This window comes from Diospyros lotus, chromosome 4 (assembly GCF_014633365.1).
Source record: "Diospyros lotus cultivar Yz01 chromosome 4, ASM1463336v1, whole genome shotgun sequence".
NCBI classification, from domain to species: Eukaryota; Viridiplantae; Streptophyta; class Magnoliopsida; order Ericales; family Ebenaceae; genus Diospyros; species Diospyros lotus.
In genome coordinates this window covers 3,807,871-3,926,007 of record NC_068341.1, presented here as the reverse complement: position 1 = coordinate 3,926,007, position 118,137 = coordinate 3,807,871, and the positions used below count along the sequence as shown (strand labels likewise).

General features: G+C 36.4%; 10 protein-coding genes, 1 long non-coding RNA gene and 1 pseudogene across 20 annotated transcripts; 5 read left to right on the top strand and 7 right to left on the bottom strand.

The window, feature by feature from the left end:
• Nucleotides 1–13,012: 13,012 nt before the first annotated feature.
• LOC127800263 (amine oxidase [copper-containing] alpha 3, peroxisomal-like) lies at nucleotides 13,013–17,485 on the bottom strand. The gene is made up of 5 exons (XM_052334775.1): nucleotides 15,467–17,485; nucleotides 14,420–14,801; nucleotides 14,195–14,308; nucleotides 13,534–14,072; nucleotides 13,013–13,413 (listed from the first exon to the last, which is right to left on the bottom strand). Exons 1-5 carry the CDS (start codon nucleotides 16,255–16,257, stop codon nucleotides 13,230–13,232), a joined length of 2,010 nt encoding a protein of 669 aa, XP_052190735.1. The 5' UTR covers nucleotides 16,258–17,485; the 3' UTR covers nucleotides 13,013–13,229.
• Nucleotides 17,486–20,876: 3,391 nt separating this feature from the next.
• Nucleotides 20,877–21,777, top strand: LOC127799161 (uncharacterized). Its single transcript, XM_052332916.1, has 2 exons — nucleotides 20,877–21,588; nucleotides 21,686–21,777. The coding sequence occupies exons 1-2, from the start codon at nucleotides 20,877–20,879 to the stop codon at nucleotides 21,775–21,777; spliced, it is 804 nt and encodes a 267-aa protein (XP_052188876.1).
• A 3,925-nt stretch (nucleotides 21,778–25,702) lies between these two features.
• LOC127798862 (amine oxidase [copper-containing] alpha 2, peroxisomal-like) lies at nucleotides 25,703–28,618 on the bottom strand. Its single transcript, XM_052332498.1, has 5 exons — nucleotides 27,784–28,618; nucleotides 27,099–27,483; nucleotides 26,840–26,953; nucleotides 26,151–26,689; nucleotides 25,703–26,049 (listed from the first exon to the last, which is right to left on the bottom strand). Exons 1-5 carry the CDS (start codon nucleotides 28,551–28,553, stop codon nucleotides 25,842–25,844), a joined length of 2,016 nt encoding a protein of 671 aa, XP_052188458.1. The 5' UTR covers nucleotides 28,554–28,618; the 3' UTR covers nucleotides 25,703–25,841.
• Nucleotides 28,619–31,298: 2,680 nt separating this feature from the next.
• Nucleotides 31,299–35,911, bottom strand: LOC127798894 (uncharacterized). The gene is made up of 2 exons (XM_052332535.1): nucleotides 34,177–35,911; nucleotides 31,299–34,082 (listed from the first exon to the last, which is right to left on the bottom strand). Exon 1 carries the CDS (start codon nucleotides 35,418–35,420, stop codon nucleotides 34,530–34,532), a length of 891 nt encoding a protein of 296 aa, XP_052188495.1. The 5' UTR covers nucleotides 35,421–35,911; the 3' UTR covers nucleotides 31,299–34,082; nucleotides 34,177–34,529.
• A 6,537-nt stretch (nucleotides 35,912–42,448) lies between these two features.
• LOC127800058 (uncharacterized) lies at nucleotides 42,449–46,243 on the bottom strand. Its single transcript, XM_052334461.1, has 7 exons — nucleotides 45,978–46,243; nucleotides 45,725–45,842; nucleotides 45,384–45,472; nucleotides 45,242–45,288; nucleotides 45,056–45,144; nucleotides 44,367–44,500; nucleotides 42,449–43,547 (listed from the first exon to the last, which is right to left on the bottom strand). Exons 1-7 carry the CDS (start codon nucleotides 46,068–46,070, stop codon nucleotides 42,870–42,872), a joined length of 1,248 nt encoding a protein of 415 aa, XP_052190421.1. The 5' UTR covers nucleotides 46,071–46,243; the 3' UTR covers nucleotides 42,449–42,869.
• A 6,868-nt stretch (nucleotides 46,244–53,111) lies between these two features.
• Nucleotides 53,112–73,944, bottom strand: LOC127799451 (uncharacterized). 3 transcript variants are annotated; one of them, XM_052333493.1, is made up of 10 exons: nucleotides 73,618–73,944; nucleotides 72,663–72,757; nucleotides 71,765–71,829; nucleotides 71,382–71,425; nucleotides 70,802–70,879; nucleotides 70,230–70,383; nucleotides 69,537–69,713; nucleotides 68,118–68,174; nucleotides 67,925–68,039; nucleotides 53,112–53,483 (listed from the first exon to the last, which is right to left on the bottom strand). In XM_052333493.1, the coding sequence occupies exons 1-9, from the start codon at nucleotides 73,758–73,760 to the stop codon at nucleotides 67,929–67,931; spliced, it is 924 nt and encodes a 307-aa protein (XP_052189453.1). In that variant the 5' UTR covers nucleotides 73,761–73,944; the 3' UTR covers nucleotides 53,112–53,483; nucleotides 67,925–67,928. The 3 variants fall into 3 exon arrangements, with proteins under 3 accessions (XP_052189453.1, XP_052189454.1, XP_052189452.1); XM_052333494.1 differs by lacking the exon at nucleotides 53,112–53,483 and adding an exon at nucleotides 64,152–64,301; XM_052333492.1 differs by lacking the exon at nucleotides 53,112–53,483 and adding an exon at nucleotides 65,832–66,121.
• LOC127799453 (uncharacterized) lies at nucleotides 54,364–55,089 on the top strand. Its single transcript, XR_008022629.1, has 2 exons — nucleotides 54,364–54,546; nucleotides 54,818–55,089. It is a non-coding gene; the product is annotated as an uncharacterized LOC127799453 (long non-coding RNA).
• Nucleotides 56,411–63,794, bottom strand: LOC127799452 (uncharacterized; annotated as a pseudogene).
• Nucleotides 73,945–77,424: 3,480 nt separating the features above from the next.
• Nucleotides 77,425–80,840, top strand: LOC127800637 (probable serine/threonine-protein kinase WNK9). 2 transcript variants are annotated; one of them, XM_052335360.1, is made up of 7 exons: nucleotides 77,425–77,808; nucleotides 77,906–77,943; nucleotides 78,066–78,293; nucleotides 78,400–78,620; nucleotides 78,802–78,950; nucleotides 79,038–79,452; nucleotides 79,525–80,840. In XM_052335360.1, the coding sequence occupies exons 1-7, from the start codon at nucleotides 77,734–77,736 to the stop codon at nucleotides 80,505–80,507; spliced, it is 2,109 nt and encodes a 702-aa protein (XP_052191320.1). In that variant the 5' UTR covers nucleotides 77,425–77,733; the 3' UTR covers nucleotides 80,508–80,840. The 2 variants fall into 2 exon arrangements, with proteins under 2 accessions (XP_052191320.1, XP_052191319.1); XM_052335359.1 differs by having other exon boundaries at nucleotides 77,427–77,808; nucleotides 78,802–78,959; nucleotides 79,525–80,839.
• Nucleotides 80,841–83,489: 2,649 nt separating this feature from the next.
• LOC127800182 (uncharacterized) lies at nucleotides 83,490–101,769 on the top strand. 5 transcript variants are annotated; one of them, XR_008022744.1, is made up of 9 exons: nucleotides 83,490–85,921; nucleotides 92,337–92,466; nucleotides 92,581–92,669; nucleotides 93,059–93,297; nucleotides 95,024–95,110; nucleotides 96,104–96,203; nucleotides 98,671–98,884; nucleotides 98,967–101,156; nucleotides 101,297–101,769. XR_008022744.1 is itself a non-coding variant. In XM_052334643.1 (9 exons), the coding sequence occupies exons 1-9, from the start codon at nucleotides 83,843–83,845 to the stop codon at nucleotides 100,715–100,717; spliced, it is 4,602 nt and encodes a 1,533-aa protein (XP_052190603.1). In that variant the 5' UTR covers nucleotides 83,490–83,842; the 3' UTR covers nucleotides 100,718–101,769. The 5 variants fall into 5 exon arrangements, 4 of the variants coding, with proteins under 4 accessions (XP_052190603.1, XP_052190605.1, XP_052190604.1 ...); XM_052334643.1 differs by having other exon boundaries at nucleotides 98,967–99,347; nucleotides 99,435–101,769; XM_052334645.1 differs by having other exon boundaries at nucleotides 98,967–99,629; nucleotides 99,735–101,769.
• A 639-nt stretch (nucleotides 101,770–102,408) lies between these two features.
• LOC127800183 (uncharacterized) lies at nucleotides 102,409–111,071 on the top strand. The gene is made up of 5 exons (XM_052334646.1): nucleotides 102,409–102,798; nucleotides 102,883–103,007; nucleotides 103,533–103,637; nucleotides 110,078–110,566; nucleotides 110,790–111,071. Exons 1-5 carry the CDS (start codon nucleotides 102,549–102,551, stop codon nucleotides 110,925–110,927), a joined length of 1,107 nt encoding a protein of 368 aa, XP_052190606.1. The 5' UTR covers nucleotides 102,409–102,548; the 3' UTR covers nucleotides 110,928–111,071.
• Nucleotides 111,072–111,187: 116 nt separating this feature from the next.
• Nucleotides 111,188–116,413, bottom strand: LOC127800184 (imidazoleglycerol-phosphate dehydratase 1, chloroplastic-like). Of its 3 annotated transcripts, none has more exons than XM_052334648.1 (9): nucleotides 116,093–116,413; nucleotides 115,879–116,003; nucleotides 115,292–115,396; nucleotides 114,660–114,752; nucleotides 113,267–113,341; nucleotides 112,547–112,609; nucleotides 112,126–112,235; nucleotides 111,669–111,731; nucleotides 111,188–111,580 (listed from the first exon to the last, which is right to left on the bottom strand). In XM_052334648.1, the coding sequence occupies exons 1-8, from the start codon at nucleotides 116,340–116,342 to the stop codon at nucleotides 111,704–111,706; spliced, it is 849 nt and encodes a 282-aa protein (XP_052190608.1). In that variant the 5' UTR covers nucleotides 116,343–116,413; the 3' UTR covers nucleotides 111,188–111,580; nucleotides 111,669–111,703. The 3 variants fall into 3 exon arrangements, with proteins under 3 accessions (XP_052190608.1, XP_052190609.1, XP_052190607.1); XM_052334649.1 differs by having other exon boundaries at nucleotides 111,188–111,414; XM_052334647.1 differs by having other exon boundaries at nucleotides 111,188–111,586; nucleotides 116,093–116,412.
• Between the last annotated feature and the right edge of the window lie 1,724 nt (nucleotides 116,414–118,137).

Sequence of the window (118,137 nt, the reverse complement as noted above, 5' to 3'; positions counted from 1 at the left end):
TTTATTAATTTAAAAAAATATGTTCATATTGACTTGATATGTCATTTAAAAATATTTATAATATATATTTATATGTAAATAAAAATATATATAATCTGAAAAAATAAATAAATAAACAGATTTATGTGCACAATTATCCCATTACAATTATTCACCATGAGTTTTCATATTTTAAAAAAATTATATACTAGCTTCAAAATTAATATTTTTAATTAAGTAAAATTCGATTAAAATTTTTTCATTACTCTAGTGGGTCAATTAAAGTTTATTTATTTATTTTTTTCAAAGGGATCAATTAAATTCTTTTATTGGGTCAAAATACAGTTAATCTCTAATTATATATAAATATCAATAAATCTATTTGAATAGAATTTATCCGGATAGAAAGGCATTTAATACTTGTTTTATATTATTTTATAATATTTTAATTATATTAAATAAAACAAAAAAATAATTTTAATCTTATAAAAATTCCAAGCCTTCACTCATATACTTCTTTTCTAAAATTCCCACCTAAAACTATTGCCCAACATATTAAAGCAGCACATTTCCAAAGTAAAAAAAAATTAGTTATGAAAATGAATAATGACAATCATGACACTTAGGTGGCAGCACATTATTGGTTGTAATCAATGTATTCTTTTTGCATTCTTCTTATATTTTATTTCATTCATGGATTATTTTACTTTGCCTGAATTAGTTGAGGCACAGAATGACTAAAGATATCAAATGACAAAAATATCTTTAACTTAAAATTACCGCTTTACCTCGAACTGAACAGACGGACTTTATCTGTGTTGAAGTCCGCCCACACTAGACGGACTACATCTGGCGGACTGCATATAAGATGCAATATGCACTCCGCACTAAGATGCAATTCGCTATTTGGCAGACTGCATACTGCATCTAACATGCAGCCCGCTGGGATGCAGCCGCACTAGCGAGCTACATCCTAGATACGGGTTGCATCTAAGATGCAGTCCGCCATAAATTGAGGCCTGCCTGAACTTTTGGGCGGGATTTATTATTGATATTTTTATTATCTGATATCTTTAGTAATCTCATGCATCAATCAATTCAGACAAAATAGAACAATCCGTATTTAAAGTCATTGTAACTCTTGAAATTCTAAAAATTCATTAAATTAGGTGGGAAACTAAAATTTAAATTTAACAAGGAAGAGGGAGAATGAAATTTTGAATTGTGACCGGAGAGGGTATTGTTGGTAAATAAAATATTAAATGATATAATTATTCTAACGTCAATAATTGAAATGACAAAAAAAAATAATTATGTCTGAATAGATTCTATCCAAATAACAAAGTTCTATAAATATATATAAGAAAACAAAATTCAGTGATACCCTTTGCCTTTAATGCGTCCGTTTTCTGATGCAAAGGTAATGAGGCTCAGTCCTGTGTGGTTGACGTCTCAGAAAAAAAGCTGTCATCCTAAATTTCTCTCTCTCTCTCACACACACACACACACACACACACAATAGATGTACTCGAAATTATTGATGTCGTTCATGACTAAGTATGAATCGATCAAACTCCATTGTCAGAACGAACATGCCTCAATGTCGTGCGAATTTTGTGAAGGATGTAATTTTACAGAGCAGATAGTGATTTCATATCGGGTGTGACCGAAAGTTTCTCAACTGCTAACCATATATGTCGTACTTTGTGTGTTCGCCCACCGGGGGTGGTTAAATTTACTATATCACTAAATTTTTAAAATATAATTATTTACTCGTTAAATTTTAGATTATTATCATTTACTTGCGAAATTTTATTTAATGTCAACCATCCATCATCCGTTATATCTTGTAAACGAAAGATGCCCACATGACTAATAAAATTAAAAAAAAATAACAAATACTTATAAAATTTTAAAAATGTAACTATTAACTCACTGAACTTTAAATTATTACTATATGTTCACTAAACTTTTTTCAATACTAACCATTCATCACTCGTTATATCACATTCTGATCTTGTAAACGAAAAATGTCCACATGACTAATGGAATCCAAAGTGGCCCAATCAAATCTTTATTTTCATCAGCAGCGGTTCTTACTAACCCTTTCGCTGCCACCACCTCACCTCGTCTTGCTGCCTTGTTGCATGGTGCCTCATCGCCTCGCATGCCAATTGTCGTTGTTGTAGCAAGGAAAATGGGATAGAGAAGAAAGAGAGAGAGAAATAAGACCTTCTCACCACCACTGTCGTCTTGCTGCCTGGTACCTCGTTACTCGCGCGTGAACTGTCGTTGCTGGAGCATGGGAAAGGGAGAGAAAGAGTGTGTGTTATTGAATTGGCTGAAAAAAAATGATTTGATTGGGCCACTTCGAATTCGTTAACCACGTAGACATTTTTTATTTTTATGATCAAACGGTGATATAACGAGTGATAGATGGTTGACGTTAAGCACAATTTAATGAGCAAATAGTTATATATTTAAAGTTTAGTAAATGTTTGTTAATTATAACAGGTGATAGATGGTTGACAATTTAGGCAAATTTCAGTGAATAAATAATAACAATTTAAAATTTAGTGTGTAAATAATTATATTTTTAAAATTCAATCAGCTTATATTAAATTTACCCATTTTGTGGAGGATGTTAAATTTTAGAGAGCAAAACTTTTGTGTATTCAAGTGTATGAGTCTAAGTGTGAGTGTGTATGTCCCATGCTAATTGTGTAAAGAGGTAAGAGTATCTATTTATACTCTTCTCTTTCACTTGGGTTTGAAACTTGAACCTTAAGAGGCACTTAGATTTCGTGAGTAAACAAACTCCTAAGCCCTCGCACGCCGCTATCGTTGTCCGATCGAGTTGGGTCTCGACATATATATTTTTATATAACAAAAATTTAAATAATAATTATTTTTTATTTATTAATTTGTTTCTTCGTTATTAATTCTCTCCAATGTCAGTCGGAATTTTGAGCTCAAACGGAACCAAACAGTCTCCATCTTAATGTTCCTTGTCATTTTGGTTGCTTCAAATGATAGACATTTATGCTGATGTTAAATGCTAGCGTCGGTTCAAGTGTCTTCGAAGCACTATATGAGTAGAGTTGTCAAAAGGGTCGGCCTGGCCCGGCCCGGATCGGCCCGTGGGCTTTTTAAACGGGCCGGGCCCAGCCCGGCCCACTTTGCTATGAATAGGGCCCGTGCCAGCCCGGCCCCACGGCCCCCTTATAGGGGGGCCGGGCCGGGCCCTTAGCCCACAGGGCCCAGTGGGCCGGGCCCGGTGGGCCGGGCCCCTTTTTTTTTTCTTTTTTAAATAATACATATATACATATATAAATATTAAAATAATGCATATATAAAAACTATTTTTTTTTCTTTTTAAACAATTTTCTATCTTAAGTGTTAAATATTATTTTATTATTTTATTATTTTATTATTTTATATTTCAAAATTCTATATGGCTTATAAATTTTCTTGTGAATTGATATGAAAAATAATACACATAAAAAGAAGAATATTTTTTATAATTTAAATATATAAAAAATTTAACTTGAAAATTTTAAATATATTGATGGTTATTATTTATATATATTGCGAAATGTAAATTTTTTAGCATCCAATATTAATAATAAATAAAAAATGACATAATTAAAAAAATAAATAAGCAAGGGACACTGCAATTTATAGAGGTTCGAACCATTTGGTAAACAAATGGCCTACTCCTCTCTCTTCAAGCCATCACTTGAAGAAGTTCAATTAAATAATTTTTTTACCTTTTTTACAGGAGCTAGCAACCATCCCTAATGATCCTAGTCTCTTTTTAGAGGTAGGAAATTTTTAAATTCATTGCTGCAGTAAGATCATTATCTTGCGGCTAGCAAAAAACTCTCATCACTCAAATGGCAATTGCCAATATTGATTGGTGAGGGAGTACAATAATTAAATTAAATTTTTACATCTTTTCGATTAAATAAAAGAAAATAATACAAAATTGCAAAGGTAAAGTGGTTTCAGCTAGTTATCAACATCATCTTCACTTGATTCATCTACTAACTCGATCCCTTGTTGTTCGAACTCCACATCGAGCCAATCTTTAAAGCAAACACACATTTCCAATATTTTTGATGATAATCTTGATCTTTTTTTATCTAACACCCTGTTACCTGTAGAGAAAGCAGACTCCGACGGTATTGTGGACACCGGAGGAGTTAGTACATAACGAGCCATGGCAGCCAAAATAGAATATGTGTGTTGGTTTAGGCGCCACCAGGCCAAAACATCAAAATTATTTATTTCATCATCAAAAAATTGCATATCTCTATTTAAATAAAAATCTAATTCATTAAATGCACTACTTGACGTTGTAGTTGTTTTTTTTATTGTTTACTTCTCAAAAATTTTGAAAATTCAAATTTTAAATTTCCTTTGGATTTTGTTTGTTTTGATGAGTCTTCAACTTGTTGTCTAGGTTTAAAATGAAATTCGTACAAATTATACATTTCATATACTAATTGTTTAACTTCATATTTCGTATCATCTATATCAATATTCATAGCATTGCCATAAAAATCTAAAAAACCATCTACAGCATTCCACTTTTGTGTGAGATCTAACGTATTAGCTATTAGGTAAAGTGGTGGAATTTGTGTCCAATATTTCCTAAATTTTGCTTCCATTGGGTCAAGAAATGGCATGTAACTTTGATGTTCTCTATATTCATTGAAACAATTTACTATACTATATATTTCTCTTAAAAAAAGGTGAGTTGTTGGGTATTTACAACCAGAAAATGTAATTGTAGCATGATAAAATTGTTCTAATATAAAAATAAGTATATCTAACAAATTCCAATCAAGTTCAGTTATGTGATGAGATGGGGGCATTTCTTTATTCCAAAACATTGTTAAAAGTTCTCTATACGGTGTTATCATTTGTAATAACAAAAATGTTGAGTTCCATCTAGTTTCAATGTCTTTTGAAAATTTTTTATAGGGAAGTTGATAAGCATGAACTAATTGTTTCCATTCTCTAAGTCTAGACGTATTAGTGCGTATGAATTTTAAACAACTTTTTACTTTTTCTAATGATTCTAAACCTACACAAAGACCATCTTGAACACATAGATTTAAAATGTGACATGTACATCTATTGTGAAATAATTTTCCCCCTAAAATTAAGGGCACAGAAAGTTTTAATCGTTCCACTGCGACATTATTATTACTAGCATTATCAAAAGAAATAGCAAATAATTTTTCCAAAATATTGTAATCTAAAACGGACTGTGAAATTGCTTGAGCTATGTAGTTTCCACTGTGTGCTTCTACAAGTTCTTTAAAAGTAATTATTCTTTTTTGAATAGCCCACATGTCATCTATCCAATGGGCCGTCACACATAAATAATGATTATTTGTTAGTCCATCATACCATATATCAGATGTAAGTGAGATTTTACTAGTAAGTTGATTAAATACATTTTTTAAATTATCTTTATATATTAAAAATAATCTCATTGCTTCATTTCTAATAGTGTTCCTAGAAAAACCTCTAGACTGTGAATTATGTACAGTTTTACAATACCACTTAAAAACGGGATCTTGTGCAAATAAAAAAATGCATTCTGATTTAATTATCATTTTAGCTAAACACTCCTTGTCTAATTCTGGATTATAGCGATGAATATTACCTGAAAGATTTAATTGAGTTTGTGTACTATCTTTTTCACTACAGGCCATTGCCTCCTCATGCTTTGCCGCGTGCCTTTTTAGATGACCTGTTCCATCTCCACACACAAGACGTTTTTTACATACCTTACATTGGGCTTTTTCACCCTCACCTTCAACCTGAACTATTTCATAATAGTTCCAAACAGCACTTGTTCGCTGTCTTTTCCTAACAGCTCCCACATTTGACGGACCTGCATCATCTTCTTCATTCTCTCTGGGTGTTGGTGGGGGTGGAAAATCAGCAGGCCCAGCAAAATTGATGTTGTCATCTTCTTCGAGTGAGTCAGGTGGAAGTGTTTCATTTTGATCTTCATAATTTGTGTTATACAATTCTTGAATGAAATCCACTGGGGGTTGGGGCTGAGGATGACGAGGTGGACGAATTATAGGGTTAGATATGCTACACCGTGGTGGATCTATAGAACCAGAAGGAGTCCCACGAGAAAAACGGGTGGATTTTGAGCGACGAAGGAAAGACATTATTATTGATAAGAATACTATCTAATTTGAGAATGGATAAAACTTATAAAATAGAGAGGCAAAAATAAGTAAGAATTAAGAAGTGAAAACTCAAGAACAATTGAACAACAGAATTGCATGGAATTCGAGAGCAAATGAAAATAACTCATATTTGTTCTCCTATTTATAGACAATCAAGAGACTTACAAATTTGAATTTCAAATTCAAATGTTATGAAAAATTTGAACTTCCGTAAATTTCAAATTTTCAAATGTTGTGATAGAAAAATTACAGAATATTTGTCAGGCAGCCTGACAAATGTGGGTGACAACTGACAACCTGACTCAGCAGCCAAATGCACCATTGGTGGTCATCATGAAGGATACTTTTTTTGAAATTTTTGATGGCGTTTGATGCCTTCAGCCTTCCCACCATTTACTTTCCTATCAATGATACTGTAGGGAATCTCATTGTCACTTTTTGTATTTTATGCACTTTTCTGGGAAAATACTTGAAAATTCCAAAAATAACTCCCATGACTTAAAATTGATATATAATATGTTATTATATTATATTATACATAACAGATATAATATTATATTATAAATCACATATATTTATAATATATATTATATAACGAAAGAAAATAGCATATTTAAATTTTAAAGCTTTTATAATGTTAATAGTCTCAGCCTTGCCAGCCTTGTCATTGTCAAATTATATATGCTAGCCTTCAAATTTTCAAACGTTGTCAGGCAGCCCTTATGGGTGAATATTTGTCACAAGTCATACTTTATCTTTATGTCAAGTTGTGAACTCACAAGCACAATAGTGAAACACATGCAAATTGCTTTTCCTTTATGTCAAGTTGTCAACTCACAAGAAAAGTAACATGCAAATTGTAAAATCATTAATTAATTCATTTAGTGTGGGTGATGCGCCCATGATTAAATTGGTAACTACAAAGGATGGGTGATGTGCCCATGATTAAAGCTAATCATCAAGCCATCTGCTTGTTTTATTCTATTACTCTTTCTCACAATCATTAATTAATTCGCTTAGTATTTGTTAGGGCCTAATGATGATACTAATTAACTTGCACTGGGTTGGACTTTGATGAAAACTTAGTTAGTTAGATAAAATTATTTTGAAAAAATTAACTCAATATGATGATTGAAGGCCATCAATTTTATAAGCCCATAAGGGCCTCACGGGCCAGGCCCATAAGGGCATCACGGGCCGGCCCATAGGGTCCCAATGGGGCCGGGTCCAGTGGGCCACGGGCCGGGCCGGGCCGGGCCGTGGGCCCAAATTCTGTGGCCCGGCCCAAATGAACAGTAACGGGCCAAGCCAAAGCCTGGCCTTTTTGACAATTCTATATATGAGGCAGGGTTCCTCCATTAGTAGGCATCGCAATTTCCAATTGAGTTTCTCATTACAAAAAATCCACATTTTAACGATGAAAATTTTCGTTGTTAAATTTTTTAACGACAGATTTAGTGACGAATACCTTTTCGTCGCTGATTAGTGACGGGTATAATCTTGTCACTAATTCAGTCGTTAAAAGGGTCCCATCTATTAGTCCCTTAGAATATGGCCACTCAAGAGGGGGTGAATTAAGTGATTAAATTTTTTTTCAATTTTAATAAATATTTTTTATTAATAATTTTATTAAAAAATATATATTTGATAAATATAATAAGTTATATTTGAGATTAATAATAAATGTAAATCACAAGATATAACAAAAATAAATACAATGAGACACAAGACAATTTATAGTGGGTTGGTATCTTCACATACACTTAGTCCACTCTCCCAAAATCTAACCACCTTTGGTGTAATACCCCATGTTCATATAAAGTTGTCACGTAATTTCGATGAGTTTAGGATACCGAAAAAAATGATTTTATAGCACTTTTAGGTACCGAATTGATTGTAGGGAATCCCTCGAAGTGAAATTGTCTAAAGAAAAATGATATGGTCTCGATATGCGTTCCGAGTTAGGATTTATGGTATCGAAAGAAATCGAATTCGGAACGATTTTCGGTACAGCTAAAATACAGCTGCCATTTAGGCTGTAAAATCGAATCATTGTAGGAAACTCCCGAAAAATCAACGGAACCCTAGGGGGGCTCCGATTTTGTGTAATGAGCAACCTTTCAGTGGTTTCAGAATGAAACGACAGCCCAGTAAGGACACTGTAGCGAAATCATCATTTTCAACTAAAAATTGGATTATTAATTGTGGATTTTCATCATTGTAATGCAAATTAATTTGAGGTTTAAAGGCCGTAGTTGCAATTAGGGAATTGCACTAGTATAATAGGGATACAATTTGGAGTTTAATGTATAAATTTTTAAAGTAATGATGCAATTTTTATATAATTTAAAGCAAAATATAATTATATATATATATATAAGTATGCGCATCCTCTGTAAATCTCACGCGACCTTCCCCCATTCCCTGTAAATCAGCCATCTGCGTTTTGCGCAAATTGGAAGAGATTAGCAGCGAGATTTGCGGAAGCAACAGCTAGATTTGTGGAGATTTTTCTAGCAAGCGTGGTGGGCAAGCATACAACAGTAATATATATATATATATGTATATATAAATGGGTTTTGCGTGGAGCCACCGCCTATAAATTGGCAGCAATCTTGGCTAATTGGGAAGCATCAAGAAGAAATGAAATGTGTGTTGCAGAAAGTGGTGGTCGAGAGCATCAGAGAGAGAGAGAAAGATTGCGAGAGAGAGAGATGGCCTGAAGCAATGGCCATTTTCCAGCAGCTGAAGTCAGCCATGGCAGACAAAACAGGTAGCAACGGCTGCAAGCGATGCAATCAGGGGGGCCCGAGGTAGCAAGGTGCGGTGTGGAGGCGACCGGTGACGGCGATGAGGCCGAGAGGCGGCTGGAAGAGGCAAACCTGCGGCCATGGCAGCCATGGCCGCTAGCTCACAAAGCTGGGCCGCGAGCAGGGGCTGGACGCGGGGCCGCAGGTGGCCGCGAGGATGACCGCCGGTGGTGGCAGCCGCGGTGTGCGACGAGGGCAGCCGCGTCGGGCGATGGTGAGGGCGACAGCAGGCCGGGAGCACGCGGGCAGCGGTGGGCATGGCGGTTCGAGAGTGCAAGACTGAAACAGAGGAAGGAGAAGAAGAAAAAGAAGAAGAAGGAGAAGAAGAAGAAAAAGAGAAGGAAGAAGAAGAAGAGATGAAGAAAAAAGAAATAAAGAAAAGAAATGAAAAGATGAAGGAAGCCGGTTGCAGGTGGTGCGCGCGCAGGAACCAAAGGAAGGAGACGATGAACAGTAGAAAAGAAAAGAAAAGAAAGAAAAAGAAAAGAAAAGAAATGGAGAAAAAAATAGAAAAAAAATCCTAGAAAATTCTAGAAAAATAGGATTTAGATATTTGCTAATATTTCGAAGATTTTGGGCGAGAAAATAGTTCGGGCACGTGTTTCGAGAATATGGCACGCATATCGAGAAAGCCGAAGATGCTTAGTGAAGGATATTTTGAGGCTTAAGTTGAAGTGATTGGTGCAAATTTTGAGGTTGGCACGCAAATCAAGGAGATGCACGCACTTCGAGACATGCACAAATATCGAGATAGCTTGATAAGTTTGAAAAGGTAAGTGGTACTCTCCAATTAAAGTTAATTTTATGGAAAATGGTTTGGTTGTAAGTGATTTATGTTTCTCGAAAATGTTTTCATCATATTGACATGCCATAATATGTATCCATCACGTAGATTGCATACATGACATGACTATGAAATACATAAATACACGTTGATATCATTGATCACTCGCATTTGAAGCCGTAGGGAGTACGAACTGGCACTGCTACTTTACCAAGGGTGCACCCATACACCTCGGCTTCGAAAAAAGGGGGCCGCAAAAATGGTAGGTAGCATGAAGGGTGCAATTGACACATACGAGGTAAAACATTGTATACATACATGATATAACATTATGTACCCTTACTTAGATGATTCATCATCTAACTTGGGTTTTGCCTCTGGAATATTCAAACGTTCCAGGTGGAGATTGTAGCAGATTTCGAGGATAAATGAGACATGAAATGACACTTAGCAAGGTGCATGAAGATTGAAATGTATGTTATGTAACCCATGTATTTAAGTTCTGCCACTTTGAATTCTGAACGTTTTAAGGAATGGTGAGTTTATTTATGATTAATGTTAAGATATCAAATTTCGATCTTTGCTTTTGCATTTGATGTGTATAGTGATTCTCTTTTGAGAAAAATGATTGGAAATTCTGGGACGGATTCGAGGAATAATGTGATTTAGGTTTAGTGCTTGAAAGAAAAAAATTTATTGTTCCGGAATTATCCCAAGATATAACGCATCTAGAAAAGCGGGGCGTTACCCTTGGGATTCCATTAAATCAAAATCACCAAGGTTTTTACTAGCTCACATTGGAAACTAGATACACACCTAGATTACAATAAGTTCTAGGCAACAACTACACCAAAGTTTTCTCCCTACCTTACCTTAGAAACTAGATTCACCTAGATTTTAACAATTCTAGAAAACCTATACAATTCTTAATAATAATTTAAATATTTGCAAATAATTTGTCCACACTTAGACACAAATAAGCAATTAAGAACAAATTATACAAAACAATAATATTTAAATAAATTTGTAATCTCAAATGGAGAAGTTCGGATTTGTCGTAAAAGACTTGAAGAACTTTTCTGCTCTTGCCTTGTGGCTCTTCGATGGATGAACAATAAATCTTTGAGAGTTTTGGAATGTTTGAAAATTAGCTTGAAAGATTTGGATGTGCAATATGTGCAATTAATACTCAAAAAATAAGTTTGGGGAATATTTATAAGCATTTTAGGCACTAAAAAAATGGTTAATATAAAATTTAAAATTCAAAAAATGTTTAAGCTTTTTGAAACAATAAGAAAACATGTCTTACCTTTAATTCAAAATAAATTTACTTTTTGCATGAGAAATTAAGATTTGAAAATTCAAATATAAGATTTTGAGACATAAATGATTAAAATAAGAAAATATGTCTAAAAACAATCTCGTTTAAATCAAAATAAATTTACTTTTGTCCCTTGTCGCTGATTTGTGACGGGTACAACCTTGTCGTTAAATTTAGCGCATGCCCAAAATTCAATGCTCGCTAGCCCCCATCGCCCCCTATACACGCCATGTGGCCGCGCTTGGGATATTACCCTTAGTTATTATCTCAAGCTCTCTGCAAGATTTGAACCCTCAACCTCTCATTACCAAGTTCCAAGCACGAGCCAACTGATTTGGAAGCTTTCTTGTTTATTGATGTGTATAAAATATATTTATAGTATTCTCTTCTAAATTTTTCAGAATTATATTCACACTTCAAAATTTCTCAAACTTATTTAATGATATTAATATTAATATTAATATTAATGTTAGTAAAGGGAAATGAATATTATTTTTATTTTATTTCGTTAATAATTCAAATAAAAATTTATAAATTATTTTATTAGCAATGAAAAATTATGCTCTTATTTCGATTATGTTAGTAAAAATTATTATAATATGTTTAAATGTAATTTTTAGTTATTTTAGAGTATCATAAAAGTTATATTTATATTTGTTTAAATAATTTAAATTTTAAATTTCTTAAATAATTTATTTTTTAATTATTTAGCTATGAAATATTCCGTCGTTAAATAATTTTAATTTTTAATTATTTTTTAAATTTGAAAATTTTTTATTTAATTTTTTTATTTTTTAGCGATAAATAACTCGGTCGCTAAATTTTAATTTATTTTTAAATTTTTAGCGACAGGATCATTCTAGCCGCTAAATTTTACATTTTTTATTTTTTAGTGTTAGGTGTGATCTCGTTGCTAAATTTTAATTTTTTTTAAATTTTTAGTCACGGGGTTAGACCCGTCACTAAATTTTAATTTTTATTTAATTTATTTTTATTTTTTAGAGACCGGTGTGACCCTATCGCTAAATTTTATATTTTTTATTTATTTTTTTTACTTTTTAGTGATAGGGTGACTCGTCCCTAAATTTTAATTTTTAATTTTTTTAAAAATTTTAACTATGGATGTGTTTTCGTCGTTAAATTTTAATTTTTTATTTAATTTTTTTATTTTTTAGAGATGGGGTAATCTCATCACTAAATTTTATATTTTATATATTTTTTATTTTTTAGTGACGAGTACGTGTCGTTAAATTTTAATTTTTTATTTAATTATTTTTTTATTTTTTAGAGACTGGATTTCTGTTTCTAATTTCGTCGTTAAATTAAAAAAAATAAAAATATTAGCGATGGAATAATTCGGTCACTAAATTCTATCGCTAGATACTATTTTTCTCATAGTGGGAGCTTTTGTTATCTGGTGTTTTCTGTTATGTAGAGTCACTCCCTAGAGTTCTGCGAGAGCCCGCTGTCATGATTGTCAGCATCAAGCTAGTCGTCGTATCTTGAGAAGCCAATCATTATAGGTTGTCGTAATTGATGCCGTCATAATTGGTGCCGTCACCCACTATCGTGGTTGCCATCGTCGGGCTGGCACATCTACCTTTAGGACAACGTCTCTGACGTGCTTCAACCGCTGCCGTCATTCGAGATATGGTGCTCCAACGTCTTCTTGGTTTGAAACCCCCAAGCTTCAGTTTGCTGTCCAAGTATAGGTCCAGGAATTTCGTTTCAGTTTCCTTCCTGTTGAGCCTGCTCAGAGTCATTGCTGTGATATATAATGCTGCTGTTGCTGTTGCTGGGTCTGCAATTTATATATTTGTTGCTATATTCCTGTTTCAACAGTACCTTCATATCAGGTGATGTAAAGTTTCTGAACTATTGACCATTTATGTAGTGCTTTGTGTGTTCATCATATAAAATTAATTATTGGTTCTCACCAAAATAACAGTGCTTAATGAAAACCTTCAAAATTGCAATTAAGTTACATTTAATGACTCATTAGTAATGAGACGGTTGGGGGCATTTTTGTGCTTTAATCAATTGGTATTCGTTATTCCGGACGTGGCAAATTAACAACTTCGAACCAGCAACAAAAGGAAGTACAATTGGGGCGACTAACAACTAGCATCATCAAGAGATATGGCCTTGAGCACAGGATTTCGGTCGAAGAAATTGGCCGGCCGAAGCTCAAAACTGCCGGTGATGGTTGGCATAATCGGAAAATCTTCCTGATATGGCACATGATGAAATCCCATGGTGTACCATACCACGATGTCCTCGTTTTTTATTCCCCTATTCCTGCACAAGCCCCCACTAACTAATCACGCACTCTAAAACAAAAACAGTGTGCTAATTAATAAGGAGATTGACGCTTTAATTAATTAATTATTTCTTGAATATTGATTATGAGATGGGTACCTGAGAGTCCAAGCCGCCAAGTTGTCGACCCCCCGGCTCTGATCAGCGTACAAGCCACCAGCCCATTTCTCGGACTTGTTCCACGGCGTGACCCATACATGGTACTTACTGAAGGCTCCGCGAATCTGAGCGTAATCATCGTCGGACAAAATGGACGTCGCCGATGATCCCGGGATCAGACGGTAGCCAACGGGGTTGCCCATCTTGGTCTTCTTGTTGGGGTTGACCACCACCAGCTCCGCCGGCGTCGAGCCGAGCCGAATCTTTGCATCGGACTCGGTCTCGGCCGTCTCACTCTGGAGCGTCCAATAACTCTTCCTGGGTGATCTGGTGCCGCGCAGTCTCATGGTCTGCAAGGTGGACTTGATGAAGGAGTTGGCACCGCCGTCCACGTCGAGATCAAGGTGGTAGATGAGGAAGTGATCGTGGTATGGAGCAATTGTATTCGGCGCCAGCAACGTACCGTAGGCTTCCTCTTGGATTTGGTCAGTGTGGGTGTAGGTCGATCCCTTAACTTGGACCAATCCAGTTAAACCAACCTGTGGAGAGGAAATGGGCCCTTTATAAGCAAGGGAGAAATGACAAAACCCATTCTAAGATCGATTTTCTTTTTTAAATGGAAAACATTAGTATAAAATTGTGATCAAGTTCAAGTCAATACCGTGGCTTTAATGGTGCCACTCTGCTTGAGTTCCCAATCGACAATGTAGTCATAATTGGCAAGGGTTGAAACCATCCTCACCACTAAGCTCACTTCGGTTCTCACCTCTCGTATCTGCAGATAAATACATTCGTTAGACGCTTTATAAATGGTTATAGAATATTAAAAGGAAATACTTTTGGATAATCCAAAACTTTCAGTCCAAGTACAGCAACGACTGATTACTTGACCGGGAAGAAAGCGCTCTGTGTGGCGCCAGAGGATATCTCCGGCACTTCGTTCAAAAATACAGAAAACATTCGGAATCTTCCGGGGTTCTCCGTCAGGTGCAGCGAAGTAGCCATCCATGAACACTGCGTTCTCCGGGCAATCCTTCGACCGTTCAAGGGGCACGGCGGACAGCCCAAATCCGTTCTCTCCGGCGTCGAAGAAGGTTCTGAAGTACCATTCTTCGGTGATATCCATGTACGGAACAAACAGCTCTGAAACATAGCCTCTGTACAGCACTCGCCGGTATTCATCTTTGTCGGCATCGTAGATTGATGCTAAGGATATTATAGGACCTGCTCTCACGTCGAATCCCAGGTGGAACTCCCAGTTTGCCCACCTGGGTTAGTTTATAAGAATTGTTGGATTTCCAGAAAAAAAAAAAAAAATCAAAACAAGAGGGCCATCCAAAAGAATTATAGGGCTGATTGCCTGAAATTTTTCCTTTTTATTAAAATAAAAGAATTGTTGCACACCTACACATAACCAAAAATAATGTGTATATTATGCTATATAATATAACATAATATATAATGGCCATGCATATTAGCATATATTATTAAATAAATAGGACCCTTCTACACAGCTTGATAGCCTCATGGAGAGGCTTATTGAAGGGTGCCAAAATTATAGAAATGCCCTCACCCTGCAAATTTGCTTCCCTGCCCCCGCCTCCCCTCTCTGTCTCCAGCAAGTGTTGACTGCTACTGCATTGCCTGGCCAACTCTCGCTGCATCACCTAGCAGCCTCGCCATCTTTGCCTTCACCTCTTCGCCTCATTGACCGCCCCTGCGAGGTGAAGGCGGCGAGGCGATGCAGCGAGAGTCAGCTGGAGGCGACCATGAAAAGGGAAAGAGAGGAGGCAGGGGCAGGGAAAACAAATTTGCAATTTGAGTGAAGATATTTTTGTTATTTTGCGTCCTTCGGTCAGCCTTTCGGCCAGAATAGATTAATCCAAATAAAGTAACTATCCTTATATATATGTATATGTATGTATATATATACCTGATTTTATTTCCATCCCAGGAGAAACTGGGACAATCTGGTTGCAGCACTCTGATATTTCTCAAAATCGGACCGAACGGCGGCTTCTGCTCCGTTGCTCTGTACTCCGTCGCCTCTGCTTCTGGAACTGGAATCTTCAACCTGTCACGGTAACTGATGATCTCCATGGAATCAAGATCAACCGTGACTGTAATTCCCTCTATTGGCCTCATGAACAGATTCACAGTTCCATCCAAGTAGTAAGACATCACTCTCACCACCCTTTTACTCTTCTTCTCCCCGTACCAGCCAACAGTAAGAGCCCCGCATACAACTTCTTCAACTTTAAGTCCCCTCTTGCTAATGGAGTCCAGAAATGGAGGATAACTCAGCGGCAGGTTGGTTGCAGCTGCTTCTTCATCGGAGGTGAGCAGAGGGTAGCCATATCCATGGTAGATTTGGTCGGAAACAATCGAATTTGTCGACAAGTCAACGGTGATTTCGTGGGTTTCTTGATTCAAACGGGCTATGACAAAGGCTTGACGCGGTGGGGTTTGGGTCGTGTGGCCGGAGAGCCATGAGAGCACGGCTGTTTTGTCTGGTTCTTGCAGGCCCACGTAATGGAAGATTGGGTTCTGGCCATGGCTGTGGCGACTGGACTCTTTTACTATGGTTCGGACTCGCTGGAGCTCCGACGGAGAAAGCGGGTCCAGTGGGTGGGCCGAGGCAAGCGATGAGAAGTGGGAGAGAATGATGAAGAAGAAGATGACGAGAATGGCAGCTGGGAAGCTTAAAGTTGAAGGCTTCGCCATGGCTGTGGCTCTATGAGTTGAGAGACGATGGATATTTCATTGTATCTAAATAAAATTTTAACAGTATATTACTAAGAAGAAAATAATAGATCATGCTAATATGTTTTCTTATTTTTAACCTGGTTTACATATTTTATATTCCCCCTCACACAGTCTACTTAACATTAGTGTTAACATCGAGAAAGATTGTGAATGAGGCCCTCTGTAAGCATTAAAGGAGGAGTAAAATGTGGACAGTTACAATCATTCATTCCATCCATCCTGAGTTGCAACCATCTATTCATTTGTTTTTTTTTTTCTTTTTTTATATAATTTACTTTAGAAGAAGAAGAAGGCGCAATTTGCATGCTTCAATCTACACTTCATTGCATGAAAACCATATTAATTGCTGCTTCTCATCCAAATGTCAATTATTAAATGCTTGATCCCAAAGAAAATATGTCTTAGCAAGCTTAAAATTGTTGTTAGGCTTTCATACAAATGTGATGGGAGACAGAGAGTAAACAAAGATTCACCTACTCTCTCTATTTGATTGACCCTGCCAGAAGTGAACAAAACAGCACAACAAACACCACAATATATGGAGTACAAAAATAAGTTAAGTAAGAATAAAACTTCAACGCGTGAGACAAGTAATTTTTAATTTGGAAAACCTCTTCCAATATGAAAGGATAAAAATCACGGGATCCAATGGTCCACTACAAAAAACTCCACTATGAATAACAAGCTTCTACAAGTGATTGTTCAACAGTAACAACAGATACACAACCTCAAATCAGTTAGATAACATGAACAGCTTCAAATCATAACACTAAAAGAGAGACTAGAAAAATATCACCGAAATTAGGTTGTTGTTATAGAATACAAAACTGGAGTTATGGAGCTCAAATAAATGATCCAAACGTCCAGATTGAAGTTCTAGATTTCTTTTATTTGTTGACCAAAAATCAGCCCAATCAAACCGCGGATAACCCTCTAATCTGCAAATGATAAAAAATTATTCACTACTCTTCAACCCAGAAAATTCTAAACAACAAACCCTTTGTTTGGAGACCAATAATCGGAACTACAAATCTCAAAACATTAATCTAATCATTCAAAAAGAAGAACCAAATGTCTTCTACAAATTGACAAAAAATTGGTAAAATCAAACTACAGATGATGCCTCAATAGATCACTTGATCAAACCTGCACACTCCACGTGCCTTTTCCCTGACTCCCATCTCTTCTCTCATTCAAAAACACACTGTTGCTCACACACACACATCTCTTCTCCTTTTATACTAAAATTTTAGAAACCCCTAAGGGCCTTGGCTTCTTATTCATAAGCCAAATAAGTTTTGGGCTTCTCCACATTGGAAAGGACCCAAAAACCCAACAATTGAATCGTCAAAAGGAAGAGTAATTAAGGTTGTGAACAACTCCAAGAGACATTACTTTGAGCATAGGATTTCGATCAAAGAAATTGGCCGGCCAAAGCTCAAAACTACCAATGATGGTTGGCCTAATCGGGAAATCTTCTTGGTATGGCACATGATTAAAGCCCATGGTATACCATATCACAATATCCTCTCCCTTTATTCACTTGTTGTTGGGAGAAAAATACGTTAAATCAAATAATCATAGCGGAATAAAATAATTCTTCTTCTTATGTGAACTTAATAGGAGTTAAATTAAGCAGATATGGAGTAATCTAAAATAAGTGCATCAATCACTTAATCACAGAGACACCAAATTTTTATGTAGAAAACCCCCTCAATGTAAGGAGTAAAAACTGCGGCACCGGAGTCCACCTAAAAATTTCACTATCAACAAATAATGGATACAATCTTTCTTTTCTAGATAATACTAGAGGCACGACAAATTCTTAAAAATTCAATAATTCTTAGCACACTAAAATAATCCCAAGAGCAATAAAACAATTAATCCAATCACAACTCTCTCAAGAATAAAGATTTTTGGAATAATTTTCAAAAACAACAAGGTAAGATCTTACCAAAAATTGTCACTGTTCGGACATAATTACTCCCAGATAGATAATCGGATCTCGATTTGAAGAACTCAAGTTGTAAAGTTTTTGTCCAAAAATCATGACGATTAGACTAACGGATGCCGAGATATCAAGCAGTAACTGACATCTGCGCAAGCTGCCCAAAATTTTCCTGCTCACTGCTCGCTGCAACTTTGAAGTTTGCATAGTCACCATGTTGAATTTTTGCATAGCTACCATGTTGAATTTTGCAACCACCTTGTTGAATTTTTTATCAACTTTTGAATAGTCTCCATTGAATTTTTGAAATCCTCTTTTGAATTTTTGAAAACAGATGTGTGAAGGAGGCGACTGCAACTTCTCTGCTTTTTCATATTGTGTTGGGTGCTTCTCCCACACGTGTGGTGGATACCCAACACCTATTTCTGCACAAGTTTAAAAAACCCAACTTTCACTCAATTCTCCCACAGCAACAATTTATTCTGTCTTTGTAATTCTGAAAATTTTGTGGTAATTATAATTGTTAATGAGAGAATTGTTATCATATTATTTTAATTATATTTTTATATGAAAATTTCATCATCAAAAGATTGAATTTTTTGTAATTATATAAATTATGACAAGGGTACGTACGCAGGACCCAGCCCATGGGCAGGGTAGGCTAAAGCCCCCAATTTTTTTTAAAAAAAATAGATTTTTTAGATTTAAAAAATATATATTTTTTTAAACTCACCCCAACCAATCAACCCAAATATATTATCATCTCAAACCTAAAATAAATCTCTAATGTTTAATTATTAAATCTCAAAATTAAACTTAAACTTAATTCTTGGAATTGGCCCTACGACGATCTTCTTCTTTTTGTCTCAGCACCTAGCTCTCTTCAATTTTTATCGCTTCCAGACTTTCTTAGCAAATATACATCGTAAGCCATCTCTTCTCTTTATCTTTTCTATTTATTTATTTCAAAATTTGTTGAAAGTGCGTGTTTGGATCTTCGCTATTGCTTCCAACGCTGGTGACTTGCATCGTTGGAGGGGCTTTAGTCGGGGATGGCCATGTTGGGCGGTTGTTGCTTCGCAATAAAATAGAAAATGACTTTCTAGGGATAAAACTTGTCAATAAGTACCTCTATATTAATACTAGGAATGAAACTCATCAAAACATCACTTCGAAATAAAATAGAGAATTACTTTCAAACAAACGCCATAATTATTTATATTGAGATGGAGATTGCTCTTGATATTAATATAGAGGTACTCATTGACAAGTTTGATCTATCGGAGAATAATAAGTTGTGGCTTTAAGTAATTTTATAAGGTCTTTGATTTCACATTTTTGTATTTTTATTATTTTTTTAATTTCTCTTTTTTAGATTATATTAAATATGCAAATAAAATTTGTTAAACTTCTATTTTGACCTTTTTATTTTTTCCTATTGGTAAAACTCACGTTGGAAAAAACATTTGAAGCCCCTAGGTAAAAAATCCTAAGTCCGCCCTACGTACCCGAGAGTCCAAGCTACCAAGCCGTCATCCCCTCGGCTCTAATCAACATACAAACCACCCAGTGGCGGAGCCACGTTATGGCCAGCTAGGGCCATATTTCTATTTTTTTGATTTTTTATATATGTTATTATAAATAATTATAATTTTTATAATTTAATTAAGATTAAAATTATAATTTAGTTTGGACTAAAAATCTTTCTCGACTCAAACCACCGGCCCATATCTCGGACCATTGTATGACGCATACTTGGTACTTACAGAAGGCTCCCCGGATCTAAGTATAATCATCGACGGATGAAATGGACGTTGCTGGTGTTCTGGGGATCAGACGGTAGCCAACGGGGTTGCCCATCTTCGTTCTCTTGTTGGGGTTGACCACCAACAGCTCCGCCGGCTTCGAGCTGAACCCAATATTTGCATCCGATTCAGTCTTAGCCGCCTGGCTCTCAACAGTCTAGTAACTAACCCTCGGGGCGGATCCAGGGATGGATTTGGGGGGAGGGGTGTCCCCAGAACTATTAATGATTTTAGCCCCCATTCTCTCCCAAATAATCCAAATTTTAAGAAAGATTTGAGGAAGGGCTGAGCCTGCCCCCTAGATCCGCCCCCTCGGGAATCCAGTGCTACGGGCCCTTATGGTCTGCAAGGTGGACTTGATGAAGGAGTTGACATCACCATCCACGTTGAGATTAAGGTGGTAGATGAGGAAGTGATCGTGGTATGGAGCAATTGAATTCTGTTCCAGCAACGTGTTAGATTATTAAGGCTAGTTGTTAAGAAAGTTTGTTTTTTATCTCTTGTTGAATAAGTCTAGCTATGGTTGTTACATAGTTAGAGATATATTAGGGATCAGATTGGTTGCTTTTTATCTTCCTATTTTTCTGCTGATTAGGAGGAAATAGTTGGTATGTTTTACTATTTAAATCATTGTAGAACTTGAACTTCCGATCTAAGAAAGATTCTACATTCAAGTTGTTTTTCTTTATTTCATTTCATGGTATCAGAGCCCTTTTTTGATCTTAAGGGTTTGTGAAAACTTCAACAAAAAAAAAATCTCCATTCTTCTTGCCATCTGCCTACCTTTTCAACCTCAGAAAAATAACCCTCAAAAGCCAACCTAAATGTCATCATTCAACAGTAGCTTCATCGTCCCATCACCACAGCTCTTCAATGGTGAAAACTACCAAATTTGGGCTGTCAAAATGAAAGTCTTTTTGCAGTCACAGGATTTATGGTCTTGTGTAGAGGAAGGCTATGTGCAGAGAGCATTACCGGCTAATCCCACCATCAACCAGCTGAGGCAACAAAGTGAAGAATCTGTCAAGCCGTATAAGGCCTTGTCAGCTATTCATGCATCAGTCTCAGAAGGAATTTTGGCTAGAATCTTAACTTGTCAAACTGGAAAAGAGGCATGGGATAGGCTCAAAGAAATGTTCCAGGGCAGTGAAGCAAACAAGAGGATGAGGCTTCTCAATCTATGGAGAGACTTCGATTTGTTAAGGATGAAGGACTCTGAAAGCATCAAGGACTATGTTGATCGACTTATGAAGGTGGTCAATCAGATTAGGTTGCTTCAAGAGGATCTCCCTGATAGAAGAATAGTGGAAAAAGTCCTTGTGAGTGTTCCAGAGAGATTTGAATCTAAAATCTCTTCTTTGGAGGACTCAAAGGACTTAACCACGCTCAAACTTGATGAGTTGGTGAGTTCACTCCAAGCACTGGAACAAAGGAGGGCTATTAGACATGAAGAACAGGTGGAAGGTGTATTTTTCTCTAGCTTTAAAAGCAAGGGGAAGCAGAAGGAGTATACGAAAGGAGATGGAGAGAAGAAGGGCAAGTTAAAAAAGAAAAGTTACAAGCAAAAGAAGGAATATCCTCCCTGCTCTCATTGCAGTAAAAACACTCATGCAGAAGCATTTTGCTGGTTTAGGCCAGGATACAAATGTTCTCTTTGTAACCTGCCTGGACATAGTGAGAAATTCTGTAAGAGAAAGGGAGAAGCCAACCAGCAGGCTCAGGTGACTGGGGCAAATCATTGTCAAGAGGAGAGATTGTTCTCTGCCACAAAAAGTGGTACTGACTTTGAGTTAAATATTTGGCTCATTGACAGTGCTTGTTCTCAACATATGACTCCAAATGAGAAGCTTTTTACTCAGTTGGATGAGTTACATTCAACCCAAGTGAAGATCGGAGATGGAAGCTTTCTGAAAACCAAAGGAAAAGGGTTGGTTGCAATAGACACCTCTTCAGGTACCAAGTTTATTGCTGATGTTCTTTTAGTACCAGACATTTGTCAAAATCTGCTTAGTTTGGGACAATTACTTGAACAAAATTATGTTGTGCATTTTGAGAATAAGAAATGCCTAGTAAGTGATGCTGGTGGATTTTTGATTCTAGAAGTACCTATGAGAGAAAAGTGTTTTCCAATAGAGTTGAAGTCTAAACTGAGGTCTTTTGCTGCTAGTATCAATCAGTCTAACCTTTGGCATAAAAGGTTTGGACACTTCAGTTATGGCACACTCAAAATGATGCATGAAAACTGTCTAGTTGAGGATTTCCCTATTACTGTAACAAACCCAGGTATCTGTGCTGTTTGTGAATTTGGGAAGCAAACAAGGTTACCTTTTGGGATCCAGTCCCTTCAAGAGCTTCTGTGAGCAAGCTGGAATTTTGCAACAGTTCACTGTTCCTAGGTCTCCTCAACAAAATGGGGTCAGTGAGAGGAAAAATAGGACAGTAATGGAAATGGCAAGGTGTTTAATGTTTGAGAAGCATCTACCAAAAAGGTTTTGGGCTGAAGCTGCCAATACAACAGTCTACTTGCTTAATTTATTGCCAACAAGGGTTCTGGCAGAAAAGACACCATCCGAAGTCTGGTTTGGCTTCAAACCTTCAGTTCATCATTTGAGGGTGTTTGGTTGTATTTGTTACACCCATGTGCATGAGCAGCTGAAGGATAAGTTGGACTATAGGGCTGAGAAATGTATATTTCTTGGTTATGCCTCCAATGTTAAGGGGTATAGGATTTATAACCCTACTGCAAATAGGTTTTTTGTCTGTAGGGATTTGACATTTGATGAAGGAGCAGAATGGGAATGGAGGAATGATCCTGTTGTTCAGGAGGAGAACTTTCCTAATCTATCTGAGTTGCCTGCATCAGAAGTTGCTGAATTTGATGTTGCTCCTGTTAGAGGCACTAGATCCTTGCAAGATGTGTATCAAAGGTGCAGCCTCTCTATCAAAGATCCAACAACCTATGAAGAAGCAGCTGCTGAGTTAGCATGGATTGAAGCAATGAAGGAAGAGCTAAGGATGATCTATAAAAACAGTACCTGGGAACTCGTGGAAAGGCCAACAGATAAACAAGTAATTGGAGTTAAGTGGGTTTATAGAACCAAAATAAATCCTGATGGTTCTGTGAACAAACTTAAAGCTAGATTGGTGGTTAAAGGCTACTCTCAGCAGCCAGGAGTAGACTTTAATGAGACTTTTGCTCCTGTGGCAAGATATGACACTATCAGGATGTTAATAGCACTAGCAGCAGCACTTGGTTGGCAAATATGGCATTTAGATGTAAAGTCAGCGTTCCTCAATGGTGTTCTGGAAGAATGCATTTATGTAGATCAACCAGAAGGTTTTAGTATTCCAGGAGAAGAGGATAAAGTTTATAGATTGCATAAAGCACTCTATGGATTGAAGCAAGCACCACGTGCTTGGTACATCAAAATAGATACTTTTCTAATGCAATAAGGATTCAAAAGGAGTGAAAATGAAGCCACACTATATGTCAAAATAGTTGATGGCAAGGTTCAACTAATTCTGTCTTTGTATGTAGATGACTTGTTGATTACAGGAGGAGATGTATGGGCTGCAAAAGAGTTCAAGCTGATGATGGCCAAGGAATTTGAAATGTCAGATTTGGGACTGATGAAATATTTCCTAGGCCTGGAAGTATATCAAGAATCAAAAGGCATCTTCTTAACACAAAAGAAGTATGCCATGGACCTATTGAAGAAGTTCAAGGTGAGTGAAGCAAAGCAAGTACCTACACCCTTAGTAGTTAATGCTAAACTATCCAAGGAGGATGAAAGTGAGGTTGTTGATGCCAAAGTTTTTAGGAGCATTGTTGGTTCTTTATTGTACTTAACAGCCTCAAGGCCAGAGATAATGTTTGCAGCTAGTTTGCTCTCGAGATTTATGCATGCTCCAAGGAAAACTCATCTTGCAGCAGCAAAAAGGGTCCTAAGGTATATTAAAGGCACTGCTAGCCTTGGTATTACATACACAAGGCTTGAAAACCCAGAGTTGGAAGGCTTCTGTGACAGTGACTGGGCTGGTAGTGTGGATGATTTCAAAAGCACCTCAGGATATGTTTTTTCTTTTGGAAATGGAGTGTTTTCTTGGAACTCAAAAAAACAAGATGTTGTAGCTCAATCTACAGCTGAAGCAGAATATATCTCAGCTACATCAGCTAGCAATCATGCTTTATGGCTAAGGAAGATGCTTGCAGACCTTGGAATGGTTCAAAATTCTCCTACTAGGATGCATGTGGATAACAAGTCAGCTATTGCTATCACAATGAATCCAGTTCAGCATGGAAGAACCAAACACATTTCTGTCAAGTTTCATGCCATTCGAGAGGCAGTCAAGGCAGAGGAGATTGAAATGATATATTGTCCAGCAGAAGAGCAACTAGCTGATATTCTCACAAAGGCACTCTCACGTGATCAATTTGAAGATATGAGGAAGAAGCTGGGAGTGACCAACAACTACCTTAAGGAGGAGTGTTAGATTATTAAGGCTAGTTGTTAAGAAAGTTTGTTTTTTATCTCTTGTTGAATAAGTCTAGCTATGATTGTTACATAGTTAGAGATATATTAGGGATCAGATTGGTTGCTTTTTATCTTCCTATTTTTCTGCTGATTAGGAGGAAGTAGTTGGTATGTTTTACTATTTAAATCATTGTAGAACTTGAACTTCCGATCTAAGAAAGATTCTACATTCAAGTTGTTTTTCTTTATTTCCTTTCACAACGTACCGTAGACTTCCTCGCGTATTTGGTCAGTGTGAGTGTACGTCGAGGCTGGACTCTTTTCCTATGGCTCGGACTCGCCGGAGCTCCGATGGAGAAAGGGGATCCAGTGGGTGGGCTGAGAATAGGGACGATAAGTGGGGGACATAGATAAAGAAGGCGATGAGAATGGTTCGGATAATGCTTGAAATTGTGGAGTTGGCCATGGCTGTGGTGGTAATAGATAAAGAAGGCGATGAGAATGGTTCGGATAAATTGTGGAGTTCGGATAATGGTTATTATAAAAGGGCCGGTAGCATAATCTTTAATAGAATTAAATATTGATAATATTATAAGTTTTTCAAAGCTTTAAATTTGTATAAACACGTGATCATAAAGAGACATAAGAAGAGATCAAAGACAAAGCCTCTCATGCTCTTTTAAGTCTTTTAACACAGTAAATCCGTACTCAATTATATTTATTATTTATCACCTTACTATCAAGTATTATAATATATAATTCATGTAAAATTGTCAGTCACGCCCTTCCATGTATTTTTTATACTAACAATTTATAATAAGTCACTTTTTGTTACTATATTTTTATCGTGGCATTATTTTAATAACATTTTCATAAAGAGATTCCCTTAAAAAAAATTAACTCTCCTTTTCTTAATGTAGTTGATTGGCCTGCTCAATTTCAGCCAAATAGAGTCTCCAATCGCGGTCGGTCGAGAATGCGGCGGCAAAGAATAATTTGTTTAAATCAATAAAAAAAAAGGTTTATTGTTAAAACTAGTAAACACTAAAATTGCAATTTAATAATAAGTGATAACATTAAAAATTTAATATCTCAAGTTTATATCTCGTCAATCTCAGTTGTTCTCGCATTGAGTTGAGTTCCAAGTATGATTAAAAATAAAATAAATCAAAAGATTACCCCATTAATTGCTAGCAATTTTTATTCTTATATTCTTATTCTTATATTACATTAAATGAAACACTCATAAAAGTAGCAGGTTGGGGCCCTTTTCGGCCTTTACCATGCTTCTTGCTTAATTTTGAGATTTTAATTTCAATGCGGGACCACCCTGCAATTAGAGCTATTAACAGCTACAGAAGGCATTGCTTTGAGCACGGGATTTCGCTCGAAGAAATTGGTCGGCCGGAGCTCAAAACTGCCTGTAATCGTCGGCATGATCGGAAAATCTTCTTGGTATGGCACATGATGAAATCCTAATGTGTACCATAGCACAATGTCCCGATTCTCTATTCCCTTGTCCCTATAAAATATATATATATATATATATTCATCGTAAAAATGATGAGATTGAAACCTTAATTTTCGTAAAAACGATGAGATGGGGTAAAAACTAACTAATACCTGCGAGTCCAAGCCGCCAAGGTGTCGTCCCCTCGGCTTTGATCAACGTACAGACCACTAGCCCATTTCTCGGACTTGTTCCACGGTGTGACCCACACATGGTACTTACTGAACGCTCCTCGTATCTGCGCATAATCATCGTCGGATAAAATGGACGTCGCCGATAATCCCGGGATCAGACGGTAGCCAACAGGGTTGCCCATCTTAGTCTTCTTGTTGGGGTTGACCACCAACAGCTCTGCCGGCTTAGAACCGAGCCGAACCTTTGCATCTGACTCGGTCTTAGCCGTCTCGCTTTGGACAGTCCAATAACTCTTCCTGGGTGATCCGGCGCCACGCACCCTCGTGGTCTGCAAGGTGGACTTGATGAAGGAGTTGGCATCACCGTCCACGTCGAGATCAAGGTGATAGATGAGGAAGTGGTCGTGGTAGGAGCCAATTGTATTCGGTGCTAGCAACGTACCGTAGACTTCCTCCTGTATTTGGCTACTGTGGGTATAGGATGATCCCCTAATTTCGAGCAATCCAGTTAGACCAACCTGTGGAGGGAATTATGTGGATAAGCAAAGGTACAACCTTAATTATTTACCAAGAAGAAAGTAAACACAACCCATAATTTATAAAGTGAGAAACTTTAGTAACCGACGAACACTTTGTTTAATCATAGATTGTTATCTTGTGCTCTGTACCGTGGCTTTAATGGTGCCACTTTGCCTGAATTCCCAGTCGACAATGTAGTCATAGTTGCCGACGGTTGAAACCATCCTCACAACCAAGCTCACTTCAGGTCTCACTTCTCTGATCTACACATTGTCAAGAAGCAGCTTTTGTTAAAACACTACAAGTTTAATATAAATAAATATATATCAAAAATTATTTTTCCAAGTTCTAAAATGGTAAGAAAATATTTTTGAATTTTGAGTTCAAGAACAACGAGAACTAACTAACCACTTGGCCGGGAACCATTTCCTCGGTGTGGCGCCAGAGGACATCGCCGGCGTATCGCTCAAATATGCAAAAAACATTCGGAATCTTGCCTGGACTGCCGTTCTGTGCAGCGAAGTAGCCATCCATGAACACTGCGTTCTCCGGGCAATCCTTCGTCGGCTCAAGCGGCACGGCGCATAGCCCGAATCCAAACTCTCCAGCATCAAAGAAGGTTCTATAGTACCACTCTTCGGTGAGATCCATGTACGGCACAAACAGCTCCGAAACATAGCCTCTGTATAGCACTCGCCGGTCTTCATCTTTGTCGACGTCGTAGATTGACGCCAAGGATATTATTGGACCCGCTCTCATGTCGAATCCCAGATGAAATTTCCAATTTGCCCACCTGTTGGATAGAAGAACTCACAAAAAGAAAAAAGAAAGGTTGCTCTGTTTATATAAAAATATACATATATGCACTATTAAAATGATATATTAATTTTTTGTAATCACAATTCACATGCACTCTCTCTCGTGTGTGTTTTCTTTCCTTTGTTAGTGTGTTTAATCATTGAAATTATATTTGTTTCGATTTGTTGAATTCGAGCTTTTGTCGTTCGCACTTATAATAAGAGTGTAAAGAGCAACTGTTTTAAGTTCGTTATTCAATTCGAAAAATCAGCCTAAAATTATTCCATACGAATACCTGATTGAATTTCCATCCAAGGAGAAACTGGGACCATCTGGCTGGATCACTCTGATATTTTTCAAGCTTGGAGCCAGCGGCGGCTTCTGCTCCGATGCTCTGTAGTCCGTCCCCTCGGCATCGGGTACCGGAATCTTCATCCTGTCACGAAAACCAACGATCTTCATGGCATCAAGATCAACGGTGACGGTGATTCCCTCTATTGGTCTCATGTACAAATTCACCGTCCCATCCAAGTAGTAACACATCACTCTCACCACCCTTTTACTCTTCTTCTCTCCGTACCACCCAATAGTAAAGCTCTCACACACAACTTCCTTGACTTTAAGCCCCCTCTCGTTAATGGAGTCCAAAAATGGAGGATATGCCAGTGCCAGGTCGCTGGCAGCGTCTTGTTCTTCGAAGGTGAGAATGGGGAAGCCATGTCCACGGTAGATTTGGTCGGAAACGATCGAATTTGTCGATAAGTCGACGATGATTTCGTGGGTTTTACGATTCAAACGGGCTACAACAAAGGCTTGGCGAGGTGGGCTTTTGGTTGTGTGGCCGGAGAGCCATGAGAGAATAACTGGTTTGTCTGGTTCTTGCAGACCTACGTATTGGAAGGTTAGATTTTTGCCGTGGCTGGGAACTGATTCTTTTACTATGGCCCGGACTCGCCAGAGCTCCGCCGGAGAAAGAGGGTCCAGTGGGTGGGCTGAAGCAAGCAATGATAATTGCGGGGGACAGATGAAGAAGGAGAAGAAGATGATGATTACAAGCATGGCCATGCATGCGTTGCTGCAACCAACACGATGGAATAAGGATCGACCCTTGAGGGATGAGACAGGGAGACTCAAATATTTATATGGTTCTTTTTCGTATAAAATCTTCAATTTTATAACGTGATTTTTCGCATTAGATGATGTGTTTGGTCGGCTTGCTCACTTGCTGCCAAATAAAAGGCTGAAATTTCCATCCATGTGTGCTACATAGTGCGACTAAGGGCGGCGTAGAAACAAGAAAAATGAATAATTAATTGAATAATTTGCCCATAACGTTACAAACTAGCAGAAGAAAGATGGGCTTGTGTGGCATTTCACGGTACAGCCATCTCTTGACAGTCATTTCAATAGAATAGATTGATAATGTCTTCAAATCACAGTGGCTTGCATCCGCCAATTACAATAAGGATAATGTTAGACAAACAAACTTGTGGAGGACAACTCTGAGAAAATTACATATCAACCCTGTAAAAGACAACTTTATCCTTGACCTCACCTCTCAGTCTCTCTTTCACTCTCACTTTTCTATTTTACTCTTTACTCTCATCTCTCATAAGCTCTTTTACCGCCATTCACACTCATTCATTCATTCTCTCTCTCTCTCTCTCTCTCCAACTTCCACTGCAGTCGTCGTTCACCTCTATTCCAACCTCCATCACCACCCGTCTCCACTATTCTAGTATCCACCGATATCTTCATCTCCTATTTCTCTCTAGATCTTCTTTCGTTTCTCTCCGTCATCTGCCTCCACTGTTCCAACTTCTCTCTCTCTTTGGTCTTCTATTAAACATATATAAATATATAATATATGATATTATATATTATTTGCATATTATTTATTTTTTTATCTATTTATATTACTTGCATAAATCTGAAATATGATATTATGATTTTGTTTAACTTTAAATATGATTTTTGGTTTTTGTAAAATATAACATTAAGATTTTGTACAAATTTACATATAGTTTTTGATCTTTCAATTCAAGCAATATAAATAAATAATAACATACAAATATGTATAATTGTTTATACATAAAATAATTATAAAATACATAAAATTTTATGTTTTGTATAAATGATAAAGAGAAAAAATATATTTGGGATGATAAATTATTTAAACCTGTTTGAGAAAATGAGAGAGTTTTAAAAAAGGTCAATTATTCCAAACAAGTGTAGAATAGTGAATAAAGAAAAAAAAATTGTTTGATGCAATTTTGATAGACACATTTAGCTTTTCCCTTAAGAGTGGTCTTTTCTTATCTTCCACCTATTTTGTTACTTTTAAAAATTTTGTCTTGCTATTTTTAAAAATTATTTTGTAATTTTGTATTAATTTTTAAGGTATAAAATACAAATCAAACTATAAAACATAATATTATAATATTTATTTTTAATAGAAATATATATTCTTATATCCATCACAATACAATTATATTTCTTCTTTTTATCATTCATACAAAACATAAAATTTTATGTATTTTGTAATTATCTTATATATAAATAATTATATATATTTTTATGTCATTATTTATTTATATTATTTGAATTAAAAGGTCAAAAATTATATATAAAATTAAACAAAATCATAATATACAAACAATATTAATAAATAAAGAAATAAATAATAACATAAAAATATATTTTAACTCAAAATATATTATTTATTTTTATTCTTGTTTAATCTATATTTTTGTTTAGAAAATATGTATATTTAACCCAAGTTATATTAAAATATATTTTCAGTAAATATATTATATATTTATATATGTGTTAATAATTCAAGGGGAGATGGAGGTGTCGGCAACGAACAACAGACAATGGAGGTGTCGATGGAGATGGAAGCCCAGAAAGAGAAGCAAGTAGGGCTGACAATTTTCAACACGACCCGATTACACAACACTACTCGACACGAAATTAGGCGGGTTTAGATCGAGGCTAAATGAGTTTGGGTCATAAACGGGTGAACCCGTTTACAACACGAAAAAAATATGCCTTAAACTAGTCAACCTATCTAACCCGTTTAGATATGAAATAAATTTGTTTAATATATTATATTATATATATTAATATTATTATATATATAATATTAATGTTATATTATATATACTAAGTAACTAAGCTTCATAATGTTCGTCGCCTAGGGTTTTTACGCGCGCCTGGTGCCCTTTTCAATTTCTCTCTATCTCCCCACTATCCCTCTTTCTTCGGCCGTCGTTCTCCTTCTCCCTTGTCTCGCGGCTCTCGTTGTTGCTCGGTGGTCGGTCTTTCAGTGCCGATGGTGCTCGATCGTTGATTGGTTACTCCTCCTCCCTCATTGATCGCTGCTCGGTGCTCACTCTTTCGATGCCGTTCTTTTTCTCCCTCATTGATCGGTGCCGGTGGTGCTCGCCGCTAGGCTCGGTGCTATTCTCGGTGGCTGGTGCTTCTCGGTGCTCGCTGTTGCTGGTGCTCATAGCTCGATTTCGATGGTGCTCGGTCACGACAGTTGCCGGTTGTATGTGTATGAATAAGATTTTGTATGTGTATTGAATATGTTTTTTTATGCATTCAATAAGTTTTTACATGTTATAGGTACACGGGTTAGACAGGTTAACAGGTGACATAGCATGACCCGTTTAAATTAAACAGGTTAACAGATGACACGACATGACGCATTTAGTTAAACGGGTCGTGTTGTATTACACGTTTAATAAACGTGTCGTGTTCGGTTTTAAGGAATTTGACACAATTATTAAACGGGTCGTGTTCGGGTTAGCCTGATATATGTTATATGTGTATCTCAACACGACACAATTACGACCCACCAATCCATATTGCCAACCCTAGGCGTCGGATGTGTCAACGAGAATGAACAGAGATAGAGAATGAGGCGAGAGAGGAGGAAAGAAAGAAAGAGAGTGGGGAGGGGGGGAGATGGAGGCATTGACGGTAGAATGACGAGACAGAGGTGTCGACAACAGTTGGAACGGCAAAGGCAAAGGCGGACAGTGGAGGCAAAGGCGGACAACGGCTGGAACGGAAAAGGGCAGATGCGTCAGCAAGAATGAGCAAAGAGAAAGAGTGAGACAAAAGGGAAGGAGAAGGAGAAAGAGAGAGGGAGGGAAGGGGGAGGAAGGATAAAGAAAGTATGAGGAATAATTGGGCGGACATTTAAAAATTTGAGTTTAATTTATCATGATATTTTACCCTCAAAATATCACGGTTAATAGAGGTTGTCAATAAAATTGTCAACCCATTTCTTCGTGTAGCATTATCCTTACAATAATGATGGTTTGAATATGTTTTGCTTCTTAGTTTTCACAGAGAACAGAGAATGTCAAAAAGAAAGCAGAAACAATGCGATGGAGCCCTTATCGATGGACTAATTCAATCAACGTGCCAGAGTTAGATGCAGCAGTATCTCTAATTGCATTGACAAATGTGTTTTCAAACAAGCAGACTTACTTTTTTTATATATATTAGTTAAAGAAACACTTCGTCAAGCTTATAAATCCGACGAAGCAATAGACAATGCCCAAGGGGGACTAGCAGCCTTACTTGTGCTTCTCAAAGAAAGCTATTTTCATCGATAAAATCCAGCATGCCATGCCACTTGCAAACAATGAGTCCTTACCTTTTTGGTTTTCAAAGATGCCATTCTTGTCGGTGGCTGCAAGTCGAAAGAAACTTTGTACTCTGCTCAGCCATTTACTCGAGTTATCAGATGTTTCGCCAAACAAAGAAGAGCCAAGAATTTGATCACTGGGGGCAAGCCATCCCGGCAAACTGCAGCTGCTAAGGTAAAGAGATAGAAGCAGAGGAAAGAGAGTAATGCGTTGAAACATATATGAAGGCAAAGAAAAGAAATCACATCGAAACATGAACAGGAATGGCAGGACATAACACTTCCATTCATGGATCCATAGAAATTTGCTTGAACTTTGGGCTTGCAACACCAGCAGCCTGTGTGCACGAACTGTGTTCAGCTGGTTAATCGCACGAGGTTGGGTCGTACATTCTCTTGTCAGGTTTTACTTATGAAGCTTTTCTGTGAGCCACAAGGAAAGACCTATCTACTCTCGCAGAAAATGTGAACTTTCAGTGGGGTAATGGCTTGACTTAAAAGTTGCAAAAGAAAACTGCATGTCTGTTAGTGTGTGCATGTACGTATGTTTGTGTGTATGTTTGCTCCTCCATGCTGAAAGGTCTCGGATTTTAGTTGCAGAGACGGCCCCTTTGCACTTTTGCGAAAATGACCCTTTCTTAACTCTCACAGAGTGAGAAGCCTCATGCATCGAGGCCACCCCTTCTTCTCATTTCAGAATTAAAACTATTAGCTGTGTATCTTACTATTTACACAACATGGATATGGTACTGCGAATAAAAGTCCGACTAGATAATACGAGAATGGCCAAAAGAAAAGACTAGATAATTTAAGAGTTACTCCTCACCACAGAAAGCATAAAGGTGAAAAGAAAAGCAGAAGTGCACTTGACTTCCACATCAGCTCATGTTTCATAGCATGATTACTTTTGACATAATATATACCGCTCTTTCCACATTTTGACATTTATAGGCATCAAATGACAATTTTCTGCGAGTATGCTGCAGGGAATCCCTTACACTTGAGGGATTTTACTTCCAAGATTGAAAACACATCCATTAATCAGCAGAGACTCATAATCACTTCTGCATTTTAATTTAAAGATTTGCACAAAATTTACCTTCGCTTTGACACTCAGCAACCACTAATATGTGCCCCATATTGCTTTGAAGACTAAGAAAGATAGCATGCTTCTTAATCCATCAAAATTTACTTTCAGTGAACATTAAACAATCAAGGGGCCAATGCAACAACAGTATATGGAACATCTACCTTTAAAAAGATTAAGAGAAAAGAAATCGAAGTGGCTGGATCGGTCAACCATAAAGAAGAGAAAATTTAATATTTAGAAAAGGGAAAAGGAGAATAGAGAAAAAGTTCAAAGTCAATTCGTCTCATTTTTGAAGTGGGATGGATCGCACAATAGAAAGAGAACATAGAGTGCAAAGTGAAGGTAATTCTAACAGGTTACAGTAATTGTGAACGTGAAGAGGTTAATTCAAGTAAGAAGGTTTCCTGCTTAAAACAAAAGACAGACCGAAAAAACAATAACAAACAAATGGGTGGGGGGCAAATTGAAAGCACCACAAGAACAAGTATCCAAGGCCAAAAGAATCCCAATAAATAAGACATCATTATGCATGAATTAGCAAAAGCTAGTATCAAACGAAGTAAATAGCACAAAAGCATCGGTGCTACCATTGGTTGAAAGGTTTTGGTTTTGCAAGTCAAATGGGGGTTATCATCCTTCACCAGAACAAGAATAGAGGAAATGGCAAAATATGAACATGAGCTACCCATAAACTAATAATGCAAGAAATAATTTAAACGAAATGTCACAATATTCACTCACAATGATAGGATACCGCAAGAGTACCCCAATGTTGAATTCCATCCTTTTTCACTCACAAAGAAGGGTATTCAGTTTCAGCAATCTAATTTCCTGCAGCAAACTGCAAAAGCAAGCTTATATCCTGTTGGTGTCTATCCAGCAACTGCTAGAAAAATTAAAACTTGAATAATTCAAATGCAAATATGCGATCTTACTTTATACAAAGTATATCCACTCCAGCTAAGTAGTGCCAGGAGCCTAGATGATTCGTGGAAGACTTCGGCATGAGCAATGACTTGTTCATGGTGTTCATGTGCAAGAGCCAAGTTCAAAATCATTTTGGCCAAAAGACATTAGAACAAAAACATTCCATTTGGATCATGTAGAACAACAATTAAACCATTTTCCATCTTATACTTTGAGTAAATGAATTGAAGAAAAAAAAGAGCAAAAACGCACCCAATACCCATTTATGCACCATACTAAATATAATTCATTCATGATCATCTCTTTAGTAGAACCATCCCACCAAAGATATTGTTAGCATTACTTGGAGACAATACACCATCTATTCATTCTTCCAAGCATACAAAATCAACGAGAAACCAAGACCTGGTAATTTCGACTCGTGTGAGCAAGGCCAAGGTGGTATACATGGATCAGAGAAAATTTGGCTTGTCCACAACTTCTCAGATGACAAACAAGTCTGAAACATGAATACTGCATTCCCAAAAGCGGTACCGAACAACCAGTTATGCACATCCCAGAAAACTTCCACCGGGAGGCCATCGATAAAAATGGTCTGATTTCCTCTGAACTTCCACCGGAGCCGCTTCACCTGCATCACCATTTTGCTATTGACCCTTATGACTAGACAGGGATCACTGACACCGACTGTATCACATTCAATTGTGAGGCCATGAACAGGGCCATTATCACAGAATTGAGCCTTGGTTCCATATACCCTCTTCCCAAAAATGTGCTCCCTCTTTGAAATGAACACTGCATTGGAGAGGGCAGGGATTGCATTAGTCTTCTTGAATGCTTCTTTCCTTAGATCCCCAACAAGAAGAACCATCTCTGTCTTGCAAACCACTGCCAAGTAATAGCCCTCCAGTGGCTCAGGCCCGGACCCAAAATTGGCAGAAGAAAGGTCCCAAAACATGTCAATTTTACGAGAATTTACTTCCAAGCACTTCGACCCTTTTCTCTTGGTGAACAAAGAAGGCTTCACATCAACTTTACAGAGGCATTGACTGGACAAGTCGTCAATTTCAACGCTCAGGCATTGACCCATCAAATTCTTGCTCCACGTAATTGTGATCAGGCAAGACTGGCCAAACAATTTGCACTTGTACACGCAAGTGACCAAATTTTGAGAGACTTTGCTCACATTTGAACATGAAGCATCGGCTACTTGAACCCCATTTTCACCAAAACAAGAAGGGAAATCCCTCATTTTGCTAGAAGAAAGGGGGAAATTTTAAAAAAATTAGGAAAAAAAAGAAAACCAACTTTTGCTCAATCTTTCCGCAGGCTGCTAAACAAAATTTGGGTTTCTGGGTCTCTTTCTTCGAGCATTGTATGTAATGAGAAACAAGGAGAGGGGGTAGGAGAACGAGCAAGAAACGAGAAATTACAAGTTCATCGTACCAGAAGGTGGAGGACTGCATCAATGAGGGACGAAATCACAAACCCATTTGCAGAAGAAGTTGCCCTGAGATCTGCTTGGTTCTTCTTCTCTAGGCTTGGAAGAAGAGTGGAGATAGTGGATCTTGATATAGTTTCCTTTTGCTTGGTTCGACCATGGTTTTAATGTCCCGGGAATCTACTGTTTTTAAGGTAAGGACAAGTGACAGTGCTAATTATAGGCAAATTTTGCGGTAAATCACCCCCGGTTTGGACTTTGGAGAAAAGTAGCCAGAGAGAGAGAGAGAGAGAGAGAGAGAGGCGCTCTCTCACAGTCTCACTGTCCGTAATTTCTTGTCCTTCCTTTCTTTATTTGTTCTATTGCTTTGTTGCAGAATTTCCATGTTTAGAATTTGAACTCAAAATTTGAAAAAGAAGTAGTCTTTTTGGTTTCAAATAAAATATATATATATATATATATTCACAATTTCACACTCACTGTTACAAGCCAACATCATTACTCACGCAAGAATAGATCACATACATAACCATAAAAAACCGAAATAAAAAGATTGAAACAATAAAAAACGACTCTCTGTCAGTCCTTTTCAGCCCTTTTTCGATTTTCTGTTTGGGCAGTGTTAATTGCACAAAATCTTGATTAGTTCACGAGTGAGAGAAGAGTTCCCTGAAAAGATTTGGTTGAGAGAGACAAAGTTTAAAGCATATTTGAAAGTAGGAAATTGAGCTAACTGCCATATAAACTTTTGTGAGGAGTGGAGTGGACGCTGCAGAATTAAGATGAAATCTCTTGTCTTTTCACTTTTGCAAAAGCAGGGGATCCCATGTTGATTTCGTTTACAAAAGCTTTGAGTAAGATGGCAGTAATTGCAATTCGCTCCCCCATCCCATCATTCTCTCAATATTATTTTTTGTATCCTTCAGCAAATCATGTATTTAATTTTCACCTCCAAAATTCTGCATTTAATTAGTCCTAATCTTTTTTGATAAATTTCACTCACACCCCCTATAATTTAGGTCATTTTCACATAATTAATTTTTAAAATTTAAACTTTTTTTAATTTACAATTTTCAAGTCAAGAGCTGCTATTATTTAAGACTAAGTTTCTCAGGTTCCATTAATATGTGAAAGGTGTACTTATTTAGTGATTTATCCAACTTCTTGTGGATTCTGTAACATTGTAACTTAGTCCTAACTTATTGTTAGCTAACTCAAGTTTGAAAATTTATACTTTATTGTGCTAATTATATTTCTAATAACTTTATTCAGTAGAGTGACAAATACTGTGTATTGCAATGTACTTGTATCATTAACAAAAGAAAATTTAAATTTTTGTTTTCCTTTTCTTTTGTTTGCTTATTGGAGTAACTCAGCAACAGAACACACCCATTTTAGAAAATATTCCATTTTAACTTTGTGGTCCCAAAGATTCCTAATTGCCTTTCTAAACCTAAACAAGCTACCCCTAAATATTGACCCCAAAAAATAACAATAATTAATATCTTACAAGCTTTGCTCAAACTAAATTATTTTTGGTAAAAAGAATAAATATCTACTTAAATCCAAAAATACTTTCTTTAGCTAAAATTATGACTTAGACATGATATCATATATAGAAAATTCATTCAAAAAAGGAAAAAAAAAAAAAGCCCAAATGATCAGAGGCCATACAAAAGAATTATTTTTTAGTATTTCTCTTGAATTAAATGGTAACTAATAAGAAAGTTTATTGTTGAGGTATCATATCATATCATATATATATATATATACACTTTGTTAAACAATAAAAATAAATATCTAATACAAAAGGAAACATCTTCTGAGTTAGTCAAATGGGTACTCAAATAAATAAAAAAGAGAAACCAAATAATGGGGGTGTCATAATATCTTTTTGACATTTTGAATTTGTCAAGGAAAAAGAATTACCTTCATTTGACAATTTTGTTCATAATAAAATAAAAAAGTGAAAATTTTTAATTCCTAATATCCAAAATTAAAATCAAATTCATGATATTTCCAGGTCATGAAGAGTGTTTATGATATATATATATGTATATGCTTGTGAGTGAGACCTATTAGTATTACAATATTGTTTAGAACCAAAGGCAGTAAGATTGTATTAATACTAGTGAGAATGTCATGTCATATCCCAATTCTGCCCTCAATGATTTAGTAATTTTATAGTGGGTGGCATCTGGAAAAGCTTGGGATGAAAGCTGTTGGGCAATGAGAGGATGTAGCTTTTGGGCAGGTGCCATTGTCCTCATTCTGCCCCAGAATATTATTATTATTATTAGTAGTAGTAGCAGCAGCAGCAGTAGTAGTAGTATAAAAACGTATTCTTATTCTTATTATTATTATTATGTTTCTTTTCTTATTCCTCCACCCAGCAATTGCAAATCATAATTCATAAATGTGGAAGCACTCTGCTGCATACTCATAATTTCGTTTTTCTTTTCCTTTCCTTTCCTTCATAAAGAATGCAAAGGGTAAATGATCATCTCCAAGCTTGAATTGTCCCCCACTTCCACATTGACCCACATGCCATAACTCTTACTAGCTATCTATTTCGGCATATTTTTAATTTAATGGAATTTATATTAATTAAATTTGTTATTTGTGAGAAAAAAAGAAAGAAAGAAATTAGACCCCCCATATTTGGCAAAACCACTTTTCACATAAACAATTCTCTCTCTCTCTCCATACCAAAAGTTTTAGCTAAGCCAAATAAGTTACAAGATTTAAGTTAAAAGAATTATTTGAAAGAAGACTAACGTTGGGTTTTAATTAATTAGACATATATCATTTCTTATCTTCTTGGTTACATTTTATGAATAATAATAATGTACAACAATGCACGTTTATGGGATAATCATAAATCATCATTACTAGAATGATGAGAATTTACAATAAGAATTGGGCTATATAGGATTTATCTGATCCATCAAAGCGCTTTCAAGTGAAACTTATTGCTTGTCCCCAAAGTTGAACCCTTTCTTCCATGTCTTCACCTATCACCACCCAACCCCAACTCACTACTCACTACACCCTTCTCATCCCCTCTCTCTCTGTTCACATGCAGATGCAGTTCACAGGTTTATTTGATCGTGGCTTGCGTTCTTCTGCACTAAATTCTCGATCGGATGGATGGACTCTCTCTCTTAGACGCATAATTAATTTACGGGTTTAAATGGGGGATAAATGACACCCTTAATAAAGTTTTAATATGATATATATATATGAGTCTTATCGAATAAACTCGTCCAATATGCACAAATATTTACAAGTGACTAGCAATACATACGTGATATATATTAAATATAGTCGTGCTATAGTATCTGAAAGAAATTGATGTACAAATTTATCGAAAAATTACGCGTGCCCACACTATATGGATGGATTTCATCTGTGATGAAATTCATTGGGCGGACTTCAACATAGTTGAAGTCGTGTTGAAGTCTGCCCCGTTCATAGATGAAATCCGCTCAAATTTTATTTAAATGTGTCTGTAGTGTTTTTGAGGCGATGCGGTAATTTCAAGACGAGAATATTTTTGACATTTAATGTCTTTAATCATCTGTACGTCAGTCAATTCGGATAAAATAGAATAATTCTATTAAATATACCCAATAAAATCTCGGCAGGCCATCTCACTATCTTCTGTCACAAGGCATATTGGCCTTTAATCAACTACTCCGAAACTGTGAGTTGTTTTATGCGTCGGTGAAGACAGACTTAATTTATGCCACAACAAAGCGCAATGAGGTCCCTTGAGAGATCTACTGCCACTTTTTCTTTTCCAACACATGCATTTGCTTAATTAATCACTGGGCCCATTTTGTGGGCTTCAAAAGTAATGTGAAAAAAAGAAAACAAAGAATTGTATACTGTGGGAAATATGGTAATGATACTTTTAACAAATAAATGTTTTTAGGCCTTGGAGGTTGGGGTGGGCCTGTTGCCCAGTAGTAGTAAGGACCCATTTTGGCAAAATGTACTAATTGGGTCGGGTCTTCTGTCACCTGCAAATAGGCTTCCGTATTTGAGCCTTGCAGATTCTATTTTAAGGCCCATACTTGTTACTTTGGGCTTAGTTGGGTCTGTGTCCACTCCATTTTCAACATTTTCCCTTCTCACAAACCCAAACTCAAAAACCAACCTTGGCCTTAGCAATGTTACCACTGCCACTAGCTAACAGTGCATGTCTGCAACTCACAGTAGAGGAGGGCCCATTTATTCACAATTATGAGAATTCCTCGCGCCAGTTGGTTTCCCGTGTGAGGAGCTCCAAACAGAAACTCTGAGAAGCGAACCAGGAAAAAAGAAATGTAAAAAATGGAAGGAAAGAGAAAGAGAGTCGGCTTTCTGCATATTGCTGCAGGAAAGGGACAGGCAATCGCAGTGATGGTACAAACAAGGCATTTGTCCTCATCGATGTGCCATGGAAGCTACTATACAAACAGTATCATGGCTGATAGATATTAAAAGTAACTTGTAAACTAATAGATTCCACCTAGAATGATGAATTCTCAGACCTTAATTAGATCGAATATATTGTTCCATCTTTTTCTAATGATCGTTGAAGATAAGATCAATATTTTGAACATTATATAATATGTATTCATGATATGTTGATAGTTCCATTCTGCATATAAGAGCCTAAAGATGTACGTACTTATGCAAATGATGAATGCATGCATGCATTCCCTTCTTTTTTTTCCTGGTAAAAGGAGGAAACGCCACGTTCAATGGACACCAACGGGGCAATAAGGACTTAAAAACACCTACTGTTTGTCTCTAGGTTTGCCTTGGATGCGTTACCCACATGCACACTCCTTGTAGCCAAACCATTTGGGCACATTGGGTAAAATCTCTACTAGAACTTCTTGATAGTATTATAGGTCTCCTCCACTTGGATGCATTGGGCAAAATCTCTAAGGACTGTTTGATTAACCATCTTTTTCATGAAAAATGATCATTTTCTACCCAAATTCTAGTTTTTGGAGTTTTTGTTTGGTCAAATTTTTAATGAAAAATATTTTCTCACTTATGATCATGTGACTAGCTTTTCCCACTTTTGCTGGAATTGATTTTCGCATGGAGGGGGTTAGATTTGATTTTCCATGAAAATGGAAAATCCACCCACCACCCAGCTGCTTCCTCTTCCACCACCATTCACTAACGAAGAGCAGTGAAATCGGCCATCAATGGTTGCAGCAGTCATTGAGGATGGCAGCGAAGATGGGCAGTGGCAACAGGCAGCAAAGATGGCAGCACACAGCAGCCAGCGAAGATGGCAGCAGCGATGGAGGGAGGCAGGGAGAAGAAGTGGGTTTCGGAGGGAGGGGGAGAAAGAGAGAGAGGAGACGGGGTTGGGTTTGGGAAGAGAATTCCATAGAAAATAAAATTGTAATCAAACATCAAAAATTAAAAAGTATGATAATCTTTAAATTAAAAATTAAATCAATCAAACATACTCAATTGATAATTTCAATATAAATAATTTCTATACAATTGAATTGTCTAGAAGTTATTTCCTTTCCATGCAAGTTTAGTGCTTGCAATCAAAGGCCCATAATAAAATTTCTTGATAGCACTATAGTCTCCTAAACTTCTTAATTAGTAGCAATATATATATAGGTCTCCTCCAATTTAAAGCGTAGTTCGTATAACTAAAAAACTTATCATACCTTCATATATAAAAGATTCGAACTTGGGACAATAATTACCACTTGGTCAGATAGTTGTCATGCATGATGCATGTGCTAACCTCCATTACCATGGCTGATGGGGGAGTCATATGTATATATATAGATAATAGATAAAAGATAGTACTGTAAGAATTATTAACTGATCTGATCTATCTCATATTGAAGTACTACTGCCCTACTGAATTATTTTTGTGGTTATGGGGGGCGGTCCTATATTATTTCTCTCCTGTTTACATATGCAGCATGCATGCATGCATGGTGCAGGAAAATCTCACTTGTGTGTGTGTGATGACTATGACAATTCCTTGTATATCTATCACCATCTCCAGGTCATAATCCTCCTCAAGAACTGGGAATATATAGTTTCAGTACTGAATGGACTCTTCCCATCCATAACCCAACAAAGAATAAACTCCAATTCTCATGCCTTGGTACTCCAATCGCTGCCATCACCTCCCTTTGTCCTCATTGATCCCATCCACAGGCCACCCAACAAATTAATTAAAAAAAAAAAAACATCACAGACACACACACTCTCTCTCTCTCTATAATCTATATATATATATATATATACATCCACACACATATGTATCTATACGTACAAAGTGATAGAGATTACGTCAGCCCTAATTAAGGAACAGAACCTTGATCACTTGAAGACAAATGGCCACCCAACAAAGCACAGAGCACGGTTCTTCATCATCTGTGTGTATAGAAATATATTTGTATATATATGCATGATTGTTCACAATTACATGTAAGTATATGCAAAATTTCAATTTCCAAGGCCACAACCACACGGCCACAACTCAATTTCCTCTACATTCTTAAAATAATGCCATCTGCTCTGCTCTCCTCCTATAAGAGACGATATATATATAAATATATATATGTCAGTATTATCTTTAAAAATTAATTATAATTCAGCGATATAATTAGATTAGTTATAATCTGAAGAAGAAACTGAGAATCAACTCTGCAAAGTCTCAGACCAAGTTTGACTTTGTGAAGAAAGAATCCACGACACATATTCCTAACAGCTCTGCATATATATATGTATATATATATATAGAAATGGAGTCACCAACTAATGCAAGAACAAACACATAAGGTCAAGAACTTTTTCAAACTCTGCAATTAGCTAATATTTTATTGTCAACATAATGAACAAAGTCCAACCATGCATGGAGGCCACACAGGCCCAAAATTAAACTCTTAAACTGACTAAGATCTTCACATTAACAGCAACCAAAGATTATAATAATAATAATAATAATAACAATACTAGCTAAGAGCTTGAATATTGAAACAAAGATTTCTCCAAAGCCTTGTCCTTCGAGGATTTCAGTTCTCCATTAATAGTAATTTCCAAGGCAATGTTCGCCGTCTCGACCACGCTATCTTCTTTTCACAACCCGTTTGGCACGGAGTCAACCTTTCTAGGTTGATGGCATCGGTAATCCAAATCAACGGCCCAGTTTGTAATAAAATTTTTCAATGAATTTGTCGGATGATTCATATTGATGTATGTACTGTTTCAATCACATCAAAACCGCTGGGACACCGACGCGTGGCGCCGCCGGAGCTGCGGCGACACAATGGAGATGAGCCCACCCAGCGGCGGCCTCATCTTCGACCGGTAAGTCATCTCGTCGTACGGCCGGCGGTAGAACTTGAGGTAGGGGAGGAACGAGTCACGTGACTTCTCAGACCGCGGACAGTCCCTCCTGAAGAACGTCGCCGGCGAGTGGAGGAACGACGGCTTCGGGGTCCTCGGATGGGTTACCATCGCGGGGTCCAGTTTCTGGGTCTTCTGGGGGAGTGGCGTCGACGGGAAGAAGCCCTTTTTACCGGCGCCGAGATTGCAGGGCGGCGTCCGGGCGACTGGCGAGGCGAAGGAGAGGGAGCGTGCGTTGAGTGGGGAGATCAGCGCCGGGCCGAGAAGAGAATTTGCGGCGGCTGTGGGGCCGACTTTGGATGTCGGCGTGTCGGTGAAGGAGAGGTACCAGGGCTTGAGAGAGTCGAAGTGGTGGGAGACAGTGAAGGAGAAGCGGGAGGAGGAGCAAGAGCCTATCTTGGCCGTTGATGGGACCGACGAGGGGTCGAATCGGAGGGACGAGGCTCGCGGGTACGACGAGAAGTCGTTGAATTCTAAGGACTCTTCGAAGTCCAGCGACGAAACCACCATGGTCGCTGGCGAGAGGTCCACAAATGGCCGTACACCCTGTAAATTCAAAAACCTTCTATTAATTAAAATTATAATAATTCAATAAACATTTTTGCATAAAAAATATAACTAAGAAAGATGGTGCAGTAATTGCATTTTTATATATAATTTGAGCAACACAGTACTGAACTTCATAGCTAATAATCATAATGTAATTAAGAAATAACCTTATTATCATCATGTTAATTATGAGATATATATAATTGAGTAAATCAAAGTTAAATACACACACACACACATATATATATATGGTCTTTAACTTTATTTTATAAAGACAGCATTTTGAAGTTTCACTCGAGAGGACTAATTAATAAAGTTTAAAATGTTAATCTACCAAGAAAATTAATATTACCGTTAGTCTGCAAGTATATATATATATATATAAGCGCAGTTCAAACCCAAATCTAAAGACTATATCTAATTAATTAGAGATTTTGCATGTATTGATGAATAAATCATCGTCACATAATTATATTACCGTTACCTTAATTATAAGTAAAGTAATAAAGGAATAATGTATGCTATGGGTAAAAGTCTTTTCAGGGATAAGTGCTACAAAAATTGAAAGATTTGGAGGACAAGAATTTATTGAGCAACCTTTAGAAACATGGGGGAGGGTACAGTGGAAATGAGCAAGTCAACATAAGACAGTTTGAAAAACAGACACCGCCAATTGCGGGCTCCAGCAGTGCAACCAAACAGAACTTAACATCGAAATTTACAAGGCTGTTCAATTTGATTTGAAAAAACAACTAATTAATCATAATTAAGGCGCCCTAGCTAGACCTGATGATAATTAACAAATTAATTACTTACCTTCCAAAGATAAGAGAAGAGGGAAGGAGGATCAATGACAAAGGCCTTGTGAAGGCGGCCAGGGTAGTAGTCGCCCATTATCTTGAGCGTCGCCAGCAGCATGTTCATGAAAGCTGATGCCGATCTGTAAAAGCCTGCAAGTTTCCCAAACACGCCCTAATTAATTGGATTCACGGCCAAACAGGACCTTGGTTTTTCCGACATGAAAAAGTAGAAATCTGGGAACTTTAGGATAACATAAAATTGAATTGGAACACAGCCTCTCAGAGCGGCCTCACGACCTCGACGACGACACCACGGGGGCATTGCGGACAATGTCTGACATGGCTGGCTAGCAGCTTACCATTTTTTCTGTTCTTTTCTTTTTCTTTTTCTTTTTCTTTTTCTATTCTTTATTTGGTTTAAGCAAAGCACTCATTGATTGTAGTGATTAGGCGTGGCTTAGGGAATCAGAGAGATCAGAGAGAGAGAAAGATGGGTATGAATTTCACACTGAAAAGTGCTGCGATGGAATGTACACTAATTGCTTCTGCCCTACTGATGAGAATAAAAGGCTGTGTTGAGATTTGGAGAGAGAGAGAGAGAGAGATGTGGGATTACTGTTTTGCCCCGATTATTTTCAAATTTCTTAAGGGGTGCAGATGAAATGAGGAGGGAGAATAGTAATTCTAGCAGAGAAGCAGACTTACTCGCATCGAACAGAAGAACGAACTGTTCAACGTTTCTGGGCATGGTTTGAATGGCAACCTCTAGAGTAAAAACCAGGAGCCGAGTAAACCTGTGATTTGGTTTCCAAATTAACACATCAGAAATCATTCATATGTACGTAAGTAAATCCATGGAAATATATAAGATTTTATTTTGAGGAAACTCACAGTTTCTGGGAGTGAAACTTCTGGTAGTCTTGCTTAATCCGGAAAATCTGAGTGAAAAAAGAGATCGAACAATAATTTTCCGAGAAAAAAATGGGAAAGAGAAAATGAAGGGAGATTAAGATAGAGGGAGAAAGAAGATTACCATGACGGGTCGGGATTCTTCGTCCTGGCCAGCGACGTAGGCTAGGCCGTCGGCGAGTTCGGCGGAGAACTCATCGGCTATCAAATGGTCTGCACTCGAGAAAGTTCAAAGTGTGGAACAAACTTTTTTCGTTAAGGAATCAGTTACTTTAAATCATTGCCTGTTTATGAACACTTAAACAGTAGATTCAAAAACAAAAGAAAAGAACAAAAACGTTGGAAAGCAAGATTCCACAGAAACGAAACAAAAAGAGAAGCTAAGGACGAAAAAGTTGCCGAAGCAACATTCAAAATGCTGGCTTTTTCCAAACAAGAAGAGTAGAAGAGTCTTTCAAAACGTACCGGTGCCAATGCTTTCTCTCCATGAAAGGCAAGCTCGTAGATGCTTCGCCGCTTTCTTCACGTTATCACCTCTCGATTTCAAAAACCTCTCCACGCAAGCTTTGTTGCAGAACTTCTCCTGCCATAAATGAATAAACGATATTCATTAAATACAAACTTTTATGAAACTAAATATCAAATATATGTCTAGACATATACTTATATATATAGAAGATGAAAATTCTGTAAAACTATATATGATCATATATTATACCTGTTTGAGGGAGAGAGGGGCTTGTTTGGAGAGGAGAGAAAGAACGGCTTGAATTCTCTCTTTGTCCTTCTGGGTTTGATCTTTCTTCCCCATTCTCGAGAGGGATTCCAGCGGACAGAGAAAACGGTGTAAATTATCAAGAAAACACAGAGATATCAAACTTCAGCTACAAGCTAACCTCTCAAGAAAGAGAGAGAAGATGTAGAGAGAGAGATTTTGCAGAAGAGAGAGAGAGAGAGAGGGGGGGGGGGGGGAAGAGTAGTGCTTTTTTTTTTTTGAAGTGCGAGAGAGAGAGAGAGAGGGGGCTGATGCTATTTATAGACGTGACGGAAGCCGTTAAGTTTGATGCTTACAGATCATGAGTCAATGTCAACATCCGTAACGGGAAACGTCGGCTACTCAGCGAACGCACTCAATTATTATTAACTTTCCCTCTTTGCCCTTTTCTTTATTCGTTTTCTTCCTCCTGGCCCTGCCCTGCATATTGCATGTAAACCGAAATTAGAAATGAATACGAAAAATAGAAATAGTAATGTTTTTTTAAAAAAGTAAAATATTAAAATATATAAACATCTTTTTGTAAATATAATTTTTAATATAAAATATTATAAAAATAATTATTTAATCCAATAAAAATATAAATTACATTATCTATTTAAGAAAATATATAAATATAAGTTATTTTTATCTTTAACGTGATCACGGAATAAAATATTAAAAAATGACTCTAAAATATTTTTAAAATTATAGAAACAACCTTAACTTTTTAGTTTTAGTGTTTCTTGATATTTTGAGATAAGATACATTTTAAAAATATCGAAACGATACTCTTTCGATGTTTTTGTACATTAGTGGTCATTGATTGAGAAGAAATAAGGTGAGAAAGGAAAAATAATTAGTTGAATTTATTTATTTTTAATAGATGAATAATTGATGAAAGTATGAATGAAATGTTGATGTTATGGGTATTTTTTATATTTATTTATTCTTATCCAATTCTTGGAACATTATTATTACAATAATACTAAACACATTCATAAGATGCTTGTAGATAGTAAATTGCATCTTAAAACTCAAAAGATATACATATATATATATACATTACACACGAAAAGTGATAATCTCATATTAATACAAGTCAAAAGTAAATTTTAATTTATAATGGTCATATTTATACATGAATGGTTGTTTTATTTTGTATCTTAAAATTGAAAAGAAATACATATATATATATACACAATACACACACGTGAAAAGTGATAATCTCATATTGATGTAAATTAAAAGTAAATTTTAGTTTATAATGATCGTATTTATGCATGATTTCAAAATAAAACATAATGTGTCATGAGTTACGAGTTACTATATAAGGAGGATTAGGCTCAAAGAGATGAATTAAAAGCCTGAAAAAAATAGTCCACAGAGATTTCGAAAGACTATTAGAGACTTCTCCTAAACTGACTCCCATACAAAGAAAAATGAAGAAGCCTCAAGAGACTCGTGAGTCTCTTGGAGACCTCTCTCATGGGGTATTTTCAGTAAAAATACACAAACAAATAACTTTGATAATCAAAAATTCCTTCAAGAATCTCGCAGAAAATAGAATTTATTTCTTAAAAGTCCTCACATTTCAAAAAATATACGTTTTAAATACTAATTAAAGTTCTATATTCAACTCTTCAACAATCTCTAGTATTTGATTTAAATATCAAAATATTTATACAGAAAACACTTTGCTTCCTCTAATCGTTTTCCTTTTGTAAATATCGAGCACCTTGAGAACGAATTTTTCAATAAATAAATTTATTATTATTATTATTGTGTTGAAGGTAGACAATTTAGATATGATATATATCTTCCTGTGTATCTACGTGGAAGTTAAAATAGATAAATATTGGGTGTAGGGTACAGATAGATGATATATAGTTGCAGTGCAACCTAGTTTTCATATTTAGTACATTGTTATTTATTCTTATCCAATTGTTAGAACATTGTTATTACAATAATACTAAACACATTCATATATAAGATGCTTGTAGATAGTCGCGACAAATTGCATCTTAAAACTCTAAAGAAATATATATATATATATATATACATACATGAAAAGTGATAATCTCGTATTAATGCAAGTTAAAAGTAAATTTTAGTTTATAATGATCATATGTATACATGAAATGTTGTTTTATTTTGTATCTTAAAACTCAAAAGAAATACACATATATATACACTATATATATACACACACATGAAAAGTGATAATCTCATATTAATATAAGTCAAAAGTAAATTTTAGTTTATAACTATCATATTTATGCATAATTTCAAAATAAAACATGATGTGTAATGAGTCACGATTTGTTGTACAAAGAGGACCGAGCTCAAAAAAAAGAATTAAAAGCCTAAAAAAAGTAGTCGATAGAGGTTTGGAAATACCCATACAAGAAAAAGAGAGAAAGCCCCCAGAGACCTCTGTCATGAAGTATTTTCAGTAAAAACACACAAATAGATTATTTTGATAGTCAAAAATTCCTTCAAGAATTTCATAGAAGATAAGAGTTTATTTCTTAAAATTCCTCACATTTTCTTATAAATAAGTGAGTGTTTATTTCAAAAAATGTACGTCTTATATATCAATTAAATTTTTGTATTTAACTTTTCAATAATCTCTAGTGTTTGATTTAAATATTAAAATATTTATACGTAAAACACTTTACTTCCTCTGATCGTTCTTTTTTTGTAGATATTGAGCACGTAGACAATGAATTTCTCGATAAATAAATTTGTTGGGTTGAGACAACTCTCGACCACTAAAAAACATAAACCAAAATAGAGTCAAAACCTACACAAATCATTCGATAAACTCAAACATGCATATGAACATAATAGAAAAGATAAAGCATAAACTGAACACAAATAATTTTATCGTGGTTTATCCGTTAATGAGAGTTACATCCACGTTGAATTTCGAAAAAGATAGCTCACTGCATTATCGGAAAGTAACAATTACAGCCTCAATATACAAACTTCACTCTCAAATACTCATTATACAAACTAACAAATCTCTAATCAAAGAAGTTCCCGTAACCACAAATCTACAAATTAGAGGCAAAACTCTAGAGAGAAAACTTTCGTATCAAATCTATGCAGAGAGAATGTAAAATGCAGAGAATGGAAGCAAACCCTAACTTAGGTAATAAAATCGGAGACTGTGCATTGCTGATCTCGAGACTACTATAGAAGATAAATAGAGGAAAGCAGCAGTGAGGATGAAGTCGTATAAAGGCATCATCAACGATCAAGAAAAAAGTAGGTAAAATGACAAGAGAAGACACACCTCGATAAAACTGCAGGGCAGTTGCCATTGAAGCTTCATTTAAATCCAACAAAATTTAATAAATTTATTATTATTATAAATTTATTCAGCTTGGCCTCATCCCTGTGTATCTACGTGGAAGTTAAAATAGATAAATATTGGGTGTAGGATACAGATAGATGATATAGTTGCAGTGCAACCAGTTTTCATAGTACAACAGCAAAATCGCAGTTGAGGAGAGAGGAGGCTGGTGGTGAAATGTTGGGTTGGGAAGTAGGGTCGTTGGTTGGGGGCGCATTTGCAGAAAACAGAAATGATGGTGGGATTGGATGGGCCCAGAAGCTGGGGATGAGGCCAAGCAGAATTGGACCCATTTACGGATATTGTGGGATGTGAAATTGGGATTTCATGTCCTCTGTTTCCATTGCATTATTATGACTATTGGCTTGGCCTCGCTTTCTCTCTATAACGTTTGCACAGTGCATTAATATTTATTTTCAGACAAACTGCCCCCTTTTCGTTTGGGAATCCTTGTCTCCTGCGATAGAGTCTCGCAGCAAGCTGTTCATTTGAGTGTTCATTTCATTTTCATTTTCATCATGCCTTGTTTACTCATGCTCTCTCTCTCTCTCTCTTCAATATCATTGTAGAATTTCGATCTGTTCTTCGTGAGAATAGCATTTTAAAAAGACAGTTTTGATTTATACCACCTCTTGTTTTCATAAGTTATGTGCATATATATATATGTGCTTAGTAAATAGGTACGACAAAAGACAGTTATCTTATACATTTTGAATGAAAAAATCTCTCTAATGAGATGGGTATATAACAGAAGAAACTCATATTCTGCTTGTAGATAAGTTATCATTTCACCTAACATGCATAGAGAACGGTTTGAATGAAAAAAAATTTCTAACGAGATGGGTATGTAATAAAAGAAACCTATATATACTCGGCTCGCAGATAAATTATATATCATTTTTAATTAATTGTGAAGATTGTTTAAGTTATCAAAAGTAGTCGATAATATCAAAATTGTTTGACCTTACAAACCAAACGTTAATACATAAATAACACACAGTGACAGTACGTGTATGTGCATAAATAACATATCACATAATCCCATGAGTCTCAGGTCAAAACTTTGGTATTTGCCTCCCGTCCTCGTTACGGCGTAGACCATCTTTAGTTTTTACACTTACAATATAATATTATAGACTGGGTTACCATTAAATCATTATTATATACAATTAAAAGCAAATTAAGAAAACTTCATTAAGTTGCAGCAAACATTCCCCCCACGTGTCAAGCTACTAGAATACCCCCACCCCTTCTACACATATATATATATATAATCATTTCCTTCCCCAATTCTTAAGTTTAGTATTGAAAATGTAACTAGAAAGAAGGAAGAAATTAAAAAATTACTTACGTCGAAGTAAGTAGCTGTGTTTGGTTTATTTATAATGCCAAAGTCAAAGTAATGTAAAAATCATATTCCGTACTTAAAAGATAAGTTAAAAGACTCATTAATAAACCAAAGTTTATAAGAACTATATAACACCTAATTATGATAATATTATATTTCATGCGCTTGATGTATGAACAGAGCTAAAGGCGAGTGAAAAGCAAATAATCGTCGCCTAATCTTGAAAAAGCAAAGGGTGTGGATGTGGGGGCTTGGGTAAATGAGATTAAGCTGATAAAAATTGGAGTTCCCAAAGCCAAATCGTGTAAGCTTTATTGTTATGATTAAAATAATATTGTGAAAGCACTGCTTAGTGAAAGATTTGTTTTGTTTGTCCTCTTTCAAATGTGTGCTAGATTCTCTCTTTAACCCTCTCCTCCCTCTCTCTCTCTCTCTCCCCTAACTAAGTTTAAGATGGCTAGTTGGCAATGGGATGATGACTTTGGCATATGATTTTGTTGATTTAAGCATGCATGCATGCATGTCCCACATATATATATTTATATATATATATATATAGATAAAGTAGGTTCATTCTTTCACCTACCAACAATGGCACATACTTTGATTTCAAATTTAAACGGCCACCATTCCCTCCTCCCCACATGGTGGTGGTGGTGGTGGTGGTGGTGGCTGCTCAATTACCTCTCAATATGTTCCACTATCTAGCATGGTTTAATCATCGCCCTTCAATTTGGAAAAAAAAAAAAAAAGAAAGAAAGAAAGAAAAAAAAGATAATCCTTTCAATTTTTTAAATAAAATGAAATGTAAAGTATACCGTTAGAATTCATTTTCTTTATTCTTAGTTTCACTATTATCAAAATATTATACAAAATTCGTCAATAATCATACATGCACACACAAACAAAAAAAACCCTTTTAAGTGGCTTATTATTACATTATTTGCATGATATGGCTTTATGCAAGAATTGTGTAACGTCTTCAAATTGCATCAGTTGCCTGCCTCTCTGGCAAGCGGCATGTGTTGTTCCTCTGCGTCTCCCAAAAAGGGCAATGATGTGTGATTAGAATAAGGAATAATATCTCTAGGCATCTCATGATTAACAATGGGGCCAATGCAAGGTGAAAGAGGAAGGGGGGTGGGGGGAGTAAATTTTTCCAAGTTAGGACTCGGTTGGTTGGTTGGTTTGTTTTGTTTTTGCATTTGTAGTCCCCATCCCATCTCTGTCCATTTCAAAGTGGCCAAACCAAAAATTCAACATGTAAGCCCAACTCTCCATTTTTCTTTGAGGGGGGCAGTTGTTCTAACATTCAGATCTTTTGAATTCTAAAATTAAATAAAGCTAGATAATATGGGTATTTTTGTAAATTTATGTTGTGAGGCCACACTTACACTTTGACTTTTTCACCCTATTAACAAGTGAATAGGGGAATAATAAGAGTGTGTCAGGTCTGCTTAAATTTGAAATTTGTTGTGCTTCTAAGTATGATTTTATCAACACTGATGAGCATAGCAATTTCTTTAGTTATATTGCCCCATATTTGAACAAGAATCAACCACTAAATTATTCAAAATTTCTGTGATCTTTTTCATGGCCAAACAACAAAACAACTTTTTTTTTGAATTTTTTTTTTTCTTTTTGTCCAAACCTACTTTTCATCTTCAAGGGACCGTTGCAAAAGACAGACATATATAGACACACACACACAGGGAGAGCATGCAATTGTTAATTGTGGATGAAACTTGAGGGTGTGGATATGAGTTGACCAACAACTCAATTGTGCTCAATGTATATGGACCCCATGGTGTAGAAAAGTGTGGCAAGTTCCCTTTTGGATCTGTCAATGATTCAATAGAGATATGATCAAAGGACAACACCTTGCAACACATGCATATAGATGGGACCTTCTATCCCTTAAAAGGAACAACCTTAGGCACTGCAATAACTATGTATATATGCATCAATCAATTCATATATATATATATATATATATATTGGAATTGAGGCATCATTATGTGTGGAGTGATATGAGTGGGTGTAACTAAGAAACTAAAGAAAGAAAGGAAAAGAAGGAGCAGTGTCACATGAAGAACAGAAGACAACAACAGAGTACTAGCAACTAGCAACTAGCAGGGCTCAGCTTCAGCCAGTGGCTTTGAAGCTGATGCAAAGATGAAAAGGCAAATGAGAAAATTACAGTTACCTGATTTTGACAATCAATCACAAAGTTTTGAATTCATCCTAACTCACAGCTCAATTTAGTCAAACTGATTAGACCCCAACAATCAACCTGTTCATGTCTCTTTCTTCAGATTGCAATTCAAACAGAACAAAACAAAAATCATAAATGAAAGCCCCGTTATAATATCCAGCCAATAAAAAGCATTTTTTTATTTTTTATTTTTTATTTTTTATTTTTTATTTTTATTTTATTTTTATAGTTGTTTTTTGTTTTCAAATTTAAAAAGGACAATTAATAATGAAAACTGAAATTAAAAAAAAAAATAAAGACTACCAAATATACTCTAAATTGGGTCAGGTTTTATATATTTTTAGAGGATAAAAGTTCTGGAACGACAGGAAGGAATAGAAATTGAACCAAACAATAGTAACACCAATGGTAAGAACCCAAGAGGGAATCTCTGCCTTCTGTTTTGTGGTCTTCTCCAGCAATCATGCCCTTTGTCCAATGGGCTGTGAGCCTGGATGGAAGGCCTTAATTCACCAAAGCCCAAACACGCTTAAATTTTCTCAGCTCCTGAAATCAAAAGACAAATTTTCAAATGTTAGAAGGAAGCAGAAGCATGCCTTGGCCTTTCCATGAGATTTGGTAGGCATGTCACCAAAATCATTTTGATATTAATATGTGTTCTTAAGTTATTAAACATTTTAATTTATTCTTTTATTGAATATAATAATGATTTTATAGTTTTCGCGAGTCATCTTCTCTATCCTATCAAAAAATCAGGGACCATTTCGTTATAATTTTTTGAAAATTATTTTTTAATTTTAAGACCAAATAAGCCCAAAAGAATGCATTTTCCAAAAATAATTTCCATTTTTTCGACAAATTCTCTCAAAACAGACCTAAATTAAGAGGTTCCAGATACTGTGAAGGTATGAAAATAAGAATTATATGAACACAAAGGAAATTCTATTTTTTTTATAATTTCCAGTTTCAAAATAATAAAACAGCAAAAGTAATAACACAGAAACTATAACCAAACTGAACTCTTTTAAGAATCTTGAAATTCATCTTGGCTTATAAGCAGAGGTAGGAGATGGATGCTTGTGGCAGACGCAAACAGAGCTCTGATTTCTTAAAACACAAGAGGTGGACCAAAAAGAAAGAAATATATATAATAAGGCAAAAGATAGAAAACAAAGAAGGGAGGTCTATCTCAATACTTAGATAATGCACAGTGGAAACCCAATATATGCAGCAGATTCTGTCACAACTCACTCACAAGGATTATATATTTGAGAGGAAAGAATAGAAGAAATGGTGATTGGTGGGGTTGGCTCCTTCTTCTACAAGAGAAAAGGGGTGTGAAAGAGACATTGCACCAGAAGAGCAAATGTGATGATAATATGCATGATTGGCCACCAAGGGAATGTAAAATGTTTCAAGAAGAACAATGACCTGAACTTCACCCTGCTCCTAAGCAAGCCACCTCTCTCTTTCTCTCACCTTCTCCTATTTCCTCCATACTTTCACCTACTATGAGCCAGAATTACATCTCTCCAAATGGGGTGGCTCCAATCCCTCATCTCTCCATTGAGGAAGCTATGGTTTCGCCTGCACTCATCTCACAAGAAGAGTATGTGTTCGGTCAACTCCCACATATAACTCTTCTCTTTGCTGGAAAATACTAGAAAGATCAATATTTTCCTCACATTTTGTTGTATCTATTCCTTCTTCTCCCCCCCTCCCCCCCCCCCCCCTCTCTCTCTCTCTCTCTCTCTATATATATATATATATGTATATATAAATGTGTGTGTGTGTGCGCGCGCGCGCCCAAGTATATACTTTTAAAGAGCACTGCTTCATCTTTTCTTGCATATAACTGCATTTTGCTAATAATTTTTCAGGGAGAGGGATATACCTTCTATATGAGGATGTGAAGTCTTGCCCCTGTGAAGATGTGCATGTGTTGTGGTCAATACTAGTGGAATCCAATACACCTCCTTTTACATCAATAAAATGAATGCATACACACAGAGATCACGAGCACAAAATGCTAGGTTTTCAGTCATGTACATAAGTTACATAGCAGGTTTTATATTAATTTTTGTGTTTCTCGTTTTCTTCTTGTTTCATTGTGAACTTTAGAATTTAGATAATGTATTTCTAAGTTATTTGACTTTTTTTTTTCTTGCTTCTACTGATTCCAGACACTTCCGTCAACAGCTCATGGAATGTTTACAATCTAACGGCAGTTTCTAAATGGATACACTGATACACACACCTATATCCTCTAGCTAACAATGATTGTTCAAGGAATGAAGCAAATAATCAAAAATGGATTCCTACAGTAACAATTTCTATGGAATAGAACGATAATTTTCTTTACACTGTTTACCCCAAATGATGGGACTATTTGTGGTACTTCCTTTCAGGCCAAAATACCACTTCTAATATCTTAATTGGAATAAAAATTTCTTTTTTCTAAGTTCTGTACAAATGAAGAGTTATACTTTTCTACATGTGCCAAATATTTCAAGTAAAAGGGGAACAGTATAAAGAGTTTTGGATTCTGGTTGCTGGTTTGTCTGTTTCCAGCAGTTGATGTGGCAGACGAATTGAGGAGGTTGACCTGTGAAAACCAAAGAATGGATGGGACAACCTCCTTCATTTTCATGTCATGTCCAGGACCTTTTAGAAGTATCCAAAACTTTAAAGAAATAATAATGATAATGATGCTCCTTGACTGATTCTACAACAGAGAGAAATCTGAAGTGCCTGAAATATATACTAACCTGAAATAATAAGGGACTAGTGCCATGTGAAGGGACTAGAAAGAACAAAAACCATCAACGCTGATGAAAATGCAAAATCCCAATTCAAGAAAGTAAATTTAAACCACAACCGCCCCACCTATTTTTAGCTACAAAAATTAAGTCCTCTGTTTTGTAAATTTGTACATGATCTACTGTTCAGTGTTCCAATTCTGCCACACCCAATAGAGATGAAGAAGATAATCTGGATAAGAAGGTAATGCTCTTTTCACTTTTCTTCAGAGTATTTAAGCTCAAATTTCACATCTATTAGCTACCAAGTATAGAATATATTGATATTATTCTTCCACCTCCATTTGTTTTGTCAATTCTTTTCTACAAAATTAACTTGAAACCACATGTTATTTGTTGTATCAACAAAATCACGTCATCACTTTATCATCCAAGACATTCTATAAATTGACACTCTTAAACTTGTGACAAGCAACCAATTGTCATTTCTCACAGGAGTAGTTCCATGATAGAACTTTGATGATGACTACGATAGACATTTTCTCCACACCTGGGGAGATTCCATATCTTTTATCTTGTTAATGTAGTTCATTTACCATCAATCTACAAGCTTATTAATAAAACAAGCTGGCATTGATCTACCTGATATGCAGGTGAACCAAGAATTTGCTTACTCTGCCAAATTTCTGAAAAATGACATTTGACTAGCAGAGATGGGAAATGTTCATTCATAATTGGTTGCTGTGAGTGAGACAGCATCCATACACTGTTAATTGGGTAAATAAATCCATAAATGCTACAGGAATTGGTGTTTCACCACCATTGGAATAAAACGTTCACAGGTGCCTTAGTAAGTATGCCTGTGGGAAAATAAATGCAACGTCTTGAGAACTCAAAATTCACTGCAAAGGGGGAATGATGCTGCAATCCATCCACCTAATGACTTTAAAACAAATAGGATAGAAAACCCTTTTCGGCTGCAAAACACAGTATTTTGAGCATCAACAGTACGATAACCAGAAATTTTAAGTATCACAGGGAGGAGCAAAATAATGTATTCTCTTGTTTTTGACCATTGAACCTAAAATTAACAATAATGCATTGCAGTATTACCCATTTTCAATTGTAAAACTAACAGAGTGAAAAGCATGGAAACAAACATTTCTATTGTACAAGAAATATTACTGAAATTTCTCTTTTACATAACATAATAGGAAAGAAGTACCAATAGAAAATCTTGACCATCTATTAGACAGAGCTCCATTCAAAATCAAGTTGAGAGTTTTGGTCATGCAAGTAGTTGAAAATAGAATGTCTAAAAGAAGCAGGAATTTTATTTTTGTCCTATAATTGATTATTGTCTAAACTTATAATATAAACACAGTTTGTTCAAGAGATGGAAACCCATGTTCCCATTATGGACGCATTTGTCCCCCAAATTGCCCACAGATATCCACTTGGAACATCACCTTTCAATGAGTGTCAAACTTGCCATCCTCTTATACAGCAGGTACAAGTCTGACCTGTAAATCCTCTTTGATGTATTTGAATGATACCCCCAGCACCTCACTAACAAATATATAGTTTTGCTTATAAAAAGAATGGTGGGCAGCATTTTCTACTCGAGAGAAAACAAAAGACAGACAAGTAAACATTTTAAATCTTGTAAAAGAAGTATCTTACTCTCCAATTGCAGTATCCGCACAACCTAATGGAGGCAATCATATATTTAAACAACACAAATGATAGAAATATGCAAACTTTCACCAATCTGAAGAAGGTAGAAACTCGGAAAACAAAAATCCAATATTTGAAAAGCAAATAGAAAATATATACTGTCAAAATGAATAAATAAAAAAATACTGGTTATTGATATAAAAATGACAACATTTATTGGTTAAAAGAACATGAATCCAATCTATCATGAAATTTTCAATAAGTAAATATAAGCAAATGCCGTTAATAATATTCTTTCTCCAACTTTAATAAGATGCGTCTCAAGGAGAAACTACAATATGCAGATTATTATTTTTTTTTTACACGAGGAAACTCACCCCATCATAATGCTGAAGAAGAAAAGTGTTCGGCTACACCTGGAAGCCATTCTTTGAAGTATGCCTGGGATTCTATCTCTGCAGGAGATAGGGCACCAAGAGGAGTAACAGTTATCTGGAAAAAAAAAGTAACCATCATGTTAATCATCGGTATCCAATCCAGAATAACTTCACCAATAGAAATATTACATACATATCCTTCCTGGAGAGCATAATAATCTGTATCATCTTCAAGGTATGCTCCAATTACCTAAAAGATAATAAAAAAGAGTTTTCCTTTAAAATAATAAAGATCAGGGATATAAAATAATATATATATATATATATAAAGCAGATGGAGGGATATAAAACAAGTAGAGAAAACAAAATAATTAGTGCTTGGAGATCAGAGTAAAAGTCAAAGCTAGTTCTACTTTCAACTCAATCAATTCATTGATTGAACTTTGGGACTAAACTCAACTAAGGTCATCTACCTTCAATTCAGTCAATTATGTGCCTTTGGGATAAAAGTCAATCAAGTCATCCCACTTTCAATTTAATTAATTCAGTTTTTTAACTTCTTGAAAACCATCAATTTAGTGCAACCATTAACGTTATTTGTCTCAATTTAACAAAGTTATGATGTCATGCTTCAGAATCATCAACAATTGACATGTGCTTGTATAAAGCGACAATATTACATTAGTCAGAAGTCAAAAAAGAAATAAATAACACCTGACACCTTTTTTTTCTTTTTGCTACTATTCTTGCTTATCTGACCTTTTTTTTTCTATTTTTCTAAAGACAGGTATTTGTTAGATTTAGGTGAGAATGGTAAGTTCTGTAGGCTTTCCCCCTCTTTTCTTAGATTTGAGACACCTGGTGTGGTTAAAATGCCAGTGCCTACCACACACACAAAACACTTTTTGTCTTTTAACTATGTCATTACTCTATGTAGGATACACCTTAGCTATTAACAGTGTGAGAGTGCCACGCCATAAGATCTATTAAATTGCAACATACAGTATTAACGTTGCTCTAAATTAATGATTTTTAAAAAGTTCAACAACTAAATGTGACGTTCCTAGGGTTTTCCAAGGATGTAGAATGAAATTATGGAAGAACTCAAGTGAGAGAATAGTAAGGGAGGGAGAAAACAGGAGGAGGAGGGAGAATTCAGAAAGAATGGAGGGAGAAATTAGGAGTTCTCTACTTCTTTAGCCTATTTATAGGCTGTTACATCCTTTCAGTTAGTAACTAACTGAAGGTACAATATTACAACAGCCTAAGGCACAACAAACAAAAATACATGTAATAGAACAATTACTCCTATGCCCTTGGGGTCATGACAATAAATTGGTTAAATTGACAATAAAAGAACTTAACTGACTTTTACCTCCTCACAGTTCAAGCACCGAATTGAAAAGCAAGAGAACTTAAATGATGTTTACCCCAAGTTGAAGTACTAAATTGATGAAATTGAAAGTAAAGGAACTTGATTGATTTTCACCCGAAATTTTAAGCACATATTGTTTTATTCTCCCAGACAAGTAACTAGTATTTCTGATAATAGAAAATATTTAAAAAAAAAAAAAACTAGGCACCTGGAGAAGGGTTAGAGACTCACTTCTCTTTTGAAAAAAAGATCTTCCTGTGACTTAGTCGAGGAATCAATCTCAGTGCTTGATGATGAATTTGTCTCCATTGTCATTGTTGACAGCATTTTTCCTCCTTGCTTATCAGAATTAACTTGCCTCCATCTCATTTTCACTATACTTTTGCCCTGCTTGGTCAACTTAAACCCCTGTAGGACAACCATAGATAACAATAAAACCACAACTTGAAACCCAGGAAGCTCATCAAAATAAATTGCAGTAATTACTTTCATTGAGAGTAAATAGTTTCATTAAAACCACATAGCGTAATGCCATGGAGTAAGGTTTGAAACTATGGCAATACCCAGTTTGATGAAGAATTGCAAAAACCATATTTTATTCCTTTCCTGGTATGCATGCATTCAACGGCAAAACTTATGTAAAGATAACAAATATGCCACTGGCATTCTCCATAGCACAGATACAGCCACATAACAAGACATGGATATGCAGACTGCCATTGCTTCAGAAGTAATGCAAGGTAAGGTGCCTGGATATTTATATATATATATATATATATATATATAAGAGCCACCTTCCTTCCACCACAACAGGAAGATATAATGCATTGCTTAGATTCGAACATGGCAAATTTTCAAAATTTCTTAAACAAACGATTCAACAATAATATCTACAAGCTAGTATGTGATTCACCTTATGATTTGCAACGTTTGTAGGAAGATCTACATTCAAGAAACATTTTTGGGGAAATGTTTTGTTCTTGATCTCAGCCAACATGGCATTTATAATGGGTAAACAAGCCTGAGCAGCCAGTATGTAATCATCCGTATTACTTGTACCCCCGACCCTGAATGTCAATCACCAAAATAACCATCAGGAAATAATCATCATCCATCCAAGACAATAAAAAGAAAATAAAAGAAACAAAGAAGAAGAAAAAGTCTTCGAAGAAATAACTTGGTCGCACACAATCAACAGTCAATGCCCAGGAAAATAGATTCAATTAAAGGCCAGAGAGTTATAAATGAGAAAGTGCACTTTCACATAACTTTGACCCATGTTTGGCATGTTTGAAAGGGAAGACCATGAAAAGTTTCTTACCTAAAAACCTGATCAAGCTAATAAGAGTAAAGTATACATTCAATTTATTTCAAGTTAGTTTAATAAAACATTCATTTTTTCCATTCTTCAAGTCACATTTGATTTAAGAAACTTTTTTTTTCCCTAAAATGAAGCGTATGAGTGTAGGAGCACGTCAATGTACCAATTATATGATAAAGAGAGAGCAGGTACACCATTGAAGAAGGCCTCCCGAGCACCAGCAACTGTCCCTGAGTAAACACTGCAATTCAAGTGAGATCCAGTGAGTACAGCTACAAGAAAGCCCCTTGGTTTATACAACAGGAAGAATAATGAAGTTAAGAGCAGTTTATACGCACAGAAATTTCAGTCACCGCAATGGCTGTCTCATAAGCCTAGATTATTTTCCTTCAAATACAGAAAGTTTGGACTATAAACTCAACCAAATACGAACTCATTTCATACTGTTTTAAGGCACAAATGAGAGAACCAGACTGTTCATCAACACTGTCTAAGAAAATCCCTAGAATATGATAAATGTATCTAGACTAACATGCTCCATTCTGTATAGTTCAATATAAATAAACTTGAAGGAGGTATTCCACTAATATATATATATATATATACTGGACTGCAAAAGTCAAAACAAAACATATTGAATTTAGAAACACAAGATATGTAATCATAGAGGAGCAAAGGAGACATCAAGAAGAAGCTACTGACATGTGATAACCACAGTTGCTACCCATGTTAATGCCGCTGATTACCTGTAAAAAGAATTGAAATAACAAGTCATACAAAGAAAGATGGATTGCACCACAATTTAGAGAAGAAGCCTTTCATTAAACAAGGATAAGGAAGCAAGTTATCCAATAGAAGTAATTCAATGTATTGGTCTCTGGAAGCAATAAACATAAAGTCAATAGCAGAGCATTAGTTCCAATGTGGACATCGTGGATCTATGTTCAGATGCCAAACAAAGCAGAAATTTAACCAGTCACATGTGCACCAACAAATGGAAGCATGACAGGAGAATATATGATTGAGGATTCAATTGAATAGCCTCTGTAAAGAAGTTAAACATTTCAAACAACAGAGAAGCAAAAGGCCAACCAGATCAGGGCTTCAAAGGGAAGAGTGATGAGCAGATTCCCAAAGAAGTACAGTCAGCTGGGGTTCCTGCAAATAATATTTAATTTAATATGTACTGAAATTAAGGGATCAGAGAAATTGGGTAATAAAAATTAGGCAACTGAAATTACAGAATTAGTGATATTTTTTGCACTATGAGCAGATCAGCAATAAAATTTTAACCACTTCATTAAATAAACCTAGTGGCAGATAGCAATGCAAACTGTGCAAAAAGTTTGATGCAGTATTCAATGTCATGAGACTAGTTTTGTGCAATTCAATTGGATCAATTGCTCAATATCCAGATATTTGCCTATGTTAGCAGCAATAATCTAGAGTAATATAATTCACAAGCTCACCATTAGGTCTGCTTTTAGTAAAACAAGCAACAGCCAGAGTAGAGAGATAGTGCAATCCTACTAACCAACAGGGCTGTCATTTTTTTTTTAAAGATAAGCAGGGCTGCCAATTACAACCCTTATCTTGTTAACGTGTGAATAAAGCTTTCTATTAGGTCCAGGCCTATTAAAACAAGCTATAAGCTAGAATGGTCATTATTGTCTCCTTCCTAACCGAGCCCACTGTTGTCTGTTTTAGGTGAATCCATTCAATTGCTTACCCCTATCTTCTGAACGCAGTCTTTCCTTTCATCCTATCAATATCAAATGCTTGGTAGCAAATTGGGTTTGGTACCTTTCATAAACCAAAAACAAAAAGACCCCCCCCCAAAAAAAAAACTTCTTTGCATTTTGATATTTTATACCTTTTCACTGACTTGAGTTCTTATGTTAGTTCTTGAATAATCGGGGAAAAAACAGAAAAAGAGAAAGAACACAAAAGCTCAAAGTCAAAAAAGTTTCAAAAGATGTAGATGTTGGAACAAACCAGAAACTGCGAAAGCTGTTGCTCCATCAATGCTGACTTGCTTAGCAGAAACAGCATTCTGCCAAGTAATGCTATGGCTAACAGCAGACTTTTCCCTGGAAACGGAATAAATACAAACAAAAAAAAAATGACACAAAACTATATAATAAACAGTAATTCTTGGTCATGGTAAAGGATGTCGATGCAGAACAAGTACTCCTAAGGCTGCAACTAAATATTTATAGAAAAGAAAATATTCTCCCCCTCGTCCTGTTCTACAAACTTGCCAATATACACGTGTCTTCTTCCACCATGTATTACACGTGCATGAAAGCAGCAACCACATCAATACTGCTTTCAAATTTGCTAGACAATTAGCAAAGTGCGAAATTATGTTGGTTTTTTTGTCATCTTGTATAAGTCAGCTTGGTAAATCTTCCTGCCCCTATTCTTTGTCTTAAAATAAGAATAGGAATATCAGCACTTCAGCAGCCTAATAATCCATCTTCCTAACTCACAGAGCTAAGTTCTTGAGATGTGAGATTGAGTTGTATGAGACAACTTAACCCTTGTGAAGGTGAAGAAGCCCTTTAGATCACTGTTTCCGGTCTTCTTTATTTTTGTCTTCCACGGGACACAAAATTCAAAGATGCAAATTCGAACTTAAGTTAAAAAAAAAATTGTTTAAATTACCATGCCTTGTGTCACAACGCTTAATGGACTTCTGATTTTTGGGGAAAATGGTATTGATGAAAATATAGAGGCGTTCCTACTAGCTGCAAGATATCTAATTAATTAACTGAAAAAGAAAAAAGAAAGAAAAACTTAGTTGACAGACTATGCAAGGAATTGTCTAAGACAACCTATCAGAATGCAAATAACAGGACTTGAATAACGCCTTAAACCTAAAACTTTAACTTCCAAGCCACGGTTCACAAGATCAAAGCTCAAATTTGCCAAAACCACAGCCGATCACATGCAGAAACAACTGGAATTCAAATATAGAACACAAATGCAGTTCGAATGCATATGCGTGTACACACACACACACACACACAGGTGGCGTAGAGAGAACATACGAATCAGGTGCGCAAACAAGGACTTCGTATTTGTAGGTGGAGACGAGGACTCGAACCAGAGCTCGCAAACCCGCTGCATCGATTCCGTCGTCGTTGGTCACCATAATGGCCGGCCTCTTGCTGTCGTCATCGTTAGAGCCCATCTCAGGCGGCGACGGTACAGTCAAAATGCAATTCGATAGTTACGTGTGAACTTCGGATGCAGAAGAATACGTTTGTGTGGATATATGTGCAGAGAGACAGAGCGAGAACCGTCGACGTTGTGCGGTTGCGCGTCGCCAGGTGCGTGTCGGATTTTTCTGTCGGCCGGAGAATTATAGAGTGGGCCAACTACAGCGTTTTGCGTACGCCGACGAGAGTGTCCAAAGTGGGCTGGGCATTGCGAGGCCCACTGTCATCCAGTTGGGCTTGTACCCGTCAATCACCTTGATGACGATTTGGTGGGCCCCATCTCGGTCCATTAAAATATACATTTATCCCAGAAATGGAGAATCATGCACGAGTCGTACGAGAGGATTCCTATTGCCATGTTTGAATAATTTCTTCCCTTCTAATGCTTTAACCCGATGTTTGGACGGAAGGAGAAGCGCGAGGAGGAGCAAGAGCCAATCTTGGCCGTTGATGGGACCGACGAAGGGAGCAAGAGCCTATCTTGGCCGTTGATGGGACCGACGAAGGGTCGAATAGGAGGGACGAGGCTCGCGGGTACGACGAGAAGTCCTTGAATTCTAAGGACTCTTCGAAGTCTAGCGACGAAACCACAATGGTCGCCGGCGAGAGGTCCACAAATGGCGGTTACACCCTGTAAATCCAAAAACCTTCTATTAAAATTATAATTCAATAAACATTTTTGCATAAAAAATATGACTAAAAAAGATGGTGCAGTAATAACTGCATTTTTATAATTTGAGCAACACACTGAACTTTTAGCTATTAATCATACTGTAATTAAGCAATAACCTTATCATCATAGATAATGTATTTCTAAGTTATTTGACTTCTTTTTTTTTCTGGCTTCTACTGATTCCACACACTTCCGTCAACAGCTCATGGAATGTTTACAATCTAACGGCAGTTTCTAAATGGATACAGTACACTGATACACACACCTATATCCTCTAGCTAACAATGATTGTTCAAGGAATGAAGCAAATAATCAAAAATGGATTCCTACAGTAACAATTTCTATGGAATAGAACTATAATTTCCTTTACACTGTTTACCCCAAATGATAGGACTATTTGCGGTACTTCCTTTCAGGCCAAAATACCAATTCTAATATCTTCAGTGGCATAAAATTTTCTTTTTTCTAAGTTCTGTACAAATGAAGAGTTATACTTTTCTACATGTGCCCAAATATTTCAAGTAAAATGGGAACAGTATAAAGAGTTTTGGATTCTGGTTGCTGGTTTGTCTGTTTCCAGCAGTTGAGGTGGCAGACGAATTGAGGAGGTTGACCTGTGAAAACCAAAGAATGGATGGGACAAACACCTTCATTTTCATGTCATGTCCAGGGCCTTTTAATGATGCTCCTTGACTGATTCTACAACAGAGAGAAAATCTGAAGTGCCTGAAATATATACTAACCTGAAATAATAAGGGACTAGTGCCATGTGAAGGGACTAGAGAGAACAAAAACCATCAACGCTGATGAAAATGGAAAATCCCAATTCAAGAAAGTAAATTTAAACCACAACCGCCCCTCCCATTTTTAGATACAAAAACTAAGTCCTCTGTTTTGTAAATTTGTACATGATCTAAGAGGAAAGAAGAAAATTGTCTTAACAGGGAGCAAAAACGATCTACTGTTCAGTGTTCCAATTCTGCCACACCCAATAGAGATGAAGAAGATAATCTGGATAAGAAGGTAATGTTCTTTTCACTTTTCTTCAGGGTATTTAAGCTCAAATTTCACGTCTATTAGCTACCAAGTATAGAATATATTGATATTATTCTTCCACCTCCATTTTTTTTGTCAATTCTTTTCTACAACATTAACTTGAAACCACATGTTATTTGTTGTATCAACAAAAACAAATGATCACTTTTTCATCCAAGACATTCTATAAATTGACACTCTTCAAACTTGTGACAATCAACTAAATGTTGTTTCTCACAGGAGTTCCATGATAGAACTTTGACGACGACTACGATAGACATTTTCTCCACACCTGGGGAGATTCCATATCTTTTATCTTATTAATGTTGTTCATTTACCATCTATCTACAATCTTATTAATAAAACAAACTGGCATTGATCTACCTGATATGCAGGTGAACCAAGAATTTGCCTACTCTACCTTGCCAAATTTCTGAAAAATGACATCCGACTAGCAGAGATAGGAAATGTTCATTCATAATCGGTTGCTGTGAGTGAGACAGCATCATAATTTGTGAATTATTCAAATACACTGTTAATTGGGTAAATAAATCCATAAATGCTACAGGAATTGGTGTTTCACCACCATTGGAATAAAAGGTTCGCAGGTGCCTTAGTAAGTATGCCTGTGGGAAAATAAATGCAACGTCGTGAAAACTCAAAATTCACTGCAAAGGGGGAATGATGCTGCAATCCATCCACCTAATGACTTTAAAATAAATAGGATAGAAAACCCTTTTCCGCTGCAAAACACAGTATTTTGAGCGTCAGCAGTACGATCGATAACCAGAAATTTTAAGTATCACAGGGAGGAGCAAAATAATCTATTCTCTTGTTTTTGAACATTGAACCCAAAATTAACAATAATGCATTGCAGTATTACCCATTTTCAATTGTAAAACTAACAGAGTGAAAAGCATGGAAACAAACATTTCTATTATACAAGAAATATCATGAAATTATCTTTTACATAACATAATAGGACAGAAGTACCAATAGAAAATCTTGACCATCTATTATACAGAGCTCCATTCAAAATCAAGTTGAGAGTTTTGGTCATGCAAGTAGTTGAAAATAGAATGTCTAAAAGAGGCAGGAATTTTATTTTTGTCCTATAATTGATTATTGTCTAAACTTATAATATAAACACAGTTTGTTCAAGAGATGGAAACCCATGTTCCCATTATGGACGCATTTGTCCCCCAAATTGCCCACAGATATCCACTTGGAACATCACCTTTCAATGAGTGTCAAAATTGCCATCTTCTTATATAGTAGGTACAAGTCTGACCTGTAAATCCTCTTTGATGTATTTGAATGATACCCCCAGCACCTCACTAACAAATATATAGTTTTGCTTATTAAAAGAATGGTGGGCAGCATTTTCTACTCGAGAGAAAACAAAAGACAGACAAGTAAACATTTTAAATCTTGTAAAAGAAGTATCTTATTCTCCAATTGCAGTATCCGCACTGTTGTGTGTGAAGCATCAAAAAACGGTGCCGTCTTGATTGGAGGGCAAAGTTGGCAACCTCAGCTTCCCATCTTGGACAGCTGATGGAGGGCCACTTGGCAACCATCAAGGCTGCTCCTCTGCCCGACGCCTCTTGATTGTCCTTTGTTGGCTTTTTGTTAATCGTGTTATACGATCATCTTATGGCCGTGGATGCTACCTTTATCGGATCAAATCTCAGCCGCTCGATTCTCATATAAATACTACAGTGTCTCGGGATGGAAAGTAGACGAAATATCGCAGAAAGGAAAAGGGGAGAGGGAGACCGATCAGTAAAGGGTTCTTTTGGGTGAGCAACGTTTTCATTCTTGTAGCTCTTTGTTCTCGTTGTAATCTTTGGTTCTTAGGTTTGCTTCTAATCAATATTTGATGATTGAGAGGCTATTTTGTTAGAGGAACCATTGATGTACAGTTTGTATGTTCGGATTTTGTAACCCTACTCGATATAGTGCAATGAGCTCTTTCTTCCTGAGCTCAATGTGGTCGTAGCCCTACTTAGGGTGAACCACGGTAAATCTTGGTGTCCTCTTTCTATTCCTGTTTTATTTTCGTTCTGGTTTTGCTTGCGTTTCATTTTATTGCGTAAGTGTGTGAATGGTTTCTATTCTGCCGAAGCTCTTTTGGATTCTGAAAATGTTTGTTTAATCTGTTTATTAGTCTTCTGCTCGGTTCAACACGCACAACCTCATGGAGGCAATCATATATTTAAACAACATAAATGATAGAAATGTGCAAACCTTCACCAATCTCCAGAAGGTAGAAACTCGGAAAACAAAAATCCAATATTTGAAAAGCAAATAGAAAATATATACTGTCAAAATGAATAAATAAAAAATACTGGTTATTGATATAAAAATGACAACATTTATTGGTTAAAAGAACATGAATCCAATCTATCATGAAATTTTCAATAAGTAAATATAAGCAAATGCCGTTAATAATATTCTTTCTCCAACTTTAATAAGATGCGTCTCAAAGGAGAAACTACAATATGCAGATTATTTTTTTTTTTTTTACACAAGAGGAAACTCACCCCATCATAATGCTGAAGAAGAAAAGCGTTCGGCTACACCTGGAAGCCATTCTTTGAAGTATGCCTGGGATTCTATCTCTGCAGGAGATAGGGCACCAAGAGGAGTAACAGTTATCTGGAAAAAAAAAGTAACCATCATGTTAATCATCGGTATCCAATCCAGAATAACTTCACCAATAGAAATATTACATACATATCCTTCTTGGAGAAAATAAGAATCTGTATCATCTTCAACGTATGCTCCAATTACCTAAAAGATAATAAAAAGAGTTTTCCTTTAAAATAATAAAGATCAGGGATATAGAACAAAAAATATATATATAAAGCAGATGGAGGGATATAAAACAAGTAGAGAAAACAAAATCATTAGTGCTTGGAGTTCAGAGTAAATGTCAAAGCTGGTTCTACTTTCAATTTAATCAATTCATTGATTGAACTTTGGGATTAAAATCAACTAAGGTCTTCTACCCTCAATTCAGTCAATTGTGTGCCTTTGGGATAAAAGTCAATCAAGTCATCCAACTTTCAATTTAATTAATTCAGCTTTTTAACTACTTGAAAACCATCAATCTAGTGCAACCATTAACGTTATCTGTCTCAATTTAACAAACTTATGATGTCATGCTTCAGAATCATCAACAATTGACATGTGCTTGTATAAAGCAACAATATTACATTAGTCAGAAGTCAGAAAAGAAATAAATAACACCTGACACCTTTTTTCTTTCTTTCTGCTACTATTCTTGCTTATCTGACCATGTTTTGTTTTTTTCTAAAGACAAGTATTTGTTAGATTTAGGTGAGAATGGAAAGTTCTGTAGGCTTTCCCCCTCCTCTTTTAGATTTGAGACACCTGGTGTGGTTAAAATGCCAGTGCCTAACACACACACACACACACACACTTTTTGTCTTTTAACTGTGTCACTACACCATGTAGGATACACCTTAGCTATTAACAGTGTGAGAGTGCCATGCCATAAGATCTATTAAATTGCAACATACAGTATTAGCGTTGCTCTAAATTAATAATTATTAAAAAGTTCAACAACTAAATGTGACATTCCTAGGGTTTTCCAAGGATGTAGAATGGAATTATGGAAGAATTCGGGAGTGAGAGAATAGAAAGGGAGGGAGAAAACAGGAGGAGGGAGAATTAGGAGAATTAAGAGAGAGAAACAGAATTCAAATTCATTCACAAGCTGTCATTCTCTACTTCTTTAGGCTGTTATATCCTTTCAGTTAGTAACTAACAGAAGGTACAATATTACAACAGCCTAAGGTACAACAAAGAAAAATACATGTAATAGAACAATTACTCCTATGCCCTTGGGGTCAGGACACTAAATTAGTTCAATTGACAATAAAAGAACTTAATTGACTTTGACCTCCTCACACTTCAAGCACCGAATTGAAAAGCAAGAGAACTTAAATGATGTTTACCCAAGTTGAAGTACTAAATTGATGAAATTGGAAGTATAGGGACTTGATTGACTTTTACCCGAAATTTTAAGCACATATTGTTTTATTTTCCCAGAGAGATAACTTGTATTTCTGATAACAGAAAATATTTAAAAAAAAAAACTAGGCAGCTGGAGAAGAGTTAGAGACTCACTTCTCTTTTGAAAAAAAGATCTTCCTGTGACTTAGTTGAGGAATCAATCTCAGTGCTTGATGATGAATTTGTCTCCATTGTCATTGTTGACAGCATTTTTCCGCCTTGCATATCAGAATTAACTTGCCTCCATCTCATTTTCCCTATACTTTTGCCCTGCTTGGTCAACTTAAACCCCTGTAGGACAACCGGAGATTACAGTAAAACCACAACTTGAAACCCAGGATGGCCATCAAAATAAATTGCAGTTGTTACTTTTCATTGAGAGTAAGTAGTTTCATTAAAACCACAAACTAGATAAGCCCTCTATATTACAGTGTAATGCCATGTAGTAAGGTTTGAAACTATGGCAATATCCAGTTTGATGAAGAATTGCAAAAACCATATTTTATTCCTTTCCTGGTATGCATGCATCCAACGGCAAAACTTATGTACAGAAAACAAATATGCCACTGGCATTCTCCATAGCACGGATACAGACACATAACAAGACATGGATATGCAGACTGCCATTGCTTCAGAAGTAAGCAAGGTAAGGCACCTGGATATATATATATATATATAAGAAAGCCACCTTCCTTCCACCACAACAGGAAGATATAATGCATTGCTTAGATTCTAATATTGCAAATTTTCAAAATTTCTTAAGCAAATGATTCAACAATAACATCTACATGCTAGTATGTGATTCACCTTATGATTTGCAACGTTTGTAGGAAGATCTACATTCAAGAAACATTTTTGGGGAAATGTTTTGTTCTTGATCTCAGCCAACATGGCATTTATAATGGGTAAACAAGCCTGAGCAGCCAGTGTGTAATCATCCGTATTACTTGTACCCCCGACCCTGAATGTCAATCACCAAAATAACCATCAGGAAATAATCATCATCCATCCAAGACAATAAAAGGAAAAGAAAAGAAACAAAGAAGAAGAAAAAGTATTTCAAGAAATAACTTGGTCGCACACAATCAACAGTCAATGCCCAGAAAAAGAGATTCAATTAAAGGCCAGAGTGTGATAAATGAGAAAGTGCACTTTCACATAACTTTGACCCATGTTTGGCATGTTTGAAAGGGAAGACCATGAAAAGTTTGTTACCTAAAAACCTGATCAAGCTAATAAGAGTAAAGTATACATTCAACTTATTTCAAGTTAGTTTAATAAAACATTCATTTTTTCCATTCTTCAAGTCACGTTTGATTTAAGAAACTTTTTTTTTTTCCTAAAATGAAGCGTATGAGTGTAGGAGCAAGTCAATGTACCAATTATATGATAAAGAGAGAGCAGGTACACCATTGAAGAAGGCCTCCCGAGCACCAGCAACTGTCCCCGAGTAAACACTGCAATTCAAGTGAGATCCAGTGAGTACAGCTACAAGAAAGCCCCTTGGTGTATACAACAGGAAGAATAATGAAGTTAAGAGCAGTTTATATGCATAGAAATTTCAGTCACCGCAATGGCTGTCTCGTAAGCCTAGATTATTTTCCTTCAAATACAGAAAGTTTGGACCATAAACTCAACCAAATATGAACTTCATTTCATACTGTTTTAAGGCACAAATGAGAGAACCAGACTGTTCATCAACACTGTCTAAGAAAATCCCTAGAATATGATAAATGTAGCTAGACTAACATGCTCCATTCTGTATAGTTCAATATAAATAAACTTGAAGGAGGTATTCCACTAATATATATATATATATATATATGTATGTATGTATGTATGTATGTATGTATGTATGTATACTGGACTGCAAAAGTCAAAACAAAACATATTGAATTTAGAAACACAAGATATGTAATCATAGAGGAGCAAAGGCAGCATCAAGAAGAAGCTACTGACATGTTATAACCACAGTTGCTACCCATGTTAATGCCGCTGATTACCTGTAAAAAGAATTGAAATACCAAGTCATACAAAGAAAGATGGATTGCACCACAATTTAGAGAAGAGACCTTTCATTAAATAATGATAAGGAAGCAGGTTATCCAATAGAAGCAATTCAATGTATTGGTCTCTGGAAGCAATAAACATAAAGTCAATATCAGAGCATTAGTTCCAATGCATGGATCTATGTTCAGATGCCAGACAAAGCAGAAATATAACCAGTCACATGTGCACCAACAAATGGAAGCATGACAGGAGAATATATGATTGAGGATTCAATTGAATAGCCTCTGTAAAGAAGTTAAACATTTCGTACAACAGAGAAGTGAAAGGCCAACCAGATCAGGCTTCGAAGGGAAGAGTGCTGACCGGATTCCCAAAGAAGTACAGTCAGCTGGGGTTCCTGCAAATAATATTTAATTTAATATGTACTGAAATTAAGGTATCAGAGAAATTGGGTAATAAAAATTAGGCAACTGAAATTACAAAATTAGTGATATTTTTTGCATTATGAGCAGATCAGCAATAAAATTTTAACCACTTCATTAAATAAACCTAGTGGCAGATAGCAATGCAAACTGTGCAAAAAGTTTGATGCAGTATTCAATGTCATGAGACTAGTTTTGTGCAATTCAATTGGATCAATTGCTCAATATCCAGATATTTGCCTATGTTAGCAGCAATAATCTAGAGTAATATAATTCACAAGCTCACCATGAGGTCCGCTTTTAGTAAAACAAGCAACAGCCAGAGTAGAGAGATAGTGCAACCCTACTAACCAACAGGGCTGTCATTTTTTTTTTTTTTTTAAGATAAGCAGGGCTGCCAACCCCTATCTTGTTAATGTGTGAAGAAAGCTTTCCATTAGGTCCAGGCCTAGTAAAACAAGCTATAAGCTAGAAAGGTCATTAGTGTCTCCTTCCTAACCGAGCCCACTGTTGTCTGTTTTAGGTGAATCCATTCAATTGCTTACCCCTATCTTCTGAACGCTCAGTCTTTCCTTTTCATCCTATCAATATCAAATGCTTGGTAGCAAATTGGGTTCGGTACCTTTCATAAACCAAAAACAAAAAGACCCAAAAAAAAAAAATCTTTGCATGTTGGTATTTTATACCTTTTCTCTGACTTGAGTTCTTATGTTAGTTCTTGAATAATCGGGGAAAAAACAGAAAAAGAGAGAGAACACAAAAGCTCAAAGTCAAAAAAGTTTCAAAAGATGTAGATGTTGGAACAAACCAGAAACTGCGAAAGCTGTTGCTCCATCAATGCTGACTTGCTTAGCAGAAACAGCATTCTGCCAAGTAATGCTATGGCTAACAGCAGACTTTTCCCTGGAAAAGGAATAAATACAAACAAACAAAAAAAGACACAAAACTATATAAGAAACAGTAATTCTTGGACATGGTAAAGGATGTCGATGCAGAATAAGTACTCTTAAGGCTGCAACTAAATATTTATAGAAAAGAAAATATTCTCCCCCTCATCCTGTTCTGCAAACTTGCCAATATACACGTGTCTTCTTCCACCATGTATTACACGTCCATGAAAGCAGCCAACACATCAATACTGCTTCCAAATTTGCTAGACAATTAGCAAAGTGCGAAATTATGTTGTTTTTATTGTCATCTTGTATAAGTCAGCTTGGTAAATCTTCCTGCCCCTAGTCATTGACTTAAAATAAGAATAGGAATATCAGCACTCCATCTTCCTAACTCACAGAGCTAAGTTCTTGAGATGTGAGATTGGGTTGTATGAGACAACTTAACCCTTTTGAAGGTGTAGCCCTTTAGATCACTGTTTCCAGTCTTCTTTATTTTTGTCTTCCACGAGACACAAAATTCAAAGATGCAAATTCGAACTGAAGTTAAAAAAAAAAAAAAATTGTTTAAATTACCATGCCTTGTGTCACAACGCTTAATGGATTTCTGATTTTTGGGGAAAACGGTATTGATGAAAATATAGAGGCGGTCCTACTAGCTGCAAGTTATCTAATTAATACCGCCTTAAACCTAAAACTTCAACTTCCAAGCCACGGTTCACAAGATCAAAGCTCAAATTTGCCAAAACCATAGCCGATCACATGCAGAAACGACTGGAATTCATACATGGAACACAAATGCAGTTCGAATACATATGCGTGTATACATAGAGAGAGAGAGAGTGAGAGAGAAGTGGCGTAGAGAGAACACACGAATCAGGTGCGCAAACAAGGACTTCGTATTTGTTGGTGGAGACGAGGCTTCGAACCAGAGCTCGCAAACCCGCTGCATCGATTCCGTCGTCGTTGGTCACCATAATGGCCGGCCTCTTGCTGTCGTCATCGTTAGAGCCCATCTCAAAATGCAATTCGATAGTGATATGTAAACTTCGGATGCAGAAGAATACGTTTGTGTGGATATATGTGCAGAGAGACAGAGAGAGAGAGAGAGACCCGTCAACGTTGTGCGGTTGCACGTGGCTGTGTTGGCGTCGGATTTTTCTGTCGGCCGGAAAAGTATAGAGTGGACCAACTACGAGGGGGTTTTGCGTTTGACCGCTTATAAGCTAAATTATAACTTATTGATTTAACTTATAACTTATGTAATTTATTTTTTAAAAATATTTAGCTAAATTCAATCATTTAAATAGTACTAAATTTAAAAGTTTTTTACTAACATTTGACAAAAACTCTCCAACTTTTTTAAAAATATTATTAAATTTTATTTTTATTAACTAATTAAATTACTTAATTATTTTCAAACTAAACATACATATATAATTTACATATTTTTTTATTTATCTTATCTTTTTTAATTTTACTACCTCCAAACTAATTTCTAATCGCTCTTGACACCTCAGCTATCACCATCACCTCAATTCGTCGTCTCCGTCGTCCATCGCCTCCTCTCACTATTGCTTTATCTTTAACAATTTCGTTTATTATATATATATTAATGTATAATTAATATATTTATTTGAAATTATAATTTTTATTTATATTATTTAATAATATATTTATTTTTATCTTTTTATTAATTTTTTTAAACTATATATATAATTATTAATTAATATTTTTAAAAAATATTTATTTAAATAAATTATTAACTTAAACACTATTTAATTTTTAAAATTTATATAATTTAAAATCTCAAAATCTGCACAGTCTTGCGTGCGCCGACGAGAGCGTCCAAAGTGGGCTGGGAATTACGAGGCCCACTGTCGTCTCGTTGGGCTTGTACCCGTGACGATGTTGGTGGGCCCCATCTCGGTCCATTAAAATATACATTTATCCCAAAAATGGAGAATCATGCACGAGCCGTACGAGGACTCCGATTGCCAGTCTGAATAATTTCTTCCCTTCTAATGCTTTAACCCGAAGTTTGGAAGGAAGTTACAGAGGAAAAAGGGCATATTAGTAAATATATTTTATCTTTTAAGAATAAAATAACTTTATTTTTTAGTAAATGCGCGATTATTTCCCTAAACTGTTAATTTTTTTTTTTTAGAATTCTAAATCTTTCAAGATTCCAAATATTTTTTTTTTACTTACAAAATCGCTACATTTAAACACTTTTTAAACATCTGCAACACACGTTAGTGTCTTCAATGCTTGAGAAGCAAAAATGGTCAATGAAATCCAATAATCAGACAAAGTAGTAAACAATGAAACAGTAGAGAACGACACCAACATTGCTTCAAACCCTCTCTATTTTTTCAATTGTCGACAAAATAATAATGACACTAGCACCATTGTCAACCTCTTCTCTAAACAAACTAAACTTCGCCTCAATAGCTTCTCTTTCGCTGCTGCAACGGACGCCATAGTCCCATTCATTAAGCAATGCAACACTTGTGGCAGAGCCATAAAGAAACTCACATTGTAGTCTTCCTCTCCCTTGTAACCCAACTTCAAAAAAATCAATCTCAATCCTTCATCCGACTACCATATTCGTAGCTTCACCAAGATTTCTCTTCTGCACAATTCTCTGAAAGTCTTGGACTCTACCCCGTCGTCATCACAAACTCTGTGGCATTCCTCATCCGACCCTATAAACTCCTTAATTTTTTATGAAACCCACTCTATTCCATTTGCCTCTTCTCCTTTTTTTTTTTTTTTCTTTTAGATTATTGTTTATTTTAATTATCTTCCAATTTGATAAAGAAAATGTTGACGGCAACGTGGATGTCATTATATGCTTCCTCAATAATTCAAGAACAAGAAAGGTTTTGAAATGGTGCTGGTGCCAATGTTGTTCTCTGCTGCTTCGCTTGGTTGTTGGACTTCGTCGGCTGATTTTTGCTCCTCAAGCATTGAAAGCAGGCATGTATTGTGCAAATGCTTAAAAGATGTTTAAATATAACGATTTTACAAGTTCAGGGGCATATTTGAAATTTTAAAAAGTTTAAGTTTCATAAAATATATATATAAGAGTTTAAAGCATAAATATGCATTTGTCCCTTTATTTTTATTATATCATCCTGGACCGTCCAGCTCAATCTCGACCATTTCTTTAGGCCTAATCTTGGTCCTCATTCTGGACACAGTCTTAACCCAATGTCAACCTGTCACGACATCATTACAATTCCATTGGATATCCACGTGGACACCTTAGATCTTGCCCTCATTAATGACAGATCACATCCACATTAATGAGGGTTCCGTCACCACCATACTACCATATGGGAACTTCCACCGGCGTTGGATAATCAGTCTCATCACCTGCAAACGCACGACGCATGCATGCAAAAAGACATCTCCTCCTCCTATATTAACCAGCTCTCTTCAGAGCCATGGTATGTTCTGCCCTATAACATGTTGATACACGGTTTCTCCTTACTCTTTTATTTACTAAACCATCGGAGTGTTTACAGGTGCCAACCCCCCGAACGAATCCATCGTCGAAGCCTGCACCCCTTCTCCGATCATTCTTTCTTGATCAAGAAAGAACACATCCCAATTTACTCTTTGTTCAAATAAAATAAAATTATATAACACCATTTTATGTGTTATTCTTCTCAAATAAAAATTAAATAACAACATTTACATACTTTCTTTACTTTTTATTTTATTTCACAATGTATCATTCTATTTTTTTCTTTTAATAAAGTTAAAAGGCAAGATCAAGTAAATCTATCACTTTGGGACGTTTTATAGGAGAGAAATTTTAAAATTCTTAAAAATGTTAAGTTGAAAATTTACATTCTCATATTGATATAATTTTTTTGTAAAAAGAATATTAAGAAATAAGATTCTCGAAAATAATTTTTAAATAACTTTTTCACAAAAAAATTTTCATTGAGAGTTAGAAATCCAAATTTCTCATTAACTTAAGAATGTATTTAACAAAATAAAAGATTAAAACACCCCTTACCATTTTATAACCCTATATAAACATATTAAATATATTATATATATGTAATATATTTATATTATTTATTATAAAATATTATATATATTAAAATATATATTATATATATACACGTGTATATATATATAATATATAAAAAAATGACATTTTTTGTTTACTTCCTAAACATGTTGTCTCATGTGTTAAATTTGATGCCAATTATTAGATAGAATCATTTACCATGCAGTCTATAAGTTTAAAAATAAAATAGTGCGTTAGTGTCAAATAATTCATTGTTGTTTTTTAGCTCCCCAAAAAAAAAACAAAAAGCATATCCATCTACTGGTATGTATCTTTATCTATCTATCTCTCTATCTATATAATACTGAAGCAACATGCTTTCAAGGCATTAATTAACAATTTCTTACAGATGTGCGTGCGTATGTGTAAGCTCCAAGTTCAAAGGCTTAAAGCTACTCAACAACTTGGCAATCGCACGGGCTTTCTTCACATTTTCATTTGCTGTCTTGTGACTCTCTTCTATCCCATTGAGCTAATCCCACATGCCCACCTGTCCTCCAGCGCCAGAGAATAAGGTATTACTGCGTGACATTTGGTTGGCTCTAACAAGTCTCAGTACCCCAGTTGTTTCAGAGAGAGAGAGAGGGAGAGACAGACAGAGCGTTTGTGATGAGATAGAAACTGGACAAAGACGGGAAGAAGGGGAACGGTGCTTGTCTTTCATTTTATGAGTTGTCTATGGGGTTAGCCTAATATTTTGCCTTCTTGTCTGTCCGGGTCATGTTGAGCCAAACCTTGTCCTTTTCGTGGACTTACTGGAGCCTCTTCTTTGACAAAAAGCAGTCTAGTTCTCTCTCTCTCTCTCTCTCTCTCTCTCTCTGCTTCAAAAGCACAGAAGAGACGTTCCAGGGTGATAAATTTTAAGTACAAGAGATATCAACCAGTAATACAAACAAAGAATGAATGGTGTTTCCGCCCGTGAACCGGATTACTCCGAGTTTGTTGAAGTTGATCCTACAGGAAGATACGGACGGGTATTGCTTGCCCATTGCTTAATTTCTCTTTCTTTTTGGTTCACTTTCTGCTCATATTCGATTATAATTTGAGTCCCAAGTTGCTGTTCTTTTGCAGTACAATGAGATTCTTGGGAAAGGAGCTTCAAAGACTGTGTATGAACCTTTTTCCTGTCATTTTTTCTTTTCTTTTTTTTCCTCCCAATTCTTGCCATTTTTATGGCATTCTCTCCTTCTGTTTATTCTTTTTTATTTTCCTGGAACTTTTTGGGGTGTAGTTACAGAGCGTTTGACGAGTATGAAGGGATTGAAGTAGCCTGGAACCAGGTAAAGCTTTATGATTTCCAGCAGAGACCTGAAGATCTTGAGAGGTTGTATTGTGAAATTCATCTGCTCAAGACCTTAAAACACGACAACATCATGAGGCTCTACACGTCTTGGATTGATACTTCCAACAGGAACATCAACTTTGTGACTGAAATGTTCACTTCTGGCACTCTCAGACAGTTAAATGATCTTCTGAAACTTCAAATTCTTTGATTTCTTCATCTGGGTATTTCCTGTTCCTGATTTTCTGATGTGGGTAATTCTCGTTTTCAATTGTTCGAGTAGGTATAGGCTAAAACACAAGAGGGTCAACATTAGAGCACTAAAGTATTGGTGTAGACAGATCCTGAAAGGCCTTCTATATCTCCATAGCCATGAGCCCCCCGTAATCCACAGAGACCTAAAATGTGACAACATTTTCATAAATGGACACCAAGGCGAAGTGAAGATTGGCGATCTCGGCCTCGCTGCAATCCTCCATAAATCCCATGCTGTCCACTGTGTTGGTGAGTTGGAACAGTTCCAGGTTCTCGTATAAAATGATCAAATATTCATTACGGCTACAAAGTTGCAAATTTGATGGGCATTCCATGCATATAGGATTCCACTTAACAAACAGAACTTTCCAGTAGATTGAATTGATTTTGGGATTGTTTCATATTATGGGTATCCAATGTTTCATCTCAGGAACACCAGAGTTCATGGCACCAGAGGTTTATGCTGAGGAATACAATGAGTTAGTTGACATATATTCATTTGGGATGTGCATCTTGGAAATGGTGACCTTTGAATATCCATACAGTGAATGCAATCACCCCGCTCAGATCTACAAGAAAGTTATATCTGTAGTGCCTCAGAACTCTCAATTTTTGCCTTCTGACATTTGGTTATCTGTCCATTAACTTGATACATTTTGTGGACAGGGGAAAAAACCAGATGCCTTGTACAAAGTTGGGGACCCTGAGGTACGAAAATTTGTTGAGAAATGCTTGGTGACAGCGTCACTTAGGCTACCTGCTAACCTGCTTCTGAACGATCCTTTTCTCCAAATCGATGATTATGGGTGTGATTTGAGGCCGATAGGGTATTGCAGAGATTTTGAACTTGTAGGCCCTCCTCTGAGACAACCTCTCTTACGAAATCACAACGGCAGCAACTCTTTGATCAATGGCTATGAACCTTCGCATAATTCGAATCACCTTCCAGCTGAATGTGAGCCAAATGATCTGTTCTCGGGTCAATATGATAAGCACTTGGCCAATCTTAATATTACCATCAATGGGAGGAGAAGGGAAGATGATGGCATATTTTTGAGGCTCAGAATTGCAGATAAAGAAGGTTTCTTCATGGCACTCTCTCTCTTTTAATCAGTTCAATTGTCCTTAGTTTCACTTCCTAATCTATTTGCAGGCCGGATTCGAAATATATACTTCCATTTCGACATTGAGATTGACACTGCACTTAGCGTTGCTATTGAAATGGTGGCCGAGCTGGATATTACTGACCAAGATGTCAACGCAATAGCAGATATGATAGATGATGAGATTGCTTCACTTGTACCAGAGTGGAAGAGGGAAGTATGTGGGGAAGAATCTCCCAGTTGCACAAATACTACCTACTGTCAAAATTGTGCTCTGAATGGCTCACTTATTGACTACATATCTCCAAACGGTCCTGGCACCAAGAACCTGCAGGTTCTTCAGTGTTCTCAACGCGGATGTGCAGCTGTCCATGGCCGCTTCGAAGAGATCATGTACCAGTTCAAAGGGTCTAAACAATATGTTTCAGAAGGTGAATCAGCAGCATCAAGTCAATCCAAAGGAATGCAGTATACTGATATCTGGGGACAGCATGATGGACCTAAATACGACGATGAGCAACCTAAAACAGATGCAAAAGGTATACCTGTGGACAGTGGGAGCACAACCAGATCCCTATTGGAGGATCATTCAGCAGCTAGTGGCTATGCAAAGGACTGCGAGAATGAGATAAGGCAGGAACTGAGGTGGCTCAAGGCCAAGTACCAAATGCAGTTGAGAGAAGTTAGAGACCAACAATTAGGAGTCGCCTCAAAATCTTCAACTCCCAATTTTGATAAAGAAAAAGAAAAGAACGACAGAGGACTTTCGTTGTCATCCATCTCAACCCCCTTGAAGGAAGCAAGCGATGAAGCTCTGCAGAAGTCGTGTACCTCTGAGAAGCATTTCTCTTCATATTTTCCTGTTGATGTCGCAAAGAACTGTGCAAACCAAAAGGCTCTTGACTGTGGTTCCGCTTATGAAAGTAGTGGCTCAGAGCAAAATGTCACTGCCAAGAGTTTCTACACAAGGGCCTTGCTCCCAAACTCACTTCACAGGGCTACTTCTCTTCCAGTGGATGCTGTAGATATATAGAATTTTCAGACATACTGGAGATTCCTTGTTGGTTGTTAGGCATCTTCATGTGCTCGAGCTAACTAGCGGGCTGCCCATCTCTATCGATGGGGAAAATAGGGTGATGGGTATTACATTATTACTTGTAGAAACCTTAAAAACAGGTAGTTATTGTGTAACATATAAACATGTGTTGATCATTCAAATGTGGACATCCTTAATGAATTCTGATATGAGCTATGAACTGCAATGCATCCTAGTTTGGGATTGAATGATGCACGACCATTTTGCTCTCAACCTGGGAATGCTTTGAATCAAAGAAAAATATATCGTTCAGCCACATTATGGGTCCTCAACATTTTGTATGAATTTTCTGATTTGAATTAGTTCACCAAAAGAACAGTATGTTAGGTGACAACAGGAGACAGACAGTTTCTTCCAAGAAAATGTGAGATTATCAAGTTCATGTTTCTCTCCTGGATCGCATTAATGATATGATCAGGCGTCAACCTTTCTATATATATATATATATATATATATTGTAGCAAAATAACCTCTTCTCCATCATGAAGTGCGTGTGAGAGATGGAAACATGTGGAGAGATTTCCTATCTGAAAGGGCCTTTGCCATGCAACACAAGACATCATGATGGGAAGAAGAGTTCAAGTGAACTGTTAATGTATTGTAACCTGTACAATCGGCCAAATCAAGCAATAACAAGTATAAAACCAAGAAAAGTAAAGAACACAAGAACACAAAAATTTTTACGTGTTCGGATTAATAGATCTTACTCACGATAGAGGCTCCGCCTCTAGTCAATCCACTAATAACTTTCGATTACAACTGGATTACAAGATCACAACAAGAACAAAAACGTATTGCAAATACATCAACTGAAATCAGAAACAAAATACAAGAACAAGTATATAATCTGTTCTACCGATCTCAAGATCGTGTCAAGAATCTGATTTATCAGTTACACCAAATCTCTCACGCCTCAGGCGATTCAACAACAGAGATTAAAGCAATACGACCTTACCGTGTGATCTTACCAACAAACTGAAGCTAATCAAACGAGAGAAAGATTTACAAGCGAGAGATAGTCTCACTTTGAATGCGTCGAACATAGGGTTTCAAGGGAGAGCAATAGCAGATCTGATAGCAGTTAGCGCAAGAAGCTGCCTTTATATAGCAGCAGGCAACCGATTTGGCTGAGGCAAATCACATAGGCCACATGAAAATGGGATTGGCTCATAAGAACTAATCTCGGCCCAATAGCTATTTGGCCTACAAAATAATCACCAGATCAATCATATATATATATATATATTTAAATGTTAGCTAAATGAACATAAGATGAAATCTAAATATATAAAAGAAAACATACAAATAGCACATATCAATTATATGAAAAATACATTTTGAATCATAAATCCTAACATGAACCTTCCATTAATATTCTCTTGGTCCGTTGGAATGTAGTGAGCTTCAAAGATAACGGGCCTTTTAGGAAACTATGATGCAAGCTAGAACAATTAGGGGAAACTAAAAAACAGGTTTTTGCTTGCTAAAAAGAATATGAGAATATTAGGTTGGCTTGTTCTGAATATTAAGGTTGTGGGTTCGTGTATATTAGAAGATAATTTCCCAGAGGCAAAACACAAAATATTAGAAAACTTTTAGAGAAAGGAAAGTGATATTTTTACAAAACGTTATTTAAATTTATTGTTAAATTAATATAATAACTATATTTTTTAGTTATAAATTAGAGTAATTATAGTTGCAAAGGAATTTGATATTTTTATAAAGACCTTTTTTGACATTAAAAAGTAAAATAAAATAATTATTTTACATTTATTCCTTCAAACTCTTTCCTGACTCTTAGTTTTTCTAACCACATATTAAAATAGATAAATTTGAAGATAAAATTAAAAAAATTAGAGGTGACAAAATGAAATGAACATACATAAAACTTAGAATTGTTAGAATTCATTAATAATAATAGTTAGAGGTGTATAAACGGTCAGTTCGATTATCAAATCAATCAAAATTCTTTAATCGATTAAATCAAATCGAGGAGAAAATTAAACCGAATCGACCAATTAACTTGAAAAACTTAATTAATTGATAGCCAAAAAATTGAACACAAACCCTATAAAACAAGCCGAACTAATTAAGCTGAATAAATATAAAAAAAAATTGAAAAAAACACACAAAATTAAATAAAACGACTTCATTTTATAAATATCAAAATAATATCATTTTAAAATTTGATTAGTTCTGTTAGTTTAATTCTTTTAACCAAAAAACTACATTGAAAATCAAAAAGTGATTTTTTTAGAAAAAATAATCAAACTGAATCAATGCAAGAAAAAAACTAAACCGACTTAGTTAATTATGATAAATTGAATTTTTACTCTCCTTTAATAATAATTAATGATGGCATCTAAGTGTCTCTAGTTTTTCTTTTATCTACTAATTTTTTTATTTTTATATAAAAAAAATATGATAAACATTATTATTGAAATTGAATGAAGTTTCAAAAAAAATCCCCGAATGAGAAGAAAATAAAGATAAGCTATTAGCCCCTAAACAAGATAAAGTAGGGAGAAAGGATATAGAAGGAGCATTTTAAGTAATTTAAAATTTTTAATAATATTTATTTATTATTATAAAAATAAATTAATATAATTTTAAAAACTACCTCAACCATTAAATTATATCTTATCTTATGTGTGATTTCATTGAGCTAAAGTTTGTTTGGAAAATAAGTCTTTTAATTTGTAATTAAATATAATTTAACCAGAGTTATTTAGATTAATTTAACTTAGGGTGGTTGAACCAAAAACAAAATTACAAAAACCTTTGAAGACATTAAATTATAAGAAATTTAATAACAAATTACCTTAAATGAAGGCAAATTACAATCTACAGATGCACAAGACGTAAATATACAGAAATTACGACGCTAATTGCAATTTGCAATAAAACCCAAGGCCTGTCAGCTCCGTTTCGTAATTCTGCAGACATGCTTGGGTACGCGCACAGAACAATCTCTCTCTCTCTCTCTCATCCGTGATCGGAACCGTCCGCCGCAAATTTATCAGCAGTCTCGCCGGTGTATATTGGGCGTGCGGTGAATTTTTTCGGCGAGGTAAGGATTCTGCTTCCGCTTTCTGCCTTTCACACAGTCCGGGCAAGTTCTCGATGTTCTGAAAATTTTGGGGGTATTCTTCGTTTCGGTATGGATCTGGCGAAGTTTGTTTTGGGGAGATGTTGCCGGTTCTTTTGATGGTTAATTAGGGCCGAATTTCGTGTTAGTTTGATTTTCAATTATGGGGTTTTGATTAGGGTCAATGCATGAGATGGAAGAGGGAGCGACGTCTGGTGGGGCTTCTGTAAAGAAGAAGAGTTCTTCTGGGTGTTTGATCATAAAGAAGAAAGGGGATGGAGCGGGCGGTGTTGGGACTCCGGGATCAATAAAGGTTTACCAGTCCAATAAGGCGAAGAAAAAGTCCCGCTTGGTTGTCAGTGACTCGAAACCAAGTGGTGAGTTGTCAGAGCCATTTCGGAGGAAAGTTGTTTCCAGAACTGATAAGTTCCGAAACAGCTGCGTGCAAGATAGCAAATGTTATCGGGATGGAGAAATACAGAGTGATAGAAAGAGGAGGCTAGACGTGTTCGAGTTTGATGAGTATGATGCAATTGATGGAAAGAGGATGAGGAAGGGCGATTTGCAGGATAGGTTTAAACTTAAAAATGAGACTGGTGGACAAGCAGTGAGTAACAAGAGAAAGCTTTCTTATATAGATAGTGCAGGTAACTCATCGGGTGGGAGGAAAGACATGCCCGGGAAAAATAGGTTAGATGTGGATGATGATGAAGCTGATTTACCCATTTCAGCCTTGAGACAGAAGATTCATGTGCAATCTAACGATTCCATTAGGTTGCAAGGGAAAAATGGTGTTTTGAAGGTTTTAGTAAACAAAAAGAAGAAGATGGATCTGCCTCAGAAGTTCTATGACCATCAGTTGGAAGTTAAGGATAGAAAGGGTTCAAAGTCTGAAAAAGCTGTCAGGAAGAACCTGTCTGTTAGACCATCATTTCCCTCGGATTCTAAACTTCCTAAAAAAGAAAAGTCATTTGTTAAGACAGAAAAGAGTGAGCCAGAACTGCAAAAAGCAGTGACTGCGAGTGCTAAGGCTGGAAATTCAGAAAACGAGGACAAGAACACATCACTAATGCTGGCATCAGCAAGCACACAATCTCCTGGCTCTTCAAAGTTAAACAGTGGAAGGAAAGCCCCATCAGCTGAAAAAATATCACCTGTAGGAAAGAAGAAAGGAAAAGGTAACCGTGGTCGTGGCACTGAAAAGCAATTATTGCGTGAGAAGATAAGGAACATGCTTGTAAGTGCTGGGTGGGCGATTGATTATAGACCTAGAAGGAACAGAGACTACTTAGATGCAGTGTATATTTGTCCCATGGGAACAGCATACTGGTCCATTATAAAGGCTTATGATGCACTTCAAAAGCAATTGGAGGAAGAGGATATAGATATAGAACCTAGCAATCACCCCTCCCCACTTACTCCATTATCGGATGAGTTACTTAGTAAATTGACAAGGAAAACTAGGAAGAAGATTAAAAGGGAAATGAAGATGAAGCGAAGGGACAGTAGTAGGAATAAAAATGTTAATGGAGTTGGCATGGAAGAGTTTGCTGACGGCACTGACAGTGAAAAGAATGATGAGAAACTAAGTAGTTCCACAAAGCAGAATGGTAAGTTGCTAACAGGGAGATCACATGAAAGAGCAAATGTGAGTGGTGATGATTCAAGTGGTACTTCACACGAGAGATCACGCAAGAAGAAGAGGGAAAAAAAATTGTCTACTGCAACCAATTCTCGTTTGATGGTTGCTAGAAGTCGTCGAAAAATTGGCAGATGTACCTTGTTGGTTCGCAGTTCTGATAATGTGCCAAATTCAGATAGTGATGGCTATGTTCCATATAGAGGGAAAAGGACCCTGTTGTCCTGGCTGATTGACTCTGGCACGGTGCATTTAAGTGAAAAAGTGCTTTACATGAACCGTAGACAGACACGGGTGATGCTAGAGGGTTGGATTACAAGAGATGGCATACATTGTGGTTGCTGTAGCAAAATCATTACAGTTTCAAAGTTTGAGATTCATGCTGGAAGTAAACTGCGTCAGCCATTCCAAAACATCCATTTGGAGTCTGGGATTTCTCTTTTACAGTGTCAGATTGATGCATGGAATATGCAAGAGGAGTCTGATCGGCATGGTTTTCATACTGTGGACATTATTTGTGATGACCCAAATGATGATACATGTGGCCTCTGTGGTGATGGTGGGGATTTAATTTGCTGTGACAGTTGTCCATCAACATTTCACCAGAACTGCTTAGATATAAAGGTACATAATCATTAGCACATAGCAAATGTTGCAAGCCATTACTCTGTCATGTGCATTAATCAATAAATTGATTGCTTGTGATTTTTTCACTTTTATGGTCTAAGAGCTAGAGGAAGACTAAGAAAAACTTGGTGGGAGACTCCTAGATATTGATACATGTTGTATGAACCTTATAGAAGATAAGGCCATATGCAGAAATGATTGGTGAGATATATTTCATGTAGCCACATACTGGGATTAAGGCTTGATGTGATTTTGTTTTCTGCAGTCTTGAGACAACATTTAATCTTTCCTTTGTGGTGAACATGTGCATCTCTATGTTTATATTTGCAAGCATGGTAATAAATATGCCTTGGAGGGAGACTTTATTGTTACCTGTAGGGTTATATTCATCGTAGTCACAATTGGGATCTCATGTAGAATTGATGGAGGGTTCTTGTGGGTCAGGTCAAGGATCTATCAGCCCATCATACGAGGAACATAATTTACCAAAATTGAGGTTCTGGTAACTATGATTGAGTTCCAGATTCTAATAAAAATTTAACTGCTCATTTCTATAATATAACTTCGAAAATTGTAAAGAAATTAAATACAACTAAAACAGACACTAAGAGAGCCTAAATAAAGCTAAAACAGAGAAAGAGTGAGTCCCTCTTAGTCTTGGATGGAGTAGCTTTACATACAAGAGAAGACCACCAGCTGTTTGTAGACTTTTGTCAGTCTACAAAATTTACTGTGCAGCCATAGGGTCTACAATATAAAAGGTCTATAAGGTGAAAGAGTGTGTACCATTTCAAATATCTCCCTCTGTACCAGTCAAAGGAGGAAAATGGACATCAGTTATTATATGCAACATGGATTATGTGTGAATGAAATGCCATAATTTGCTAATGAAGATACAAAAAGGTGGACAACTGAACAAGACACAAAATTTATTTGGAAATTCCTTCATTAACTAGGAGGGAAGTCCACTGGACGGATGATTTTTGGTAGCTTATTTGGTGCTTGCTATCTTTGTCCAAAACACACATCAAACTCATTGAAGTTTACCACCAAATTAAATGGGTGTTGGCATCACAAATGATTTGTTAGGTTTACTAATCTCATGTTAATGCATCATAACTCCTAATATCATGTCTCAAATTTTTTTAAAAAAAATTGGATGGTGGCCCATAAAAAAAATGAGAAAAGAAAAGATGCAGGAAAAAATTCCAATAGACATCTGTGACTTGACAAGTGAGTGTAAACTCCAGTGTTTGTGTCAAACAATTGGATATTTTTGGGAGTATCTAAGATTTATAATACTTTTTGGGGTAAATTAAATTGATGACCCCAAGGAAAGAGTTAAAAAAAGAAAATGCCACTCATGTATTGGAAATTACGTTGACTACCCTTGTTAGCATTTATCTCTAATGGATGTTAATGACTGCATTAAAATACCATTTTACTAATTAATAATTCCTTCAAAAAGGTGTAGATATTTTTTCTTAGTTAAAAGGATGAGATTGTCCTTTAACAATCCTACTGTCCATGTCTATGCCATCTTCAAATGGCCTAAGCACATTTTATTCAAAAAATTTATATGAGCAAACTCTGATAAATTTATATGAAAATTTTTGTACATAAAATTTTGTATAGGTAAACTTTGGATGTTTAACCAAATTTTTTACTACAACTTTGTATATTATATATGAAAATTTGGATGTATAAAATTGTAAAGTAGTTGGACCAGATGATATTGCAATAGAAGCATGGAGACATATGGGAGAAGAGAACATTTTTTGGTTAACAGAATTATTTAATGTGATCATTAAATTGAAAAGGATGTTGGACAAGTGGAGGAAGAGCACTTCAGTGCCTATTTACAAGAATAAAGGAGATGCTCAAAGTTGTGAAAATTATAGAGGAATCAAGCTAATAAGCCACATTGTGAAACTTTTGAGAGAGTGATCGAGCAAAAATTAAGAAGAGAAACTAAGTGGTTGTTTGGTTGTGGAAAACAGTAAAAATTTTCCAGAAACTTACTTCATAGAAAATTGAACTTGGAAAAAGGCAATTTGTAAAATGCAGTTCTCCAAAATTGTATTGAACTTGGAAAACTCCTCAAATGAGTTCTACATTGTCCTTGCTAATTTGGAGATTTGGAAAATGTTGTTCTCTATAAATTTTTTTCCAAATCATCTCCATCTCCTTCTCAATAAGTTACAAAAGCTTCTTCCCAAATCTCTTATCTTTTTTGAAGATATATTTCAAAATTTTAAATTTCTTTTCATATTTGAACATGTTTCTCTGTTATGATTAGGAGCTCTTAGAAACCAATTCAAGACTTAGGTTTTGCCAATCTCTCTTCACTCCTCACCCGGAAATCAAACCCACAACAGAATATATATAACAGATAATGTAAACAACAAAGAAATGAAAGAATCAGAGCAATCAAACCATCCAAGAAGCACATAATTATCCTGGTTCGGACTGCAAAGCGCAATCCTACATCCAGCCTTCTCTCCGAGAGATGAATCCACTAGAAACCGCTTGAAACAAGATACAAGAAGCTTCTTCCTCTCCCTTACACAGGTTTACTGCTCACTCAAGACAATACAAGGACTAACTTCATCTCTAAGCCTTTCTCTCTCTCGGCAGTATCACTTGAATTCAGAGAACAATCAGAATGATTTGTGTTATGCCCGACTTGAGCCTCTCGCCTCCTATTTATAAACTATAGGGAGGTGGAAGTTACAAGGTTAAGAACTTAGCTTGTACAAAAGACTAACCTATCCCTCATAATAAAATAACTAAGTTAACTAATTTAACTTAGAATAAAAACAGTCAGACTTCATTCTTCATTCTGGCAGATTCTTTCCTTTAACTTCTAGAAATAATCTTCCATGCAAAAACCCAACAAATCTCCACCATTTTTGCATGATTATATTCTAGAATCCGGCTCCATCAATCTGATCTCTTCTTGGACCTGCAAAACAACTAATCATTCACAAATAAAAATATGTAAGAGTCTCAAACAATGATGTAATTTTGACATTGGAACTGCTTTAGTAAACATGTTTGCAGCATTATCTTCTGCTGCTACCTTTACCAAATCTATTTCCTTCCTATCAAGGATTTCTCTGATAAAGTGATACCTAATATCAATGTGTTTAGTTCTTTCATGATGTGCTTGATTTTTAGCCAAATGAATAGCACTTTGGTTATCGCAATTTAAGATTGCCTTAACCTTTCTACCTAGGAGTTCACTCACTAAACCTCTCAACCATAAGCTCTCATTCATAGCTTCTGTAACCGCTATGTACTCAGACTCAGTGGTTGAGAGAGCTACTACCGATTGCAATTTTTTTTTTCCAGCTTATGGTAGCATTCCATAGCTTAAATACATAACCAGTAGATGACCTCCTCCTATCTAAGTTTGCTGCATAGTCAGCATCAGTGAATCCTAGTATATTAGGCTCATCTTCAACACAAGCTCCACCATAAACTAAAGTCATGTTTATTGATCCCTTTAGGTACTTAAATATCCATTTTACTGCAGCCCAATGTTCCTTACCTGGATTAGCTATAAACCTGCTAGCAACACTCATAGCATGAGCTAAGTCCGACCTAGTACACACCATACAATACATGAGACTACCTACCGCACTAGAGTAAGGTATCTTGCTCATTTCTCTTATGCTCTCTTTATCATTAAGTGATTGGTTGTGGGATAGCTTAAAATGTTGTGCAAAAGGAACCTTTACCTCTTTTGCATCATGCATTTGAAATCTCTTAATCAATTTCTCTAGGTATGCTTTTTGAGATAATTTGATTAACCTCTTTTGTCTATTTCTTTCTATTTCAATCCCTAAAATCTTTCTAGCTTCTCCTAGCTCCTTCATCTCAAAGGCTGAATTTAATTTCAGCTTTAACCTATGAATCTCCACATCTGATTGACTAGCAATCAGCATGTCATCCGCATATAGAGGGAGGTAGATAGAAATTTTAGATGAAATATGCTTAAGATAGACACAACAATCAAAGGCACTTCTCTTAAAACCTTGGTTGATCATAACTGTATCAAATTTTCGATACAATTGTCTAGGGGATTGCTTAAGTCCATATAAGGACTTCTTTAACAAGCATACTTGCTCCTTCTTACCCTTTACTTCAAATCCCTTAGGTTGATCCATTAGGATGTCCTCTTCTAACTCACCATGGAGGAATGAGGTGGTCACATCCATTTGCTCTAGATTTAAGTCCAAATGGGCAGTCATTGCAAGCAAGATTCTAATAGAGGTATGTCTCACTACTGGTGAGAAAACCTCATTAAAATCCACCCCAGCCACTTGGGTGAATCCTCTTGCTACTAACCTAACCTTATACCTAGGTTTTTGCTCCTTACCTGCCTCCTCTTTAATCTTATAGAGCCACTTACAGCCTACTACCCTTTTACCTAAGGGTCTATCAACCAAAACCCAAGTTTTATTCTTATTTAGAGAATCCATTTCTGATCTCATTGCATACAACCATACCTTGGAATCTTTTGATCTCATAGCCTATCACCAGCTGTCTCTGCTGCACTTAACAGTGCATATGAGACTAAATCAGAGTATCCATACCTAATAGGAGGGATAACCTCCCTCCTTTACCTATCCCTTGCCACATTATACCTACCTACACTAGGGGAACTATCTGAACCTGAAGGTCCAGCACCGCCAGAAGGCTGGAACCTCTCAGAACTAGAGGGATCATCACTGCTACTCTGCGGAAAACTCTCTAAGGTAGGAGAATAAGATTCAGCATCATGCTGGTCCATATGCATTGGATAATCGGCATTGTCATTGTGCTGATCTGCTGCCAAGTCCATGGGATTTTGCATGGCAGCATCCTGGACTTGCTGTTCCATCTCAACAGCCTTCCCTTTTACTATCCTATCCTTTTGAATACCTACCTTATCATCCTTTAAGAAGGAATCTTCACTGAAAGTCACATCCCTACTGACCAAACTCCTTGGCAGTCCTTCTTCTAGGGCCCATAACTTATATCCCTTTACCCCATTAGGATAACCTATGAACATGCACCTCTTGGCTCTAGGCTCCAATTTCCCTTGCTTAACATGTGTATAAGCAATGCAGCCAAATACCCTTAGATGTGCTAAGTTTGGCTTATGACCATGCCACATTTCATAGGGTTAACCTAGGACTATGCGGAATTACCCTTAGATGATATAGGCCTCTCTCAACACTCCCAAATCCTCCCGGTGATAATAGGAATTGAAACAGAAAACTTAAGCTATCAAACAGAATGAAAATAAGAACAAGAAACAAAAAAACAAACCACATAACGCAAAGATTTATCCTGGTTACTACATCCAGCCTTCAAAGAGCACCCCGAGTAGTCTTATTAAAGCAAAGAAAACTTACCAGTACAACAGCAAGATCTCCCCCCTATTCCCGAGTACAAAAATTGCAACTTCTCTCCTAAGATTACAAAGCTAAAATCAGAACTCTAGCCTTCATCTCAGAGAATACAATGCACTCGTTACAATAGAAGAGAATCGAATGGCTGCACACACTTCCTAGCACTCTATTTATAGAGTTGGTGGTTATCCCTAGAAAAGACATTAGATATTTATAGTTTACCCCCCCTCCCCTTATTTCCATTAATTACAGTTTGAGATATAAACTTCTATCTAATTCTTCAATGGCCCTCTAGAGCACTGTCATCACTCACTGCTTTCACTTTTCTTCTTCTTACACCATATACTCGAGACAATATTTAACATTCTCAAATTGGAGATAGAAAATTGAAAATCATTTTCTACAACTAGACAGCCACTAAGGTGCCTGGAAACCAATTTGGCTTTGCACCTTGTAGGTTAAGCAAAAGGATTTACATATGGTGTTTATAAGTTTATAAAAAGATGATGGCAAAGTTCTTAGAGAAGTCTTATGGATGGTTGTAGAGAAGAAAAGAGCTTGAATTGTTTATATGCATGTTATTAAAGACATGCGTCATAGAGCAAAAATACATGTTAAAATGCGTGGAGGAGATAATGAGGCTTTTTCAATTATTATTGGATTACATCAAAGATTTGCATTAAGGCCCTACCTCTTTGCTCTAGTAATGGATGAACTCACTAAACATATCCAAGCAGAGGTGCCTTGGTGTATGCTATTTATAGATGATACTGTGTTGATGGTGGATAAGACAAAAGGTGTAAACACTAAGCTTGGATATGGAGGAACACTTTAAGATCAAGAGGTGTTACATTAAGCCTATTGAAAACCAAATATATAAAATGTAAGTTTAGTAAAAAACATAGTGTGGATGATGTAAAAATATAATCCTGCACAATTGATTTTTAAATCATCTTGACTTCTTTTGCTTCCATGGGACTTAGTTTGTTCACATTTTCTCCTTGTTTCAGATGCTTCCTCCTGGTGATTGGCACTGCCCAAACTGTACATGTAAATTTTGTGGGGTTGCTGGTGGTAGTATGCATGGAAAATGTACAACTGTAGGTGCACTTCCAACGTGCAACCTGTGTGAGAAAAAATGTATTGCCCTACCATCCCTTTCTTGTTTCTATATTTGGTTCTCATGATATTTCCCTTTGAATGTTTTTGTTCAAATGTCGGAATTTGCCTGAAGTGATTTTTTCCTCCTCCCAGATCATGAATCCTGCAGGCAGGATATGGATGCTTTATCTGCTGATTCAAATTGTTCAATCACTTCCTTTTGTGGGCGGAAGTGCCAAGAGGTATTATATTAGTCCGATCTATTAAGTTTTCCAGGTTGTATTTGGTGATGAAACTAATGCTGGCAATATAAGCATTATTAAGGGGCCATGGGATTACTTGTCCACTTCCATGGCCTAAAAACCCCAGTCAATCATCATGGTCTAATTGGATTGTTTATTCATATGGAAATACTTTGAGAACTAGCTAAAGACTGGCGTATGATGTTGAAATTCTGCATGACAATTTTTTTTTTATGTAATTTGAGAATTAATCCTTTCTAATTTCTTTTAGTTTGAATGTTGCATTGTTCTATTTCATAACTGGACTCTTTTTATATTTGAATTGATGTTACATGCTCCTATTTGTATTGGAAGGAAAACAAATTGATTCTGAACCCTTCTATCTGCAGCTCTTTGATTGTTTACACAAGCTTGTTGGGGTGAAACATGAACTGGAAGGAGGATTCTCTTGGTACCTTATTCATCGGACAGATCTGGACATGGATGCTTTGCTCCATGGGTTTCCACATAGGGTGGAATGTAACTCTAAGTTAGCTGTTGCGCTCTCTGTAATGGACGAATGCTTTTTGCCTATTGTTGATAGGAGGAGTGGGATCAATTTGATCCATAATGTTATCTATAATTGTGGGTAAGCAGTTATCAAGTATGGTTGGGAAAATTCAGATACTCTAAGGACATACAACATGACATTGTTTCCTCCATGATCCTTATTCATGCAACTTTTCTCTATATTACTGCCAGTTTGCCTAAGAGGTTACTTTTCTTGGAGCACTTACATGAGGCATGCATTGCTTATTCATGCATTGCACTTCTACATTTTGTGCATCTAAAGATGATGCTTGCATGAGTGTAATAGTTAATCCTGTGTTATAATCGTGTATACCAGCTGCTATAAACACTATTTTTTACTATAAAATGGAATAAATATCATCTGTTTTCTGTTTGTGTATTCTTTCTTCATTTTGGCCGCTGCTAACAGTTCCAGGCTATTTCTCTTGTTTTGTGTTATTTCTGATGGCACCTGAAGCACAGATTAACTTGTTGTGAACTCCTATAGGAAGCTTGTACTTGGGGTCCCATGTGATTAGGCTTTTTAAAGTTGTAAGCAAAATCGGAAAGTACAGGATTGATAACTATGGCATGAGCACTAGGATGAACGAAACATTTGTTATTTTTTCTTTTCTGTGCACTCATATATATTGTACTTGTATATCCACATTATAGAAGAATTATTATTATCCATGTTATTGTGTTGAGTGGATTGATCAGCAGTCTGATTGTAGTGTGATTGATATTTATGTATCTTTTGGTGCTTTTTCTCTATGTTAAAAAAGTGCACTTTAAGTGCAAAATGCAAAGCACGAGATGCTTCGGGCTTTTTGTGTGTGAAGCTCAACAACTTTAGCTAAGCGCAATTAAAGCGTGATACAGAAATACACTTGTTTTTATTTTATTTTATCAGACAACATGAATGGTTGGATTTGTTTAAATTATTGCAATGTTGTGGCTGCTTGAATGGAAACCTTACCCAAAAAAAGCTTTTTACGAATTGATAAAATCATATATATATAGTTTAACAAAAAAAAAAAACTAAAGAAGACTTGACTGTATTTACCAAGCAAAAAATATTGATGGAAGCATGTAATTAGGTGTAAATTAGGGATTGCTAATATATTCTTGATTGTTGTGAATTAGGGATTAATGATTGATTTCTAATTGTTGTAAATTATAGATTGTTGGTTGATTGTAAGTTATGGATTGATTGATTGGTGATAGGTGTAAATTAGGCATGATTTTTTTCCCCTATGCTTTTTTTATGATTGTATGAACTTGTATATGGGTATAAAATATAAATGAAAAATGGTATCTCATAATTTCTTAAATTTGTGGCCCACAATCTTATTTAGTTTTTTTTAATAGTTTATAGTTTTTATGCTTATTCAAGTTTATACTCTATTTCATTTATGCATGCTTCACTTCATTTTGCACTTTGCACTTTGCACTTCAGCTCTGTAGGCCTTATTTACTTAGCGCTTTTGAAAACCTGTTTTTCCTTTCCTGCTATTTGCTTGTGTTAGTATCAATTGATCTAGTTTGTAATTTTGTTTGCAATTTCTATGTCTACTTTATACTGCTTTATGGCCTCCCACCCAGAGATTTGAAGTTGGATGCTTATGTTCATTTGGCCTTTTAATACTGGTTTTTTATTTTCTTTAGCTCATACTGTGATGATCAAGTATGCCACCTTAAAACAGTCGCTATTGCTTTTGGACATTTAATATTGTCTCGGTAAAATTCCTGCATGTTCTCTTTAGTTCACATAGCGGCGACTGATTTGCTCTTTCCTTCTGCAGATCTAACTTCAGGCGGTTGAACTATAGTGGCTTCTATACTGCCATCTTGGAAAGGGGTGATGAAATCATTTCAGCAGCATCCATCAGGTATACGTGTTGATATGTAGGTAATCAGTTGATCCATTTCTTTATGGAAGTATGATTTGGCATAAGCAGGTATTTATTTAAGGTATAATTATATTAGCTATAATATCTGGGTTAGTTGTACATTTTAACAGAGAACCTCTGCTCCATGTTCTGCTTAGTTGATTTTCAGGTTTGGCTTGCTATGTTGGCTAATCTCTATAGTGAACCAGTAGACCTCTGTAACCACACATTTCTTCCTTAATAAGACCAATTTGGTTACTTAATCTCTGGTTTATGTCTGCGAAAATTAGGAGGTCGTTCTTTATTAGGAGACTTGAATTTCATTTTCTGAAGGGTACAACAGTTTTGGAAGGAAAACAAAAATAATTATGTAACTTAGTTTTTGGAACATGAAAACAGGAAGTTCAGAAACAAGAATAACATATCAAGCCTTAATTTCACTATGTGGTGTTGACTGGATGTGTTCTAGCTCACCAATGTTTTCTATGTCGCTTTATCTTCTGTAACTCATATTGTACCTAAAACAAGAAGTTTGTGATTCAAAAATCCATTTTCTTCTTAATCTCTCCTTCTTCTTCTCCTTCTTTCTTTTTTTTTTTTTTTGTTTTCTTTTTTCTTTGTTTGGCACTTGAATGAGATCCAAGTGAAATGGCTTTGTTATTATTAGAAAAGGAGGTCAATTTTTTCTGTAACTTTTGTCAATCATTTGTCTAGATCATTTTATTTGGTACCCAATTTTCAACACAGATCTAGTTACATGTATCCGGTGTAAAATTTGGCCACAATGTTCTTCTGCTTGGATTTATATCGTCATTGTGACTCTTAGAAGCCGTTTGACATTATCAATGTCATGGAAGTAATCCTGACTTGTTTAGAATAAGGTGTAGTTGATGCAGATGATCTAGTTACTTTTGCTTTGTTTATTTGCATACCCGTATCTGTTAACCAGAGTTGCAAATATTTTGACTATTTGCTTATTTGTTGTTTGATTAGGATCCATGGGACTGCACTAGCAGAGATGCCATTCATTGGGACACGTCCTATATATAGACGCCTGGGGATGTGCCGTCGTCTTTTTTGCGCCATTGAATCGGTAATGCTATATGAAACTCATTCTAGTGGTTATGGTTACCTTTGTTTGATATATTAAAAATATTTTTGTAATTTTTTCTTAGAAAATATAATTCGATTCTTTGATTTCTCTGCCATTTTCAGAATTACTGTTACTCAAGTAACCATTATATGCTATGCTTTGCGCAAGTATGTTGAATGATGCAGTTAAGATCCATTGTCTTATTTTTTTGGAGTTTCTGTTCCCTTTTATTTTGCTGTCATGTTTCCCTTGGGGCCCCACACAGTGGGATAAATGCTTGGTATGTTCTTGTATTTCCCTTGGGAAAGGCATGACATTGCTCAATGGGTTGAATTGCTGTTGAATATTTGTATAATTTAGTGCCTAGTCAAATGCATCTTCATTTGCACCCATATTGTTGAGGGTCTGCAAGAAGTGGACTAACAGGAGTCCGGGGAGCATATAACAGACTCTGACTGAGGCTAATGTTAATCGAGTATCATTCTGCTGCCGGCTGCTTTGGAGTATAATGTTGAGAGATTGCTCATGTGAGCTAGGAATTATTGCTGGCATCAAGAACTTAGAGACAGAGACTTGTTAGAGCTTTGGAAGGGAGAGAGCTGGACAATCACAGATAGAGAGAGCAGCAGTGGTGAGAGAATCACAATAATTTGTTTGATGGATTGACCCCTATTATAGTGGAGGTCTTAGGCCTTAATGCCGAAGTCCAGGGGATGTGGGCAATATTGCCCAACACTCACTTCATTAAATGGGTGTAATGATCAACTATGGATATAATAGTGGTAATGACACCCATGTCTTTGTTATGGGATCACTAGGAGTTATAGGAAGGAGCCATGGTTGATGGTTGGACTCTCTTATTATTGATTTGGATCAAGGGTACAGAAAGGCCTTAAGAAAACCATAAGCTCCTAAAGGTCCCATACAGATGGAGACTTAGGACTGGCCATAGCTTAGGCTATCAAGATTGGTGATTTAACTTCTAGAAACCTCCAATGATATTAGAGACTTATTTTTGCATGGCAACATGATACATGGCAAGACACTCAGCTTGTTTGGAACCAATTCTTATAGAACTGGAATTCTAATTTCATAATTTTAATGATTTCAACAGAATTAGAATTTTGATTATTCCATTTGGAACTAAACATTAAGAATCAGAATTGAATTCTAATTCTTATGTTTGCCAATATGGAAATGGAATTAAGTAAGTTGTTTGGCAGTATTACCCTTAGCAACTTAATCAAAATAAAAGGTAAGTATACTGCATTAAAAAGAGAATTTTAATTTTTAAATGTTAACTCTACAAAATAAATAACATCAAGTTATATACTTTATATTGTAGAAGAAGTTTAATTAAAATATTAAGTATCAAAAATAAGATTACGTATATGGCATCACATATATAACCACGAGTCCATGACATTTATTGATGACAAAATTAGTATCACAAAGATGAAGAAGGAGAAAGGCAATAAGAGAGAACCCTACAAAGATGAGAAAACCATGGGAATATAAACATAATAGGAAAGGGTATTTGTGGAAATAAAATAAGTAAATAAGTGTGGTAAGATTTCCATTTTTTTTATTTAACAATTCCAGCAAATTCTGACCAGAATTCTAATTCTAGGGTTTGAGGGTAAATAGAATTCTGATTGTTAGACTCTTTTTAAATTCCAAACACAAGAATCCATTAAAGCTCTGGAATCTGAATTTCCAAGTCCAGAGTCCAAACGGCTGAAGCGTTTCATTGGCCAAGTTGAGGATGTGTCTTGAGATTGTCAAGTCTCAATCCCCTAAAAAAGAGTATGGAGATGTAAGTGCTACCTCATGAGGCTAGCACTTGGATAAAACATCTTGGAGAACTTGACCGCTAAGGGGAGATGTAGAGAGCTTGATCTTTGGAGGAAGAGATTATGGAATTCATGCGTCACCTCATGAGGATGAGACTTGAGATGTGTCACAGAGGGCAGTTTCCAAAGTGAGAGATCATGGAGACTCAGCTCTATCCCAGGAGAGAGAACTTGGAGATTTAGCTTGATCTGGTTATAGAGATCTATTTGCCAGCTCAAGAGGCTGTCTCTCAAAAGAAATATCATTAAAAGCTAAATCCCTAGAGAGGGAGATTCACGAGTCACCCCAGAGTGCTGACTCTTGGAGAGACATTGCAAGCTCAATTATTGTCGCAGAGATTAGAGATTAGTATGCCATATTTATGGGCTCCCATTTGGAGATACATATGGGCACTTAAGAAGGGTTAGGTTATGGAGTAGATAGTCGGCATGGAAGTGGTCTAGGATGCTGCTGAATGTGATACATATACCCACACGTGTGCCATGGCCCATGTGTCTTTAGTTTCCGCTATCAACTATTTACTCTCCCCTAATTGTGGGGAAGTATCTATGTGGTCTGTTTATGTGAATGATTTGATCATTATGCCTATAATTTGTAAACATTGTTATTTCAGGCGCTTTGGTCTCTCAGAGTTGAAAAATTGACTATTCCTGCCATAGCTGAGCACATGCATACATGGACCACGGTTTTTGGTTTCAACCCCCTTGAGGAGTCTCACAAGCAAGAAATGAGGTTGTTGAATATGCTGGTGTTTCCTGGGATAGACATGTTACAGAAGCTGCTAGTGGAACAAAATCTTACTGACAGAAACATAACAGCTCACACAGGTACCTGTTGTTTTATTACTTGTCCCTGGCTTTATATTTTTTGGGGGGTTCCTTCGTTGACTTTCTGTACTCTTTATCTCAGGTGAAAATTCTGCTGTAATCAAAGACAACAATGATCTCATCCCTGTTTCAGTGAAAAATTGTGATGTGGATTCCTCTGCTCAGCGTGGACTTGACACTTGTGATGATGCTGGTTTGCAAAAAGCTGAGGAGATGAGTGAAAAACCTGCTACCGCAGATTCCAATCTTCCAGTCACAGCCACTACCTCTAATGGGAATTCATGTCCAAATGGTTATTTTGATATTCCTTCCGAGTCTAAACTTCAACCCTTGATTGAGAAGACTACTCTTAGTTTGCCGTCAATAGAGAAGTTAACTGAATCATCTACTGATTTAAGGTGCTCCCCTACCTCGGATGCAAATAGTGTCCTTGAGATGGAAAACCCTGTATTCTCAGTAAAAGGTAAGTCTTCCAAAGTAGGGGTTGTGGATAATTTTCATGAAACAAATGTTAAATCTGTTATTACCGAACCAGTTAAATATGTATTAGGTGAAACATCAACCATGAACACTGCTGAGAAGACAAAGGGAGATCAAAATCCTCCTCTTGACGTTCTGAATGGAACTGATGAGACTTCCAAGCAAATAATCTTTGATTTGAGTCATCACAGTGCAGTTAGCATGGGAGGAGAGTTGAGTGCTAGTTCAGAGGGTGCTTCTGAAGCCAAAGTGGAACCTCTTGAAGGTATGCAGTCTTCTTTAAATGGCCATAAGGATGATCCCCATCATGTGACATCCGAAGTTTCCTGTGTTGCATGTGCTCTGAAATCTTCAGGTGGGATTTCTGCAGAGAGTACTACAAAAATCAATGTAAACCAGGATCAAGTTTCTGCATCTTCTCCTCATGGTGCTGATAAGTGTTCTGTGCCACTTGCATCTGATTCCATTCTGCTAGATGCACTTGGGGTTGAAAGCAAATTAAATGTGGCTTCACAAGCTTCTGACGCCGAGGTTGCCTCTGATGCTATGGTCACTTCAGTTGAAATTAATGTTCGATCTTCTGCAGCAAGTGGTTCCAGTGATAATGCTGAAACTAATTGTATTGCTGCTTGTGTTAAACCTGTGCCAGATTGCTCCATTGACACTTCAGGACAAAGCCATATTGAGGAAATGAATGATAATCTCAATCATGTTTCTCTTTCTTCTCTACATGGTACTGGTCAGAGCCTCAGAGGATGTAACTCTGATTTGATTCATCAGAGTAAATTTGAGTTGGAAGGTAAATTTCCTGTGGATTCAGAAGTTTCTTCTGAAGCAGAAGTAGGACTAGTAAAAAGTAGTATTCAGTCTTCTTCAGCAGGTAACATTGGTGGTGTTCATGAAGTTAATGGTGAAGTTGCTACTGTTGGAACTGATTTTGATTGTTTTGGGGAAGGTTGTGCGCAAAATAAAGAGATCAATGAAGATGAGGATCCTGTTTCTGTTTCTATCTATGAAGTTCCTGATAAGAGTACTATTCAAGTCGACTCTAATGTGAACAAGAACGATGCAATTGAGGAGAAAAGTGACTTGCTTGTAGCATCAGAAGCTGCGACTGATGAAGAAATTGCTTTAGTTGGAAGTAATATTCCTTTTAAGGTGGAGGACGATGTGGGTAAAGATGCTCACAATGTAAACATCATAAATACCTCGTTTGAACCTGTTCTCACTTCTTCAGGTGAAACTTCTCTAGAGAATGCAACCAAGGATGTCAAAGAAAATGTCTCAGTTTCAAAATTTCATGGATCCAATGGCCATACAGTTCACTTTGAAACTGATCAGAAGCATAATTAACTGATGGATGTAGCAACGTTGATTTATAAGTGCCATAAAGCAACAAATATTTGGCAGGCATTATCTCATGCAAAGTGGGGGATCAATGCTGTTTGGATCTGCTCGTGATTCATATGATCTTGACAACCTTGCTACATCTTTATTACCACATTTTCACCCATCATAAAGCCTGAAATGCAGCTTACTGCCTGGTTTTGAGGGCTCTGTTGCTGTGACTTGTATGGTCTCAATCTGCTTTGAGCACATAAATGTTCATACGGCAACAATGTTCCATTGGTTCCAAGTGTGAACTCCAGCTTCTGGTTGCTGACAATGCTCGATGATTCTCTGTTCCAGAAGGTGGAAAGAGGTTAGTAATTATGTCCTTGCTGCATCTACACGATTACTTGTGGTTTGGCAATATCAGAGGCGAAGTTTATGTGCTGAAAGGTGGAAAGAGGTTAGTAATTGTGTCCTTGCTGTAATTATACCAGAAGGTTCCCCAGCAAATGACATTCTGAGTTTATAAGGGGGAATACCCTGCATTAGCTTCTCTTATGTACATATTTAGACACGAGTTGTAAAACAATCTCTTTGCAGAAAATGATTAGGCTTTTGACAAAATTGACCTCCCTCAACCCACACAAAACGGGGAGCTTGAGCTTCATGCACTAGAGATGCCCTTCTTTTGAAGCCTTGTCATTTGATACAGTATATCAGTCATCAAACCGTGGAGTAGGGCAGTTGTTGGGAGAGGTCCATCCTTCAGAAGTTGTGGAACTGCTACCATGATTTGTGTAATTCACTCTAGTTGCTGCACATCCTGATCTTATGAGGAAAGAGGACAAATTATTCTTTTTTATGGTGCAGTGAGAACGAACACAAAGACCATACTACTGAACTCTTTTGTAATTTTCCATTCTAGAGAAGTCCAAGACTTTAGTAACTGTTTGCTTTTGTTTATATCAAAGCTAATATGGAAAACGAACACTTTCTTTGATGGTGTTTGTGATAGTGCTTCAACACTTGTAGATGCAGTTGAAGTTTAAGTACTAAAATTGCTTCCTCTTCCTGTTCTGCTTCTAATGATATCTTCATTGCATTATGCGGTTTACTTTGATTGACTCTAAGCTCTGTTTTAGGTTGTTTGGATGAATTTAGCGGCAGTAGCGAATGCTAGATTCGTCAATGCAAAAAATGAACTTGTTTAGAAAAAAAAGATTTTATTTTTTAAGATTTTCTAATTTTTTGGTTCTGAAAACAAAGATAAATAAAAATTAAATAAATAAATAAGTAAACAACCAAATTATCCGGAGAGGAGAAAGTGAGAATAAAGGCATTTTTTTTTCTTTTACATTTTTTGGTATTCCTTTTTAAAGTTTAACTTGTATTTTTTTTTAGAAATTACACAAAATTATGAAAAAAAAAAAAAAAGAAGAAAAAAATTACGTAATTTTTTCTAACATAAATCATGTCATACTGTTCCTAATGTGATGGTTACTCATCTTGATTTAAATTTTCTTAAATTTCTCTCTTTTCAAATACCACTTTCTCTCCTCCTATGAAAATGTTTCATAGGCATGTTTCGACATTAAAACGTATAAAAAAAATTCAGATTATTTTTATAATTTTAAAAATATTTTATATTTATACCGTAAAATTAGAATAATGTCAGAAACGAGTTAGAAACGAAAAAATTCGTCACTAATGAGCATAATAATATTAACTCCTGATTCGGAGGTTGCCCTAGTCTCTATCTCCCTGACCGTTCCCTTATCATCGTTCCCCCTTGCCGCCCGGTTGCTCGGTGCAATCGGTGCCGCCGTCGATTCACAACTCAACGAGAACAGAGATGGAGCTTCCCATCTCAGCTCAGCTGCTGAGCTCTTCTTATTCATCGTCTTTTTCATCTAAGTTCCCTGAAACTAGGGTTGGTATTTCAAAGGCCACTCTCTTCCCATTTCTCTCCCACAAACAACCACTCTTCTCTCCGTATCTCCGCCAAGGCCTTAGTCCAATTCATTGTCATCTAACGGCACTCCCTCGTGCCTCCATCGGCGAAACAAACGGCTCTCCGGTAACATCCTCTCCAACTAACACCGGTAAATTGCCTAACCTCGTTTTTCTTCAGGGTCGGTTCCGATGTGACGGTTTTCAGAATCATTTATTCGATTTGATTTCCGCAGGTGGTCGAATCGGAGAGGTGAAGAGGGTCACGAAAGAGACCAATGTGTCGGTGAGGATAAACTTGGATGGTTCGGGTGTAGCTGACTCCTCTACTGGGATCCCGTTTCTTGACCATATGTTGGATGTTAGTGTCTACCTCTCTTGATTACTTCCAATTTTCGTTTTCTGTAGTTCTCTTTGTTCTGAGGAAAGTTTTTTCTGCTTTCTTTTTCTCTTATTGGGAAGAATGCGAGTGGACGTGTATGTCAAATTTGTGCCAAACTAGAACTAAACAGCCTACTATGATAAGCGGGAATTATGTTCCTTCGGTTGCTGAGCCTGAAAGGGTGTAGGACTAGGAGAAAAATAGTAATTCGAATCATATATGATATAGGCACCAATTCTCAGTGCATGCGAGAACAAAGAAGAACCTTGAATGAGCAAAGTTTGTCCAAGGATTATGGTTTAGGTTGGTAGATTTTACGCATTTGGTTTGTGGAACAAAACAATGCATCTTTAGATTTTCAGTTTTATCTTTGCCTTCTTCCCCTTTCCTTTGTTTTCAAGGCAAATAAATGGTAGAAAATGGTATATCTTTGCTCTTCCTTACTCCATACTTTTGTCTATTTTGAATCTGATGTGATGCTCCTTTTTTGGGGTCTCTTATCAGCAACTTGCATCACATGGATTATTTGATGTGCATGTGAAGGCTACTGGTGACACTCATATTGATGATCATCATACAAATGAAGATACTGCCCTTGCAATCGGAACGGTAACTTACAGTTTATTAATTGCTCCTACTGCAATTCCATACGATTCAATTCAGGAATACTCATTTTCTTACGCATAGAACTTTATGGCCATATGCTTTGTAGAAAACAACATACTAGTCCACTCCTGTGGACTGTAACTTATTATTATTGCCATCTTTTTTTACTCATATAATACTTTTCATAAAAAAAGAACCCAGTATACAAGACCTCCTTCATTGAGAGATCTAAGGAATGTAAGATGTGGTAATATTGTCATCTCATATGAGAGGTTATTTTTATGGTTTTTAGTTTGTGAGTCAAGTCCCGATCAAGCACTCTTTATTGCTGCTTCGGACCCATCATTTTTTCTAAGACATAAATAAAAAAACAAGTTAAAGAGGTATGAATGGTGCTGTTTTTTCGCTTATTCCATCAAGTATCTAATGTATGCTATCTTGCACCACTATCTTTATTATTTTATTGACATATCCATGAGTTTAGGTCTTGAACTTAAATTCACCATTTCATGCAAGCTCTGCTGCAGGCACTTGGTGATAGAAAATGTTGATTTTAGACAGAAAAACTCCTTACTTTATTATTTGGATTGGACAAATTTGTACACAGATGGTAACTGCTCATATGGTGGCAGTTACACACAAAAAAAACTGCCACTTAGAAAATATATAAATGTATAATAAATGAAAAGTTGTCCTTATAGTTTTCCTAACTATCTAATTGTCTCTATTTCTTGTACATGGTTTTCTACACGCCCTTTCAAGTTGGGCTATAAATATTAAAGAAGCTCAGCTTGGGTATTTACATCTTCAAATTGAGCCTTTGATAGGTAGTCTCCGATAGATTCTTAGTATGTAGGAAATCCACCTTTAATTTTTCTTTTTATAAGGTGTCTGTCTATTTAAGTCACTTTAAACATGTCGAGTTGCTACTAATATTTTATGACTAAAATATTGGGTGTTTGAGAGGTCTCCTTGACATGCCTTTGTTGTGTCTTTAGTATCGAAATATTTCTCCTTTGCGGCATCCTAGATTTCTTGTGTCGTCCCAAGGAGGGTAAAATTTACTCCAATTTGAGGTGTCTCCAGGGTTAGAATACTTCTCCTTTGTGGCATTCTCTTGTGCCATCTTGTGGAGGATGAAAATTACTCGGACTTCATTAGTCATGGAATTGACAAGCCATTACCATATTGTTTTTTTGCCTTCCATGTCTTATACTTCGAATATGTCGAATTTGGTTTAGGGGCTTCACCGTTAAGATAATCATCTTTTCCTCTATCACTTATGAACATCATAACCGAATGTCAATTAGAACTAGGAACAACGGGTACTTGAGAGGAAGAAGAAGAGACTGATGTGGTGAAGGACATCATTGGGACGATGGAGGAATTTTCTAATTAGAAATGCTTTGATACCATGTTGATTTTATATAGAAAAACTCCTCACTTTATTATTTGGATTGGACAAATTTATATACAAATAATAAATGCTCATATGGTGGCAATTACATACAGAAAAAACTGTCACTTAGAAAATAAATAAATGTATAATGAATAAAAATTTGTCCCTATAGTTTGTCTAACTACCTAACTGCCTCTATTTGTTGTACACAGTTTTCTACGGAAAAGGAATTAACCACCTTGGTGACTTCTCAGCTCTACTTGATGAAGCACTAATTCATGTTTCATTGGTATGTTCCCAGCATGTTTCACTTGGCTGCCAAAGTGCTTCAGTAAATGCTCAAGGACATGCTGAGGCACTTCAATATAACAAAGAGTCAAAGAGACAAATCTCCTCTTCTTTACATGTTATGTTATAGTTGTTACATCTTTGGAAGCTCTTCTGAAAAAGTTACTGCATTTTTCAATGGAGAAATGACCACTTATGGTCTTATATCATGTGGAAAAGTGAATATTGATGACATATCTAGTTAATTTTCCCCAGTGTCAGAATATATGCTATAACAATCAATATTACTAATTCTTCACTCTCTCAGCTGGTAAACTCCAACGCATGTGGCTATGGCCACAAAACAAGATAGGGAGGTTCTTTTCCTTCTTGGATAAAATCTAGGTCTGCTTCAGTTATCTTGGAGAGTTTCGCATAATTTTGGTATTCTAATTAGTGGGTTTGCTTGAGGTAGTCATGCCTTGTGGAAGGCACTTTTGTAATTGAGCTTATTGGATTATGTAATTCCAGTGTTATTAAAGACGCGCCTAGGTGCAAGGCGCATCCTGGGTGCCTGAAAGCATTCCAGGCGGGTGTAGACCAAAAGGTGCGACAAGGCGCGCCTTAGGCAAAGGCACGCACCTTAGGCTTTTTAGCTATTGTTCAAGGTTTCTATTTTACTGTTTGTTGCTTTATTTAATTTTTTACTATTTAGGGTTTAAATTTATTGCTTCAACCATAAATTTGACAATAAGTAAAAATGCTACTACATCAAATGCTCCAATTGAATTTGAACTAGATGAAGATGGATAGGGAGAATTGAACAAATTCAAGGCATGCAATAACAAAATGCAACATTAAGTCACCAAAACAAAGAAAAATGCAAATTCAAGTCTAGTATATTACCTGCCAAAAAAATGTATGAAACTATCATCACACTTCTAAACCATAGAAATCATCTAACAAGAGGAGTAGATGATGTGGAAGAAAATATTAGAGATGATGTTTCTAATGATGAAAATATAGAAATGTTTGATCTTGATGATGAGGATAATTTTTAAATTATTTAAAATGTATAATTAGTTAATCTTGATTAAGATTTAAGACCTATAATTTTTTTTAAGATTTAATTTAAGTTGATTTAAAGACTTTTAGATTATATCTTTTGGCATTTTTTATTATTCTTTTCATTAGTATATGTTGAATTTTTTAATTTCCTTGATAACATACTTGTAAATATGTCATTAGGAGTTATGACTTATTTTATACCTTATTTTTCAAGTAGGATATATATTTTTCTTTTTTTTTAGTAAGCATATGCCTAGTTCTATCAGGCGCGCGTCTCGCCTTGCGTCTCAGGCTCCAATTTCCTTTTGTGCCTTAGTGTGCCTTGAGCTTTTAATAACACTATATAATTCTAATTAAGTTGGATTTACTTGGTCAACCAAGGTTTATGGTGTAGCATATTCTAGAACCCAAAATCTTGTGCATGCATCCACTGGAAAGTATGGTGGGTCTTATCACGCAAATGCACAAATAAGTCTCAAAACCTTTCAATAAATTCGCATATGATATTTGATAGGCAGGCCATAACATTCTGCTACCAAAGACCTAAGCAATAAGGACAAAATAGGAATTGAAATAGGAGAAGGCCAATCGGTGCATGTGCAGACTAACAAATTTAGTTAAGGGGTAGAATGGGAAGAGCCGGGGGGGGGGGGGGGGGGCATGGCATGTGAGGGCAATAGATTCCTATAAATAGAGAAGCAAATAGAGTAGAAAGGGGGAATATTTTAGTGAGGATATTGGGAGAGTGTGGACCTCTCGAAAGTCCACTTTCCTTTTCATTTGCTTAATTTTTCAGATGTATTTCTTTCCATTTTCAGTATCCTATCAAATTGGTATCAGAGCATCATCGATCCTAATGGTCAACCTGACGGACCGAGTAGGTGAATTGGAAGGGAGGATGGAAGGCATGCAACAGGGAGTTGATGCCATGAGGAGTGAGGTTTAATTGGTGGAGAAGAAGGTAGCGAGCTTGCTGGAATAGTTCGCTTGGATGAGAACGAGGTGGGAAGAGCAGGAACGGGAGAGGAAGAACGAGGAGAAGTTGGGGGGCCAGCCTCCGGAATTCATTCAGGATTCCGAGGCGACGCTGGAAATAGGAGTGCGGCGAGCTGAAGCTGGGGAGTCCGAGAGGGGTTGGCGGTCGAAGATCCGAGGGCGACGGTTGGAGATGCCGCTCTTTGAAGGTGAAGAACTTGACAACTTGATATTTCGAGTCGATAGATACTTTGCAGTGAATGGGCTGACTGACGAAGAGAAGATGGACACATCAGTATTGTGTTTGGAGGGTGCTGTACTTTCATGGTTTCAGTGGGAGCAACGGAGACGAAGAGTGAGAAGTTGTGAAGAGCTAAAAGGGCTGCTGAGGAATCACTTAGGATCCACGCAGGAAGGCACGGTGGAGAAGTCGGACGAGTTGGAGGACATGATTAAGGAGGGTGAGATGGTAGAATTGTCGCTAAATTATGTAGTAGGCCTAACTCCACCATAGACGATGAAGGTAAAATTTTGTGGTGTTGGGGAGTTCACTGGCGAGGTAGAAGGGTAGCCGACGATCAATCCGTTTAAAATGCCGAGGACTGTCAATCCAGAGACATCCAAGGAGAGCATCTTACCAATGATTGGGGCGCCATCAACGGTCCATGTTGTTTGGGAAGCTGGTTTGATTCTCAGCCCAGTTTCTTAGAGATTTCACATGGGGTGGGTTGATAATGGAGGAGCCCCCATGTATTCTCACCATCATGAGGGGGTGGGTGCCTCGTCCAAGCAAGTCATGATGGTGGAAGGGCAGCATGTTTCTAGAAGTCAAGGGCTCAATTCTCTGAGAAACCAGCTAACAATCCCAATGGTAAATTTGTCAAATAGAGTTGGGGAGTTAGAGGGGAAGATGGAGAGGATGCAGAAGGGAGTCGACACCATAAGAAGGGAGGTGCAATCGATGGAAAGGAATGTAGCAATCATGCTGGACCAATTCGCATACTTGAGGACGAAGTGAGAGGATCAAGAACGGGAGAGGAAGAGCAAAGCGAATGAGGGAGATAGACCTTCGGAATTTACCCAGAATTTCGAGGGATTACCTAGAATTGAAATGGGTAGGGAGTTCGAGGGTGGAATTGGCAGTCAGAAGTGCGGGAAAGAAGGCTGGAGATGCCAAATTTTGAAGGGGAAAATCTAGATGAATGGATTTTTCGAGCCAAAAGATATTTCTCTATCAATCAGTTGTCCGAGGAGGAGAAAATCGAATCGGCTGCTCTATGTTTCGAAGTAAGGGCTTTGGCGTGGTTTCAATGGGAGACTCGACGAAAGGGAGTTCGAAATTGGGAGGATTTGAAGATCCACCTAAGTAAATGATTTTGATCTTCACAGGAGGGATCAATGGAGGAGAGGCTTTTGGCCCTCAGGCAGGATGACTCCATGCGGGAATACTGCCTCCTTTTTGAGACTTGGCAGCCCTGGTGGGAGAAGTTTCAGTGGCCATATTGGAGGGCACATTTGTTAATAGGTTGAACCCAAAAATCATGGCAGAAGTTAGGGTGTTACAGCCATTGGGTCTATTGCAAAACGTGGAGACAGCCTAGCGAATTGAAGACAAGATTCACATACTCCAAGCCCAAGTGGGTCTTGGACCACCTGGGAACCCTACAACAGTTCCTTGTTTTTCACCTTGAGGACAAGGTGAGTTCTGTGGGGGGAGTATTGATAGGCAGCCCATAACATTCTGCTACCAAAGACCTAAACAATAAGAATAGAATAGGAATTGAAATAGGAGAAGGCCAATTGGTGCATGTGTAGACTAACAAATTCAGTTAAGGGGTAGAATTGAGGACAAGGTGAGTTCCGTGGGGGGAGTATTGATAGGCAGCCCATAACATTCTGCTACCAAAGACCAAAACAATAAGGACATAATAGGAATTGAAATAGAAGAAGGCCAATTGGTGCATGTGCAGACTAACAAATTTAATTAAGGGATAGAATGGGAAGAGCAAAGAGGGGGGGGGGGGAGAGGCATGTGAGGGCAACAGATTCCTATAAATAGAGAAGCAAATAGAGTAGAAGGGGGGAATATTTTAGTGACGATATTGGGAGAGTGTGGACCTCTCGAAAGTCCACTTTCCTTTTCATTTGCTTAATTTTCCAGTTGTATTTCTCTCCATTTTCAGTATCCTATCAATATTATATTGATGTGGGGCCAATTTAATGCACCGTAAGATAAAGGATGAATAATGTTTGATTTGCTAAAAAAAGAATTGAATGATGTCATTTTATTAAAATTCTTTGCAATAGACACTAATGTTACCTTAAATTCATGTTGGATATTTATTTTATCCAGACAACAGGGGTAATGGGTTATATTTATAAGTACACGGAGAATAACACATTTTAGAACTTGAAGATTGAAAAGCATGTCAATTTACATTCTTTCTGTAACTTTTTAGATATAGTACATCTAAACCTCTGCCTACAAAAGCGTTATACTAACAAGAGCATTTGGATTAGTCTTTCAGGTATATTAACTCTGCTTTCCCACACACTTTTTACAAGCCTTGAGAAAACTGGCATACATATAGCACAGTTACGTGTAGCAAATGTAACTAGCATTCCTTGAACTGTCAAGCTCTGCTTATGAATTGAATTAAGGAGGTGGTTTTTTTATCATAACCTGATGGCAAAAAAACATGTACATAGCCTAAATCTGGATGGGTTTGATTAGGAACTGCCAACCAATCCCAAGACTCTTGATGGAGAAGGATGGATGGACTATGCCATAGTTAATGCAATAGATAAACTGCAATTCAGGTGTAATAATGTTGCATTACCTTGCTCTCAAGAGACATCATCTCTCCGGCGCCACGTTTTAGCATGTGGTACTGTCTTGATGACTTCTGCCTTCAACTATGGTCAACTACGTTTGTTTGCTCGGGCTGGGGCCGTGGCTGGGGCCGGGGATGAGGAGGACATGGACGAGGGTGTCCTTGGAGCCGTAAAGTCATTGTTTGATCCTAATGAGAAAACTAAATCCGGGAAAGTGTTGCCAAAAGCTTACTTGAAATCGGCAAGAGAGGTGGTGAAGACACTGCGTGAATCACTCAAGGAAGACCCCAAGGATGTTACCAAATTTAGACGGACTGCAGATGCAGCAAAGGAGTCAATCCGCGAATATCTAAGTGGTTGGAGGGGACAAAAGCCAGTAATCAATGAGGTAACCTTCTTTGATAGTTTGTATGGATTCAAACTAATTTGAAAAATTAGAATCATTTCGGGGATTTTGTTACATGTTTTGAGATTCTGATAGAGCATTGAACCCTTTTCCTTCATTAGTTGTGATGAGTATTGAAGATATGTCTAAGAACCAAAGGGGGGGAAGACAGAAATCATATAATGATCTTTGACGTGGACGATGACATGTTTATGTTCACTTGCAGGAGTCGTACGTTATGCTTGAGAAAGCAATCAGATCTCTGGCCAGCTTCTACTCCAAGGCAGGTCCATCTGCACCACTTCCAGAGGTGGTTAAATCTGAAATTCTAAATGACCTAAAGACAGCAGAAGAATTTTTGTAACATGAGAGTGTGAGACCATTATTGAGCTTATTTTTGTAACATATATCAGATGAATGAAGTTCACTGGTAGAGTTACAGATAGTTAATTTGCATCCGATTTCTTGTAATTTAAATTACCCCCTCTCAATAAAAGTTGAGTTTTTCTGTTATGGCGTCCAAAGCCAAGCATAGGCACTACACACAGAACAAAGTGCCTTCTGTTTGGAGGAAGGGGCTGTTACTTTAAGAAAATGCAAACAATAAGGTTGCGAAGAGAAACATAAAAGAAATCAGCTAGCTTCCATTGATATTCAGCTCAATTATTAATGTTGTTCTAAGAGAGAACATGTAACCCAATGGAAGTGCGGAGTGATGCTGGCTCAAGCCTCAAGTTTCAACAAATGTAACAAAACCTCATGAAGCCGTAGTTGGCCATTGGTTTCTAGATAAGGAATTTCAAGAATGGCAGGCGCAGGCCTGAGGCTAGCAAATGAGGAGCACTATATATCTGCAACAATTTGAAGTATGCTATATTGTTAAGGATATAAATAACATTGCTTTAATTGCTTCAGAGTAAAATGATCAAATACACAAGCATCTGGCTATGTCCAGGTTTCACTGCCCCAAACATCTGAACAAATTTGGCTTTATTACAATAACTGTGCCTGGATGAACTGCAGCTGCAAATATGGGAAACCTTGAGAGCAAAGCTTCAACTTGTATATGTCAAAAATTGAAAAAAGGGAAGATTTTCATGCCTACCTGATTCACCTCCGGCTTGATGACCTTTAAATGTATCAAGAACGTGAGAGAACCCCTTTTGAGCTGCAGACAGGCAGAGTTATTTAAGTTATATATGTGATGCACATCCTACATACTCCATATTAATAGAGGATTGGTGTCAACGAGGATTTTCAATATCTTCTAATATAGTTTCAATTTAAAAAAATGTAAAATAAATTACAAGTGCAGAGAACATCCCACTCATTGAGATCATCCGTGCAAAAATAAAACTTGAAACCATTAGGCAATACCTTAAGAAGCAAATTGATAACATAAAGAAACTGGATTAATAACAAAGCTACTACAGTTGCAGCACAATCCAAGTGGAGGCTATTAGAAGGGAATGAGTAAGTATTGAACTAGATGGTTTTTCACATTTGTGTGGGCCTCTAGGCGCTCAATAACAAGCAATTCCCTTGAGAAAATGACATCAAACCTTGGAATAGTCCCACGACGGCGCAAGTCATATTCTGTTGCTTGACGTAATGCTCTAGCGAAAGCTTTAAAGGTTGCCTCAATTATATGGTGAGAATTTTTTCCGGCAAGCTGTTGTTCACAAAATTGCCAATATTAACTTATGGCATAATTATAAGAGCCAAGATATTAGACTAAAGTATTCAGATCAGATTGAAAGAAATCAGTGTGAATATACTTCATTGAACCTAGAAAAAGGGTTAAAAGAAACAAGAACAAGATTGTGTAGCATTCTGCGAACATGAAGACAAGATGCCATTACATTTTGTGGTTTAAGGAAAGAGTTTCTTCCCAAAGGAAGAAACCTTGAATGAATGTATTGTCTAATATATATAAAAGAAAATTTCATGGAAACAGACATAAGAGGTTTTGAGTACTATCACCTGACTAATATGAAGTGTCATACCAGATGTATTAACCAAAGATTGGAAGAAGTGCTCCACCAGCTGTGCACAAAAAGTCCACTTCAAATTGAATTCATTAAAGAGCTCTAGAGAAAGCAGCAGGAACAGTCTGACGTAGCTAAAATTGAAACAGTGATACATAGTCCTAATTTGCCATAGAACATGTTCAGTGCTTGAAGTATATGGTAAACTCATCTTCTATCTTTATTTATTAAGCCGTGCCCCTTGGCACCTTTTACTTTAAACTTTATTACTTATAAAAACTTATAGATGCTATCCCAAACTATTCCCCAGACTCATCACAAGTAGGGTAGGGCAGGATGGGAGATTATCAGTCACAGGCTAACCTGATATTACCACACCTTTAAGATGATCTTTTTTTGCATTGCTCAAACACTTGGATAGGTTCATGTTCTCTTTTTCTTTGTTTTGTTGTTTTTTATGGAACCAAAACAATAAAAACTATGCGAACGCCATTGGTTTCTTGTAACTTTTGTTTTTGGATGGGAATGATTTTTGAAGCCAATGGGAAAAAAAAATTGCTATTTCCTAAAACTAGAAATTAGATAGCAGACCATGTTGAAAAGAATGCAATACAATCCAATAGAATGTGGGATGTATGAAGAGGTTTATTTAAAAATGTAGACGAGAAGAGAGGGACAAATAATAGACAATGAAATATACAACGCAATAAGCTACCTGTGTGTCATAAATTCCAACTCTCTCAGTAGGTATGCGTAAATCATAACCTAGATGTGGCCTTCCAGATAAATCCTGTTCAAAAGACAAGTTTTTAGTAAGATAACAAATGCAGGTAGAGCCCATAATATCATTTCATTAAGGTAAAAGATAAAATCACTATGGCATAGTCCATCCATCCGTCCCCATGAAGAGTCTTGGAATTGGTTGACAGTTCCTAATCAAATCCACCCAGGTTTAGGCTATGTATATGTATTTTTGCCATCAGGTTATGATGAAAAAACTACCTCCTTAATTCAATTCATAAGCAGACCTTGACTGTTCAATGAATGCTAGTTGCGTTTGCTATATGTAACTGTGCTATATGTATGCCAGTTTTCTCAAGGCTTGTAAAAGGTGTCTGGGAAAGCAGAGACTAATCCAAATGCTCTTGTTAGTATAACGCTTTTGTAGGCAGAAGTTTATGCGTACTATATCTAAAAAGTTAAAAGAAAGAACATAAAATTGACATGCTTTTCAATCTTTTGAGTTCTAAAATATGTTATTCTCTTGATTCTTATAAATATAACCCATTACCCCTGCCGTCTAGGTAAACTAAATATCCAACATTGATTAAGGTAACATTAGTGTCTACTGCAAAGAATTTAAAAAAATTACATTTTACAAAAAAAAAATTAACAAATCAAACATTATTTATCCTTTATCTTACGGTGCATTAAATTGGTCCCACATCAATATAATATCATATGCGAATTTACTGAAAGGTTCTGAGACTTATTTGTGCATTTGCGTGATAAGACCCACCATACTTTCTACTTCCAGTGGATGTATGCACAAGATTTTGAGTTCTAGAATATGCTACACCATAAGCCTTGGTTGACCAAGTAAATCCAACTCAGAGTCAGAATTACATATTCCAATAAGCTCAAATACAGAAGTGCCTTCCACAAGGCATGACTATCTCAAGAAAACCCACTAATTAGAATACCAAAATTATGTGGAACTCTCCGAGATAACTGAAACAGACCTAGATTTTATCCAAGAAGGAAAAGAACCTCCCTATCCTGTTTTGTGGCCATAGCCACATGCGTTGGAGTTTACCAGCTGATAGAGTGAAGAATTAGTAATATTGATTGTTATAGCATATATTCTGACACTGGGGAAAATTAACTAGATATGTCATCAATATTCACTTTTCCACATGATATAAGTAGTCATTTCTCCATTGAAAAATGCAGTGACTTTTTCAGAAGAGCCTCCAAAGAAGTAACATAACATGTAAAGAAGAGGAGATTTGTCTCTTTGACCCTTTGTTATATTCAAGTGCCTCAGCATGTCCTTAAGCATTTACTGAAGCACTTTGGCAGCCAAGTGAAACGTGCTGGGAACATACCAATGAAACATGAATTAGTGCTTCATCTAGTGGAGCTGAGAAGTCACCAAATCGGTTAATTCCTTTTCTGTCACCAAGTGCCTGCAGCAGAGCCTGCATGAAATGGTGCATTTAAGTTCAAGACCCAAACCCTTGAATATGTCTGTAAAATAATAAAGTTAGTGGTGCAAGATAGCATACATTAGATATTTGATGGAATAAGCGCATAACAGCCCCATTCATACCTCTTTAACTTGTTTTTTTATTTATGTCTTAGAAAATGATGGGTCAGAAGCAGCAATAAACAGTGCTTGACCAGGACTTGACTCACAAATTAAGAACCATATAAATAACCTCTCACATGAGATGATAATATTACCATGTCTAACATTCCTTAGATCTCTCAATGAAGGAGATCTTGTATGCTGGGTTATTTTTTATGAAAAGTATTCTGTGAGTAAAAAAAGATGGTAATAATAATAAGTTACAGCCGACGGGAGTGGACTAGTATGTTGTTTTCTACAAAGCATATGAACATAAAGTTCTATAAGTAAGAAAATGGGTATTCCTGAATTGAATCATATGGAATTGCAGTAAGGGCAATTAATAAACTGTAATTATCTAATAAAAAAAACAAAAAAACTGTAAGTTACCGTTCCAATTGCAAGGGCAACATCTTCATTTGTATGATGATCATCAATATGAGTGTCACCAGTAGCCTTCACATGCACATCAAATAATCCATGTGACGCAAGTTGCTGATAAGAGACCCCAAAAAAAGGAGCATCCCATCAGATTCAAAATAGACAGAAGTATGCCTTGAAAACAAAGGAAAGGGAAAGAAGGCAGAGATAAAACTGAAAATCTAAAGATGCATTGTTTTGGTTCCACAAACCAAATGCGGAAAATCTACCAACCTAAACCATAATCCTTGGACAAACTTTATTATTCAAGGTTCTTCTTTGTTCTCGCACGCACTGAGAATTGGTGCCTATATCATATACGATTCGAATTACTATTTTTCTCCTATCCCTACACCCTTTCAGGCTCAGCAACCGAAGGAACATAATTCCCGCTTATCATAATAGGTTGTTTAATTCTAGTTTGGCACAAATTTGACATACACATCCACTCGCATTCTGCCCGATAAGAGAAAAAAGAAAGGAGAAAAAACTTTCCTCAGAACAAAGAGAACTACAGAAAACGAAAGTTGAAGTAATCGAGAGAGGTAGACACTAACATCCAACATATGGTCAAGAAACGGGATCCCAGTAGAGGAGTCAGCTACACCCGAACCATCCAAGTTTATCCTCACCGATACATTGGTCTCTTTCGTGACCCGCTTCACCTCTCCGATTCGACCACCTGCGGAAATCGAATCGAATCGAATAAATGATTCTGAAAACCGTCACACCGGAACCGACCCTGAAGAAAAACGAGGTTAGGCAAATTACCGGTGTTAGTTGGAGAGGATGTTACCGGAGAGCCGTTGGTTTCGCCGATGGAGGCACGAGGGATTGTCGTTAGATGACGACCAATTGGACTAAGGCCGTGACCGAGATACGGAGAGAAGAGTGGTTGTTTGCGGGAGAGAAATGGGAGGAGAGCGGCCTTTGAAATACCAACCCTAGTTTCCGGGAACTTAGATGAAAAAGACGATGAAGAAGAAGAGCTCAACAGCTGACCTGAGATGGGAAGCTCCATCTCTGTTCTCGCTGAGTTGTGAATCGACGGCGGCACCGATTGCGTAAATTCTCTTTTGAATAGGAACAAATTCTCTTTTGAACTTTAGGAGAATAATATCAGATAATGTAAAAGAAAAATAAGAAGAAAATAACTCTCTAATTCTCACTTTTTCTAATTGGGTAAATTTGATTATTTATTTTTATCTTTATTTGTTTTTATTTTTGGAACCAAAAAATTAAGAAATCTTTAAAAATAAAACGTGATTTTTCTAAGCAAATTCAATTTTTTTCTATTTGCCTTTCCATTACAAAGCAACTAGCACATATGCATTGGTGAAATAGCTACATTGGCCCATCCAGTATTCACAATTACCCTTAAAACTCACCCAAACAACTTGAAAAAAAAAGCTTGGACTCAATCAAATTAAACTGCATAATGCAGTGAAGATATCATAAGGAGCAGAAGCAATTTTAGTACTTAAGGGTTGTTATGTTTATAATATTTGTTTTGAATTTTGAATTTATTTTTATATTTTAAATATCTGTTTTGAAATTATTAAAAATATATTCTTTTTGTCTGTAACGTTTTTTTTATTTTACAAATTTTAAACGTGAGTGATGAAAATAGGTAAAATCATATTTTTGTTATTTTGAGTTTTTTTTTTAAATATATATTTTTTAAAATATAAAAATAAATACATTTTCACTACTAAAAATTAAAAACAAGTAAGAGAGATCAGGGTCTAAACCTCTACATCTACAAGGATTGAAGCACTATTACAAGCAGCATCAAAGAAGGTGTTTGTTTTCCATATTAGCTCGATATAAGCAAAAGCAAATAGTTACTAAAGTCTTGGACTTCTCTGGAATGCAATATAGCAAAGGAGTTCAGCAGATGGCCTTTGTGTTCGTTCTCATTACACCATAAAAAATAATAATTCCTCCTCCTTCCTCGTTATCCTCACGAGGTAAGAATATGTATGAATTGTCTCCAAAGATAGCTTGAATGGTAAAAAATGAACTCTAAAGATATCATTTTGGTGAGTCATAAATTCGAACTCTAATCTCTTCAAAACACATCTTACAAATTTATCTCTCCTTATAAAATCAAAGATACAAATACAAGAGACGACAAAAGAACAATCATTTCAAAAATATGCGAAGAACATTCCATTCATTTGTGTACATAAAATAAAAGTGCAAAGAACATCCTACTCATTGAAATCATCTGCGCAAATATAAAACGTGGAACCATTAGGCAATACCTTTTGAACCAAATTGAAAACATAAGAAAGTTGGATTAATAGCAAATCTACTGTTGTTGCAAAACAATCCTTAGGTTTGTACAAATATGACACCATACACTCGAGAGAGTGAATTAGGTGTATAAAAAATTACTTAAAATCTAAAATTTTTTGTTTGAAATGAGATTTTAAGACAATAGTGTTAATATCTCGTGAAATAAATTACACAATCAAGCTACAGCAATACCAAGATCCAGAAATGATCGAACAAAAATGAAAAAACAAAATACGAATGCAAACACAACACAAACAGAAATTAGAAAGTCGAAGATAACATGTACTTGTTCGGATAAAAAAATCATACTCACGGCAGGGCATCAACCCTAATCAATCTATGTACACAAGAGATTTACATAATCAATTACAATGAGAGATACAAGAACCTCTCACAAGATCTCACAGTAAATCAAGAACGATAAATCGATCATAAAGCATAAACAAAAATGCAACACAACAAAGTACATTGCTCAAAACCCAAGCAATCCCAGCACTCTCATCTCACCAATCTCT

Bases quoted from the DNA above. Each gene is read 5' to 3' on its own strand.
- LOC127800263 (XM_052334775.1), bottom strand. From the start codon at position 16,257: ATGGCGAAGCCTTCAACTTTAAGCTTCCCAGCTGCCATTCTCGTCATC. The intron at 14,802-15,466 runs GTATATATATAC...AAACTAACCCAG, and splicing joins TGGGATGGAAATAAAATCAG to GTGGGCAAACTGGGAGTTCC. The intron at 14,073-14,194 runs GTATTGACTTGA...TCCTCTCCACAG, and splicing joins GTGGCACCATTAAAGCCACG to GTTGGTTTAACTGGATTGGT.
- LOC127799161 (XM_052332916.1), top strand. From the start codon at position 20,877: ATGTCATCATTCAACAGTAGCTTCATCGTCCCATCACCACAGCTCTTC. The intron at 21,589-21,685 runs GCAAGTTAAAAA...TTGCTGGTTTAG, and splicing joins AGGAGATGGAGAGAAGAAGG to GCCAGGATACAAATGTTCTC.
- LOC127798862 (XM_052332498.1), bottom strand. From the start codon at position 28,553: ATGGCCATGCTTGTAATCATCATCTTCTTCTCCTTCTTCATCTGTCCC. The intron at 27,484-27,783 runs GTATTCGTATGG...TCTATCCAACAG, and splicing joins TTGGATGGAAATTCAATCAG to GTGGGCAAATTGGAAATTTC. The intron at 26,954-27,098 runs GTTAGTTAGTTC...GACAATGTGTAG, and splicing joins AAATGGTTCCCGGCCAAGTG to ATCAGAGAAGTGAGACCTGA.
- LOC127798894 (XM_052332535.1), bottom strand. From the start codon at position 35,420: ATGAGGGATTTCCCTTCTTGTTTTGGTGAAAATGGGGTTCAAGTAGCC.
- LOC127800058 (XM_052334461.1), bottom strand. From the start codon at position 46,070: ATGGGGAAGAAAGATCAAACCCAGAAGGACAAAGAGAGAATTCAAGCC. The intron at 45,843-45,977 runs GTATAATATATG...CATTTATGGCAG, and splicing joins CCCCTCTCTCCCTCAAACAG to GAGAAGTTCTGCAACAAAGC. The intron at 45,289-45,383 runs GTAATCTTCTTT...TTTTTCACTCAG, and splicing joins AAGAATCCCGACCCGTCATG to ATTTTCCGGATTAAGCAAGA.
- LOC127799451 (XM_052333493.1), bottom strand. From the start codon at position 73,760: ATGGGCTCTAACGATGACGACAGCAAGAGGCCGGCCATTATGGTGACC. The intron at 71,830-72,662 runs GTTTGTTCCAAC...TATTATTTGCAG, and splicing joins AACAGCTTTCGCAGTTTCTG to GAACCCCAGCTGACTGTACT. The intron at 71,426-71,764 runs GTTGGCCTTTCA...TTCTTTTTACAG, and splicing joins TCCCTTCGAAGCCTGATCTG to GTAATCAGCGGCATTAACAT.
- LOC127800637 (XM_052335359.1), top strand. From the start codon at position 77,734: ATGAATGGTGTTTCCGCCCGTGAACCGGATTACTCCGAGTTTGTTGAA. The intron at 78,294-78,399 runs GTTAAATGATCT...TTGTTCGAGTAG, and splicing joins ACTTCTGGCACTCTCAGACA to GTATAGGCTAAAACACAAGA. The intron at 78,621-78,801 runs GTGAGTTGGAAC...GTTTCATCTCAG, and splicing joins CCATGCTGTCCACTGTGTTG to GAACACCAGAGTTCATGGCA.
- LOC127800182 (XM_052334641.1), top strand. From the start codon at position 83,843: ATGCATGAGATGGAAGAGGGAGCGACGTCTGGTGGGGCTTCTGTAAAG. The intron at 92,670-93,058 runs GTATTATATTAG...TTCTATCTGCAG, and splicing joins GTGGGCGGAAGTGCCAAGAG to CTCTTTGATTGTTTACACAA. The intron at 95,111-96,103 runs GTATACGTGTTG...TTGTTTGATTAG, and splicing joins ATTTCAGCAGCATCCATCAG to GATCCATGGGACTGCACTAG.
- LOC127800183 (XM_052334646.1), top strand. From the start codon at position 102,549: ATGGAGCTTCCCATCTCAGCTCAGCTGCTGAGCTCTTCTTATTCATCG. The intron at 102,799-102,882 runs GTAAATTGCCTA...TGATTTCCGCAG, and splicing joins ATCCTCTCCAACTAACACCG to GTGGTCGAATCGGAGAGGTG. The intron at 103,638-110,077 runs GTAACTTACAGT...GGGTTTGATTAG, and splicing joins CTGCCCTTGCAATCGGAACG to GAACTGCCAACCAATCCCAA.
- LOC127800184 (XM_052334648.1), bottom strand. From the start codon at position 116,342: ATGGAGCTTCCCATCTCAGGTCAGCTGTTGAGCTCTTCTTCTTCATCG. The intron at 116,004-116,092 runs GTAATTTGCCTA...CGATTTCCGCAG, and splicing joins ATCCTCTCCAACTAACACCG to GTGGTCGAATCGGAGAGGTG. The intron at 112,610-113,266 runs GTAGCTTATTGC...TTTTGTGCACAG, and splicing joins TTGGAATTTATGACACACAG to CTGGTGGAGCACTTCTTCCA.